The sequence below is a fragment of the Anomalospiza imberbis genome, chromosome 22 (genome assembly GCF_031753505.1).
Source record: "Anomalospiza imberbis isolate Cuckoo-Finch-1a 21T00152 chromosome 22, ASM3175350v1, whole genome shotgun sequence".
NCBI lineage: Eukaryota > Metazoa > Chordata > Aves > Passeriformes > Viduidae > Anomalospiza > Anomalospiza imberbis.
In genome coordinates this window covers 8385326-8491900 of record NC_089702.1, presented here as the reverse complement: position 1 = coordinate 8491900, position 106575 = coordinate 8385326, and the positions used below count along the sequence as shown (strand labels likewise).

The window sequence follows — 106575 nt, the reverse complement described above, 5'->3', positions numbered from 1 at the left end:
TTCGCCCCCATCCCCTAGAATGTTCCCATCCCTCGGAATGTTCCCATCCCTCACAGCCCCCTCCCCCCCCCATCCCTCACAGCCCTCCCCGCCCCCCGCAGGCGGGGCCGCCCCCCCCCCCCCCGCCCTCCTTCCACCCCCCGAGGCCTGACCCTGCCGCCCTTCCCCCGCCACTCACCGGTGCCCGTGGGGGGGTTGGGGGGGCCGGGAGGGGGCGGGGGGCGCTGGGGGGGGGGCCCCGGGGCCGCTCCCGGGGGGTCCGGGGCCGCTCCCGCCCCGCCGCGCGCGCCGACAACAATGGGGCCGCGGCCGCTGCGCCGCCGCTTTTATACCGCCCCGCGTCACGTGATCCCCGCGCTGCCACAGCTCCGCCGCCAGGCACCATGGGAAACCGAGTCCCCGGGGACGCAGGGCCGTGCTGGCGTGGGGTGGGATGGGAAATGGAGTCCGGAAAGGCGGAGTATGGAGGGCTGAGGGACGTCATGGACTCGCGGAGCGGTTTGGCTTGGAAAGGACCTCAAAGATCATCCACTTCCACCACGGACACCTCCCACTGTCCCAGGTTCCTCCAAGCCCTGTCCAACCTGAATTTGGACACTTCCAGGGATCCAGGGGCAGCCCCAGCTGCTCTGGGAAATCCATTCCAGCCCCTCCGCACCCTCACAATTCCCAATTCCCAATACCCCATCCATCCCTGCCCTCTGGTACTAGCAATCCTTTCCCTGTGTCCTGTGCCTCCATGCCTTGTCCCCAGTCCCTCTCCAGCTCTCCTGGAGCCCCTTTAGGCCCTGCAAGGGGCTCTGAGCTCTCCCTGGAGTGAGGGGAGCACCCCCAGCTCTCCCAGCCCGGCCCCAGAGGGGCTCCAGCCCTGGAGCAGCTCCGTGGCCTCCTCTGGGCTCTCTCCAGCAGCTCCTCATCCTCCCTGTGCGGGCCCCCAGGGCTGGAGCAGCTCTGCAGGTGGGGTCTCACCTGGGCACAGGGGCAGAGGGGAAGAGCCCCCCTCCCTCTGCCCACGCTGGGGCTCAGCCCAGGCTCGGGGGGCTCTGGGTGCCCGGGGACGTGGCCAGGATGTGTCCAACGCCCTCAAATCCTTCTCCATGGGGTCCCCCATCCTCCCAAGCCCTTCTCCCAGAGTTCTCCCAGTCCCTTCCTGGCCCAGCTGTGTTTTTGCCCAAGGTCTCCCTGGCCCAGGTGCAGAACCTGGGAGAAGAAAACGGGGTGCAAAACTCGGCTGTGCTGAGCTCCCTGAGGTTCCCACGGCCCCACCTCTGCAGCCCGGCCTGGGCTCTTGGGGTGCCAACAACGGGATGGAGCCCTGGCCTGGGACACCTGACTGGGGACACTGGGATGGGACACGGAGATGTGACCTTGGACGAGGCTGGGGACACCAAAATGGGGGCACTGGGATGGGGACACTGCCCTGGGAAAGCAGGATGGGGACATCCAGATGGGACACAGGGAGGGGGACACTGGGATGGAGACACTGGGGTGGTCAGCTCCAGGATGGTCACTGGGACTGGGACATTGAAATGGGACATCAGGATGGTCCCTGGGGTTGGGACATTGAAATGGGACATCAGGATGGGTCCCTGGGGTTGGGACATTGGGATGGGACACACCGGGGTGGTCAGCACCAGGATGGGTCACTGGAGTTGGGACGCTGGGATGGGACACCAGGATAGAGACACTGGAGTGGTCAGCTCCAGGATGGTCACTGGGACTGGGACATTGGGATGGGACATTGAAATGGGACACCAGGATGGGTCCCTGGGGTTGGGACATTGAAATGGGACACCAGGATGGGTCCCTGGGGTTGGGACATTGAAATGGGACACCAGGATGGTCCCTGGGGTTGGGACATTGGGATGGGTCACTGAGGTTGGGACACTGGGATGGGACACTGGGATGGGACACTAGGATAGAGACACTGGGGTGGTCAGCTCCAGGATGGTCACTGGGACTGGGACATTGGGATGGGACATTGAAATGGGACACCAGGATGGGTCACTGGGACTGGGACATTGAAATGGGACATCAGGATGGTCGCTGGGGTTGGGACACTGGGGTTGGTACATTGAAATGGGTCACTGGGGTTGGGACACTGGGATGGGACACTAGGATGGGACACTAGGATAGAGACAGTGGTCACTGGGACTGGGACATTGGGATGGGACAGATTTGGGACATCAGGCTTGGACGGTGAACTGAGACACTGGGGTGCAACATTCCCATGGGATGCCAGGCTGGGACATTGAAATGGGACACCAGGATGGGTCACTGGGGTTGGGACATTGAAATGGGACATCAGGATGGTCCCTGGGGTTGGGACATTGAAATGGGACACCAGGATGGGTCACTGGGGTTGGGACACTGGGATGGGACACACCAGAGGTGGTCAGCACCAGGATGGGTCACTGGAGTTGGGACGCTGGGATGGGACACCAGGATAGAGACACTGGAGTGGTCAGCTCCAGGATGGTCACTGGGACTGGGACATTGGGATGGGACATTGAAATGGGACACCAGGATGGTCCCTGGGGTTGGGACATTGGAATGGGACACCAGGATGGGTCACTGGGGTTGGGACATTGAAATGGGACACCAGGATGGTCCCTGGGGTTGGGACATTGGAATGGGACACCAGGATGGGTCCCTGGGGTTGGGACATTGGGATGGGTCACTGAGGTTGGGACACTGGGATGGGACACTGGGATGGGACACCAGGATAGAGACACTGGGGTGGTCAGCTCCAGGATGGTCACTGGGACTGGGACATTGGGATGGGACATTGAAATGGGACACCAGGATGGGTCACTGGGGTTGGGACATTGAAATGGGACACCAGGATGGGTCACTGGGACTGGGACATTGAAATGGGACACCAGGATGGGTCCCTGGGGTTGGGACATTGAAATGGGACATCAGGATGGTCGCTGGGTTTGGGACATTGAAATGGGACATCAGGATGGTCGCTGGGGTTGGGACATTGGATGGGACATCAGGATGGTCGCTGGGGTTGGGACACTGGGGTTGGTACATTGAAATGGGTCACTGGGTTGGGACACTGGGATGGGACACTGGGATGGGACACTAGGATAGAGACAGTGGTCACTGGGACTGGGACATTGGGATGGGACAGATTTGGGACATCAGGCTTGGACAGTGAACTGAGACACTGGGGTGCAACATTCCCATGGGATGCCAGGCTGGGACATTGAAATGGGACACCAGGATGGGTCACTGGGGTTGGGACGCTGGGATGGGACACACCAGGGGTGGTCAGCACCAGGATGGGTCACTGGAGTTGGGACGCTGGGATGGGACACCAGGATAGAGACACTGGGGTGGTCAGCTCCAGGATGGTCACTGGGACTGGGACATTGGGATGGGACATTGAAATGGGACACCAGGATGGGTCACTGGGACTGGGACATTGAAATGGGACACCAGGATGGTCCCTGGGGTTGGGACATTGGGATGGGACACCAGGATGGGTCACTGGGACTGGGACATTGGGATGGGACATCAGGATGGTCCCTGGGGTTGGGACATTGGGATGGGTCACTGAGGTTGGGACACTGGGATGGGACACTAGGATAGAGACAGTGGGGTGGTCAGCTCCAGGATGGTCACTGGGACTGGGACATTGAAATGGGACACCAGGATGGGTCACTGGGACTGGGACATTGGGATGGGACATCAGGATGGTCCCTGGGGTTGGGACATTGGGATGGGTCACTGAGGTTGGGACACTGGGATGGGACACTAGGATAGAGACAGTGGGGTGGTCAGCTCCAGGATGGTCACTGGGACTGGGACATTGAAATGGGACACCAGGATGGGTCACTGGGACTGGGACATTGGGATGGGACATCAGGATGGTCCCTGGGGTTGGGACATTGGGATGGGTCACTGAGGTTGGGACACTGGGATGGGACACTAGGATAGAGACAGTGGGGTGGTCAGCTCCAGGATGGTCACTGGGACTGGGACATTGAAATGGGACACCAGGATGGGTCACTGGGACTGGGACATTGGGATGGGACATTGAAATGGGACACCAGGATGGTCCCTGGGGTTGGGACATTGAAATGGGACACCAGGATGGGTCACTGGGGTTGGGACACCAGGGTGGGGCGCTGGGATGGGACAAAGGCAGGATGGGACATAGAATGGGGACATTACAGTGGCCTGCCTGGATGGGACACAGCGAGGGGGACACGGGGTGATGTCCCAGGAGCCCCCGGCTGTGCCAGGGACAGGTTAGGGAGGGGGGACAGCAACATCACCTTGGCAGCCCCATGGGGTCACCCAGGAGTGGCTGCAGGGTGGCCCCAGGTGTCACTCGGGGGTGCCACAGGACCCTCAGGGGGGTCGCTGTGTGGAGTCCCTCAGGGTGGGCACCCTGGGCACTTTGTCACTGCACTGGCAGGAGCCACCAGGGGTGGGACAGGGACTCCAGGGACGTGGGGTGGGACCGTTTGTCCCCACAACGTGGCTCTTGTCCTCCCAAGAAGGGACCCAACACCCGCCCTGCCATGGCCTTGGCCCCTCAGGGTCTGTGTCCTTGTCCCTGGGTGTCCAGCCTCATGTCCATCATGGGCCCATGTCCTTGTCCTTGTCCCTGTCCTGGCGTGTCCTTGTCCTTCACATGTCCGCTGTGGGTCCCAGCCCCTGCATGTCCCTGCCCGTGTTCCTGCCGTGCCCCCGTCCCCGGTGTGTCCATGCCCGCATCCTGGAGTGTCCCCGTCCCTGTCCTTGCTGTGTCTGTCCTTGCTGCGTCCCTGTCGCTGCTCTGTCCCTGTCCCTGCTCTGTCCCTGTCCTTGCTGTGTCTGTCCTTGCTCTGTCCCTGTCCCTGCTCTGTCCCTGTCCCTGCTGTGTCCCCGTCCCTGTCCTTGCTGTGTCTGTCCTTGCTGCGTCCCTGTCGCTGCTCTGTCCCTGTCCCTGTCCTTGCTGTGTCCCTGTCGCTGCTCTGTCCCTGTCCCTGTCCTTGCTCTGTCCCTGTCCCTGCTCTGTCCCTGTCCCTGCTCTGTCCCTGTCCCTGCTGTGTCCCTGTTCCTGCTCTGTCCCTGTCCCTGTCCTTGCTGTGTCCCTGTCCCTGCTCTGTCCCTGTCCCTGCTGTGTCCCTCTCCTTGTTCTGTCCCTGTCCCTGTCCCTGCTGTGTCCCTGTCCCTGCTGTGTCCCTGTCCCTGTCCCTGCTGTGTCCCTGTTCTTGCTGTGTCCCTGTTCCTGCTCTGTCCCTGTCCCTGCTGTGTCCCGGTCCCTCTCCTTGCTCTGTCCCTGTCCCTGTCCCTGCTCTGTCCCTGTCCCTGCTCTGTCCCTGTCCCTGTCCCTGCTGTGTCCCTGCCCACCCCGTGTCTGTCTCCACGTCCCTGTAGTGCCTGTCCCTGTCACGTCCCTGTCCTTGTCACTACTCTGTCCTTGTCCGCCATGCCGTGCTCTGTCAGTGGTCTCTCCTTGTCCCCAGTGTGTCCCCAGTGTGTCCCCAGTGTGTCCCATTGTCCTGCTCTGGCCTTGTCCTTGGCCCTGGCATGTCCATGACCGTGGCGTGTCCCTTCCCATGTCCATGTGCCACCAATCCCCATGTCCTTGCTGTGTCCTTGTCCCTGCCATGTCCCTGTCCCATCCCTGTCCCTGCTGTGTCCCTGTCCCATCCCTGTCCCTGCTGTGTCCCTGTCCCTGCCCTGTCCCTGCTGTGTCCTGCCAGGTCAGGATGGACCCTGGAGGGTGCTGGGTGGGGGAGGGGGTCCAAGGACATTCCTGTGGAAAATCCCTCCCCCCAAAGGGCATGTCCAGGAGGAGCCACACCCACTGACCACGCCCACTGACCACACCCACTGGCCACACCCACTGATCTAATCCCTGTCACACCCACTGACCGCACCCAACTGACCACACCCACTGACCATGCCCAGTGACCTCACCCACTGACCACACCCAACTGACCACACCCACTGACCACACCCAACTGACCACACCCACTGAGCACACCCACTGACCACGCCCACTGACCTCATCCCTGTCACACCCACTGACCACACCCAACTGACCACACCCGCTGAGCACACCCACTGACCACGCCCACTGACCTCATCCCTGTCACACCCACTGACCACACCCACGGACCACACCCAACTGACCACACCCAACTGACCACACCCGCTGAGCACACCCGCTGACCTCATCCCTGTCACACCCAACAGACCACACCTACTGACCCCACCCAACTGACCACATCCGTGTTACACCCACTGACCACACCCACTGACCACACCCAACTGACCACACCCAACTGAGCACACCCGCTGAGCACACCCACTGACCACACCCACTGACCACGCCCACTGACCACGCCCACTGACCTCATCCCTGTCACACCCACTGACCACACCCCACTGACTACACCCACTGACTTCATCCCTGTCACACCCACTGACCACGCCCACTGACCACACCCACTGACCTCATCCCTGTCACACTCACTGACCACACCCACTGACCACACCCAACTGACCACACCTGCTGAGCACACCCACTGACCACGCCCACTGACCTCATCCCTGTCACACCCACTGACCACACCCACTGACCTCATCCCTGTCACACCCACTGACCACACCCACTGACCACGCCCATTGACCACACCCAACTGACCACACCCACTGACCTCATCCCTGTCACGCCCACTGACCACGCCCACTGAGCACACCCGCTGACCACACCCACTGACCACACCCACTGGTCTCATCCCTGTCACACCCACTGACCACACCCACTGACCACGCCCATTGACCACACCCAACTGACCACACCCACTGACCTCATCCCTGTCACACCCACTGACCACGCCCACTGACCACACCCACTGATCACACCCACTGACCACACCCACTGGCCTCATCCCTGTCACGCCCACTGACCACGCCCACTGAGCACACCCGCTGACCACACCCACTGACCACACCCACTGGTCTCATCCCTGTCACACCCACTGACCACACCCACTGACCACGCCCATTGACCACACCCAACTGACCACACCCACTGACTACATCCCTGTCACACCCACTGACCACACCCACTGACCACGCCCACTGACCTCCTCCACTGGCACAAACAACTGACCGCACCCATTGGCCACGCCCACTGACCACGCCCCACCACCCCCTGTAGAACCGATAGCCCCTCCCATCCCCAAAGCCCCTCACACCCCCTATAGCCCCCCCCCAGCCCCCCTCCCCCCCATTTTTGGAAGAAAGAGGCCGATTTCGGGCTGGTTAAAATCTCACCATCCATTGGGTAGAAAAGGGCGGGGGGGGCAGCCCCTCCCCCAGCCCCTCCCCCACCCCGGGGGCTCGGGGGTCCTGGGGGGAGGGGCCGAGACTTGGCACAAAAATCCTGGCGGCAGCGCGGGGGAGGGGCCGGGCAATAGAAAACTGAGTCGGGGACAACGGGGGGGGACCCGGGGGGACCCCGCCACCACCCCACCCCCAAAGTACAAAAGAGCTAAAAACACCGCGGGGGGGCGGGGGGGCTGCGGGGACCCCGCGGGCCCGTGGTGGCCCTGGGTGGTGGCCCATGGCAGTGGCCCTGGGGGTGGCCCTCGGTGGTGGCCCATGGGATGGCCCTGGGGTGGCCAAGGAGGGGGGGGGGTTGGGGGGGTCCTGGGGTGTCCCACAGGTGGCCAGTGGTGGTGGCACACGGGGTGGCCCAAGGGAAGGTGACCCTTGAGCTGGACCATAGTGGCAGTGGCCCTGGAGCTGGCCACCCCGGGGGTGGCCCTGTGTCACGCCAGTGTCCCTGGCCCTGTGGGCACCCTGGGGGCGGCCGGTGGTGGTGGCCCCCGGGGTGGCCCAAAGGGGCAGCCACCACAGGGGTGCCCTAGGGTTGGTAGTGGCCAACAGTGGTGGCCCTGGGGCTGACCCACATGAGGTGGCCCATGGGGTCGGTGGCCCTGGGGCGTCCTGGGGGCGCCCCAGATGTGGCCGGTGGCCCATGGAGTAGCCATGGCTGTGGCTCTGGGGACACCGGAGGGGTGCCTGGCAGCAGTGACCCTTGAGCTGGCCCGTGCTCGGCGGCCGTGTGAGCGATGTCCATGGGGTGTCCCGTGGCCAGTGACCCCGGGGGTGGTGGCCCTGTGTCACCTCTGTGTCAGTGGCCCTGCCAGCACCCGGGGGTGGCCAGCGCCGGCAGCCCTCGGGGTGCCTGGGGGTGGCATCACCCCGGTGTCAGCAGCCCTGTGGCACCCCAGGGCTGGCCAGCGGAGCCCGGGGCTGGTGCCCGGGGCTGGTGGCCACTCCTAGTCGCCGGCCATGCACTTGAAGCGGTTCTTGAAGAAGAAGAGGCGCTGCTTGAGGCGCAGGCTGTCGTCGCGCGCCGCCGGGTACCGGTACCGGTTGTACTGGCGCTCGCCCTCCGAGCGCCGCCACGGCAGCGCCAGCTTGGACGCGTGGTCCACAACCACGTCCTCGCACGAGCCCACGTGCAGCACCCCCAGCCCATCGATGAAGAACTCTGGGGGGCAGAGGGGCACCCCAAAACGGGCTCAGAGCTGCCCTGGGGTCCCTCACCCTGACTCTGGTCCCGTGGGCCCACGGGGTGGGACCTCAGTGTCCCTGCTTATCTCTGACCCCATCGTGGGGACCCCAGCACCCCCCTTATCTCTGACGCCATCGTGGGGGACCCCAGCACCCCCCTTATCTCTGATGCCATCGTGGGGACCCCAGCACCCCCCTTATCTCTGACCCCATCGTGGGGGACCCCAGCACCCCCCTTATCTCTGATGCCATCATGGGGACCCCAGTGTCCCCCCTTATCTCTGATGCCATCATGGGGACCCCAGTGTCCCCCCTTATCTCTGATGCCATCATGGGGACCCCAGTGTCCCCCCTTATCTCTGACCCCATCGTGGGGACCCCAGTGTCCCCCCTTATCTCTGACCCCATCGTGGGGACCCCAGTGTCCCCCCTTATCTCTGACCCCATCGTGGGGACCCCAGTGTCCCCCCTTATCTCTGACCCCATTGTGGGGGACCCCAGTGACTGTCCTCCCCCCACACACCCGGGATCCCCTCATCCCTCAGATCCCTCAAGACCCTGGAAACCCCCAGGACCCTCCTGCTCCGGGACCCCCTTAGACTGACCCCTGGGCACCCCCAGAACCCTCCTCTGGGACCCCGAGACCCCCTTAGGCTGACCCCCCCAGACCTCCGGGCACCCCAGGACCCTCCTATGGGACCCCCAGACCACCCAGGACCCTCCTCTGGGACCCCCTTAGACTGACCCCCGCAGACCCCCCAGGACCTTCCTATGGGACCCCCTTAGACTGACCCCCCAGGACCCCGGGCACCCCCAGGACCCTTCTCTGGGACCCCCGGTGCCCCCAGGACCCTCCTCTGGGACCCCCCAGTGCCCCCAGGACCCTCCTCTGGGACCCCCAGACCGCCCAGGACCCTCCTCTGGGACCCCCGGTGCCCCCAGGACCCTCCTCTGGGACCCCCCGGTGCCCCCAGGACCCTCCTCTGGGACCTCCAGACCACCCAGGACCCTCCTGTGGGACCCCCCGGTGCCCCCAGGACCCTCCTCTGGGACCCCCGGTGCCCCCAGGACCCTCCCCCGCTGCAGCCCTGCCGGTGCCCGGCCCTCACCGAGGTGAGCCACGCGGCGCAGGCGGGGGTCGAAGCCCACCTGGCGCACCTTGTCGGTGCGGGCCAGGAAGAAGTTGACGACGCCGTCGGTGACGACGCAGGCGGGGAAGCCGGCGAGGCGGTGGTGGAAGCCGGGCCGGGTCCGCAGGCAGTCGCCCCCCGCGCCGCCGCCGCGCACGCTCAGCCGCTGCCGGTACGTGGTGGTGTAGCCGGTGATCTCCCGCACCGCGCCGCCCACCTGCGGGCACAGCGGGGCGCTGGCACCGGCACCGGCACCGCCCGGGACCCGCCGGTACCGCCCACCGATGGGATGGGATGGGATGGGATGGGATGGGATGGGATGGGATGGGATGGGATGGGATGGGGCCGCTGCGCTGGGGCTGTGCCAGCACCTGGGCACCGGGACCCTCTGAACCCCCACCTGGGCACCGGGACTCCCCACGTGAACACCGGGATCCCCGAGCCCCCACCTGGGCACCGGGACCCTCTGAACCCCCACCTGGGCACCGGGACTCCCCACGTGAACACCGGGATCCCCGAGCCCCCACATGAGCACAGGGACCCCCTGAGCCCCCCACACCCCCCAACACCCCCCCACATGACCGGTGTGCGGCACTGGGACCCTCAGGGCCCTGCCAGCATCGCCCACCTGGGCACCGGGACCCCTCTGAGCCCCCAGCTGGGCACCGGGACCCTCCGAGCCCCCACCTGGGCACCGGGACTCCCCACGTGAATACCGGGATCCCCGAGCCCCCACATGAGCACAGGGACCCCCTGAGCCCCCCACACCCCCGCACCCCCTACATGACCGGTGTGCGGCACTGGGACCCTCAGGGCCCTGCCAGCATCGCTCACCTGGGCACCGGGACCCTCCGAGCCCCCACCTGGGCACCGGGACCCCCTGAGCCCCCAGCTGGGCACCGGGACCCCCTGAGCCCCCACCTGGGCACCGGGACCCTCCGAGCCCCCAGCTGGGCACCGGGAACCCCTGAGCCCCCACCTGGGCACCGGGACCCTCCGAGCCCCCACCTGGGCACCGGGACCCTGATGGCCCTGCCAGCATCGCCCACCTGGGCACAGGAACTGTGGCGGGGGGGCTGCACCGGGACCAGGGGTGCCACCCACTCACGATCCCCTGGGACACCCGGGAGCCCCAGCATCGCCCACCGGGGGATGCTGCAGGGCACGGGGGGCACCGGGACAGCCCCAGGCCCGGGGCACGGGGCACCGGGAGCGCCACTCCCGGACCATGGGGACCCTCCGGCCACCCACTGCCCACCCGTGCTGGGTGCCAGCTCCAGGCTGCTTCTGTCCAGGGCCACCCTCTCCAGAGCGCGGGGACACACTGGCCATCCCCTGCACCCCACCTGCCCTGCTGGTGCCCCCCACGCCCCCTTGAGCCGCCCACACCCGGTCCAGGCTGGTTCTGTCCAGCACTGGGCACGGGAACCAGGGGTACCCCCAGACCACAGGGACCTGCTGCCCCGTGCCCCCTGCGGCCCCCAGTGCCCCCTGTGGCTCCCGGTGCCCTGTACCAGGTCCACACTGGTTTTGTCCAGCATTGGGCACTGGGCACGGGAACCAGGGGTACCCCCAGACCACAGGGACCTGCCTGTGCTACCCTCTGCCCCCTGTGCCTCTGCAGGCCCCCATGCCCCCTGCAGCCCCCCCATAGCCCCTGGAGCCCCCTGGAGCCCCCCCGTGCCCTGTGCCCCCTGCAGTCCCCTCATACCCCCTGCCCCCGTGCCCCTGCAGCCCCCCATGACCCCTGCAGCCCCCTGTACCCCCCCCCCGGTGCCCTGTGCAGCCTCCCTTGCCCCCCTGCAGCCGCCGTGCCCCCCGTGCCCCGCACCAGGTCCAGGCTGGTTCTCTCCAGCACATCCACCAGCTTCTCCAGCCGCGTGCGGGGCGTGAAGATGAAGTCATCGTCCACCCACAGCACGTACTTGGTGGTCACCTGCGACACCGCCAGGTTCCTCCCGGCGAACCAGCCCTGCGGGGGCAGCGTGGACCCTCGGGCACCGCCCCCGCACCCCGCAGGTGCCCACGGATGCCTCCCCTGAGCCCCGCGGCCCCGAGAGACCCCCGTGTCCCCCATCCCCGGGCACCGACAGCTCTTCCAGGCCTCGTGTCCCCTTCTCCGGGATCCCACAGCCCTGACAGACCCCCCCGTGTCCCCCATGCCCCTCAAGCCCCATGAGCCCCCCGGGTTCTGCCACTTTGTGTCCCCCCCTCCACTGCTCTGAGAGAGTTCCAATGTCCCCCTTCCCCATTGCCCCCCATCCCCAGGGACCCCCGCCCTGCCCCTGGCCCCCTCCCCGGGGGTCTCCACCCCTGCCACGCCCAGGAAGCCACAGCCCCATCAGGACCCCGGTGTCCCCCTCTCTGCAGTCCCAGACCTCCACGTCCCCCCCTTTTTGGGGTCTCAGCTCCTGCCAGCCCCTCCCGTGTCCCACAGCCCCGTGGCTCTGCCAGCACCCGTGTCCCTGTCTGGGGACCCTGGCACCATCCCGTGTCCCCTCAGGAGGCCCACCTTGCCGAAGGGCATGAGGTAGTGCTCCAGGTGGGGCCCGGACAGGGGCTCGGGGCGCTGGCTGTCGTCGGCCACCACGATGGTGACAGAGGGGTAGAAGCGGCGGATGCTGGCGATGAGCCCCCGCAGCTTGTCATAGCGCAGGAACGTCTTGGTGGCCACTGTCACCAGCGCCGAGATGTTGTACCCTGGGGGGCGGGGGAGGCACTGGGAGCCTGAACTGGGAGCGCTGGGAGCCTGAACTGGGAGTGCTAGGAGCTCTGGGAGCCTGAACTGGGAGCGCTGGGAGATCTGGGAGCCTGAACTGGGAATGCTGCGAGATCTGGGAGCCTGAACTGGGAGTGCTGGGAGATCTGGGAGCCTGAACTGGGAATGCTGCGAGATCTGGGAGCCTGAACTGGGAGCGCTGGGAGATCTGGGAGCCTGAACTGGGAGCGCTGGGAGCACTGGGAGCCTGAACTGGGAGCGCTGGGAGATCTGGGAGTGCTGGGAGCCTCCACAGTGAGTGCTGGGAGCTCTGAGAGCCTGAACTGGGAGCGCTGGGAGCTCTGGGAGCCTGAACTGGGAGCGCTGGGAGATCTGGGAGTGCTGGGAGCCTGAACTGGGAGCACTGGGACATCTGGGAGCCTGAACTGGGAGCACTGGGAGATCTGGGAGCCTGAACTGGGAGTGCTGGGAGATCTGGGAGCCTGAACTGGGAGCACTGGGAGATCTGGGAGCCTGAACTGGGAGCACTGGGAGCTCTGGGAGCCTGAACTGGGAGCGCTGGGAGATCTGGGAGCCTGAACTGGGAATGCTGCGAGATCTGGGAGCCTGAACTGAGAGCCCTGGGAGATCTGGGAGCCTGAACTGGGAGCACTGGGAGGTCTGGGAGCCTGAACTGGGAGTGCTGAGAGCTCTGGGAGCCTGAACTGGGAGCGCTGGGAGATCTGGGAGCCTGAACTGGGAGCACTGGGAGCTCTGGGAGCCTGAACTGGGAGCGCTGGGAGATCTGGGAGCCTGAACTGGGAGCGCTGGGAGATCTGGGAGCCTGAACTGGGAATGCTGCGAGATCTGGGAGCCTGAACTGGGAGTGCTGGGAGCTCTGGGAGCCTGAACTGGGAGCGCTGGGAGATCTGGGAGCCTGAACTGGGAGCCTGCACTGGGAGCTCTGGGAGCACTGGGAGCTCTGGGAATGCTGGGAGCTCTAGGAACCTGAACTGGGAACCTGCTCTGGGAGCCTGAACTGGGAGCTTTAACTGGGAGACTGCAGTGGGAGCACTGGGGTCATGCTGGGAGGGCTGGCACCCATCCATACTGGAAGCACTGGGAGCTCTGAGGGCCTGCACTGGGAGGGCTGGGAGCGCTGGGCACCCATTCATACTGGGAGCACTGGGAACCCGTGCTGGGAGCCCGCTCCAGGAGCGCTGGACAGTTCAGTACTGGTCACGTGAGCGCTGGGAACCCACACTGGGAGCACCAGTCACACCAGTACTGGGAGGATTGGGACACTCACTGGGAGCACTGGGCACCCACACCGGGACTGGAACTGGGACTGGGAGGACTGGTAGGGCTGGGGGCACTGATACTGGCAGAACCAGCTGTCTGCAGCACTGGGAGCACTGGGGACACTGGGAGCACTGGGATTCTGGCACTGGGGGCACTGGGAGTCTGGCACTGGGGGCACTGGGAGTCTGGCACTGGGAGCACTGGAGTACTGGGACTCTGGTGCTGGGAGCACTGGGGGCACTGGGAGTCTGGCACTGGGGGCACTGGGAGTACTGGGATTCTGGTGCTGGGAGCACTGGCAGTACTGGGATACTGGCACTGGGGGCACTGGGGGCACTGGGAGTCTGGCACTGGGGGCACTGGGAGTACTGGGATTCTGGTGCTGGGAGCACTGGCAGTACTGGGATACTGGCACTGGGGGCACTGGGAGCACTGGGAGCCTGGCACTGGGGGCACTGGGAGTACTGGGATTCTGGCACTGGGGGCACTGGGGGGCACTGGGAGTACTGGGATTCTGGCACTGGGGGCACTGGGAGTCTGGCACTGGGGGCACTGGGATTACTGGGATTCTGGTGCTGGGCGCACTGGGAGTCTGGCACTGGGGGCACTGGCAGTACTGGGATTCTGGTGCTGGGAGCACTGGCAGTACTGGGATTCTGGTGCTGGGAGCACTGGCAGTACTGGAATACTGGCACTGGGGGCACTGGGAGCACTGGGAGCACTGGGGGGCACTGGGATTCTGGTGCTGGGGGCACTGAGATCCTGGCACTGGGGACACTGGGAGCACTGGGAGCACTGGCAGTACTGGGATACTGGCACTGGGGGCACCGGGAGCACTGGGAGTCTGTCACTGGGGGCACCGGGAGCACTGGGATACTGGCACTGGGAGTACTGGGAGTCTGGCACTGGGTGCACTGGGAGTCTGGCACTGGGCGCACCGGGAGCACTGAACACCCTCACGGGGAGCACTGGGACTGTCCCAAGGAGCAGGGATGGGGACACCGGGAGCACCGGGGGCCCGGGCGGGGCTGCTGTCGGGCTGCAGGCCCGTGCTCACCCCCGTCCCCGCCGCTGTCGCTGTCGCTGTCCCCGTCCCCGTCGCCGTCGCTGGCGGTCCCCGGGCCGTACAGGCGGGGCGTGGGCGGGTGCCGGATGCGGATGGCGAAGGCGGCGGAGTGGCCGTCGGTGGAGAACTGCACTGCAGGGCGAGGGGGGGCTGGGGGCGAGGGGGGCACGGGGGGCCCGGGAGGGGCAGCGGGGCCGGGGGGAGGCGGGGACTGCCGGGGGGCGGGGGTCACCGGAGGACACGGGGAACGAGGGGGGCGTTGGGGATACCCCGAGTGTTCCAGGGACACCCCGAGTGTCCCTGCGGGCACTGGGGGTACCCCGAGTGTTCTTGTGGGCATTGGGGGTCCCACGAGTGTCCCTGTGGGCACTGGGGATCCGGGGGTGTCCCTGCGGGCATTGGGGGCACCCCGAGTGTCCCTGTGGGCACTGGGGATCCGTGGGTGTCCCTGCGGGCATTGGGGGCACCCCGAGTGTCCCTGTGGGCAGTGGCGATACGGGGGTCCCGGGGGGAACTGGGCATCCAGGGCAACCAGGGGAGGTCGCTGGGGGTCCCAGGGGTGCTGGAGTTCCCAAGGGTCAGCCACGTCCCGGGGGGCGCTGGGGTTCCCAGGAGCGCGGGGGCTCTGCGGGTGCCGGGGCTCGGGGGGTGCCGGGGTTCCCGGAATCAGCGCCCCCCGCGCCGCTCCTGGCAGCCGGCGCAGCTCCCCCGTACCCACCGATGTCGGCGGTGTCGGGGTGGAACTGGGTGTTGGTGTAGGTGACGAACTGCAGCTGCCGGTTCAGGTGGTCCAGGTGCGCGGCGGCCAAGGACAGGTGCGGCTGCCCCTCGCCCCGCAGCGCCACGCCCTCCACCTCGGCCGCCACCGCCAGCGTTCCCAGCGAGGCCGTCAGGTTCACCTGGGGGCGGCACGTCACGGGGGACCCGGGGATCGGCACGGCAGGGACCCCCCCAAAACGGGGAGGCCGCACACGGGGGTGGAGGGTGCGCGCCCAGCCCCGCCCACCCCCACAGCCCCGCCCACAGACCGGACAGGCCCCGCCCACAGACCGGACAGGCCCCGCCCACAGACCGGACAGGCCCCGCCCATGTCGCCACGCCCAGTCGAGCCACGCCCCCAGCCAGCCCCTCCCCCGTGCCCCTCCCTCGCCCTCACCTGGTACCTGCTCCTGGCCGGCGCCTGCAGGCTGAGCCCTGGGGGCCGCGACACGGGGGTGAGGCCCAGAGACCCCCGGAGGGAGCCCCTGTTCCCCCCCCCCCCAGAGCCATCCGGGGGCACCCCCTGCCCAGGGACACCCACCCCGTGTCCCCCCCCAACCCTGTGCCTCCCCCAGTGCTCCGCACCCCCGTGTTTCCCCCGTTCTGTGCCCTCCCCCTCGCCCCCCCCCCGTATGTGTTCCCCTCCTTGAGCCGGTGCCCCCCACCCCCGTGTCCCCCCCCGTGCTCCCCCCGCGCCCCCTCACCGGGCACCAGCACGGTCTGCAGCGGCCGCACCTCCACCCCCTGCGCCGGGTACTCCAGAGGGGAGTTGGCCGGGACGATGAGCAGGCGGTCGGCGGGGGTCTGCACCCTGCGGGGGGGCACCGGGGCTTCAGCCGGGGGTCCCCGGGGAGTCCCACGCTGCGGCCGGACCGCTCAGTCCGGGGCACACACCCCACACCCGGCCTGGGGGTCCCAGCCTTCCCCCCGCTGCTGAGCCCGGGGTCCCATCCGGCCCGAGGTGCCCCGGGGGTCCCTCCCGCCGCCTGCGCTCACCGGTTCCGGTAATTGCGGTACTCGCGCTCCCGCAGCCGCAGCTGCCGCGGCCGCTCCCCGGGGGCGAAGGCGCTGGCGAAGTCCAGCCCCGCCGGGCCGGGCCCGAAGAGCCGCCGCCGGAGCGGCAGCGCCAGCCCCGCCTCCGCCTCCGCCTCGCACGAGCAGCCGTTCCTGGGCAGCAGCCTGTCGCGACAGGGCCGCTGGCACCGACAGCAGCGGCACCGGAACCTGCGCCACGGGGAGCCGCGAGCGGCACCGCCCTGGCACCTCCCGTGCCTGCCGGTCCCCGCGTGGCACCGCCCCGGCACCGCCCTGGCACCTCCCGTGCCTGCCGGTCCCCGCGTGGCACCGCCCCGGCACCGCCCTGGCACCTCCCGTGCCTGCCGGTCCCCGCGTGGCACCGCCCCGGCACCGCCCTGGCACCTCCCGTGCCTGCCGGTCCCCGCGTGGCACCGCCCCGGCACCGCCCTGGCACCTCCCGTGCCTGCCGGTCCCCGCGTGGCACCGCCCCGGCACCGCCCTGGCACCTCCCGTGCCTGCCGGTCCCCGCGTGGCACCGCCCCGGCACCGCCCTGGCACCTCCCGTGCCTGCCGGTCCCCGCGTGGCACCGCCCCGGCACCGCCCTGGCACCTCCCGTGCCTGCCGGTCCCCGCGTGGCACCGCCCCGGCACCGCCCTGGCACCTCCCGTGCCTGCCGGTCCCCGCGTGGCACCGCCCCGGCACCGCCCTGGCACCTTCCAGCACCACCTGCCGCCACCCACCACAGCCCTGACCCACCCTGGCATCGCCTTTGTCACCCCTCTGCTACTGCCCCACCGCCCTTCCCCCGGCGCCCCCACCACCCGACCCTGGGGCACCCCCCCATTTTTGGGTGCCCCAACCCATGGGTGCCCCATGGGAGCCACAGTCCCGTCCTGGGGTGCCCTCAGCCCTGAGTACCCCCACCCTTGGGAACCCCCACCTCCGCCGTGCCTCAGCCCCGGGGTTCCCAGGCCATGGGTGCCCCCCCACCCTTGGGTGCCCCCACCCCGCAGGTGCCTCCCCCCGGTGCCCCCCGCTCCCCCCGTGCCCCGTCCTTACTCCATGACCTCCTCCTTGAGGCGGAAGGGCACGTGGGGGTAGGCGCGGGCGGGGGGCGGCAGAGGGGGTGGCAGCCGCTCGGGTGGGGGGCGGCGCAGGTCCACGCTGGGGGGGCCCTTGGGTGCCCACAGGTGCAGGTAGAGCGCGGCCAGCGAGGCCGAGGCCACCAGCAGCAGGCACAGCGCCCGCTGCGCCCCCCGCATCCTGCCTGGGGGGCACAGCGTCACCCCGGGGCCCCCCGGTGCCCCCAGGGCGACACGGTGCCCCCAGTACAACCCAGTGTTCCCAGTGCCGCCAGTGCCACCCAGCCCCTCCCAGTGCCCCCAGTACAACCCAGTGTTCCCAGTGCCCCCAGTACAACCCAGTGTTCCCAGTGCCACCCAGCCCCTCCCAGTGCCCCCAGTACAACCCAGTGTTCCCAGTGCCCCCAGTACAACCCAGTGTTCCCAGTGCCACCCAGCCCCTCCCAGTGCCCCCAGTACAACCCAGTGTTCCCAGGGCCGCCAGTGAAACCCAGCCCCTCCCAGTGCCCCCAGTACCACCCAGTGTTCCCAGTGCCCCCAGTGAAACCCAGTGTTCCCAGTGCCCCCAGTGAAACCCAGCCCCTCACAGTGCCCCCAGTGCCCCCAGTACCACCCAGTGTTCCCAGTGCCGCCAGTGCCACCCAGCCCCTCCCAGTGCCCCCAGTACAACCCAGTGTTCCCAGTGCCGCCAGTGCCACCCAGCCCCTCCCAGTGCCCCCAGTACCACCCAGTGTTCCCAGTGCCGACAGTGAAACCAGCCCCTCCCAGTGCCCCCAGTACAACCCAGTGTTCCCAGTGCCCCCAGTACAACCCAGTGTTCCCAGTGCCCCCCAGTGCCACCCAGCCCCTCCCAGTGCCCCCAGTGAAACCCAGCTGCTCCCAGTGCCCCCCAGTGCCACCCAGCCCCTCCCAGTGTCCCCAGTACAACCCAACCCCTCTCAGTGTCCCTGATGCCCCCAGTATAAACCCAATCCCTCCCAGTGCCCCCCAGTGCCCCCAGTACCTCCTGCTGCCACCCAGTGACTCCCAGTACAAACCAGTGTCGCAGCACCTCCCAGTGACTCCCAGTACAAACCAGTGCTGCAGCACCTCCCAGTACAAACCAGTGCCCACAGCACCTCCCAGTGACTCCCAGTACAAACCAGTGCCCGCAGCACCTCCCAGTACAAACCAGTGCCCACAGCACCTCCCAGTGACTCCCAGTACAAACCAGTGCCCGCAGCACCTCCCAGTGACTCCCAGTACAAACCAGTGCCCGCAGCACCTCCCAGTGACTCCCAGTACAAACCAGTGCCCGCAGCACCTCCCAGTACAAACCAGTGCCTACAGCACCTCCCAGTGACTCCCAGTACAAACCAGTGCCCACAGCACCTCCCAGTGACTCCCAGTACAAACCAGTGCCCACAGCACCTCCCAGTGACTCCCAGTGCAAACCAGTGCCCACAGCACCTCCCAGTACAAACCATTACAAACCAGTGCCCACAGCACCTCCCAGTGACTCCCAGTACAAACCAGTGCTGCAGCACCTCCCAGTACAAACCAGTGCCCGCAGCACCTCCCAGTGACTCCCAGTACAAACCAGTGCCCACAGCACCTCCCAGTACAAACCAGTACAAACCAGTGCCCGCAGCACCTCCCAGTGACTCCCAGTACAAACCAGTGCCCGCAGCACCTCCCAGTACAAACCAGTACCGCCCGTGCAGTGCACCATCCCTCAGTCCCCGCGCTGCCTCCAGTGTTTCCCAGCACTCCCATCTCCCAGTTTCCCAGTTCAACCCAGTGCCCTGCCCAGTGCCCCCCCAGTTCCCCCGCTCTGCTGTGCTCGCACCCCCTCCATCCCTCCCCAGTGCTCCCAGTGCTCCCAGTGCTCCCAGTGCTCCCAGTGCCCTCACCTCGGGGTGGGCGCAGGTCCCGGCGGGGGGGGCTCAGCCCACACTCATGGCTCTGCCCCCGCAGCACCGGCCTGGGGACACGGGGACAGTGTCGGGGCAGGAAGGACCCGCGGCCCCGGGACCCCCCCGTCCTGCCGCCCCCCGGCTCCCCCAGCCCCCCCCGGGCAAAGGCAGGGCTGGGGGCAGACGTCACGTCGGGAGGGGCTGGGGGTGCCTGGGGGCCCGAGGGGGGGCAGGGAGGGGCCTGGCAGAGGCTGGGGGAGGCTCGGGGGGCTGGGAGGGGCGGGAGGCCCGGGGGATGCGGAGCGGGGGGGGCTGGGACGGTTCGGGCGGCGGGGCCGGGGGATGCGGGGGATGCCGGGGGGACCGGAGGCTTTCGGGGCGGCGAGGGGGTGCGGGATGCGGGGAGTTGGGGTTGTCTGGGGGCAGAGGCGGCGATGTCGCAGCCGCGGGGCGGCGGCAGGTGCCGTCCCTCGTCGCGACACGTCGCGACGAGAGCGGCCCCGGCCCTACCTGGCTCCGCTGGCGGATCCCGGCGCTCCGCGGCCGCAAGCGGCACCGGCACCGGAGCGGGCGGCGAAGGCGCCCCCGGCGGCCCCGGTGTGGAACGGCACCGCCGCAGCCCCGGGAGGGGCGGGGCGAGGCTGCGGGGCGAGAGGCGGGGCGGGGGGCGCAGAACGCGGCGGGAGGGGGGGGGGGGGCGGGCGGCGGCTGCCCCCGCGGGTCGGGCCGGAATCAGCCCCCCCGGCGCGGCGGCCACAGGCCGCGCTTTGTGCCCACGCGTGGGGCGCACAACGGCCCCATTGAGCGGGGGGTGCGGGGGGGCCCGGCCCGAGCTCTGCCGGGACCGGGAGGGGCGGGGGTTCGGAGCCGGGGAGGCTGCGGAGCCGGGGGGGCTGGGGAGGCTCGGGGTGCTGCCAGGCGGCTGGAGGAGCGCCGAGGGGCCCTGGGGGGCGCTCGGAGAGGTTTGGGGGGGGTCCGGAGCAGACTGGGGGAGCAGAGGGGCCCCAGTGCCGGGGGGATGGGGCCGGGGGGGCTGCTGGAGGCGGCCCCGCCCGCTCGGGGTGCCCCGCACGCCCCTCACCGTGGAGCCCGCTCCCGGCTCCGGTAATCACGTGATCCCCCGGGGATGCTCGGCGCCCTCCACCAATCAGCGCGCGGGGATCGCCTGCATCCCGCTCGGCCAATGGGGAACCTCCGGGCGTGACGTCATCGCGGCCGGCCGCGCCCCGCCTCGCCATTGGCTGCCACCCGCGCGGGCTCCGGCCAATCGCCGCGGCCCCCGTTCTCGCAGCCACCTCGCCCCCGCGGCCTCACAACAGGCGGCGTCATCCCCGCCCGCCGACCAATCAGAGCCGCGCTTGCCGTTGACGGGCAGGCGTACGAACCAATGGCGACGCGGAGCAGCGGGGCTGGGGCGGGCGCGGGCAGGTGCGGGCGGAAGCGGAAGCGGCGGCGGCGGGGGAAGATGGCGGCGCGGCGGGGCCCGGGGCCGGTGGCGGCGCTGGCTCTGCTGGCGCTGCTCGGCCCGGGGTGGCCCCTCCGCGGGGCCCGAGCCGCGCTCAACCTGCAGGAGCTCAGCGAGCTCAAGTACGGCCTCGAGATCCTGGCCGAGCCCGTGCTGGCCGGGCAGGTGCGCCGCGGCACCGGGGCCAAGGGCTGGGTGAGGGGGGAGGCGGCCGGCGTCCCGGGGGCCCTAGCGGGGCCGGCGCACCGGCCACGGGGCTGCCGAGGAGCGGGGCGCCGGCTGCGGGTCAGGAATGCCGCCCGGGGGGGCCTGCGGGGACCGGGAGCACCTGTCCGGGGCCGTTCCGGGGCGGGGCACGGGCCAGGGGCCGAACCGGGCCCGGGCCACCGGCTGTGCTCCTTACCGGGGCTCCTTCCGGGGCGGGGCACGGGCCAGGGGCCGAACCGGGGTCCGGGGCGCTGCCCGGGCTGGGCTCGGGGGCACGGGCCCGGGGCGCTGCCGGCACTCAGCGGCACCGGGGGCTCGGGGCCGGGGCGGCCGCTCCGTACCTGTCTGCGGGGCGGCTCCGTGGGGACAGCCGGGCCGGGGGGCCCCGGGCTGGCAGCGATCCCCCCACAGCCCGGGGCTCGCCGCGCCGCCGCTGCCGCCAGATGTTCCGGATGCGGGGCGGGGCGGGGACCGAAGTTTCACTTCGTGTTTCGGGTGGCCCGCTTCGGGGGGGACTCGCCCCGCAGCCGCTGCTGCCGCTGGGTGTCCCTGGGAGGTGCTGGGCCCGGCCTGGGCTGGGCTGGGCTGGGCTGGGCTGGGCTGGGCTGGGCTGGGGGGCGGCTGCGGTTCGCCCTGGCCCCCGGGTGGGGTGGGGGGTGGGCTGTGGGGTCTGTCCTGTCCCCCCTGGGGGACTGGGGGAGGCTCTGGGGTCTCTGGAGGGGCTTTGGGGTCACCGGGGGGGCTGTGGGGTCACTGGGGACTCTGTGGGGTCTCTCTGGGGCTGTGGGGTCACTGGGGGGTCTCTGGGGCTGTGGGGTCACTGGGGGGTCTGTGGGGTCTCTCTGGGGCTGTGGGGTCACTGGGGGAGTCTCTGGGGTCACTGGGGGGACTGTGGGGTCACTAGGAGAGTCTCTGGGGCTGTGGGGTCACTGGGGGGAGTCTCTGGGGTCTCTCTGGGGCTGTGGGGTCACTGGGGGGACTGTGGGGTCTCTCTGGCGCTGTGGGGTCACTGGGGACTCTGTGGGGTCTCTCTGGGGCTGTGGGGTCACGGGGGGGTCTGTGGGTCACTGGGGGGTCTCTGGGGTCTCTCTGGGGCTGTGGGGTCACGGGGGGGGTCTGTGGGTCACGGGGGGGCTGTGGGGTCACTGGGGGGAGTCTGTGGGGTCTCTCTGGGGCTGTGGGGTCACTGGGGGGAGTCTGTGGGGTCTCTCTGGGGCTGTGGGGTCACTGGGGGGTCTCTGGGGTCTCTCTGGGGCTGTGGGGTCACGGGGGGGTCTGTGGGGTCTCTCTGGGGCTGTAGGGTCACTGGGGACTCTGTGGGGTCTCTCTGGGGCTGTGGGGTCACGGGGGGGTCTGTGGGTCACTGGGGGGTCTCTGGGGGTCTCTCTGGGGCTGTGGGGTCACTGGGGGGTCTCTGGGGTCTCTCTGGGGCTGTGGGGTCTCTGGGGTCTCTCTGGGGCTGTGGGGTCACGGGGGGGGGGCTGTGGGGTCTCTCTGGGGCTGTGGGGTCACTGGGGGGTCTGTGGGTCACGGGGGGGCTGTGGGGTCTCTCTGGGGCTGTGGGGTCACTGGGGACTCTGTGGGGTCTCTCTGGGGCTGTGGGGTCACTGGGGGGTCTCTGGGGTCTCTCTGGGGCTGTGGGGTCTCTGGGGTCTCTCTGGGGCTGTGGGGTCACGGGGGGGGGGCTGTGGGTTCTCTCTGGGGCTGTGGGGTCACTGGGGGGTCTGTGGGTCACGGGGGGGCTGTGGGGTCTCTCTGGGGCTGTGGGGTCACTGGGGACTCTGTGGGGTCTCTCTGGGGCTGTGGGGTCACGGGGGGGTCTGTGGGTCACTGGGGTGGCTGGAGGCTACTGAGGGGGCTCTTCCCCAGGGGGGCAGAGCCCTGGGGGGCTGTGAGCTCCGGGGGAGGGCTCTGACAGCGCCGTGCCCCCAGCACCAGGCCGAGGACGTGGTGACGGTGGCCTCGCGCTTCAAGCAGCGCTACGAGTGCCGCCTGCCCCCCGCGGCCGTGGGCCCCCCCCCCGCGGCCCCCCCCGCGACCCCCGCCTCTACAACGGCTCCGGCGTGGCCGAGCTGCTGCGGCCCATGGGCACGGCGCCCTGCCTGCTCAAGGTGGGACCTCGGGGGGCCGGGGCGGGGCACGGGGAGTGCCAGGGGGGCACCCCCGGCCTCACGCGGGGGGCTCCGCTCTTGCCAGACCAAGGACTGGTGGACGTACGAGTTCTGCTACGGGAGGCACATCCAGCAGTACCACCTGGAAGGTGACGGTGGGGACGGGGGCAGGGACGGAGCGGCGCCGAGGACCCCTCCCCCAATACCTGCCCTCTCGCTGCCCGCTCCCCACAGAGTCTGAGATCAAGGGGGACGTCCTCGTCCTGGGCTATTACCAGTCCGCCTTCGACTGGGACGACGAGACGGCCAAGGTGCGCGTCCCCTCCCCCCGGGGACAGCGGGCAGGGGCGGCGCTGTCCCCCTGCCCGCCCCGTGCCCACCCCGTGCCCCTCCCCACCCCTCAGGCCTCCAAGCAGCACCAGCTGAGGCGCTACCACAGCCAGAGCTACGTCAACGGCTCCCGCTGCGACCTCACCGGCCGCGCCCGCGAGGCCGAGGTCCGGGTAAGGACCGGGCACACCGGGGGGCACCGGGGGGGGCACCCGGGGCACAGCAGGGCCTCACCCCGGGGCCGTCCCCGCAGTTCCTGTGCGAGGAGGGGGCCGGGGACTACATCGCCCGCGTGGACGAGCCGCAGTCGTGCTCGTACGTGCTGACGGTGCACACGACGCGCATCTGCCACCACCCGTTCCTGCGGCCCGCCCCGGGGCTGGCACCGCAGCCCATCCGCTGCCAGCCCGCCCTCTCGCCCGCCCAGTACGTCCAGTACGTGCGTGCCCAAGTCTGTGAGTATCGGGGAGCCCTGGTCTGGGCGTGGGGTGTGGGGCTGGCGCTGTGTGCAGTCCATCCCGAGGCTGGCACTGTCCCCTCCATCCCAAGGATGGCACTGTCCCCTCCAGCCTGGGACTGGCACTGTCCCCTCCAGCCTGGCCTTGTTCTCTCCATCCTGAGACTGGCACTGTCCCCTCTAGCTTGGGGCTGGCACTGTCCCGTCCATCCCAAGGATGGCACTGTCCTCTTCAGCCTGTCCCTGTCCTGTCCATCATGGGACTGGCACTGTCCCCTCCAGCCTGGCCCTGTCGTCTCCATCCCGAGACTGGCACTGTCCCCTCCAGCTTGGGGCTGGCACTGTCCCCTCCATCCTGGCCCTGTCCCTTCCATCCCAAACTGGCAATGTCCTCTCCAGTCTGGGGCTGGCACTGTCCTTTCCAGCCTGGCCCTGTTTCCTGCATCCTGAGGCTGGCACTGTCCCCTCCAGCCTGGCGCTGTCCTCTCCATGCTGGGGCTGGCAGGGTTCTCTCCAGCCTGCCCGTGTCCCCTCCCTCCTAGGGCTGGCACTGTCACCTTCCTGGCCCTGTCGCCTCTGTCCTGGGGCTGGCACTGGGACTGGCACGGTTCCCTCTGTGCCAGGGCTGGCCTTGTCCCCTCCGACACGGGACTGCCATGGTTCCCTGCAGCGTGGAGCTGGGGCTGTCCCCCAGCTGTGCTGTCACTGTCCCTGTGCCCTGTGTCCCCAGCTGACACCAAGAGGAAGGTGGAGGAGATCTCAGAGGAGCTCCGGACGCTGGACACGCGGCTCTGGAGTGACAGGGACAGCGAGCCCCCCTCACAGAGCCCTGCGGGCACCCAGGATGGTATGGCCCTGTCCCCGCCTCACGGTGACAGCGCTGCCAGCGTCCCCTCTCCTTCTGGGACCCCCGGCCTGGCTCTCAGTGCCAGGCATGTCCCCCCTGTGGCAGCTGTGTCCCCGCCTGTGCCAGGGAACCAGCCAGAGCCAGCCAAGGATGTGACAGCTGGGGACCAGGAGGTGACAGCCACAGCCAGAGACCAGCAGGACAGCACCAGGGTGAGTCCCAGTGGCCCTGGGGGCATTCTGGGGGTCTTGGGGTGGGTTGGGTTCACTTTGTGGGGGGTTTAGAGTGCTGCTCCATCCCCTGTCTCCTCCCTGCAGGAGCCATCCCCGAGGGCAGCCGGTGGTCGGGCAGCTGGTGAGTCCTGGGGTGTCCACCCCGTGTCACCTCGATGGCCACCCGGTGTCCCCCATGCCCCCCCTGCCACTCCCAGCCCCCCGTTCTGCCTTCCCTCGTAGATCCACGCAAGAAAATCCACTTCAAGGTGATCCGGAGCCCCGGGGACCTGCTGCAGTTCATCGAGGAGCTGAAGGAGACCACCAGGAAGGTGGGCACCTCCCCCGTGCCCCTCGGGCCTCTCCGTGCCTCAGTTTCCCCCTGAGCCCCTTCCCGTTGCTTCAGGCCAAGGAGAAGGCAAGCGAGGAGGAGGAGGCAGCAGCCAAAGCTACCCCAGCCCCACCTGGCCCTGCAGAGTCCCCCAGCCCCGAGGCCTTTGCCTGGCCCCGAGGCCCCCGCCACGGGGGAGGGAGGAGGATGAGGACGAGGATGAAGATGAGGACGAGGAGGAGGAGGCAGGGCCGCTGCTGGCAGGGCTGGAGCTGCTGCCACGGGAGCAGGTGGCAGAGGCCTGAAGGAAGAGGTGAAGAGCCAGATGGAGCAGGAGTTCGACAGCATCATCAGCGAGGTGGGGGACCCCGGGTGGGCTGGGACCCCCACAGGGGGCACTGGGACCCCCTGACTGGGCTGGGACCCCCACAGGGGCACTGGGACCATCCTGACTGGGCTGGGACCCCCACAGGGGCATTGGGACCCCCACAGGGACAGTGGGACCTCCTGACTGGGCTGGGACCCCCACAGGGACACTGGGACCCCCCTGACTGGGCTGGGACCCCCACAGGGGCATTGGGACCCCCACAGGGGGCATTGGGACCTCCTGACTGGGCTGGGACCCCCACAGGGGCACTGGGACCCCCACAGGGACACTGGGACCTCCTGACTGGGCTGGGACCCCCCACAGGGACACTGGGACCCCCACAGGGGCACTGGGACCCCCTGACTGGGCTGGGACCCCCCACAGGGGCATTGGGACCCCCCTGACTGGGCTGGGACCCCCACAGGGGGCACTGGGAGCCCTCTGGCTGGACTTTGTAGCCACATTTGAGGGCCCCCAGCAAGGATGGGACCCTCTGGCCAAGTTGGGCCCCCCCAGGCTGCACTGGGGGAGCCCCAGCCAGGCTGCACTGGAGCCTCCAGTTGGGTTGGCTGCCCCCCAGCCGCACTGGGGATCCCCCTCGTGGCTGTGGGGACACCCTGTCCACACCAGGGAACCCCTGACCATGCTGGGGTCCCCTCCCAGCTATGCTGGGGACCCCCTGACTGCACTGGGACTCCCCTGGCTGAGCTGGGGAGCCCCTGGGAGGGTTGGGACCCCCTTGGCTGTGCTGAGGACGCTATGGCCAGGGCCAGGGGTGCCCAGCAGAGATGGGGGACAGCCTTTCTGGGTACCGGCTGCCAGGCTGGGGAACCCGCCTTTAACCCCTCCTGCAGGTGGAGGATGAGTTGGAGACCGAGGGGCTGAAGGGGGAGTTCGACCGGTAGCCCGCGCCACCCGGACCCTCGCGTCCACCCTGACCCGGCTGATGGGACCGGCTGGACAGGGCCGAGCCCCGCCGCGACCCCCCCGGGGCCCCCCCCGCTCCCGGCGGGCGCAGGGAGGACGAGGAGGAGGAGGAGGAGGAGGAGGAGGGGGCGGGGGGAGCCGGCGAGGGAAGAGCAGCCCCCGGCTCCCCAAGGACGGGCGGGTGCGGGTGCGGATGGGCAGGGTCGGGAGCCGCGACACGCCCCAGGAGCCGGAGCCTCTCCCGGGGAAGCGGGAGCCCCCCCGGGAGGATCGGGAGCACCCCCGGGAGGATCGGGAGCCCCCCCGGGAAAACCAGAGCCCCCCCGCAGCTGCCGCAGGTGGAGAAAACGAGGTGCGGGAGCTGCTGGCCAAGGAAGGGCTGCGGGCTGAAGGTAGGGAGGGCTCCGGTCGCGGGGGGACAGCAGCGGGGAGCCCCCCCCCGCCCCAAATCAACCCCCCCGGGCCCCCTCCCCAGGGAAGATCGAGATCAAGATCGTGACGGCGTCATCGGGGGGCGAGGAGGAGGAGGCGGCGCAGTGGCTGTCGGAGGAAGATTCCCGGAGCCTGAAGGAGATTTTCCTCAGCATCCTGGTGCGGGGGCGCGGGGAGGGGCTGCGAGGGGTGGGGGAGGGCTCGGAGGGATGGGGGCACAACTGAGGCTCAGGAGCAGGAGAATCTGTGGTGTTGGGGGGAGAGCAGGGACACAGGTGAGGTGGGGGAAACTGAGGCACGGGCTGGAACTGAGGCAGGGCAGGGCTGGGGAATGTGGGGGGCTGAGGGATGGGGGGTGTGACTAAGGAAACTGAGGCACGGGGGGACACACTGAGGTGGAGAGGGTGCGGGCAGGACACGGGGGAGCTGAGGACAGAAAAGTGGGGTACGGGGGGGGGCACTGAGGTGAAGGGGGCACAGAAGTGGTGGGGGGCAGTGAGATGAAGGGGGGGCACAGAGGTGAAAGGGGGGGCACTGATTTGCCCCCCCCCCCAGGTGCAGGGCACGGAGGAGGCGCAGAAGGAGCGGCGGCGGCAGCAGGCACTGGAGGACAATTATCGCTTCGTGTGGGGGGGCCGCGACCAAATTCTGATCCCTTAAATCCTGAACGTCCCCCTCCAGAATTGTGGCTTCATCTCTGCCGCGGGACTGGGCACAGGACGCCCCACGGTGTCCCCCATCCAGGAGGGGGGCGGTCACTGTGCCCCCCCCGGGGGACCCTGCCCTGACACCGGGTGCATTTGTGCCACGGATGAACTGGGGGTGCGGAGGGGAGGAGTGGCCGTGATTTAGGGGGTGGGCGGGTTTGGGGGGGGGGGTGTGATGGGTGGGGGGGGTCCTGTTGTCCCTGGAGCCATTCGTGCTGCCCCCGGCCCGGGGGGGGGTCTCTCTCTCATAATGAGATGTCACGGAGTCGTTCGGCCTCTTTGTGCCCCCCCTTTTACCAATAAACCGAGGTCACCCCGGGCTGTGTCTGTGTCCCCCCCGTCCCGGGGTCTTCATTCCTCCCACCCCCCCCCCGCCCCCCAAAATTGCGGGGGAAGGGGCGGGGTCGTGGGCGCGGCAGCCAATCAGAATCAGGGCGGGGCCAGGGGCTCGCCCAGCCTCGGCCAATGGGAGCGCGGGGGGCGGGGAACGCGGAGCCCCCGGCCGGACCGGGAACCACCGGGACCCCCGGCCGGACCGGGACCACCGGGACCCCCCGGCCGGACCGGGACCACCGGGACCGCCACAGCCCTCGGGACAGCGCTGCCACCGGGACCCCCGCAAGGACCGGGACCACCGGGACCCCCGCACGGACCGGGACCAGCGGGACCGCCACAGCCCTCGGGGACAGCGCTGCCACCGGGACCCCCGGCCGGACCGGGACCACCGGGACCGCCACAGCCCTCGGGGACAGCGCTGCCACCGGGACCCCCCACACGGACCGGGACCGCCACAGCCCCTCGGGGACAGCGCTGCCACCGGGACCCCCCGCAAGGACCGGGACCGCCACAGCCCTCGGGGACAGCGCTGCCACCGGGACCCCCGCACGGACCGGGACCACCGGGACCGCCACAGCCCTCGGGGACAGCGCTGCCACCGGGACCCCCGCACGGACCGGGACCACCGGGACCGCCACAGCCCCTCGGGGACAGCGCTGCCGACGGGACCCACGGAGCCCCCGGGACCCCCAGATCCGCTGGCACTCGCGGGACCCAGCAGGGCCCCCAAACCAACCAGGATCCAAGCACCGACAGGGACCGTGGGACCCCGGGCTGGGCCGGGACCCCCGACCCTCGGCACCAGGTGAGGCCACAGCCGGCACCCCCCGTTCCACAACTCCGCCCCGTCCCCACCCACCTCGCCCCCACTGTGCCCCCCACCACACGGGGCTGAGGACAATGAGGACAATCCAGGGGTCGGGGGGGGGGAAGTTACCCGCTGTCCCCCCCTAACTGAAAGCAGAGGTTCAGCGTCACCCACCCTTGCGACCCCTGGATCTGGGGTGCCTGGCATGGGGTGCCAGCCTCTCTCGGGGTCCTGTCCCCCACCTCCCGCGGGCTCTACCCCAGGGCTGCCCCAGCCGGTGGCAGTGGGCAGATCAAGCTGCAGCGGCTGAAGGGTGACGGGGGGAGTCCCCAGTGACCCCCACATTCACAAGCCAGGCGGCCCCATGCTGCTCCTGGGCCTGCAGAGCAACGCGGCTCTCCTTCCACGGGGGCATCTTGGTGGGCTTCATCACCACCTTCCTCCTCCTGCACGGCCTCCTGCTGCCCCAACCTGTGCCTGGCCCCCAGCTGGGACCCCCGGGTGGCCGATGGCCCCCCCGGGACCCCCCTCATCCCCCGTGCTCTACGGCGTGGCCCCGCCGGACGCTGCAGGTGGGCGCTGCTGCCAGGGCGGGTGGCACTGGGTGGGGACACGGGGGGCTCTGGTGGGGTGGGCTGGCAGGAGAACGCGGGGGGGCCTCACTCCCTCTGCTCCATTCCCTGGGGACGGTGACCCCCGCCCTGACAGTGGCGGCGTGGGGACATCGAGGTCTGTGCTCCGTGCTCCCTTCTCCCGCAGGCGAGGACGCGGGGGTGGCGCGGGGGCTGTTCCACAGGGTGTGGGTGCTGTGCTGGGTGATGACGGCACCCCAAAACCTGGAGAACAAGGCCCGGGCACTGCAACGTGGCCCGGTTCGTCAGCTCCGAGCCCGCCCCGCTCTTCCCGGGCCCTGGGGCTGGCCGAGGGCCGGGGGCAGCTCCACCGCAAAAACCGTGCGGGCTCTCCAGTACGCGCCCCCGGCACCTCCGCGCCCGCGGCTCCTCGGTGTCTCAGGGCTGACGACGACAACCTTCGTGGTGCTGGACAACCTGCGCTGGCTGCTGGCCGCCCACCCGCCCCAGCTTCCAGCCCTCCATGAGAGCGGGGCTGGCTAGTGCTCAGCCGGGGGCCCCTGGGCCCGCGTGGCCACCGCCTTCTGCCGCGGCTCCCGCGGCCCACACCGGCCCCCGAGGGGGACGTGGCGCTGGGGCAGTGCCTGGAGCGGCTGGGGGTGGCCGTGGGGCATTCACGGGACACGTGGGGCCGGTTCCAACCCCCTCCCGCCCGAGATCCCCCTCACCCGCCGCTTCGCCCGGGGCTTCTGGTACCGGCGTTACTGCCGGTACCCCCGTCGTGGAGGTGGGTCACAGCCCAGGGCGTCCTGTCACTGTCCAGCCTGTGTAGGAGCAGCTGGTGGGGTGGTTGTGGCCCCCCCACAAGTGGCTGTGCACCCCCATGCACAGCCAGAAACCCCCCACGTGTATCCTCAGTAGCCCCACAGGTGGCCACTGTCTCCCTGCGAGTGGCCGCAGCTCTCCTGGGGTGGCATCCTTCCAACCACGGACCCCCTTGGGTGGCTGTGGTGCCCCCACTGCCCATGGCCATGGCCCCCCCCCCCCCCCCCCAGCATGTCCCTGCCCACCTCCTATGGCCGTGACAACCCTCGAGGTGCAGCCACGTGTCACCCCCGTGCCTGGCTGCCATGTCTTGCCAACACGGCCATGGGGGGCCATGGCATCGCCCCCCAAATCCCCGTCAGGTCCCCGGCCATGGCCAGGATGTCCCTACACTGTGGCTGTGCACCCTCTGCGTGTGCCAGCGTGTCCCCCCTCACACGTGGCCACAGGCCCCCCATGTGTGACCACAGTGGCCTTGGTCTTCCCAGCACAGCTGTGATCCCCCTCCCATGGCCATGGTCCCCAAAACGTTCCCCCCCACAAATCCAGCCGTGGGTGTCCCCCCTGTCACCAGGGTCCCCTCCATGAGCCTGTGGGCTCTGTGCTGGTGGTGCCCCCACCCTGCTCAGCGAGCCCCGGGCAGAGGCTCTGGTGACCAGGGACAACCTCCAGGCCCCCTTCCCCACCGCTCCCCCCGTGGCACCAACGGGGCGGGGGGCCCTGGGTGCCTGGTGCCACCCCCCAGCGCCCCCCTGTCCCCCCAGGGCCCGCAGTGCTGCTCAGAGCTGGCCGTGCCCGGGGAGGAGATGGTCAAGTACCGGACCAGCGCCTGCGCCCCTACGGCTACAGGTCCCGCTGCGGCCCCCCGAGCCCCCCCGCGCCCCCCAACGCCACCTGGAGCCCCACGGTCCCCAGCGCCACCCGGGTCCCCGGGGGAGGCGCCCCCACCGCCCCGTTCCTGCTGGCGCCCCAAATGCCCTGAGCCCTCCCCGTGTCCTGCGCCCACCCCAACCCCCTTCCCCGCCCTAATTAGCAGCTGTTAATGAGCTTTGGCGGGATTGGACGGCCCTGAAGCGGGGGTGCCGGGAGCGGACACTGCGGGACGGCCCCGGGGCTTTGGGGGGACCCGGGAGGGACCGGAGCTGTTTAAGCAGGACACGGAGCTGGGGAAGGTGGGGAGGGTCCCATCGAGGGGGGCTGTGGGTGATGGGACCCTGACAGGACCTCAGGGCGGGGGACAGTGCCAGGCCCCTCTGTGGGGACCGTCCCCTCCTGTCCCTTCCCTCCGTGTCCGAGGTGGGTCGTGCCCCCGCTCTCCGTGTGGCCGTGCTGGCCCCCATTTGTGGCCATGTCCCCCCCTCAAGGTGTCCCTCCATGGTGACAGTGGCCCCCCCAGGTCCGCGTTGTCCCCCGTGTTGCCCCCCTTCCCTTCACGGACCCCGCGTGGCCGTGACACTGTGGCACCCCCCCCCCCCAACAGGCTTTGCCCCCCGGTTCCCTGGGGCCCCCCAGGTGATCGCCCCAGCCCCTGGGGGCGGCCAGCGGCACAGAGGGGGAATTTTGGGGGTCGGGAGCAGTGGAGAGGGGACAGTGCCCCCCGAGCTGGGGGGGTGAAAGAGGCTCCGTTTTTGGGGGTCCTTACAGCGGGGTGCGCACGGGGGGAGCCGCCCCTCATTCCTGCCCTGGGGACCCCAAATACCCTGAACTCCCCCCCGCGTCTCCCGCGCACCCCAAGAGGACCCTCGTGGCCCTAATTAGCGGCTATTAATGAGCTTTGCGGGGATATGATGGCCTTGATCCGGGGGGTGCGGGGGGAGCAAAGCGGGGCTGAGGGTTTGGGGGGGGCTGGGGGTGCCCGGGGGTCTCAGATGGGACACAGAGCTGGGGGGGGGTCCCACTGTCAGGCTGGGGGGGTCTGTGGGTGGTGGGAACCCCACGGTGGGGGGAGAGAGGGGGACAGAAGGACACGATCTGAGCTGGGGACAAGGATGGACCCTGCAGGTGTGCGGGCCGCTGAGCTGGTGGCAGTGGAGGGACAGAGGGGCTGGGGGGATTGGGCTGGGGACAACCTCCGGACGGTGATGGGGGCAGGGGCTGGAGGCGAGGAGGGGACAGAGAGGGTGGGGGTTGCTCAGGAATGGGAGCAGGCACAAGACGGGATGGCCGATTTTGGTACCCGTGTCCCTGACCCGCTCCCTGTCCCCGCACAACCCCCCCGACCCCCGCCGCGTGTCCCCTCCCCATCTCCGGACAGCGGACGGCGCTGTCCAGCGGCTGCAGCCGGGCGGTGCTGGCCACGCCCCACACGGGGGACACACCCCCCCTAAGCTCCGCCCACACATCAAACACCGCCCATTGCTCTCGCCGGCTTAGCCCCACCCACCTCATTTGCATTACAACCACGCCTAGCGATTAACCCCGCCCATTGGTGGTGTAGTGTGGTGTTAGCCACGCCCCCCTTATTTCCCACATGAGCGTCTCGCCCAACTCACACGCCCCTATCAGGCCACGCCCATCTCATTACTATTCAAACCCCACCCCCAGAGCGGATGACCACACCCACTGCGGTGCTGTCCTGCCCCAAGCCCCGCCTCCCCGCCGCTCGGTGCCGGTCAGCGCGGGGGAGCCGGTGACCGCCGGGGCACGGGCCGGAGCTGCGGCCCCTCCCCGGTGTCCCTCGGTGTCCCCCACCCATGTTTCCCAGTGCCCTCCAGTGCTTCCAGTGCCCCGGGCACTCCCCCAGTGCCCCGCTGTGCCCTCCAGTGCCCCCCCAGCCGGGCACAGAGGCCAGACCCCGGCCACCCCCAACCGCCCGGCCACCACCCTGTGACACCCCGCTTGTCCCCACCGTCACCCATCCCCTGTCACTGTGTGACCCCTCTCCCCGTGATGCCTCTACCTCGTGTCATTCCCGCCCCAAAGTGCCACCCTGTGTCACCCACCCCGTGTGTCCCCGCCTCCGTGCCACCCACCCCCCGTGTGACGGTGTCACTCAGCCCGCCATGCCCTCAGCCCCCCGTGTCACCCACCCTCCGTGCCACCAGCGCCCTGCACGCCAGTGTCCCCTGTGCCACTCCGTGCCCCCTGTGCCATGTCCCCTGTGCCACTCTCGTGTCCCCTGTGCCACTCCCTGCCCCTGTGCCACTCCATGTCCCCTGTGCCACTCCCTGCCCCCTGTGCCATGTCCCCTGTGCCACTCCATGTCCCCTGTGCCACTCCCTGCCCCCTGTGCCATGTCCCCTGTGCCACTTCCCTGCCCCCTGTGCCACTCCCTGCCCCCTGTGCCACTCCATGTCCCTTGTGCCACTCCCTGCCCCCTGTGCCACTCCATGTCCCCCTGTGCCACTCCGTGCCCCCTGTGCCATGTCCCCTGTGCCACTCCATGTCCCCTGTGCCACTCCGTGCCCCCTGTGCCATGTCCCCTGTGCCACTCCATGTCCCCTGTGCCACTCCCTGCCCCCTGTGCCATGTCCCCTGTGCCACTTCCGTGTCCCCTTGTGCCACTCCCTGCCCCCTGTGCCACTCCACGTCCCCTGTGCCACTCCCTGCCCCCTGTGCCCTCCATGTCCCTCTGCCATGTCCCCTGTGCCCCTCTGTGCCCCCTGTGCCCTCCGTGTCCCCCTGTGCCCTCCGTGTCCCCCGTGCCGCTCTGTGTCCCCTGTGCCATGTCACCTGTGCCCCTCCGTGCCCCCTGTGCCCTCCGTGTCCCCCGTGCCGCTCTGTGTCCCCTGTGCCACTCCCTGCCCCCTGTGCCCTCCATGTCCCCTGTGCCATGTCCCCTGTGCCCTCCATGTCCCCTGTGCCCTCCATGTTCCCCTGTGCCATGTCCCCTGTGCCCCTCCGTGTCCCCCGTGCCCTTCCGTGTCCCCCGTGCCGCTCTGTGTCCCCTGTGCTCCTCCGTGCCCCCTGTGCCCTCCATGTCCCCCGTGCCACCCCTGTGCCCCCCCGTGCCCCCCATGCCCCCGCGGGAAGGACGAGCCGGGTCACAGCACCAGTGTCCGACATTGTCACGTACTTACAGTCACACCCGAGAGATGAAAACGCTGTAACACGGCCCGGACCCCCGGGCGGCCCCCGGGCCTGGGCCCCCCCCGACCGACCCTTCCCGCCCCCCCCGGCCACACCCCGGGGTCCCTGGCTCGGCCCCGCCGGCCCCACCGGGGCGTGTGTCGGGGGCGTCACAGCTGGGGCGCGCCCCCTACATTCATGGGGGGGTCCCGGGAGGGGGACGCGGCGGCCCCCCCAGGCCGGCGGGAGGGGGTCGGGGGTCCCGCCGGCGGTGCCCCCCCGCGGGGGGAGGGGCTGGCTCTATCCTATCGCTAAACAAAGCAATAAATTAACGGGGATCCCGAGGGGACGCCGAGAAACGGGGGGCGGGGGGAGGTCGGGCCGCGGGGGGGGGGGTGTCAGGTCACGGAAGGGGGGAGGGGGCGTACAAAAGGTTGTTGTAGAAAAGGAGGGGCGTCGGGGTCTGCTCTGCTCCTGCCACCGAGCCGGGGCTGTGCCAGGGCGTGGGGGGGGCACGGCCGGGGGAGGACACGGGAGAGGGTCAGAGGTGGGGGCAAGGCGAGGGTGACTTGGGGAGGGGGTCGCGGCTGGGGAGGTGACAAGGGGAGGGGGACACAGCACGCGGGAACAGGGGTAGGACAGGGTGATGTTGAGCAGGGGGCAATGGGGGGGTGAGGGTGACATGGGCGGGGGTGACAGGGACAGGGGATGGCATGGGCAAGGAGAGACATGGGTAGGGGTTACCCCGTCTTCAGTACCCCGACCCCAGCGGTGCCCACCCACGCTGGGGCACAATACCCCGGGGAGGGGACAGGAAGGTGGCAGTGGCAGTGGCAGTGGCATCACCGTGACCCCTGGCATGGGGGTCCCCGGCACGGAGAAGGGGACAGGACCAGCGGAGACCCCGACATGGAAAGGATAATAAATAGAGCATCAAAAGTACAAACCGTGGGCAAGGGGCGACCCCGGGGGTGGCACCGGGATGACCCCAGCCGCGGGCACGCGCACACCCGGGGGCACCGGGGGGCTCCGGGCCCCTCAGGGCTATACGAGGGGCAGACCGGGGCTCGCAGGGGCCCACGCTGGTGCAGCTGCTGCTGCGGCGGCGGGGCCCGGGGGTCGGGGGGCCGCCGGGGGTCGGAGGGCCAGGGGTTGGGGGGCTGCCGGGGGTCGGGGGGCTGCCGGGCCCCTCGCCGGGGCAGCCGTGCTGCAGCAGGATGTCGGCGCACATCGCGGCTGCCGGCGCGGCGGGCGTAGAACATCGCGGTGCGGCCGTGGCCATCCCGGGCCCGCACATCGGCCCCGTACTGCGGGCACAGGCCACGCGTCACCCACCCGGCGTCCCCGTGGCCGTGGTGTGACCCCAGGGATGGGTCACATCCCCCATGTCCCCCCCTGGGTGTCTTGGCACATCCCAGGATTGCACGGATGCTTCACATCCCCCATGGTCATGCCATTGTCCCCATGACCACACCGTGTCCCCCATGGACTGTGACATCTGTCCTCTGGCCACGTCACAGGTCCCCAAGACCACCCTGCAGCACCACAACCCCACAGCCACCTCACTGTCCCCACAACCCCATGATCTTCCCCCTGGCTGTGCTGTGATCCCCAAGCCCACTCCAGCTGCCCATGAACACCTTGTACCCCCCATGACCACACCATGTGCCACCCCATGCTCCTCATGGCCACGTCACTTGCCTCCTGGCCATGCCATGGTTCCCAAAGCCACCCCCATCCCTCATGACCACATCACGTCCCTGATGACCACCCCATGGTCCCCATGACCACAACCGCATCCCCCACACCCATGTCACTGTCCCCACAACCATGTCATCTCCCTCGTGGCCGTGCCACAGCACCCGTGATGACCCCACATCCCCCACAGCCACCCCAAGACCCCTGCCCCACGTACCCACACCAGCAGCTGGGTGACCACCACCTGGGCGGTGTCGCAGGCCAGGTGCAGCGCCGTGCGCCGCTCCGCGTCCGCCATGGGCACGTTGAGCTGCTCCTTGTGGCTGTGGGCCAGCAGCAGCAGCACCGTGGGCAGGTCCTGCTCGCGCACGGCCCCCAGCAGCCGCTCGGCCAGCGGGGCCTCGCCCACCGGCAGCGGCGCCAGGAACAGCCGCTGCTCGTACTTGGCACGAATCCACGATTCCCTCTCCTCCCTGAGCACGGGGGAACAGGAACACAGGGGACATGGGGTGTCAGGGACAGCAGGGTGGCACCATGGGGACACAGAGGCGCAATTCCTGCTCCTCCCTGGGCATGTGGCACTGCCACGATGGGAGGACACAGCGGGGGCAGGGACAAGGGGGAGCACCTGGTGGTGTGGCACTGGGCACACAAAGGTGTCAGGGGCACATAGTGGCACCACAGGGACAGGGAGAGTGAAAACAGGGGGGACACGTGAGGGCCAGGGTCAGAGGGTGGCAGCAGGGTGGCACGGGAGGTGGGGACACAGGGGTGTCAGGAAGTGCAGGGGTGTCAGTGTGGCATTGCTGGATCGTGGGGTCACAAGGGACAGGGTGGTGGGGTCACGAGAGCACTGGGGACGTGGGGTGGCACGGCAATGACCTGAGGATAAGGGGCATCAGAGTCCATGGGACAACACAGCAGTGACACACAGGGTGGGGACACAGGGCATCCGGGATGGCAGAGTGGCATCACGGTGGCATAGAGGACAGGGAAATGCAGTGGCATCAAGGATGGCAGGGTGGCATCATGGTGGCATAGAGGACAGGGACATGTGGTGGCATCAGGGATAGCAGGGTGGCATCAGGGATGGCAGGGTGGCATCGCAGTGGCATAGGGGACATGTGGTGACAGAGGGGGGGACACAGGGGCGGGCCCGGGGGCACCCACCGGGAGGACTCGTGGGTGGGCTTGCAGCGGCCGCGCGGGTTCTGCTCCCAGATGCTGTTGGCGGTGGCGTTGCCGATGGCGGTGAGCACCAGGGTCAGCTCCCGCGGCCAATCGTCCAGGTCCAGCGAGCGCACGCGCGACACGTGCGTGCCCAGGTTGCGGTGGATGCCCGAGCACTCGATGCAGATCAGGGCGCCCAGGTTCAGGCTGGCCCACGTGGGGTCTGCGGGATGAGCGGGGGGCGTGACTGGGGTGGTGGGTGAGCTGTGGCACCCCCGGGGTCCCCATGGTACGGACACAGTGAGACCCCTGGCGTGGCACGTGGGTGCGGTGATCCACGGCACGGTGCGGCTCATGGCACCACGTGGCATCGTGTCACCCATGGCATCACGTGTCCCACGGCATTGTGTGACCCTGGCACGGTGTGGCCCATGGCACCGTGTGGCCCGTGCCATCCCTTGTGTGGCCCCTGGCACCGTGTGGCCTATGCCATCCATTGTGTGGCCCATGGCACCGTGTGGCCCGTGCCATCCATCGTGTGGCCCATGGCACCGTGTGGCCCGTGCCATCCATCGTGTGGCCCATGGCATCACCTGGCATATGGCAACACATGGCCCAGGACATCCTGTGACCCACGGCATCATGTCACCCATGGCATCACCCATGGCATCACCCACGGCATCACGTGTCCCACGGCATTGTGTGGCTTATGGCATTGTGTGACCCTGGCACGGTGTGGCCCATGGCACCGTGTGGCCTGTGCCATCCATCGTGTGGCCCATGGCACCATGTCACATGTGGCACCACACGGCCCACGGCCCTCCCTCGCCCCATTTGCCAGGTGGCCCATGGCCAGTGGCACAATCTCACCCCGTGGCATCACCACCTGGATTCAGGGCTCTGCAGGGCCCGTGGCACCACTGTCCCATGCACCGATGTCCCCCCATGTCCCACGCCCTCCCGTGTCCCCCGCTGTCCCCCGTGCCCCCGGGGACTCACTGGGTGCCCCGCAGTCCACGCAGAGCGAGTTCCCGCGGGCGTTGCGGATGGCCTGGATGGCCACGGCCTCGCTCTGGCTGTCCATGCGCGCCTGGAGGGACACGGGGGTGAGAGGGGCAGGGGGGCGGCACGGGGACCCTGCCAGCCCCCCGCCAAGGTCCCACCTTGTTCTTGCTGCTCTCGCAGCACTGCAGGCTGGCCAGGATCTGGCTCTCGATGGCCTGCACCCACGCGTCGCGCTCCTCGAAGCTGCTGGCCTCGAAGTGCCACGTCTGCCCCGTGCTTGACACGATCAGAAACTCAAAGTTCTCTTCCTCTGCGGGACCAGAGACCCCCGGGGGGGCGGTGGGATGGGGGGTCCTCCACCCACGGTGGGCTGGACTGGCCCAGCACCCACTCCAGCCCCCCACATCCACCCCTGGCACCCAAATTCTGCCCGACCCCCCTCCCCAGTGGTCCCCACCCCTGCTGGGGTGTGTGCTAGCAGCAGGCAAGGGGGGCACAGCCACATGCACGGGAGGCACCGCTCACGCCACGTTACCTGTTTTATAAATATTTCTTAAACTACCAAAACTTTTTAATTTCCACATTTTGCGCTTGGCTGCGGAGGGTCCGGGCAGCAGGAGTAGAGAGAGGAAACGGGGACAGAGTCAGGGGGGCCCACGAAGCCCTGGGGATGGTGCAGAAGGTGGCAGGCAGTGGCAGAGCGAGGGGGATGCGTGGACAGCGTGGCTGAGCATGGACGGGGGGTGAAGGGCAGCATCACCCCAGATCTCCCGGAATTCTGGGGTGTCATTGCCGTGGAGGATGGTGGCCTTGTCCCCACAGTGCTGTGGGTGACTGGGGCTGGGGACACATGGCTGTGGCACCCACCTTCTGCCTGCCCACCCGAGCCCTCGGTCTTGGACGGCGTCGTCAGCTTCTTCCGCCGGTGCTTCTTCCTGTCCACCAGCGGCGACGGCGGAGGGTCCCTGCTGGACACGGCCTCGAAGGACAACGGGGACTCTGCCAAGAGACCACACGTGGGGCGCTGGGGGCACCATGGACACCGGGGGTCACCAGGCTCCTGAGCGCCAGGGAGCTCACCAGGACCACTGAGGCCACCAGGGTCACCAAGTCTATCAGAACCACTCAGGTCAGGGCTATCAGGGCCACCAAGTCCTCTGGGCTCAGCAGTATCACTTGGGCCACCAGGGCCACTGGACTCACTGGGGTCACCAGGGTCAGAAGTCCCCCAGAAGTGCTGGGCATACTGGGGTCCTCAGAGCTCACCAGGGTCCCTGATCTCACTGCAATCACCAGGACCTACCCCCAAGGCCACCAAGTTAATTGGTCATACCAAAATCCCTGGGGCCACCAGGGTCACAAGAGCCTCTTGGCTCACCAGAGTCATGAGGGTCACCAGGGCCACTGGGCTCACCAGGCTCACCAGGTTCATTGTGGCTTCTGGGACTCCCAGGTCCGCATGCTTGCCAGGGCCAGCAGTTTCACTGTGGCCACCGGCACCACCAAAGGGCCACCTGGTCCCTGGGCTTGCCAAGTCCACCAGGGTTATTGTGGTCACCAAGTCAGCAAGGGCCACCTGGTCCCTGAGCTCACCAGGACCACGAGGTTTACCGTGGCCTCCAGAGCCATCAGAACCACCAGGGCCACCAAGGGCCACCAGATCCCTGAGCTTCTCAGGAGTCACCATGCTCAGTGGGGCCACCATGGGCAAGTCCCTGTGGGTGGCCCGGGAGGCGCCCATGTCCCTGCTGGTGCTGGTGTCACTCACCTGAGGCGAGCTTGGCGCCGGAGGCGGAGGCGCAGCGCTGCAGGGACCCCTTGCCCACCACCTTCAGCCCTGGCTCGGGGGGGAGGCTCAGCCCCACAGAGGGGACACCGGCTGCAAGGGGGAGGGACGGTGTCACAGTGGTCCCCGTGGTGTCCCCCCACCCCCTGGTGCCCCTGGCGCTCACCGCCCGGCTCAGGGTCCCGCAGCAGCCCGTTGATGCTGGCCGAGGGGCCGCAGGCAGAGATGGCGCGTGGCGGGCGCTTCCCGGGCACCTTGACCGTGGTGCGGAGCAGGTCCATCTCCTTCCCGTGGGTGCTGTGGATGTAGTCCTGGGGGGACACTGTGGGTGACACTGGGCTCTCCCACCCTTTGGGGACCACAGGGGGACGGGGACACTCACGTTGATGCTGGGGTGGTAGAAGAGGAGGCCGTTGCTGGACAGGGTCACGTATTTCTTCTTCCACTCCTTGTTCAGGGAGTTGCCGCTGCGCTTCAGCAGGAAGCTCTGGGGACAGGGAACAGTGAGGGGACAGAGGGAACACTGGGACCTAACCACATCCTTCTGCCACCGCCACCACCCACCTGCTTGATGGGGATGGCACGGCCACTGCCGGCCACCTCGCCTCGGCTGTCCAGGCTGCGCTTCTCAGAGTCGCTGCCACGGCGCGTCTGTGGGCACGGGGACAGGGACAGGGGGTGGCAGTCGTGGCACAGCTGGGGACACTGGCATGCCCACATGTCCCCCACTGCTGGAGCCTGGTGGTGGGGACATTGGGGTGCCACAGACCCCACCACTGCAGCTCCATGGTGGGAACGCCCTGGGTGCCCACGTGTCCCTCAGTGCCACCATCACCACCATGTCAAGGGGGCACCATGGATGCCATGTGTCCCCACCACCCTGCTAGAGGACACAGCAGAAGCCCCCTGGTGGAGACATCCTGGGTGCCCTGCGTGTCCCCCATCTCCACACTGGATGCCCACATGTCCCTCAGTGCCACCACCACCATGCCAAGGGGACAACTGGGATGCCATGTGCCCCTCAGTGTCACCACCCCGCCAGGGGACACCTGCGGTGCCATATGTCCCTTGCTGCCACCACCCTATCAGGATGACGTTCTGGGTAACAATGTCAAGGGGACACCCAGGATGTCACATCCCCCCATGTCACCAGCACCATGCCAGGGGAACAGCCGGGGTGCCACGTGCCCCCCGGTGCCACCCCGGCAGGGCCCCCGGCACTCACGGCGAAGAGGCTGGTGCGGCGCTTGGCCCCGCGGTGCAGCGAGCTGGGGGTCCCCAGCGGGGCCGGGGTCTCGCTGCGCAGCTCCCGGTGGCTCACGTTGGGGGTGGACGGCAGTGAGGAGGAGTAGTCGCTGGTGTGGCCGCCGTTGCTGGTCTGGGGGGACACGGGGTCAGCCTGGGCTGTGGCTGGGGGCCAGGGCAGGGGGCTGGGGGTTACCTGGCTGGGGTGGACGCCCCCCACGGGGGTGGAGGCGGCCGAGTGGCTCGGGGAGCTGGGCAGGGACTTGCAGGACGCCATCAGCTGCTGCTGCTTCTTCAGCGCCACGGCCTTCTGGGCCACTGCAGGGACCCTGAGTCAGGAGGGCTGGACCCCAACCTGCCCAGCCACCGGCCTGGATACCCACACCTGGACATGGTCCCGACCCTCATCCCACCTGGACACTGTCCCCATCCCACCTGAACATTGTCCTCATCCCACCTGGACACTGTCCCCATCCCACCTGGATGTGGCCCCCATCCCACATGGGGTGGACATGATCCTTGACCTACCCAGCCGTGGGTCCACCCCACAGTCCCCTGCATTACCCTGTCCACTGTCTCCATCCCACCTGGACAGAGTCCTTGTCTCATCTAGACACGGCCCTGTGCCATCTGGCCACCACTCCCCTCAACCCAGATGTGATCCCACACTGGCCACCATCCCTGTCTGACCAGGTCACTACGTCCATTCCACCCTGGCCATCGTCCCCATCCCACCTGGCCATGGTCCCCATCACACACTGGTCACTGTCCCCATCACCCCATGCCACCAGCCCCCTCCCACCCTCTCCCCACCCCCCAGAGGATGGTCACCCACCCTCGGTGAAGACCCGGTCCACGTTGAGGCCGTAGGTGGCGCAGGTCTCGTAGTAGAGGCAGCGCCGCATGACCTCGCAGAGCGCCCGGGCGCGCGCGTCCTCCACCACCCGCGGGCTGGACGAGCTGATCTTGTCTGGGGAATCAGGGGGTCAGCTGGGGGTGCCCTGTCCTGCTCCCAGCCCCACAGATCCCCCCGTGTCCCTGGCTCACCCTGGGTGCCCACCAGCGCCAGGGCCACGTCGCTGGTACCACGGAGGTCGCTGAGCAGCGCGTGCAGCTGCGTCACCTCCTCGAAGCTGCTCTCACTCTCCAGGCTGAAGACGAAGATGATGGCGTCCGCCCAGCTGGCAAACTGGGGGGCCACGGGCGGGGGTCAGGGCTCGGCTCTGGCCGACGTGGCCCCCCCGGCCCCCGGTCCCCTCGTACCTGTGCGTCCGGGGCGCCGGCCTCCTCCCGGATGAGCAGGAGGTGGCTCTGGCCATCAACCGTCACCTCACGCTTGAACTGGCCACCTGCAGCAGGGGAGGGGAGGGGAAGGGAAGGGAGGGACCCTGCAGGGATGCTTCACCCACATGGATGGAACCTCCCATGGCCATGCCCAGCACCATGTGTGACCAGAACTTTGACCCCAAAAGTCCCACAGCCATGCCCAGCACCATAACCTTGCCCATTCTGTGGCCATGTCCATCCCCTTCACCATCTCCAGACCTGTCCATGCCCAGCATCATGACCTTGTCCATTCCATGACCGTGTCCATCCCGTGGTCATGCCCAGCCCCACCACATGTCCATCCCAAGCCCAGCTCCGTGGATATGTCCACTCCTCCATCTCCATCCCCATGGCCACTCCAACACTGAACCCATTCCCATGACATGCCCATGGTCACTGTCCATCCCATGCCCATGATCGTGTCGATCCCATGCCCATGGTCACATCCATCCCATGCCCATGGTCACATCCATCCCATGCCCATGGTCACGTCCATCCCATGACCATGGTCTTGTTTATCCCATGCCCATGGTCACATCCATCCCATGCCCATGGTCACGTCCATCCCATGTCCATGGTCACATCCATCCCATGCCCATGGTCACGTCCTTCCCATGCCCATGGTCACGTCCATCCCATGTCCATGGTCACATCCATCCCATGCCCATGGTCACGTCCTTCCCATGCCCATGATCACGTCCATCCCATGCCCATGGTCACGTCCATCCCATGCCCATGGTCACGTCCATCCATGCCCATGCTTGTGTCCATCCCATGCCCATGTCCTCCTGATGACCACTCACTCTCGGTGGGCTCCAAGCCCACGTAGGAGCCAGTGAGGAACCGATGGACGAGCGCCGACTTCCCGCTCTTGCTGCTGCCCAGGACCCCCTGGGTGGGCAGAGGGGATGTCAGGATGGCTGAGGACAAGGTCCTCAGGGGACATGGGGACATGGGGACACGGGGACATGGGGACACAGCACCCACCAGGCGGATCTCAGGGATAGAGCGGCCCAGGGTCCACTCCTGGCTGTTGACCAAGGCCTCTGCGGACGGAGATGGGTGAGACAGAGCCCAGGAACCCCGGGCAACCCCCAGCAGCCCCTGGCACCCCCAGGAGCCCCAATCCCCGGGGGGCCCCCACCCTGCAGCGCAGCAGCAGCTTCCTGCGTGGGCGGCCACCAGCTGTCACCCAGCAACGGCACCGGGCCCGCGGGGGCGGCGGCAGGACGTGGAGATGCCACGTGGCAGGGACGGGGACGTGGCAGCACGAGGCGTCGTGTGCCAAGGCACGAGGGCGCAGAGGGCATGGCGACACGGTGGGCACGGGGATGGAGCGCTGTGGGAGAACACGGCGTGGCACAGGGACACGACGGGAACGGTGACGGGCACCAGGACACCGTGCGGCACAAGGACGTGGTGTGGCATGAGGACACAATGGATTCCAGGATGTGACAGCCACGAGGGCACAGCGTGGCATCAGGACATGGTGTGGCATGGGGACACAGTGGGAAGCAGGCCACAGTGGGAGCCATCAGGCCATGGCAGGCACTGGGACACAGGATGTGGCATGAGGACACGACAGGCACCAGGACACGGCATGGCGGGAGGATGCGGGGTGGCACAAGGACACCACGGATTCCAGCACATGATGGGCATGAGGACACGACGCCAGCGGTGCACGACAACCTCAGGCCTGAGGATGCAGCATGGCGTGAGCACAAGGTGTGGCACAGGGACACGATGGACGCCAGGACACGGCGTGGCAGCGAGGCACAAGGACATGGTGTGGCACAAGGACGAGGCATGGCACGAGGGACATGGCACGCAGCATGGCACTGGGACATGGTGTGGCACGAGGACAGGACATGACACGCAGACACGGCGCGGCACACGACGGGCACAAGGCTGCGGTGGCAGCCCGTGTGGCACACAAGGACACGGCGTGGCACAAGCACCTGGCGTGGCACGAGGACGTGCCCTGTGCCCCACCCCATCTCCTACCTGGCATCCCCAGCCTCTCTGGGCAGTGGTGGCACCACAAAGGGGGAACTTGAGGCAGGACACAGCCAGAGGGTCCCCCCTTTTCTGTGCCTCAGTTTCTGCCACCAGCACTGAGACGGGTCCGTGCCACGCGCGCACGCCAGCCGGGAAGGGGTTAACGCTGCTGCCTGTCACCCCTCACACTGTCACCGAGCTGCCACCCCCGGCCCTGCAGGTGCTGCCCACGCACCCCGTGGTGCCAAGGTGCGTGCAGGCAGACAGAGGGATGCCGGGGGGGACAGAAGGACACGGGGGGGCCGTGGGGCGGCCAGACAGATGGGGGACAGGATGCACGGGTGTGACGCACGGATGGAGGCGAGGACAGACGGATGGATGGCGGGACGGAACAACGGAGGTGGGGGTCGCGCCTGACCCCTGTGGAGTTCCCCCAGTGGGGAAACCGAGGCACAGGATCCCCACCATGGGGATCCCCAGCACCGGCCCCCGCCGAAGCGGACACCTCGCATCGCCCCCAAGGCACAAACACGGCCCAGCCCAGCCCGGGGGTCACTGCCCCCCCGTGCCCCCCCGTACCCCCCCGTGCCCCCCACCCCACAGCCACGGGGAGCAGACGGGTCCTGCTGCCCCACACGGCACCCGGGGGTCCGAGCGCCTCCTCCGCCCTCCAGGGAAACTGAGGCACAACACCACGGCCACAGCGGGCACCGGTACACCTGCCCCAGGTCTCCGAGGGGCGTGGGGACACCGAGCCACGGCCGGGGCGACCCCCGGGCTCCCGCGGGCCGGTACTCACTGTGGGGGGTGGCAGTGGCCGGGTCGGCGCCGGGGGGAGACCAGGGGGGCGCGGGGTGGGTGGGGGTCGCCGCAGGGCTCTTGGTGAAGATGCCGCTGATGAACTTGAGCATCTTTCGGTCGCGGGTGGAGGCGCGACCCCCCTCGCGTCCCCGCTTCAGCCCGGTCTCGGGGGCCGGGGCGGGGACCAGAGCCCCCGGCTGCAGGTCGCTGTAGTCCAGGGTCTTGCTCTTGCCCTTGCTGGGGGACAGCCGGGCCCGAGGGGGCCCCTCGCTCTTGCCCCCCGCCTTGGGGCGCCCCTTTCCCTCGCCCTCGGGCCACGAGAGGCGGCTGCCGGCCGGTTTGGTGGGGGCTTTGGCCGCCCGGGGGTCGGGGGTCCCGCGGGTCCCCCCGCCGCTCGCCGCTTTGGGGGGTTTGGGACCGGCCAGGCGGAGGCGGCGGGCGCCGGCGGAGGGGTGCGGGGAGGCTGTGGGGGGGTCCAGGGGCGGCGGGGGGGCCCTGCCTCCCTCGGGGGGGCCCTCGGGGCCCCCCCAGGTGGCCTGGCTCAGCAGCGGGCGGCGGGGGGTCGCGGCGGGCTGGGGGATGTCCAGGGCGGCCAGACCCCGCTCCCCCGGCCCCTCCAAGGTGCCCTTGGCCCCACGGGGGTCGGGTTTGGGGGGCAAGGCCGGGAGCGGGGGGGGGCAGCAGCGCCGGGTCGGGTTTGGGGGGCACGGCGGGGGGCTGGGGGGGCAACAGCGCCGGGTCGGGTTTGCGGGGCACCGCCGGGGGCGGGGGGGGCAACAGCGCCGGGTCGGGTTTGGGGGGCACCGCCGGGGGCGGGGGAGGCAGCATGGCCGGGTCGGGTTTGGGGGGCACGGCGGGGGGCGAGGCGGGCGAGCGGGGGCGGGGGGCGTCGGGGCCGGGGGGGCCGGGACCGGCCGTACTTATCCGGAGCGCGTCCTGCCGCTGGAAGAGCCGCTCGGGCCGCCGGGCTCGGCCGGGCTCGGGGGTGCGGGGGGCAGCCGCGGCCCCCCCGGGGCCAGGGGCTCCATCGCCACCCCCCCCCGCCTCCTCCGCCTCCCCCGCGGCGCCCACCGACTCGAGCTTGACCAGCGTGAGCGAGATGAGGTAGGTGGTCCTGCGCTGGAGGCCGGTGGTCCTGCTCATGGGTGCGGGCAGGGCCCCCCCGGGGCGCCCCCCCGGCCCCCCTCGATCCCCGCGCGGCGCCGCGGCCGCCGGTGCCGGTGATGCTCCGGTCCCACCCCCGGCCCTGCCTCCCCGAAGCCTTCGCCGCTCGCCCGCCCCCGGAGGGGTTGGAACCGCCGCCGCCCCCCCCACGAAATACAAGCACCCCCCCGCCAGCCGCCGGGATCGGGGCCACCCCCCCGCCTCACCCCCCACCCCGGGTTAGCGGCCGGGGGGCATCGCGGGGGAACCCCCCGAGCCCTGAGCGGGGGGGGAGGGGAGGGGTTGGGAGCTTTTGGGGGCGGGGGAGGATCGGAGGGGGGTCAGGGCGGGGGGAGGGGGTTATGGGGATCTGGGGGTCCGGGGGGGGGGAGGGAAGGGGGGGGTTACAGGTGCGGGGGGTTGGGAGGGGAGCTGGGGCGTGAGGGACACGGGGTGGGGGGAGCGGGGGGGGCAAAGGGGGCGGTGATGGGGAGGGGGTGCGGGGGCTACGGGGAAGGGGGAAATGGAGGGATGGGGGGTTATGCGGCCGGGGGGGTCATGCCCGGGACCCCCCGGGACCGGGGCTCACGGCACCGCCCCGACGGGCTCGTCCTTGGCAGCTGCGGCGGCGGCGGCGCGGGTGGTGGCCGGGGCCCGCCGGGGGGGGCCCTGAGCGGCCGGTGGGGGCCGGGGCCCGGCGGGGGGGGCCCTGAGCGGCCGGGGGCGGCCGGGGCCGCCGCTCTCCGCCATGCGCCGCTCCCAGGGCCGGGCTGGGGCGGGGGCGGGCGGCGGCCCCGCCGCTACCGGGCAGGCGCGAGCGCTCCCGGGCGCCTCCCCGACCCCCCGGCTCCGGCTCCGGCACCTGCTGGGCTGCCGGTAGCCCCCCACCCCGATACCCCCCTCCATCCATCCATCCATCCATCCATCCATCCATCCATCCCGCTGCTCCCCGCACTCCTAAATCCCCTCCCTCCCCTTCCCGGGGCAGCAATGCTGGGTCGGGAGGGGGCCCGCGGGGGGGGGGCTGGGGGGGCTGGGGGCAGCTTTGGGGCTTTTCGGGGGGCCTTGCGGGGCTCGGGGCAGGCTGATCCACCCCTTTTCTGGCATTTTTAGCAGCGGCGCAGCATCCCTGCGCATCCCGTTACCACGGCAACCGCGGGGATGGCGCTGGGACCAGCCGTGGACCCCCCGTGTCACCCTCGTCACTCCCGTGTCACCCTCGTGGAGCCCGCGTGGACCCGGGCCAGGTGCCACGGCCACTGGTGTCCCCCGCCCCAGTGTGACCCCCCCGGCTCTGCGTGTCACAGCCTGGGAGGGACACGGGGCTCGGGGCACGGCGGGACCCCTCGGCCCCCTCTACCCCCACGGAGGTCGGGTGGGGGTCCCAGCCCTGTGGGGTCCTCTGTGCCCCCCACGCGCGGGGTCCCCAGGACGTGGCACCGCTCCAGGCAGGGGGAGCCACCCCCGCAGTGTCCCTGCTGCCACCCCAGGGCTGTGGCCGTGGGGCTGACTCTGTCCGGGCCTGGTGGGGGATCTGCTCGCAGCACCCCGTGGGGACAGTGCTACCCCCTCCAGTGCCCCCTTGTCCCTTCCAGTGCCCCCCGGCTGTCCCCAAGCAAGGGGCCACGCCTCCCCATGGCTCAGATGTCCCACGCTGCGGCGGGAGGGGGACGACACGGGGACGCGGAGGGTCCGACCCTGCCGCCAGAACATCCCTGTCCCCATCTCTGTCCCCGTCCCTGTCCCCAAAGCTGCTGCGGCCCCAGGGTGGGAGTGGGGGGGTTAAACAGGGGCGGGAGCACTCAGCACCCCGGGGGTGGGAGCGGGCTCAGGGCACGAGCTGGGGGGGGCTGTGCCCCCTCCAGCGCTCTGTGGGTACCACAGCGGGCGCTTGGCAACGCGGCATCCCCCGGCTTCCCGTTGCCATGGCAACCGCGCGGGAGATGTCGGAGGCGGGGGGGGAGGGCACAAGGATGTGGGGGCCCGGTACGGGCAGGGGGCGGCAATGGAGCCCCTCCCCAAGTGACGTCACCGGACACCCCCGCGTGGGTCGGGGGAATTGGGGAGAGGAGACCCCAAACCCCGTGCAGCCCCCCCCCCAGCAGGGCCCCCCCTCATACCAGCAACAAGTATCCCCCCCTTTAGGCCCCCCCAGCATCAGAGCCCCCCACGCAGCAGTTTCCCCCCTCCCCTCCACCAGCAGCCCCTCTGATCCCTCCAGCAGGGACCCCCAATCCCACCAGGGCCCCCTGGCAGGTGCGCCCCCCCCGCCCCCCTCCCGCAGACGCAGGGAGGAAGTGGCCCCATTTCCCACAGCGCAGGAGCCGGAAACCACCCCAGGGCTCTGGCACGGAAATGGGGGGGCCCCCACCCCCAGCGGGGCCTGCACCCCCCGTGCCCCTCAGATGGGTGCCCATGGGGGGCTGGCACTGCCAAGCCCCCACTGCAGCACCCGGGGGGCATCAGCCCCGGGGGGGACAAGGAGTGGGGGACCCTGCTGGACGGGGGGGAGGGACTCCCTGAGCTGGGACAGGACCCCCTGTGTGGCCGTGGGCACCAGCAGAGGCCAGCACCAGTGTGGGGCTGGGGGGGACACCAGTGTCACATCCATCCATCCATCCATCCATCCATCATCCATCCATCCATCCATCCATCCATCCATCCATCATCCCTCCATCATCCATCCATCCATCCATCCATCCCTCCATCCATCCATCATCCATCCATCCCTCCATCCATCCCTCCATCCATCCCTCCATCATCCATCCATCCATCCATCCCTCCATTATCCATCCATCCATCACCCATCCCTCCATCCATCCATCATCCATCCATCCCTCCATCATCCATCCATCCATCCATCATCCATTCATCCATCATCCATCCATCCCTCCATCCATCCATCCATCCATCCATCCATCCATCCCTCCATCCCTCCCTCCATCCCTCCCTCCATCCCTCCCTCCATCCATCCATCCATCCCTCCATCCATCCCTCCATCCATCCCTCCATCCATCATCCATCATCCATCCATCCATCCATCATCCATCCATCCATCCATCCATCCATCCCTCCATCCATCCATCCATCCATCCATCATCCATCCATCCATCCGTCCCTCCATCCATCCCCTTGTTCCTCCACCCATCTGGCCACGCCTCATCCCTCCACCCATCCACATATCCACTCCTCCACCCACAGGATGTCTGTCCACCTGTCCATCCACCTGTCCTTCCGCTGTCCATGCCTCCTGTCCACCTGCCTGTGCCCCCCCAGTGTCCCCCGTGCCACCCGGTGTCCCCCAGCCCCGGTGCCCCCCTCCCCCCGTACCTCGGAGGGCCCTGAGGGTGCTGCCCAGGCTCCCGCGCAGCCGGGGCTCGGGCACGGTCTCCACGAGCCGCACCAGCCGGTTCAGGTGGCCCTTGGCCCCCTCGTGCCGGGCCACCTCGGCCCGGATGGCGGCCAGAACCTCGCGCCGCTCCCGGGGGGCCCCCATGGCATCCCCCGGCCCCCGCTCGGCCCCCCGGCCTCCGCCGCGCCGCTCGCTTCCTGCCGGAGCCGCGGCGTCACCCGCGGGGACACGTCACGGCCCACGCGGGGCTGGGAACGGCGGCGGGGCCTGGCCCCAGCGCGCCGGGACACGCCGGGACACGCCGGGACACGCCGGGGCACGGGCACGGCCCGGCACGCCCCAACGCGCCAGCCCGGGCCGCCACACCACGGGCACGCCACGGGCATGCCAGCGACATGGCAGGGGGACGGCGGCACAGGGGACACGCAGCTGCGGGGACAGGGACACGTGGGGACACACACACACGAGCGGGCACTGTGGGGGACACCGCGAGGACACGGCGTGTGCTGGGGACACCCTGGCGTGCTCAGGTGGACACGCATGGGGTTCTTGTGCAGACACGCTGGGGACACACGGACACGCTGGGGACACGTGTGAGGTGACACGGACAAACCAGTGACATGCTGGGGACATGCATGGGCACGTGGACAGGCTGGGGACACGTCCAGGGACACATGGACACGCTGGGGATGTGTGCAGTGACACACAGACATGTTGGGGACACGTGCAGCCACATATGGACATGCCAATGACATGTGGAGTGACAGGGACACGCTGAGGACACTGCAGTGACACACAGAGACTGCAGTGACAGACACTGCAGGGACACACGGGCACGCTAAGGACACGCGTGGTGACACACGGGCACGCTAAGGACACGTGTGCCATCCCATGCACACACAGCCCACCCCCACACGCACACGTCCCCCCAGGTGTCCCCATGTCACCCCAGCATGAAGCTGCCAGGGCCCCTTGGGGATGGCCCTGTGTCCTCCCCCAGCCATGGAGTCCTGCCGGGGTCCCAGCGGTCCCTGTGGGGTGCCCGCACCCCCAGGGGGTCCCAGCACTCTTTGGGGGTCCCAGCACCCAGTGTCCCCATGCCCTGCACCCTCCCGGGCAGAGGCGGGAATGGGGGTCCGGGTGGGGGGTTTATTGAGCGGTGAGGGGGGTCCCGGGGGTGCTGGGGGGTTTTGGAGGGCTCAGGGGGTGAGGGGGTACGCGGAGGCCACGAGGCGCTGTTTCTCCCAGGAGTAGGTCTGGATGGTGGCGGCTTCGCCCCCCAGGCTGATGTGGCACCTGCAAGGACCGGTGAGGGTGACCCCGGGCCTGGCACCCCCGGGCGGCCACCACAACCCCCGGGTGGCTGCCAGGTCGCCCCCCTCGGGCAGGTGCCAGCCCGCTCCCCTCGGTGGCCCGCACTCACTGGCTGTCGGGCCGTGCCAGGAAGCAGAGGGTGAAGAGCGCCAGGTCGAACTCGGGGCTGGAGCCCACCAGGAGCGACCCCCGGGCCTTGAGGTGCCCGTCCCAGCGGAACCGCAGCGACAGCACGTCCGGGAAGCCCGTCCACTGCGGGGGGGACGCGGTGGGGTCACAGGGCGTGTCACGGAGGGGACAGACAGGGGGGCACGGTGCCCATCTCGGCGGAACCGCAGTGACAGCACATCCAGGAGCCCAGATCACTGCGGGGGGGTCTCACAGGGGGCCCAGACACGAAGGGCACGGGTGTGGGCAGGGGGGTACCCGGCTATGGTCCCTGGTCATGGGGGGCAGGGACACAGAGGGCCCGTGGGTACGGACACGGGGGGCACGGACACGCGGGCACAGCCGTGGGGGGACCCCGGGCGTGGCCTTGGGGGACGGGGACACCAGGGGTGCTGCAGGGGAGGATGGAGGATGGTGAGAGGGGACAGGGAGGGTGGGGACAGCCAGTGGCACATGGGGGGCCACGGGGTTCCAGGGAAATGTGGGGGATGGGCTCTCAGGGGCATCGTGGGTGGGCACAGTGACAGGGACCCTCGGGTCATCCTTGGGGACAGAGACCCTGGCTGGGGACACTGCGGGGGATGGGGGCAGGAGGGGAAGCCGAGGGCTGCTGCAGTGGGTGCCCCGCTCTGTGTCCCCACCCCCCGCTCAGGGAATCCCTCCCCATGTCCCCCGTGTCCCCCTGTCCCCCGTGTCCCCATGTCCCCCAGTGTTGTCCCCATCCCTCACTCAGGGAGTCCCCCCCGTATCCCCATCGTCCTCACAGCCTCATCCTCTCCATGTTCCTTTAGCACCCCTGGTGTCCCTGTGTCCCCCCATGTCCCCGTGTCCCCGTGTTCCCCCATGTCCCCACTCCTGGGCCCATCCCAGGTGTAGCCCAGGTACGCCAGCCACCCTCATGTCCCCGTGTCCCCATGTCCCCATGTCCCCATGTCCCTGTGTCCCCCCTGTGTCCTCCCCTGTCCCCACTCCTGGGCCCATCCCAGGTGTAACCCAGGTACTCCAGTTCCCCCATGTCCCCCATGTCCCCCTGTGTCCCCCGTGTCCCCACTCCTGGGCCCATCCCAGGTGTACTGCAGGTAGTCCAGCCACCCCCTGTGTCCCCCGCTGTCCCCACTCACGGGCACTTCCCAGGTGTACTGCAGGTACTCCAGTCCCCCCATGTCCCCATGTCCCCATGTCCCCCTGTGTCCCCCGCTGTCCCCACTCACAGGCCCGTCCCAGGTGTAGCCCAGGTACTCCAGCCGCCCCGCGCGCTCCAGCGCCTGCAGCTGCACCCAGCCCGACACCGCACCGTTCTTCACCTCCCCTGGGGACACAGGTGACCACAGAGAGCAGGTGACCACAGCTCCGCCGCCACGGACCCCCCCACGGACACCCCTCCCCCCACGGACACCCCCACGTGATCCCCAACCCCCGGCACTGCCCCCCAAGCCTCCCCAGCATCATCCCCACAGTGTCCCCCCATCCCCTCGGTGTCCCGCCCATCTCCAGTGTCCCCCCGTGTCCCCACATGTCCCCCGTGTCCCCTCACCAACGAACACGTGCTCGAAGCCAGAGGAGTCCAGAGCTTTCCCACCGGAGCGCGAGTAGAGCCCAAACCACATGGAGTGGAGATCGGCCCGGAACGCCTCGGCCGAGGGGTACAGCCCTGGGGACAGCGTGGGGACAGCGTGGGGCACAGCCCTGGGGACAGCGTGGGGACAGCGTGGGCACAGCCCTGGGGACAGCGTGGGGACAGCGTGGGGCACAGCCCTGGGGACAGCGTGGGGACAGCATGGGGCACAGCCCTGGGGACAGCATGGGGGCATCGTGGGCACAGCCCTGGGGACAGCATGGGGTACAGCCCTGGGGACAGCGTGGGGGACAGCGTGGGCACAGCCCTGGGGACAGCGTGGGGACATCGTGGGCACAGCCCTGGGGACAGCGTGGGGACAGCATGGGGCACAGCCCTGGGGACAGCGTGGGCACAGCATGGGGCACAGCCCTGGGGACAGCGTGGGGACATCGTGGGGACATCGTGGGGACATGGGGCACAGCCCTGGGGACAGTGTAGGGACATCATAGGGACAGTGTGGGGACACTGTGGTGACATGGGGCACAGCCCTGGGGACAGGGTAGGGCATGTAGATGGGGGGGTTCAGCCCTAAGGACAGGGGGACAGGAGGGATACCTTGGGGACACTGTGGGGACACTGTGGGGATAGGGGGAACACCATGGGGACATCGTGGGGATAGGGGGGACACTGTGGGGACACTGTGGGGATGCCGTGGGGACAGGGGGAACACCCTGGGGACATTGTGGGGACACAGAGATCACCATGGGGGCACCGTGGGGATAGTGGGGACACCGTGGGGACGCCGTGGGGAGAGGGGGAACACCCTGGGGACATTGTGGGGACACAGAGATCACCATGGGGGCACCGTGGGGACAGGGGGAACACCCTGGGGACATTGTGGGGACACAGAGATCACCATGGGGGCACCGTGGGGACAGGGGGAACACCCTGGGGACATTGTGGGGACACAGAGATCACCATGGGGGCACCGTGGGGACAGGGGGAACACCCTGGGGACATTGTGGGGACACAGAGATCACCATGGGGGCACCGTGGGGATAGTGGGGACACCGTGGGGACGCCGTGGGGAGAGGGGGAACACCCTGGGGACATTGTGGGGACACAGAGATCACCATGGGGACACCGTGGGGATAGTGGGGACACCGTGGGGACGCCGTGGGGAGAGGGGGAACACCCTGGGGACATTGTGGGTGCAGAAGGATCACCATGGGGGCACCGTGGGGATGGGGGGGACACTGTGGGGACACCGTGGGGACAGAGGGATCACCATGGGGGCACCGTGGGGATAGTGGGGACACCGTGGGCACACCCTGGGGACAGAGGGATCACCATGGGGGCACCGTGGGGATAGTGGGGACACCGTGGGCACACCCTGGGGACACCGCGGGGACACCACGAGGACAGCGCGGCCTCACCCTTGGCGAGGACGAAGCGCTCGAGCAGCGCCAGCACCGGCGTGGCCAGCGCGGCCTCCAGGAAGCGCCGCTGCTCCCGCAGCTCCGCCGCCGGCTCCGTCTCTGCCCGGCCCGGCCGCGGCTCGTAATTGTCCAGCAGCGGCAGCAGCCGCGAGAAGGTGGGAGCGGCCAGCAGCTGCGGGGCCACGCGGGAAAACAGCCTGGGAAAGTGGGATGGGATTGGGATTGGGATTGGGATTGGGATGGAATTGGGATTGGGATGGGAATGGGACTGGGATGGGATTGGGATTGGGATTGGGGTGGGATTGGGATTGGGATTGGGATGGGATTGGATTGGGGTGGGATTGGGGTGGGATTGGGATTCGGATTGGGGTGGGATGGGATTGGGGTAGGATTGGGATGGGTTTGGGGTGGGATTGGGATGGGATTGGGATTGGGACGGGATTGGGATGGGATTGGGAACTGGGACTGGGGGAAATGTGGGATGGAAATGCACCAGGTGGAGAGATGGGATAAGGGAATGCAGGATTGGGATGGGGGATGGATGGATGGATGGATGGATGGACGGACACACGTGGGGTGGAGATGTGGGGTGCAGGGCCATGGATTTGGGGTGGAAGGATGAGGGCGAAGAAATGTGTGGTTGGGAGGGAAGTGTGGGATGGAGAGGATCAAGGAGTTGGGGTCAGGATGGGGGCAGATGGGATGGGGTGGAGGGATGGGATGGAGGGAAATGGGTTTGGTGAGGAAGAGCGAGGATGGGAACACACGGGATGGAAAAACACGGGATTGGGATTGGGACTGGGACTGGGACTGGGACTGGGACTGGGATTAAGACTAGGATGGAGGGACAGGGGTGGAGACAGGTGGGATCGAGGGGATGAGAAGGGAGCCAGGTGGATGGAGAGCGGGGAGGGGTGGGGGGACGGAGGGAGAACACGGAGGGCGCCGAGTCCCGCTCGCCCTCCAGCCCTGTCCCAGCCCTGTCCCCACCCTGTCCCAGGCCCTGTCCCCACCCTGTCCCCAACCTGTCCCCACCCTGTCCCCACCCTGTCCCAGCCCTGTCCAGCCCTGTCCCAGCCCTGTCCCCTGTCCCAGCCCTGTCCCCACCCTGTCCCCGTCCTGTCCCCACCCTGTCCAGCCCTGTCCCCACCCTGTCCCAGCCCTGTCCCCCACCCTGTCCCAGCCCTGTCCCAGCCCTGTCCCCTGTCCCCACCCTGTTCCAGCCCTGTCCCCACCCTGTCCCCACCCTGTCCCAGCCCTGTCCCCGCCCTGTCCCAGCCCTGTCCCAGCCCTGTCCCAGCCCTGTCCCCACCCTGTCCCCACCCTGTCCCCCACCCTGTCCCAGTCCTGTCCCCACCCTGTCCCAGCCCTGTCCCCCACCCTGTCCCCGCCCTGTCCCGCCCTGTCCCCACCCTGTCCCCGCCCTGTCCCCACCCTGTCCCCACCCTGTCCCCACCCTGTCCCAGTCCTGTCCCCGCCCTGTCCCGCCCTGTCCCCACCCTGTCCCCGCCCTGTCCCCGCCCTGTCCCCACCCTGTCCCGCCCCTGTCCCCACCCTGTCCCCGCCCTGTCCCCGCCCTGTCCCCACCCTGTCCCAGCCCTGTCCCCACCCTGTCCCCACCCTGTCCCCACCCTGTCCCAGCCCTGTCCCAGCCCTGTCCCCACCCTGTCCCAGCCCTGTCCCAGCCCTGTTCCCTGTCCCAGCCCTGTCCCAGCCCTGTCCCAGCCCTGTCCCCGCCCTGTCCCAGCCCTGTCCCAGCCCTGTCCCAGCCCTGTTCCCTGTCCCAGCCCTGTCCCAGCCCTGTCCCCTGTCCCAGCCCTGTCCCAGTCCTGTCCCCGCCCTGTCCCCACCCTGTCCCCGCCCTGTCCCAGCCCTGTCCCAGCCCTGTCCCCGCCCTGTCCCCAGCCCTGTCCCAGCCCTGTCCCCTGTCCCCAGCCCTGTCCCAGCCCTGTCCCCAGCCCTGTCCCCACCCTGTCCCCACCTGGGCGCCGCGCTGTCGTTCCCCGTGCCCTGCAGGTTCAGCTCCAGCTGCCCCGGCCCGGCCCGGTTCGAGTCTGCGGCGAGCAGCTGCTCCGAGAGCTCCCGGATCTCCGCGTCCGACACGGCCTGGGGGCGCCCCGGTACGGCCCGGGGGAGCTCCGGTACCGCCCGGGGGTGCCCCGGTACGGCCCGGGGGAGCTCCGGTACCGCCCGGGGGTGCCCCGGTACGGCCCGGGGGAGCTCCGGTACCGCCTGGGGGGGCCCCGGTACGGCCGGGGGAGCTCCGGTACCGCCCGGGGGGTGCCCCGGTACGGCCCGGAGGAGCTCCGGTACCGCCTGGGGGGGGCCCCGGTACAGCCCGGGGGAGCTCCGGTACCGCCTGGGGGTGCCCCGGTACGGCCCGGGGGAGCTCCGGTACCGCCTGGGGGGGCCCCGGTACGGCCCGGGGCTCAGGGGGGGACTCCCCCGCCGCCCCCCGGTGCCGGTCACCAGCAGCAGCCACAGCAGCCACGGAGCCATCGCGGCCCGCCCCGGGCCCGCTGTCGCTTATAGCTGCTCCTATCGCTGTCGCGATAACGCCCCAAGGTCGCGACGTGACCTCGACAGACCCCGGGGGGCCACCGCGAGCCCCCCCCCGGGCTGGCTGGGGGGCGGCTGCACCCGCAATTCCCCGCGTCCCCGGGCCCGAGGGGTGGTCTGGGGGGCTCGCCCCCCGGAATCCGCCCCCTCCCGTGGTGTGGGCACCCCCAAATCCGGCCCCCCGCCCCCCCCCGGAGCTGTTTAATGTTTAAGGGACCAAATGTGCGCCCTCAAGGACTTCCCAGGAGGTCGCGACCCCTCCCCTCACCTCGGGGGGCAGAGGCAAGGAGGGGTCTGGGGGGGCTCTGGGCACCCCCGAGAAGGTTTGGGCAGCCCAGAAGCACCTGAGGGTGACGGAGGGGATCTGGGGGGGCCATGGGGGGTCAGGGGGAGATCGCCTCGGACCGGGGGGGCTGCGGGGTGCTCAGGGGTGAGGGGGTCTCTTGGGGGGGGGGATAGACGGGCTGGGGGGGCCGTGGGGGGATGCTGGGGGGCTCTGGGGGATCCTGGGAGGTAATGGGGGGATCTTGCGGGGCTCGGGGGGAGTTCTGGGAGGTAATGGGGGGGATATAGGGGCTGGGGGGGGGCCATGGGGGGGTCCTGGAGGGCTATATGGGGGTCCTTGGAGGCTATGGACGTTCTGGGGGGCCATGGGGGGGTCCTGGAGGGCTATATGGGGGTCCTTGGGGGCTATGGACGTTCTGGGGGGCCATGGGGGGGTCCTGGAGGGCTATATGGGGGTCCTTGGAGGCTATGGATGTTCTGGGGGCCATAGGGGGGTCCTGGAGGGCTATATGGGGGTCCTTGGAGGCTGTGGACGTTCTGGGGGGGCCATGGGGGGTCCTGGAGGGCTATATGGGGGTCCTTGGAGGCTGTGGACGTTCTGGGGGGCCATGGGGGGGGTCCTGGAGGGCTATATGGGGGTCCTTGGAGGCTATGGACGTTCTGGGGGGCCATGGGGGGGTTCTGGAGGGCTATATGGGGTCCTTGGAGGCTGTGGACGTTCTGGGGGGCCATGGGGGGGTCCTGGAGGGCTATATGGGGGTCCTTGGAGGCTGTGGACGTTCTGGGGGGCCATGGGGGGGTCCTGGAGGGCTATATGGGGGTCCTTGGAGGCTGTGGACGTTCTGGGGGGCCATGGGGGGGTCCTGGAGGGCTATATGGGGGTCCTTGGAGGCTATGGATGTTCTGGGGGGCCATGGGGGGGTCCTGGAGGGCTATATGGGGGTCCTTGGAGGCTATGGACGTTCTGGGGGGCCATGGGGGGGTCCTGGAGGGCTATATGGGGGTCCTAGGAGGCTGTGGACGTTCTGGGGGCCATGGGGGGGGTCCTGGAGGGCTATATGGGGGTCCTTGGAGGCTGTGGACGTTCTGGGGGGCCATGGGGGGGTCCTGGAGGGCTATATGGGGGTCCTTGGAGGCTATGGATGTTCTGGGGGGCCATGGGGGGGGTCCTGGAGGGCTATATGGGGGTCCTTGGAGGCTGTGGACGTTCTGGGGGGCCATGGGGGGGTCCTGGAGGGCTATATGGGGGTCATTGGAGGCTGTGGACGTTCTGGGGGGCCATGGGGGGGGTCCTGGAGGGCTATATGGGGGTCCTTGGAGGCTATGGACGTTCTGGGGGGCCATGGGGGGGTCCTGGAGGGCTATATGGGGGTCCTTGGAGGCTATGGACGTTCTGGGGGGCCATGGGGGGGTCCTGGGGGCTCTGCGAGGCTCTGGGGTTCGGCGGGGCCGGGATTTGTGCGGTCGGGGGGGGTCGGGAGAGGGGCGAGGTCCGGGGGCGTGGCATGGGACTCCGAATCGCCCCGCCCACTCGCGGGAGGCCACGCCCCCGCCTCGGCGGCGCAGCACGCATGCGCAGTATGGAGAGGGCGCGTGTGGGGTTGTGGGCGGGGGCTATACCCATATACGGAACAGTGGGCGTGGCCTAAGGGCGGGGCTGGGCCGGCACTGGGTGCGGTGGGCGGGGCGGGGCTCCTGCGCACGCGCAGTGCGGGCGGGGCGCGCGCGGGGCGCGGGGGCCGCGGGGCGCGGGGCCGCGGTTTAAAGGGCCCGGAACGCCCCGGGACCCCCGAGCCCCCCGGGACCCCCCGAGCCCCCCCCGGGACCCCCGGGACACCCCCGACCCCGCCATGGTCTGCGGAGGCTTCGCCTGTTCGCGCAACGCGCTCTGCGCCCTCAACGTGGTTTATGTGGTGAGCGGAGGGGCCGTGAGGGGAATGGGGACCCCTGTGAGGGGGGTCTGAGGGGAATGGGTACCCCTGTGAGGGGGTCTGAGGGGAATGGGGACCCCTGTGAGGGGGCCTGAGGGGAATGGGATCCCTCTGTCCTGGGGGGGCCGTGAGGGGAATGGGGACCCCTGTGAGGGGGCCTGAGGGGAATGGGGACCCCTGTGAGGGGGGTCTGAGGGGAATGGGGACCCCTCTGCCCTAGGGGGGCCTGAGGGGAATGGGGACCCCTGTGAGGGGGGTCTGAGGGGAATGGGGACCCCTCTGCCCTGGGGGGGCCGTGAGGGGAATGGGACCCCTGTGAGGGGCCGTGAGGGGAATGGGGACCCCTCTGTCCTGGGGGGGCCGTGAGGGGAATGGGGACCCCTGTGAGGGGGCTGTGAGGGGAATGGGGACCCCTCTGTCCTGGGGGGGCCGTGAGGGGAATGGGGACCCCTGTGAGGGGGTCTGAGGGGAATGGGGACCCCTGTGAGGGGGCCTCAGGGGAATGGGGACCCCTCTGTCCTGGGGGGGCCTGAGGGGAATGGGGACCCCTCTGTCCTGGGGGGGCCTGAGGGGAATGGGGACCCCTGTGAGGGGGCTGTGAGGGGAATGGGGACCCCTCTGCCCTGGTGGAGCTCTGGGGAGGTCTGGAGGGCGGGGGGATCGCCTCCAGATCTGGGGTTCTGGGGTGCTGGGGGGGTCTTTCCCTGTGGGGAAGATGGGAGTCCCCAAAGTTGGGGGGGCTCCTGGGACCCCCGGTCTGGGGGTGGTGAGGGGCTCTGGGGTGCCCTAAAGGGAGGGGGAGGGGCGGGGGACGCCCCAAAACCGCAGGAAGGGGCAGGGTCAAAGGTCACATCCCCCAAATCCACATCAGCGGGGGGGGGGGGGGGCGGGAATTCCGGGGGTCTGGGGGCAGAGAGGCCCCCCCTGACCATGGGGACCCCAAAACACTGCCGGGGCCCAGAGCTGTGCCCAGCCCCGCGGGCACGGGGGAGCACAGAGCCCCGGTTCGGCGGGCACAGCCCCAGTTTGGGGGGCACACACAGCCCCGGTTCAGGGGCACACACAGCCCCGGTTCAGGGGCACACACAGCCCCGGTTTGGGGGGCACAGCCCCGGTTCGGGGGGCACACACAGCCCCGGTTCAGGGGCACACACAGCCCCGGTTCAGGGGCACACACAGCCCCGGTTCGGGGGCACACACAGCCCCAGTTCAGGGGCACACACAGCCCCGGTTCAGGGGCACACACAGCCCCGGTTCGGGGGGCACACACAGCCCCGGTTCAGGGGCACACACAGCCCCGGTTCGGGGGGCACACAGAGTCCCGGTTCGGGGGGCACACAGAGTCCCGGTTCAGGGGCACACACAGCCCCGGTTCGGGGGGCACACAGAGTCCCGGTTTCAGGGGCACACACAGCCCCGGTTCGGGGGCACAGCCCCGGTTCGGGGGGCACACACAGCCCCGGTTCGGGGGGCACACACGGCCCTGGTTCAGGGGCACACACAGCCCCGGTTCAGGGGCACACACAGCCCCGGTTCGGGGGGCACACAGAGTCCCGGTTCGGGGGGCACACAGAGTCCCGGTTCGGGGGGCACACAGAGTCCCGGTTCAGGGAGCACACACAGCCCCGGTTCAGGGGCACACACAGCCCCGGTTCGGGGGCACACACAGCCCCGGTTCAGGGGCACACACAGCCCCGGTTCGGGGGGCACACAGAGTCCGGTTCGGGGGGCACACAGAGTCCCGGTTCAGGGGCACACACAGCCCGGTTCGGGGGGCACACAGAGTCCCGGTTCAGGGGCACACACAGCCCCGGTTCGGGGGGCACAGCCCCGGTTCGGGGGGCACACAGAGTCCCGGTTCAGGGAGCACACACAGCCCCAGTTCAGGGGGCACATCCCCGGTTCGGGGGGCACACACAGCCCCGGTTCGGGGGGCACACACGGCCCTGGTTCAGGGGGGCACACACATCCCCGGTTCAGGGGGGCACATCCCCGGTTCGGGGGGCACAGCCCCGGTTCAGGGGACCCCCGGGGCTCTCGGTGCCCCCTGACCGGTGCCCCCCAGCTGGTGGGCGTGCTGCTGGTGGCCGTGGCGGGCTGGGCGCGGGGCCTGGCCGGGGGCTCCAGCCCCCCCCTGCTCGGAGGAGCCTTCGCCGTCGGCGTCTTCCTCCTGCTGATCGCGGGGCTGGGGCTGCTGGGGGCCCTGCGGCACCACCAGGTCCTGCTCTTCTTCGTATCCTTCAGGGGGGAACGTCCGGGGACCGCCCCCCGGCACCCCCAGCCCCTCTGCGAGCCCCCAGCCCGCTTGGGCACCGCGTCCTGTCCTGCTTTGTCCCTTGGCCCAAAGCTCCCCTCAGTCCCCACCACCCCTGGGTGTCCCTGGCACCCCTGGCAGTGTCCCCAACACCCCTGGCACCCCTAGCAGTGTGCCCAAGCCTCTCTGGATGTCACTGGCAATGTCCCCAGCAACCCCCTCGATGTCCCTGGCACCCCTGGCAGTGTCCCAGACACCCCCCTGGATGTCCCTGGCACCCCTGGCAGTGTCCCCAGCATGCCCCTGGATGTTCCTGGCCCCCTCCCCAGCTGCCACCCCCTCCCCTGTGTCCCCAAATGCCCCCCGATGTCCCAAGCCCCCTCCCCCATGGCACCCCCAGCTCCTGCCCCTCTTCAGACCCTTCCCAGGGGCTCGAACCCCTGCCGGGAACCCCAAAACCTGCAGGGGGTCTGGGTGTGGGGAGGAGCTGGGGGGATTCTGGGGGATCCCGGGGGGATTTTGGGGGGGGGGTCTTGGTGTGTGTGTGTGCCCCCTTGACCCCCCCCAGTACGTGCTGATCCTGGGCCTGGTGTTCCTGTGCCAGCTGGGCGTGTCCTGCGCCTGCCTCGCCCTGGGCCGGGAGGCTCAGGTGGGTGCTGAGACCCCCCCGGCCCCCCCCAAAACCCCCTGGGACACCCCAACTCCCTGGGGGGCTCAGGGAACCTCTTCCCCCTCCAAACCCTGGGCACCTCAGGTGGGTCACACCCCCTGGAAACCCCCCCGGGACACCCCCAGATCCGTCTGGGACCCCCCACCCCACCCCCAGGACACCCCTGGGAACCCCACAGCCCATCCCCCAATCCCGGGGTGCACAGGGGCCCCCCTGCACCCCACAATCCTTGGGGGGGGGCTGGGATTCTCCCACCCCCACAGGGGTCCCCCAGCCCTTGGAGGGGCACAAAGGGTTTTGGGGGGGCCCTGTGGCAGTGGGAGGAGGTCCTGGGGGCACTGAGGGGTTTGGGGGGGGCCCTGTGGGGATGGGGGGAGGTCCTGGGGGGCACTGTGGGGATGGGGGAGGTCCTGGGAGGCACTGAGGGGGCTGGGGGGGCCCCCATAGTGGTGGGGGGTCCTGGGGGGCACTGAGGGGTTTGGGGGGGCCCTGTGGTGGTGGGGGGGTCCTGGGAGGCACTGAGGGGGCTGGGGGGGCCCCCATAGTGGTGGGGGGGTCCTGGGGGGCACTGAAGGGTTTGGGGGGGTCCTGGGGGGATGGGAGAGGTCCTGGGAGGCACTGAGGGGTTTGGAGGGGCCCTGTGGCGGTGGGGGGGTCCTGGGGGGCTCTGACCGATTTTTGGGGTGCCCCCCTTGCCCCCCAGGAGCGGCTGCTGCACTCGGCCTGGCCCCTGCTGAGCGGGGGGGGCACGGGGGGAGCTGCAGCGCAGGCTGGGCTGCTGCGGTCTGGGGGAGCCCCCCGGGACCCCCCCTCCGGCCAGCCCCCCCCCCGGGCTGGAGCCCCCCTGGGAACCCCTAAACTGCCCCGCTGTGAGTCTGGGGGAGGTTGGGAGGGGGCATTTGGGTGTGACTGGGGGAGTCGGGGGGGGGGGGGGGTTGGGAGGGCAGATGGGCGCGGTTTAGGGGGTGATTGAGTACTCGGGGGGGTTTGGGGGTGACTGGGGGGTTTGGGGGGGGTTTGGAGACTCCTCCTGGGGGTATTGGGGGGGGCAGGGGGATTTGGGGACAGCCCTGGGGGAAGTGTCTGGGGAGCCTGGGGGGGCTGGGGGAGGACCCTGCGGGGGGGGGTTGGAGTTTTTGGGGGGAAGCAGAGTTTCGGGACCACCTGGATGGGCTGACCCCCCCACCCCCACTGTGGGGTGTGAGGACCCCCAGGGATGGGGGGAGTTGGGGACCCCCCTGACCCTCCTGTTTGCCCCCAGAGGTGCCAGTTCCCCCCGGGGGGAGCCCCCCCGTGCCCCCCCTGTGCCCCGCAACTGCTGCAGCACTCGGACCAGGCCCTCAAGATTTTGGGGGGGGTCGGGCTGTTCTTCAGCTTCACCGAGGTACGGGGGGGGGCCGGGGGGAGCGGGCAGGGGTCTCTAGGCGCTGGGGGGGTCCGGCAGCCCCCCACCCACCCCCCGTTTGTTGCAGGTTTTGGGGGTCTGGCTCGCCCTCCGCTTCCGGAACCAGCGCGACCCCCGCGCCAACCCCGGGGCCTTCCTATAGCGGGGGGGCCCTGGGGGGGCACAGCTCCTCTGGGGAAGGGTCCCAGCCCTGGGGGGTCCCCAAATGCTGACCAGCTGCCCCCCGCAGCCGCATGAAGCACTGGGGACATGGACACCCCCTCCAAATCATGGGGTGACCCCCCCCCCCCCCCCCCCACAGCAGGAGGGGCCCGGGGCAGAGCCCCCCCCCCCCACTCATCTCGGTCTGAGCTCTCCAAACTGGTTTGTACTGGTCATTCAGACACCCCCAGCCCCCACGGTGTGTCCTCCGCCCCCCCCGGGGGGGTCACGGTCACCCCCACACTGGGGAGGGGCACACGGGGCAGGACCCCCCCCCACAGCAACTCCCCCTCCTCCCCGTCTGACCCCTCCCAAACTGGGAGGTGCCCCTCCCCCATACACTCCCCCCTTGGGGGCTGGGGGGGGTCCCAACCTCCCCAAATCCAGCAGGCCCCCCCCCCATCCCAACACCCTAAACTGGTCTGTACTGGTTTACACCATGACTGGGACCAGTGACCCCCCCCCAGTGTGTGTGAGTGTCCCCCCCCAGACCCAATGGGGGGGAGCAGGGGGACACCTCCCCCCCTGCTGCCACCACGGGGGGTCGCCGTGTCCCCTCCCAATAAACACACCACACTGACCACAGCTCGGGCTCATTTTGGGGTGCCCCCCAGGGCAGCAGTAACCCCCCCCAGTGATACACGGGGGGGGGGGGGGGGCACTGCCCACACCCCTTTATTGGCAGGGAAATGAACTCCAAAAACTGCCCTCCCCCCAGTAAGTGGGGGCTCCCCCAGATCCAGTCCTGGTGTCCCTGGAGGGGGGGGGTCAGGATGTTTGGGGGGGGAACCCCTCAGTTCCCCCAACAAGTACCAGTGGGAGGGGCCCAGGGGGTGTTTTGGGGGGGGGGGGGGTCACCCCACAATTCCACCACATCGGTGTGAGAGTCCTGGGGGATGTTCAGGGCTGGTTATTTTTGGGGGGGTGAGGGTCACCCCTCACACCCCCCCTGCAGGTACCGGTGTCCCAGGGCCTCGTGAGCCGGAATTCGCTTGTGGGGGCTGAAGGTCAGCAGTGCCTGGGGCAGGGGACAGGGCAGGACAGTCAGGGACACGGGGGGACACCGCTGTGACCCCTCCCCTGCGGGGCTGCAGAGCCCGGGGGGCGATGGGGAGGTGCCATCCTGTCTCCCCCAGGTGTCCCCGATGGTCACACTCACACAGAGCATCCCTGTGCCCCCCACGTGTCCCCCGGAGTGTCCCCAGTGCCAACCCACCTGTGTCCCCTCCCCTGGTGTCCCCGTGGGTCCCCCAATGTCCCCATTCCCCCACCACATTTTCCCCAGGAGCAGCAGCAGCAGTAGTTGTGTCCCCATGCTGTCCCCCCCGTGTGCCCCTCACCAGCAGCAGCTGCTCCCCGCTGTCCCCCAGCTCCGGGACCTCTCCCCGGGGCTGCCGGGGGGCGCAGGGGGCGAAGGCTGCCCTGGGCAGGGCCACGTCCTGCGGCCACTCGTCCTCCTGGGGGAGCCCGATCAGCCTGGGGGGCACAGGAGGTCAGGAGGGTCCCCAAAAAAGACCCCCCAGAACAGGTCCCCAAACCAACCCCCCAGAACCGGTCCCCAGCTGGGTCCCCCCCAGCTCCCAGCACCCCCACCCAAAACACCCCCAGGGAATCTCTGCTGCACCCCCCAGCTCATCCCCCCCGCCCCCCTCAGTTCCAGCCCCCAAACCCCCCCTGGGGCCCAAACCACCCCCCGGGACAGCCCCCCCAAACCAGGAGCTCCCAGCCCCCACTCGCTGTGACCAGAGCCCCCCCTGCCCCCTCCCCACGCACTCGAAGATCTTGCCCAGCTGATCGGCCTCCGAGGTCCCGCAGAACAGCGGCCTGGGCACAGGGACACCGGGTGGCACAGGGGACACCGGGTGGCACCGGCGAGCAGGCACAGGGGACACCCCTGCCACTGGCACCCACAGGGAAGGGCCCCCAGCAGCACCCGTGTGACCCCAGGAGTGTCCCCCGTGTCCCCCCAGCCTGTGTCCCCTCCGTGTCCTCGTGTCCCTCCCGTGTCCCACATCCCGTGTGAACCCGGGTTCCCGTGTCCTCATGTGTCCCCTCATATCCCCCCCGTCCCATGTCCCTGTGTCCCCCAGCCCATGTCCTCCCCGGGGGTCCTCGCTTTGTCCCCCAAGTCTGGGTCTGTGTGCTGGTGTCCCTATGTCCCCCTAGCTTGTGTCCCCTCTGTGTCCCCATCTATCCCTCCTACGGCCCCACCCCGTGTCCTCCCATGTCCCTTTGTTCCCCCATGTGCCCCTGTGCCCCCCCAGCCTGTGTCCCCATATTGCCCCATGTGTCCCCGTGTCCCCCCATGTCCCCGGTGTCCCCTCACTTCCTGCGGAACATCTCAGCAAAGATGCACCCCACGCTCCACATGTCCACGGGGAAGGCGTAGGCAGCCCGGAGCAGCACCTCGGGGGCTCTGTACCACAGTGTCACCACCTGTCCCCCAGCAGTGACCCACAGCGTCACCGGGGACCCTGCTGTGACCCACAGTGACCCCTGTGACCCACTGACCTACAGTGTCACCACCTGTCCCCCAGCAGTGACCCACAGCGTCACCGGGGACCCTGCTGTGACCCACAGTGACCCCTGTGACCCACTGACCCACAATGTCACCACCTGTCCCCCAGCAGTGACCCACAGTGACCCCTGTGACCCACTGACCCACAGTGACCGAGAGCACCCACCCTGAGCTGTGGCACGGTAGCACAGTGTCCCCACAATGTCACCCTGTGACCCACAGCTCCTAGGGGTCACGGCCACCATCACCTGATGCCACTTGGGACCCCCAGGACCCACGGCCACCCAGCCCCATGGCACCTGGCTCTGGGACCAGCCAAGACCACTGCTGGGGGTCACGGCCACCTCAACCCATGGCCACCAGAGCCACGTGTGATCCACCCAGGACTCCTCTGTCCCAATCCCAGTCCCAATCCTAATCCCAGTCCCAGTATCACTCCCAATCCCAATCCCTCTCACTCCCAGTCCCAGTCCCAGTCCCCCGTACGCACCACGGGGGTCAGGGCCACGTGGCAGCCGTAGATCCGGGCCAGCCCGAAATCGGCCACCTTGAGCTGCCCTGCGCTGGTCACCAGCACGTTCTGGGGCTTCAGGTCGCGGTGCACGATGCGCTGGGCGTGCAGGAAGTCCAGGGCACGCAGCAACTGCCGCATCAGGTCCTGGGGGGACGCGGGGTCAGGACCCCCCGCGCCCCCCGGGGCCTCGGGACCCCCCTGCCCACCTTGATGGTGTCCGGGGGCAGCCCCGGGGCCGGCGCCTGCTCCAGGAAGGTTTTCAGGTCCTGCTCCACGTGCTCGAACACCAGCGTGACCTTGGCCTCGTGCGGGGAGCGGGCACTGGCACAGACATCCATCAGCCTGGGGACAGGGACACGGGGACACGGGCGGGTGTGACAGGGACGTGGGGACAGGGGACATGGGCAGGTGGGACAGGGACTCACAGGGACATGGAGACACAAGGACATGAGCAAGTGTCACAGGGACACGGGACATGGGCAGGTGTGACAGGGACACACGGGGACACGGGACATTAACAGGTGTGACAGGGACATGGGACATGGGCAGGTGTGACAGGGACACATGGGGACATGGGCAGGTGGGACAGGGACACATGGGGACACGGGGACAGGGGACATGGGCAGGTGGGACAGGGACACACGGGAATTGGGGACACAAGGCCATGAGGAGGTGTCACAGGGACACGGGACATGGGCAGGTGTGACAGGGACACATGGGGACACGGGACATTAACAGGTGTGACAAGGACACATGGGGACACGGGATATGAACAGGTGTGACAAGGACAGGGGACATGGGCAGGTGTGACAGGGACACATGGGGACACGGGACATGGGGTGTCACGGGGACACACAGGGACACGGGGACATGGGCAGGTGTGACAGGAACACAGGGACATGGTGACACAGGATATGAACAGGTGAGACAGGGACACACGGGGACATGGGGACATGGGCAGGTGGGACAGAGCCCATGGGACACCTGCTGTGGCTCTGTGACCTAAACTGTTGCTCCCTGCCCCCACTGCTGGGCTCTGGGACCCCGTCCCTGCCCCGGCACCCCAAAACTGCTCTGGAACCCCCATCCTCGCTCTAGGAGCCCTGTCCCACCCCAGCTCCCCGTCCCTGCTGCCCCAGGGCAGCCGCGGCTCTCACCGGACGATGTTGGGGTGCTCGAGGCGCTCGAGGCGCCGCAGCAGAGCCACCTCCCGCACGGTGCTGGGGGGCAGCCCGGCGCCCCCCGTGGGCACCCGCACGTTCTTGAGCGCCACGAAGCGCCCGCTCAGCCGGTCCCGGGCCTTGAACACGGAGCCGTGCGCGCCCGCGCCCAGCTCGGCCACCGGCTCGTACTGCACCTCCTGCGCCATCCTGGGGGGGCACGGACCCTCAGGGGCGCCCCCACAGCCCCGGCACCCCGCTCCGAGCGGCGGCAGCCCGGGCTGCCCAAACACAGCGGGGAGACCCCGGCAACCCCCAGCCCCAGCTCCGGGCATCCCAGTGTGCCCCCAGTGCCCCCCCAGCCCCTGGCATCCCAGTCCCCTCCAGCCCAGCCCAGCCCCCCGAATTCCCCCTCTCTCCTCGGTGCCCACCCCCGTGACCCCCAGCACCCCAATCGCCCCCCCGGCCCTCGGGTCAGACCCCACCGTGACCCCTGCCCCCCCAAACCATCGCTCCCCAGCTCCCCCCGACCCCCCACAACCGCCGGGACCCCCCCAGCGCTCCCCAGCCAGGCCCCTCCAGCGCCCCGCGACCCCCGGGCGCTGCCCCTCCCCCCGCGGGGTCTCTCCGGCCCTGGCGGAGCCGGTGCCAAAGTTGGGGGGTCCCGGGACGCCCCGAACTCACCGGGCGGCGCGCGGGGCAAGGGGGGGAGGGGCGGGGGCGCCGGAACAGGCGGGAGGGACGGGCGGAAGGGCCGGGGGGAGGGGCGGGGCGGGGGAGGGGCGAGGGGACCCCCGGGAACCCCCGGGAGGGGCAGGGGCAGGGGCAGCGCCCCGGCCGGGCTCGAAGCCGCGCCCGCGGCGGGAGCAGCGGAGCGGGGGGAGGGAGGGGCAGCAGGGAGGACCCGAGGACCCCCCCTCACCTGTGGCCACGGCCCTCCCCCCCCCCCCGCTCAGGTGTCCCCAACACCCCCAGGTCCCCCCCAGCCCGGCGCTCACCGCTCCCGTTCCAGAAGGTTCCTCCTCACCTGAGGTGGTCCCGGTCCCTCCGGTACCCCCCGCGTTTCCCGGGGGCTCCGCGACGGCCCCGCCCTCACCTGGGCCCCCCCCCGTTCTCAGCTCGGAGTGACTGTTCCCCCCCCCCCGCCCCCTTTCAGGTCCATCTGCCACCCGCACCTGGCCCAGGTGGCCCCGGCCGGGCTGCCCAGGTGAGCCCTGTGCCAACCCTGCCCAGGGACCCTCCCCTCCTCCTCCTCCTGCTCACCTGGGGGAGGGGAGTCCCGGGCGGGGGGGGTCACCACGCTCGGCTGCCTCAGGGTCCCCACGAGGGTCCAGAGTCCCCTGTGCTGACGTCAGCCCCTCCCCCACCTGCGACATTGCCCCCCCACCCCCCCCCCCGTGGGTGGCACCGACCGGGTTAAACCCCACAGGAGACCGGGGGGTCCCCACACCCACCACCCCTCCCCGCGTGGTGCCCCCCTGACCCCCAACACCCCGGGGGGGGGGGTCACCCATCACTCCCCCACGCCCCATGGGTGTCCGGGGGTCCCGGGGGACCCTTTGAGCCCCACCCAGGCCCCTCCCCCTCTCAGGGCACCCCCCGCCATGGGGAGGGGGCTGTGCCCCCTCCACCCCCCCAGCGGGGCCACGTCACCCCCGGGCACACCTGGGCAGGTCAGGGCGCGGCCCCCCCACCCCCAGCCCGGGGGGGTCACGGGGGGGGAGGGGTTGAGTCACGGGGTGGGGGTGGGGAGGTGAGAGCGGAGCTCCAAAATCCCAAAATGCCTTTATTGCAATAAATAAACCCGAACGCCCCGGCCGGGGGCACTGCGGGGCCGGGCTCCCCAAGGAGTCACGGCCACCAGCGAGGCTGAGCGTCCCGTGGGGCTGGGGACACCTTGGGGACAAGGCCAGCGCAGGGCTTGTGACACTGCTGGAGTCAGGAGCACCACGGCGTGGGGGCTACTGCCACCTCGGCCAAGGCCACCGCGGGGTCAAGGCCACCGCAGCGTCAGGGCCACTTCTGAGCTAGGGCCACCACAGTGCTGGAGTCACCCAGAAGGTCAGGGCCACCACGAGGTCCAGGGACACAATGACATTGGGACACTGTGGTATCAAAGCCACTGCAGGGGTCAGTGCCATTACTGGTGGTGAAGTCACCCTGGGGCTGAGGTCTCCGCATTGTCCCTGGTGTCCCCAGGGTCTCCGGTGTCCTCAGTGTCCTTGGTGTCCCCATGTCTCCAGAGTCACCGGTGTCCCCATGTCTCCAGGGTCTCCGGTGTGCCCTGTCCCCGGTGTCACCGCTCGAGGAAGCGCAGGCTGATGGGGGCACCGGGGGCCAGCAGGGTGCGGGTCATGGGGCGCACGCGGCCCCCCCCGGGCTCTGGCCGCACCTCGAAGCGCAGCAGGATCTGGGGGAGCAGGGACAGGTGAGCGACAGCATGGGGACACCCTGGGGACATTGTGGGGACACAGGGACACCCACCTGTGCCAGCGCCATGTGCAGCTGCAGCTCGGCCAGGCGGCGCCCGACGCAGCTGCGGGGGCCGAGGCCAAAGGGCAGAGAGGCAAAGGGGTGCCTGGGGCCGGGGGTATCCCCAGGGGTGTCCCCGGGGGTGTCCCCGGGGGTGTCCCCGGGGGTGTCACTGGTGTCCCTGTGGCGCAGCCAGCGCTCGGGGCGGAAGGCGTCGGGCGCCGGGAAGAAGCGGCTGTCACGGGACGTGGCGTAATGGCACAGGGTGATGAGGGTCTGCAGGGACACCGGGGTCACCCTGGGGACACCCTGGGGACACCCCGGGGACACCGGGAGCCCTGGGGTGGGAGGTGTCCCCCCGGCTCACCTGGCGTGGCACCAGGTAGTCGCCGACACGGATGTCACAGTCGGGGACAACGCGGGCGTTGGCCGGGATGACGGGGTACAGCCTGCAGGGGAGGACAGCCCCTGTCACCTCCCTGTCCCCATCCTCATCCCCATCCTCCTCCTCCTCCTTGTCCCCATTTTATCCCCAAACCCATCCTGTCCCATCCCCATCCCTGTCCTGTCCCTGTCCCCATCTTTATCCACATCCCTGTCCCGTTCCCATCCCTGTGTCCCTCACCCGGCTATGTCCCCATCCCCACGTCCCTGTGTCCCCATGTCCCTGTGTCCCCATCCCTGTACCCCTCCGTGTTCCTGTCCCCATACCCCAATCCCTCTCCCCTTCCCATGTCCCCATCTCCCACGTCCTTTCCATGTCCCATCATTGTCCCCGTGTCCCTGTCACCTGAGGGTCTCCTTCACCACAGCACGTAGCAGTGGCAGCCGCCCCAGTGCAGCAGCGGTGGCAGCAGCAGTGGCACGGTCGGTGGTGGCACCGTCACCGTTGGTGACCCCGTTGGCGGCAGTGGCAGCCACCAGCTCGCGGTGCAGGGCCGCCTGTGCCCCCGGGCTCCGTGCCAGCTCGTACAGGCTCCAGGCCAGCGTGCTGGCCACCTGGGGGCACACGGTGACATCAGTGGGACCCACAGTGACAGCAGGGACACCCCAGTGTCACCCCCCCTCACCGTGTCCACCCCGGCCAGCAGCAGCTCGGTGACGTTCCCGTAGATGCTGCTGACAGGGACGTGCTCCCGGGCCAGCAGGTCGGTGACACACGTGTCCTCCTCGGCCAGCGGCCCCCGCGCAGCCACCTCGGCCATGCGCCGGTCCACGTGTCCCTTGGCTGGGGACAACAACACCCCATCAGTGCCACCGTGGCCATGCATTGTCACCGAGTCGCTGTCAGTGTCACCACGGCCACACTCCATCAGTGTGTCCCTTGGCTGCAGAGGACGATGGCATGGGACTGTCACGGTCATGGGACGTCCCTGTGACCCCACGGGTGCGTCCCTTGGATGTCCCCACATCCCCTGTGTCCCCTCACCATGGCCCTGGGATGTCCCCATGTCCCCACATGCCCCACGTCCCCTCGGCTGAAGGTCAGCAGGAGTGTCCCTATGGCCATGGGACATCCCCACATCCCTCTGGGAAGTCCCCGTGTCCCCACACGATGTCCTGGTGTCCCCATGGGAGGTCATCGCGGTGTCCCCCGTGTCCCCCCTGTCCTCTCACCAAAGGCGAAGAGCTGGTCCCAGGCGTGGCAGAAGGCGTCCCAGGGCGCAGGAACGAGGCGCAGGAGGGGACGGGGCAGCGCCATTGTCACCAGCGTCAGCGCCAACACCGCCCCCACGCTCCGGATCACGCCCTCGGTGGCCGCGGTGGCGTCCCCGGTGTCCCCCAGGCAGCCCAGGCGGGAGGAGAACAGCACCCAGGAGATGGCTGCGGGCAGGGCGGACATCTGGGACACGGGGACACCGGGGACACGGGGGGCCCAGAGACACAGGGGATGGGGACATGGGGACACTGAGGGGGGATCTGACAGTCCCTGGGGACACTGGTGGACAGAAAGTGCCCTGGAGACTTGTGGGACACGGGGAGCCCTGATGGGACCTGGGGACCCCTGGGGGTGGAAGAGACCTGGGGCGCCCTTTGGGGGGTCTCTGTGGGGATCACAGCCCTTTGGGGTGCCCCATCCCCTTTTGGGGTTCCCCATCCCGTTTGGGGTGCCCCATCCCCTTTTGGGGTTCCCCATCCCGTTTGGGGTGCCCCATCCCCTTTTGGGGCTCCCCATCCCGTTTGGGGAGCTCCATTCCCTTTTGGGGCTCCCCATCCCGTTTGGGGAGCTCCATTCCCTTTTGGGGCTCCCCATCCCGTTTGGGGGTGCTCCATTCCCTTTTGGGGCTCCCATCCGTTTGGGGTGCTCCATTCCCTTTTGGGGCTCCCCATCCCGTTTGGGGTGCTCCATTCTCTTTTGGGGTTCCCCATCCCTTTCCGTGTGCTCTATCCCCCTTTTGGGGTGCCCCATCAGCCTTTTGGCATTCCTCGTCGCTTTTGGTGTGCCCTAGCCCCCTTTTGGGGTTCATCATCCTGTTTGGGGTGCCCCATCCCGTCTGGGGTCCCCTCTCACCCTCGAGGCCGAAGCGGTTGAACTCGGTGCCGATGTCGGGGACGATGCCCCGCGGGTGCTGCCGCCGCAGCCGCTGCAGCCGGGCCACCAGCTCGGCCACCACGGTGGCCACCGGCCCCGCGAAGGCCTCGGCCGCCCCCGGGCGGAGCAGCCCCCGCGCCAGCACCCGCCGAGACCCCTGCCACGCCTCGCCCTCCCTGGGGACAGGGACATCGTCACGGGGCACAGCGGGGACAGGAGGGGACATGGGGACACAGAGACACGGCGGGGGCATGGGGACACCCCCATGGACATGGGGACACAGGAACACGCGGGAAGAGGGGGACAGGGACACGGGGGATGTGGATGGGGACATGGGGGACACGCAGGGACACAGATGGGGACAGGGGCCACGGGTGAAGGACAGGGACAGAGTTCACGCGGGGACATGGCACACAGGTAACGGGGCATGTGGGACAGGCAGGGACACAGGGAGGGACAAGGACATGGGGGACATGGGGGACATGGGGGACATGGGGACAGGCACGCGTGGGGTCAGGGACACACACAGGGTGAGGGCCAGGGGGAGACAGGGGACTTGAGTGGGGACACGGGGACATGGGCAGGACACGGGCACGGGGGAAATGAGGGACACGGGGGGGACACGGGGGGGACACGGGGGGGACACGGGGGGGACACGGGGGGGACACGGTCCCCCACGAGGCAGTGCCAGGTGTGATCAGGGGCACCTGTGAGAGCCACCGGGTCCCCGTGCCCACGGTGGGGGCTGGGGACAGCTGGGGTGGGTTTGGGGTCCCTCCCCCAGCCCACGCCGGGGCCGGGCCCCCCCCCGGGCAGTTACTCACATCCTGCGGGGGGGCAGGGGCAGGGGAGGGGGGCTGAATCACGCCTGAGTCACCCCGGGCCCCCCCGCACCCCACGGGCCCTTCCCGGAACGGGTGCGGGGGGAGCCCCTGGGGGTACGGACACCCCCAGCCCACGGGGAGCCCTGTGCGACCCCCCCCCCCTACCCGTGCCAACTCTCCAAACCCCACCCGGCCCAAAGCCCCCCCCCCACGGGCAACCCAGGAGCCCCCCCGGGCAACTCCCCCCGAGCACCCCCAGCCCCTGCGGGCCCCCCCCGGGTCAGCCCCCCAGCACTCACAGGGTGAGGAGCCCCCCCGGCACCCCCCGGAGGCTCCGGTGCTCCTTCCAGGGGCAGCTCAGGGCCCGCCGGGGCTCGGGCCCCTCCTGCCGCAGCACCTGAGCCACGAGCGCGGGCTCGGCCACGTGCACCGTGAGCACCGGGCCGAACCGGGCCTTCCAGAGCGGCCCGAACCGGGCCCGGCCGTGAACCTGGCGGGGGGGAACACGGGGGAGGAGGGGGGCGTCACACCGGGCGGTCACACCGAACCGGGACTGGCCCGAACCGGGACCGGACATGGGCCGTGGGGGGCGGGACACACCGGCCCGAACCGGGACCGGCCATGGACCGGGACCGGCCATGGACCGGGGGGACACGGGGTGTCACACCGGGCGGTCACACCGAACTGGACCGGCCATGAACCGGATGGGAACACGGGGGGGACACACCGGCCCGAACCGGGACCGGCCATGGACCAGGACCGGCCATGAACCGGGGGGACACACCGAACCGAACCGGATGGGAACACACCGGCCCGAACCGGGGCCGGGCTGTCATCGTGGGGGGAACACAGGGGGTCACAGCAGCCCGAAGAGCCCCCACACTGTCCCGAGCTGGGACGGGCAGCCAGGCTGGGGGTACGGGGGATCGGGTTCACCGGGGGTCTCACCGGGAGCGGGCGGTGCCCGGGGCGGGACAGGAGCAGCGGCAGCGCACGGGGCGGTCCTGGCGTCCCCGTGCCCCCGGGGGTGACCGGGTCTCGGTGCCACTGCCCACCAGGGGTGGCCTGTCCCTGTCCCTGTCCCTCTGTGCCCCCCCGGGGGTGACCCCGTCCCCGCTGCCGCTGCTCCCAGCCCCCCCCGAGCCGGGGCTGCTCTGACCGTGCCCAGACCGGGGGTCCCAGCGCCACCCCCACAAGTCCTGGGGCCCAGCTCGGGGTCTCCCGACCCCACCCAGCCCCGGGGACAGAGATCCGTGTCCCTCCCCGCTCGCCTCCGCATCCCCGGGTGGGAGGACCGCGGTCCCTCCTGTCCCCTCCGAGACTCGGGGTGGTGGCACTGGGCTCCGCGCTGTGCCCTCCAGCCAGGACTGTGACACCAGGGTCCCCCATCTCCCCCATAGCCCAGGACACGGGGAGCAGGATCCCCCCAGGCTCCAGGGCAGCGGGAATGGGGTCCCCCCGCCTCCTCCAAGCCCCGGGTCAGAGACCCCCCCGCCGTTCCCGGTGCCCCCAGCCCCATTTACCTGCATCTCGTGCAGCCTCCGCACCCCCCCTCGGCACAGCAGCTCGAAGATGAAGGCGGCGGAGCTCGGCCCCGGCATCTCGGCCAGGCCCCGGGGCCGAGGGGTGCGGGCCGGGGCAGAGGCAGCGGGGGGGACTGGGGGAGCCCGGGGGACCCCCGGCTCGGGAGGGGAGCGGGACAGGAGGGCGGCCCGGGCGGGCAGGCGCAGGCTGGGGGACATGGCGTGGCACCGGGGGGCACGGCGGGGAGGGCACCGGCGACACCAGGGGACGAGGGAGGGCGGTGCTGGAGGCGGCGGGGACCAGCCGGGGCTCGGGGGGACCCGGCGGGGCTCGGGGGGAACCCGGGGGGACGCGGTGGGGCTCGGGGGGAACCCGGGGGTACACGGCGGGGCTCGGGGGGAACCCGGTGGGGCTCGGGGGGACGCGGCGGGGCTCGGGGGGAACCCGGGGGGACGCGGTGGGGCTCGGGGGGAACCCGGGGGTACCCGGCGGGGCTCGGGGGGACGCGGCGGGGCTCGGGGGGAACCGAGGGAAGCCGGCGGGGCTCGGGGGGGAACCCGGGGGGACCCGGCGGGGCTCGGGGGGAACCCAGGGGAATCCGGCGGGGCTCGGGGGGACGCGGCGGGGCTCGGGGGGAACCCGGCAGGGCTCGGGGGGGACGCGGTGGGGCTCGGGGGGAACCCGAGAGGACGCGGTGGGGCTCGGGGGGAACCCGGCAGGGCTCGGGGGGACGCGGCGGGGCTCGGGGGGAACCCGGCAGGGCTCGGGGGGACCCGGCGGGGCTCGGGGGGACGCGGGGCCGAGCCTCGACTGCGGGGGGGGGCCCCGGGCCGGGGCTTTATAGCGCCCACGTGCAGCCAGGCAGGCCCCGCCCCCTCCGCTGGAGCCACGCCCCCCGAGTCGTAACCCCGCCCCACAACTCCAAATTGGGAGCTACGCCCCGCCCCGAAGAGCTAAAGCCCCGCCCTCCAGCCGGCTGATTTGCATAGCGGGAGCCTCGGACCAATCAGCGCGCGGCGAGGGGGGGGGTCGGCTCCGTGGCCCCGCCCCCAGGGCGCGCACACGCGAGGGCAGAACCGGGGGCGCGCACGGCCCCGAGCCCCCACAGCCCCGGTGAGACCCCCGGCACCCCCCCCGTGACACCCCCGGCACCCCAAGTCCGTCAGTGACACCCCCGGCACCCCCCCGTGACAACCCCGGAACGTCAAACCCCGGTGACCCCCCCGGCACCCCCCCCCGGCACCCCAAACCCATCAGTGACAACCCCGGCACCCCAAACCCCCGGTGACCCCTCCGGCACCCCAAATCTTTCAGTGACACCCCCGGCACCCCAAACCCCCGGTGACCCCTCCGGCACCCCAAATCTTTCAGTGACACCCCCGGCACCCCAAACCCATCGGTGACACCCCCGGCACTCCGAACCCCCCCGTGACACCCCCGGCACCCCAAACCCATCAGTGACACCCCGCACCCAAATCTATCAGTGACACCCCCGGCACCCCAAACCCATCAGTGACACCCCGGCACCCCAAATCTATCAGTGACACCCCCGGCACCCCAAATCTATCAGTGACACCCCCGGCACCCCAAATCCATCAGTGACACCCCCGGCACCACGAACCCCCCCCGGTGACACCCCGGCACCCCAAACCCATCAGTGACACCCCGGCACCCCAAGTCCATCAGTGACACCCCCGGCACCCCCAAATCCATCAGTGACACCCCCGGCACCCCGAACCCCCCCCGTGACACCCCCGGCACCCCAAATCCATCAGTGACACCCCGGCACCCCGAACCGGGCGTGCCCCCCGGAGTGTTTCGGGAGGGTTGGGGGTGCCGGTCCCCACTGCCGGTGCCAGCAGCAGCCCCAGTCCGGCGGGGGCAGCTCCCGGCCCGCTCCCGTTGGGACGCACACCGCTGCCCCCCGCGGTCTGTACCGGATCCGGGGATTCCCGCCGGGGCCGCCGGAAAGCCCCCGCCGTGCGGGGGGATGGCACTGCCTCCCCCCACCCCCCCCGGGGGTTTCTGCGATGGGGAAACTGAGGCAGGAGGCGGCGCCAGGCTCGGGATTGCGGCGGAACGGGGCCGTTCCCCGGCACCGCCCGGCGGTGCCCCCGCGCCCCCCACCACGAGCGGCCGGAGCAGGAGCGGGACATTTTGTGGCTTTATTACAAACCGGGGCCGGGGGACGGAGGGGTCACGGCGCCGCCGCGGGGGGGTCGGGGCGGCGGCGGAACACGGCGGTGCAGGGGGGGCGCCCCGCCCGCCGCGCCCGCTGCCCCTCCTCCGTCACCGAGGGCAGCAGCGGCAGCAGCGGGTCCGCGGCCTGGGGTCACCGCCGGGCACCGGACGGGGGCGTCAGGGCCAGCCCAGGGACACCGGGCACCGCCCCTGCCGCGACCGTCCCACTGTGCCCCAGGGACACCCCAGAACCCCAGGGACACCCCACAACCCCAGGGACACCCCAGAACCCCAGGGACACCCCAGAACCCCCAGGGACACCCCAAAACCCCAGGGCCACCTCAGAACCCCAAGGACACCCCAGAACCCCCAGGGACACCCCAAAACCCCAGTTCCACCCCATGAACCCCAGTGCCACCCCAGAACCCCAGTGCCAACCCACAACCACCAGGGACATCCCAGAACCCCCAGGGACACCCCAGAACCCCTAGGGCCACCCCAAAACCCCAGGGACACCCTAAAACCCCAGGGACACCCCAGAACACCCAGTTCCACCCCAGAACCCCCAAGGCCACCCCAAAACCCCAGGGACACCCCAGAACCCCCAGGGCCACCTCAGAATCCCTAGGGCCACCCCAAAACCCCCAGGGCCACCCCAAAACCCCAGTGCCACCCCACAAGCCCCTGTGCCACCCCACAACGCTCAGTATCCCCCATCAGCCCCCAGTGCCACCCCAAAATCCCAGGGACACCCCAGAACCCCAGGGCCACCCCAGAACCCCAGTTCTACCCCAGAACCCCAGGGCCACCCCAGAACCCCCAGGGACACCCCAAAACCCCAGGGACACCCCAGAACCCCCAAGGCCACCCAAAAACCCCAGGGACACCCCAGAACCCCAGTACACCCCAGAACCCCCCAGGGACACCCCAAAACCCCAGGGACACCCCAGAACCCCCAGGGACACCCCAAAACCCCAGGGACACCCAAAAACCCCAGTTCCACCCCATGAACCCCCAGGGCCACCCCAGAACCCCAAGGACACCCCAGAACCCCCAGGGACACCCCAAAACCCAGAGACACCCCATGAACCCCAGTGCCACCCCAGAACCCCAGTGCCAACCCACAACCACCAGGGACATCCCAGAACCCCCAGGGACACCCCAGAAACCCTAGGGCCACCCCAAAACCCCAGGGACACCCTAAAACCCCAGGGACACCCCAGAACACCCAGTTCCACCCCAGAACCCCCAAGGCCACCCCAAAACCCCAGGGACACCCCAGAACCCCCAAGGCCACCCCAAAACCCCAGTGCCACCCCAAAACCCCCAGGCCACCCCAAAACCCCAGTGCCACCCCACAAGCCCCTGTGCCACCCCACAACGCTCAGTATCCCCCATCAGCCCCCAGTGCCACCCCAAAATCCCAGGGACACCCCAGAACCCCAGGGCCACCCACGAACCCCAGTGCCCCCAGTGGCTCTCACCAGCTGGGCGGGGGGCAGGGGCTCAAACAGGGGGTGCTCCCCAAAATGCTGCAGCATCCACTGGTGCAGCTCGGGCACGTCTGTCACCGTGTACACCAGGCCCTGGCACCCCAAAAGCGCTGTGACACCCCAAAACCACCGTGTTGCCCAAACCACCGTGTACACCAGGCCCTGGCACCCCAAAAGTGCAGTGACACCCCAAAACCACCGTGTACCCCAAAACCACCGTGTACACCAGGCCCTGGCACCCCAAAAGCGCTGTGACACCCCAAAACCACCGTGTACCCCAAAACCACCGTGTACACCAGGCCCTGGCACCCCAAAAGCGCAGTGACACCCCAAAACCACCGTGTACCCCAAAACCACCGTGTACAGCAGGCCCTGGCACCCCAAAAGCGCGAGTGACACCCCAAAACCACCGTGTACCCCAAAAACCAGTGTGTGCACCAAGGCCTGGCACCCCAAAACCACCGTGTACCCCAAAACCACCGTGTACACCAGGACCTGGCACCCCAAAAATATCATGGCACCCCAACAACATCGTGATACCCCTGAGATCCCTGGGGGGTCAGGGGGAGCTGGGGACCCCTGGGGGGCACAGCACAGAGCTGGGCACGGACGGGGGGGCTGGGGGGAGCCCTGGGTGGGCAGGGGGTTTTGGGGGCGTTCTGGGGGGGCTCAGGGGTTTTGGGGGGGTCAGGGGGTTATGGGGGGGGCTGGGGGTTTTGGGGGACTCAAAGGGTTTTGGCAGGGTCAGGGGTTTTGGGGCAGTTCTTGTGGTGTAAGGAGGTTCTGGGGGTCCAGGGGGGTTTTGGGGAGGTCAGGGGGTTTTGAGGGGTTCAGGGGGTTCTGAGGGGGTCAGGGGCTTTTGGGGGGGGCTCTGGGGGGTCAGGAGGTTTTGGGGGTTTCTGGGGGGGCGCTCTGGGGGGTCAGAGGGTTTGGAGGTTTCTGGGGGGGCTCAGGGAGTTTTTGGGGGTTTCTGGGGGGTCAGGAGGTTTTGGGGGAGATTCTGGCGGAGTCAGGGGGATTCTGAGGGGGTTCTGGGGGGTCGGGAGATTTTGGGGGATTCTGGGGGGGTCAGGGGGTCTCGGGGACTCACCCCGGGGCGCAGCACGTAGCCGTACTCGGCCAGCATGGCCGGGCTGATGATTCTCCACTTGTGCTTCGTGCGCTTGAAATGGGGGTCAGGGAACAGGAAAAACAGCTTGGAGAGCTGGGGGGGCAACGGGGGGGCAGGGGGGTCAGCACCCCACGGGCACTGGACCCCCCAAAACCCCCAAACCCCCCAAACCCCACTGCTGAGTGCAGCTTGGGCCAGGGCAACGGGCACAGGGGGGTCCCGAGGGTCCTCAGGGGGTCCTGGGGGCTGAGGGGTGTCGCCAGGGAGGGGATGGGGGGTTCAGGGGGTGCTGGAGGCATTTCAAGGGTCCCAGGGGAAGGAGGGGGACCCCGAGGGTTTGAGGGGGTCTCAGGGTGGGTTCAGAGGACACAGAAACTTGTGGGAGCGTTGGGGAGTATCGCGGATCTTGGGGGGTCTCAGAGCACACAGAAATTTCAGGGACTGGGGGCGTGCCGCGGGTTTTGGGGGGACTCAGACGACACAAAAATTTCAGGGACTTTTGGGGTGTGCTGGGTTTTGGGGACTCCCACAGAACACACAAATCCCAGGGACTGTTCAGGGGGCGCTGCAGGTTTTGGGGGGTCTCAGAGCACACAGAAACCCCAGGATTGTTGGGGTGTGCTGCGTTTGGGGGGGGGGTCTCAGGGTGGGTTCAGAGCACACAGAAACCCCAGGGATTGTTCAGGGGGTGCTGTGGATTTTGGGGGCTCTCAGAGCACACAGAAATCCCAGGATTGTGGGGTGTGCCGGGTCTGGGGACTCCGGGGCACACAGAAATCCCGGGATTGTGGGGTGTGCCGGGTCTGGGGGCTCTCAGAGCACACAGAAATCCCGGGATTGTGGGGTGTGCCGGGTCTGGGGGCTCCGGGGCACACAGAAATCCCAGGATTGTTGGGGGTGTGCCGGGTTGGGGGGCTCCGGGGCACACAGAAATCCCAGGATTGTTGGGGTGTGCTGGGTTTGGGGGCTCCGGGGCGCACAGAAACCCCGGGATTGTTGGGCCGTGCCGGGTCTGGGGGCTCTCAGAGCACACAGAAATCCCGGGATTGTGGGGGTGTGCCGGGTCTGGGGGGCTCCGGGGCGCACAGAAAATCCCAGGATTGTTGGGGTGTGCCGGGTTTGGGGGCTCCGGGGCACACAGAAATCCCGGGGATTGTGGGGGTGTGCTGGGTTTGGGGCTCTGGGGTGCACAGAAATCCAGGATTGTTGGGGTGTGCCGGGTCTGGGGGCTCCGGGGCACACAGAAACCCCGGGATTGTTGGGGGTGTGCCGGGTTTGGGGGCTCCGGGGCGCACAGAAATCCCGGGATTGTTGGGGTGGTGCCGGGTTTGGGGGCTCCAGGGCGCACAGAAACCCCAGGATTGTTGGGCCGTGCCGGGTCTGGGGGCTCCGGGGCACACAGAAACCCCGGGATTGTTGGGGTGTGCCGGGTTTGGGGGCTCCGGGGCACACAGAAATCCCAGGATTGTTGGGGTGTGCTGGGTTTGGGGGCTCCGGGGCGCACAGAAATCCCAGGATTGTTGGGGTGTGCCGGGTCTGGGGACTCCGGGGCACACAGAAATCCCGGGATTGTGGGGTGTGCCGGGTCTGGGGGCTCTCAGAGCACACAGAAATCCCGGGATTGTGGGGTGTGCCGGGTCTGGGGGCTCCGGGGCACACAGAAATCCCAGGATTGTTGGGGTGTGCCGGGTTGGGGGGCTCCGGGGCACACAGAAATCCCAGGATTGTTGGGGTGTGCTGGGTTTGGGGGCTCCGGGGCGCACAGAAACCCCGGGATTGTTGGGCCGTGCCGGGTCTGGGGGCTCTCAGAGCACACAGAAATCCCGGGATTGTGGGGTGTGCCGGGTCTGGGGGGCTCCGGGGCGCACAGAAATCCCAGGATTGTTGGGGTGTGCCGGGTTTGGGGGCTCCGGGGCACACAGAAATCCCGGGATTGTGGGGTGTGCTGGGTTTGGGGGCTCTGGGGTGCACAGAAATCCCAGGATTGTTGGGGGTGTGCCGGGTCTGGGGGCTCCGGGGCACACAGAAAACCCCGGGATTGTTGGGGTGTGCCGGGTTTGGGGGCTCCGGGGCGCACAGAAATCCCGGGATTGTTGGGGTGTGCCGGGTTTGGGGGCTCCAGGGCGCACAGAAACCCAGGATTGTTGGGCCGTGCCGGGTCTGGGGGCTCCGGGGCACACAGAAACCCCGGGATTGTTGGGGGTGTGCCGGGTTTGGGGGCTCCGGGGCACACAGAAATCCCAGGATTGTTGGGGTGTGCTGGGTTTGGGGGCTCTCAGAGCACACAGAAATCCCAGGATTGTTGGGGGATGTGCCGGGTCTGGGGGCTCTCAGAGCACACAGAAATCCCAGGATTGTTGGGGTGTGCCGGGTCTGGGGGCTCCGGGGCGCACAGAAACCCCGGGATTGTTGGGCCGTGCGGGGTCTGGGGGCTCCGGGGTGCACAGAAACCCCGGGATTGTGGGGTGTGCCGGGTCTGGGGGCTCCGGGGTGCACAGAAACCCCGGGATTGTTGGGCCCGTGCGGGGTCTGGGGGCTCCGGGGCACACAGAAATCCCGGGATTGTGGGGGTGTGCCGGGTTTGGGGGCTCCGGGGCGCACAGAAACCCCGGGATTGTTGGGGTGTGCTGGGTTTGGGGGCTCTCAGAGCACACAGAAACCCCAGGATTGTTGGGGTGTGCCGGGTCTGGGGGCTCCGGGGCACACAGAAATCCCAGGATTGTTGGGGTGTGCCGGGTCTGGGGGCTCTCAGAGCACACAGAAATCCCGGGATTGTTGGGGGTGTGCTGGGTTTGGGGGCTCCGGGGCGCACAGAAATCCCGGGGATTGTGGGGTGTGCCGGGTTTGGGGGCTCCGGGGCGCACAGAAATCCCGGGACTGTTGGGCCGTGCCGGGTCTGGGGGCTCCGGGGCGCACAGAAACCCCGGGATTGTTGGGGTGTGCCAGGTCTGGGGGCTCCGGGGTGCACAGAAACCCCGGGATTGTTGGGCCGTGCGGGGGTCTGGGGGCTCCGGGGCGCACCTGGGCGCGGCGGAAGAAGTGCGGCAGGTGTTTCATGGCGTTGCCCCGGACGCAGGCCACGTTGCCGAAGCGGCCGGGCTGCGCCGCCCGCAGCGCCGGATCCGCGCGCGGGTGAACGCGGCCACCTTCCCGCGCAGCTCCAGCCCCAGCGCCAGCGTCTGCGGGAACCGCTCCGCCAGCGCCACTGCGCGGCGGCGCTCAGAGCCCCTCCGGCGCCGCCGAGCCCCCGCTGCCCCCCGTACCCCCGGTACCCCAGCACCCGAGCCCACCCGCAGCCCCTCGTGTCCCCCCTCCAGCCCCCGGTGCCGCCTCACCCGCAGCCCCGTGCCCGCCCCCGTGCCCCCCCCCAGTCCCTCGTGCCCACTCGAAGCCCCCCGGTGCCCCCGGGCTCGCCCCCAGCCTCCCCTCACCCGCGGCCCCCCCGTGTCCCTCCCGAGCCCCCGGTGTCTTCGTGCTCACCCAGAGCCCGCAGCGCTCACCCCCGTGCCCTCCCCCAGCCCCCGGTGTCCCCGGGCTCACTCCCAGCCCCTCCCCCGCCGTCGCCACCCCCGGTGCCCCCGGGCTCACCCAGCAGCCCCCGTAGCCGCACCCCACGTCTGCGAACTCCACGCGGGCCGGGGGGGTCCGGGGGGGGCGTCGGGCGGGAAAAAAGTCGGGAACAGCGAGGCCCAGTCCATGTCCTGCGGGCGGGAGGGGCTGCGGGCACCGCGGGGCCGTTACTGCCCGGGAACCGCAGCGGGGCACCGGGGGGACACAAGGGCGGGCGGCGGTCGGTGTGACCGGGAGGGGATGGGGAGGGAGGCGAGCCAGCCCGGCCGCTCCTGGGGGCGGCCAGGTTACCGGCGGGGCCACACGGGGCCATGACGGGGCTCACGGGCCGGGGGGTCCCGCCGCGGGCGCTGGGGCGGTCCCGGGACCCGGCCCGGGTGTTACCGGGGGAAGTTCCGGGGGGGGTGCGGGGGACACCCGGGCGGTTCCCGGGGGTCCCCGCACTCACTAGCTCAGGGTGTGGTCGGCCAGCGGGTTCGAGTGCGCGCGCTGCCGGTAGAAGCGCTTCTGCGGCGGCGCCGCGGCCTCCTCCTCCTCCGCCGCCGCCATGGCAGCGCCGCGCCGCGCGTAGTAGTGACGTCACGGCGCGGCGCGGAGTTGTGACGTCACGTTCGAACTGCCAGCGGGGCGAGCCTGGGCTGGCGTTCACAGCGCCCCCTGGCGGCCCGGCGCCGCCCCCAGTGCTCCAGTGCTCCCAGTGCTCCCAGTGCCCCCCAGTGCCCCCCAGTGCCCCCAGTGCTCCCAGTGCCCCCAGTGCTCCCCAGTGCCCCCAGTGCCCCCCAGTGCTCCCCAGTGCCCCCAGTGCTCCCAGTGCTCCCAGTGCCCCCCAGTGCTCCCAGTGCCCCCAGTGCTCCCAGTGCCCCCAGTGCTCCCAGTGCCCCCCAGTGCTCCCAGTGCTCCCAGTGCTCCCAGTGCCCCCAGTGCTCCCAGTGCCCCCAGTGCCGCCAGTGTTCCCAGTGCTCCCAGTGCCCCCAGTGCTCCCAGTGCCCCCAGTGCCCCTTAGTGTTCCCCAGTGCCCCCAGTGCCCCCAGTGCTCCCAGTGCTCCCAGTGCCCCCAGTGCTCCCCAGTGTTCCCAGTGTCCCCCAGTGCGCCCAGTGCCCCCAGTGCCCCCAGTGCCCCCCAGTGCCCCTTAGTGTTCCCCAGTGCCGCCAGTGTCCCCAGTGTTCCCAGTGTCCCCAGTGCCCCCAGTGCCGCCAGTGCCCCCCAGTGTCCCCAGTGCCCCCCAGTGCTCCCAGTGCCCCCCAGTGCTCCCAGTGTCCCCAGTGCCCCCCAGTGCTCCCCATGCCGCCAGTGCCCCCCAGTGCTCCCAGTGCCCCCAGTGGTCCCAGTGCTCCCAGTGCCCCCCAGTGTCCCCCAGTGTCCCCCAGTGCCCCCAGTGCCCCCCAGTGCTCCCAGTGCCCCCCAGTGCTCCCAGTGCCCCCCAGTGTCCCCAGTGCTCCCAGTGCCCCCCAGTGCTCCCCAGTGCCCCCCAGTGCTCCCAGTGCCCCCCAGTGCCCCCCAGTGTTCCCAGTGCCCCCAGTGCTCCCAGTGTCCCCAGTGCTCCCAGTGCTCCCAGTGCTCCCAGTGCCGCCAGTGCCCCCCAGTGTCCCCAGTGTTCCCAGTGTCCCCAGTGCCCCCCAGTGCCCCCAGTGCCCCCCAGTGCCCCTTTGTGTCCCCCAGTGCCCCCCAGTGCTCCCCAGTGCCCCCAGTGCTCCCAGTGCCCCCCAGTGCCCCCCAGTGTTCCCAGTGCCCCCCAGTGCTCCCAGTGCCCCCCAGTGCTCCCAGTGTCCCCAGTGCTCCCAGTGCTCCCAGTGCCCCCCAGTGCTCCCCATGCCGCCAGTGCCCCCCAGTGCTCCCAGTGCCCCCCAGTGCTCCCAGTGCCCCCCAGTGCCCCCAGTGCTCCCAGTGCCCCCCAGTGCTCCCAGTGCTCCCCAATGCCCCCCAGTGCTCCCAGTGCTCCCAGTGTTCCCAGTGCCCCCCAGTGCTCCCAGTGCCCCCCAGTGCTCCCCAGTGCCCCCCAGTGCTCCCAGTGCCCCCAGTGCCGCCAGTGCCCCCCAGTGTCCCCAGTGTTCCCAGTGTCCCCAGTGCCCCCCAGTGCCCCAGTGCTCCCAGTGCCCCCCAGTGCCCCTTTGTGTCCCCCAGTGCCCCCCAGTGCTCCCAGTGCCCCCCAATGCCCCTTAGTGTACCCCAGTGCCCCCCAGTGCCCCCCAGTGTTCCCAGTGCCCCTCCCCAGTGCTCCCAGTTCCTCCCGCTGATCCTGTGGTCCCAGTGCCCCCTGGCGCCCCCCAGCATCCCCCCCCCAGTGCCGTCAGTCACCAGTCCCCCCAGTTCTCCCAGTTCCCCCAGTCCCTCCCCAGGCCCCCCAGTGCTCCCAGTTCCCCCCAGTCCCTCCCCAGGTCCCCCAGTGCTCCCAGTTCCCCCCAGTTCTCCCAGTTCCCCCAGTTCCTCCCCAGGTCCCCCAGTGCTCCCAGTGCCCCCAGTGCCCCCAGTTCCCCCAGGCCCCCCAGTGCTCCCAGTTCCCCCCAGTCCCTCCCCAGTTCCCCCAGTGCCCCCAGTGCCCCCCAGTGCTCCCAGTTCCCCCCAGTGCTCCCAGTGCCCCCAGTCCCTCCCCAGGCCCCCAGTGCTCCCAGTGCCCCCAGTGCTCCCAGTTCCCCCCCCGTTCCGCGGGCTCTTCCCGCTCGGGGCCGTTTGGGGAATTCGGCTGCGGCCAGGCCGGGGGCGAGCTCCGGGAACCCCCGGGGGTGTCGGGGGGGGGGGGGGTTGAGCAATGTGGGGCCGGAGCCGCCCGTCCCTTCCCGTCCCGGCCGGTCCCTCCGCGGCTTCCCGGAACGGCTCCGGGCGGGGGTCCCGGGCCGGGGCACAGGGGGACGGGGGGGGGACCGACCCCTCCCCCAGCGCCGCGACCCCCCCGGGTGCCCTGCCCCCCGCCCCCCCCGGGCGCTCTGACCCCCCGCCAGGGCGCCCTGCCCCAGCGCCGCCCCGCCGGTGTCCCCCGGGGCACATTAACCCGGTGACGCAGGCGGTGACGCGGCTGCGGGGGGTCCCGGGGGGGCCGGGGGGGACACGGAGGCCACACGCGGGGGACCCGGGGGGCACCCGGGGGGGGGCAGGACGGGTTGTTCATTACCCCCGGGGCCACCCCTTCACCCCCACCCCGCCCCGGTCACCGGGGAGCCCGGGGAGCCCGGCTCGGGTGGCACCGGGGGCGGGTGTGTGACACCGCGCATGGTGGCACCGGGGACAGGAATGTGACACCCGCACGGTGGCACTGCGAGGGCACGAGGGGGAGATGGCATCGGAGGGGTGACACTGCGAGGGGTGGCACGGGGGGTGGGCGTTTGGCACCGTGTCCCCCTCCCAGGCCAGGGACAGCAGGACAGGGACAGGGGTGAGCCGGGGCAGGGGGACACGGGTGAGGGACACGGGGACAGCAAGGACAGGGAGGGGGCAGCAGGGACATCAGGATGAGGGACATGGGGCCAGGTACACCATGGGCAAGGCCACCAGGGCTGGGGACACCGGGATGAGGGAATAGCAGGGGGCAGGGACACCAGGGGAACAGGGACACAGGGACTGAGGACACGGGTGGGACAGGAACACGGGGGTTGGGGACACGGCTGGGACAGGGACACGGACGGAGGAACCGAGGGCACTGGCATCAGTGACATCAGGGCCCCAGGGCTGTGGTGATACCGGTGGCACTGGTGGCACTGGTGGCACTGGTGTTGATGGGACAGGTGGTGGCATTGGAAGGAACCCCTGGAGGGACTGCTGGGGTGACACTGGGGACAGGGATGGGGACACAAGGGGACACCAGGGATGGAGCAGGACAGGGGACACCGGGATGGCCTGGGGACACTGGGGACAGGGCAGCCACCAAGGGCATGGGGGGAGGGGACAGTGGGATGGGGCAGGGACACCGGGATGAGACAGGGGACACCGGGATGGGGCAGGGGACACCAGGATGGGGCAGGGGACACCAGGATGAGACAGGGGACAGTGGGATAGGGCAGGGGACACCGGGATGGGGCAGGGGGACACCAGGATGGGGCAGGGGACACCAGGATGAGACAGGGGACAGTGGGATGGGGCAGGGGACACCGGGATGGGGCAGGGGACACCAGGATGAGACAGGGGACAACAGGATGAGACAGGGGACAGTGGGATAGGGCAGGGACACCGGGATGAGACAGGGGACACCGGGATGAGACAGGGGACAGTGGGATGGGGCAGGGGGACAGCGGGATAGGGCAGGGGACACCGGGATGAGACAGGGGACAGTGGGATAGGACAGGGGACACCGGGATGAGACAGGGGACAGTGGGATAGGGCAGGGGACAACAGGATGAGACAGGGGACACCGGGATTGAGACAGGGGACACCGGGATGGGGCAGGGGACACTGGGATGGGGCAGGGGACACCGGGATGGGGCAGGGGACACCGGGATGAGACAGGGGACACCGGGATGGGGCAGGGGACAACAGGATGAGACAGGGGACAGTGGGATAGGGCAGGGACACCGGGATGAGACAGGGGACACCGGGATGGGGCAGGGGACAGTGGGATAGGACAGGGGACACCAGGATGAGACAGGGGACACCGGATGGGACAGGGGACACCGGGGTGGGGCAAGGGGACACCGGGATGAGACAGGGGACACCGGGATGGGACAGGGGACACCGGGATGGGGCAGGGGACACCAGGATGGGGCAGGGGACACCGGGACCGGGCTCTGCTCACCCTGCGAGCAGAGAGGGGACACGGGAATGGGCAAGGAACGCCTGGGACTGGCTTGGGGACACCAGGGGTGGCGCAGGGGACATTAGGAGGCACCCCTGGCACTGGCATGGGCAGGCGACACTGGGGACACCGGGGGATGCTGGGATGGAGAAGGGGACAGGGTGACAGGGCAGGGGACACCAAGGGACGTGAGGGGACACCGGGATAGGGAAGGGACAGGTCAAGGGACAGCAGGGACCCAGCAGGGGACACGGGGATACAGGATGGGACATGGGGGTGGGGCAGGGGACACCGGGGGGACACCGGGATGGGAAAGGGGACAGCGGGGGACACCGGGGAACACCGGATGGGAAAGGGGACAGCGGGGGACACCGGGATGGGAAAGGGGACACCGGGGGACACCGGGGGACACCGGGATGGGAAAGGGGACAGCGGGGGACACCGGGATGGGAAAGGGGACACCGGGGGACATCGGGGGGACACCGGGGGACACCGGGGTCACCGGGGCACACCGGACCTCCCCCGGGACCGCGGGCCGGGACAGAGCGCGCGCCGTGGGCGGAGCCCCATCACCTGCGGAGGAGGCGTGGCTTAACCGGAACCGGCCAATCATGTTCGGGGGGCTCGACCCGGCCCCGCCCCTTTCACGATGGCGGCGCCCGGGTGCCACGTGGGGACCGGGGGGCTGCAGGAGGCCGAGGAAGAGAACGGGGAAGAGGAAGAGGAAGAGGAAGAGGAAGAGGAAGAGGAAGAGGAAGAGGAGCAAGGAGAAGAAGCAGAAGCGGCGCTGCGGGCCGTGTTCCCCCGCGACCCCGAGCTCTTCGCCGAGTTCTTCCCGGAGCGGCGCCGGTTCAGGCTGTGCGGGCGCGTCCTGCACATCGCGGAGCACCACGGGCCGCGGCTCGGGCCCGCCGGGGCCGTCTGGGAGGCGGTGAGCGGCACCGGGGGGGGGGCACGGGGCTGTACGTGACATCCCGGGGGACACCGGGTGATGGGGAATGCCGGGGGATCCCGAGGGTATGGGGATATCGGGGACACCGGGAAGGGGGAGGTGACATCCCCGGCGTACCGGGAGTGATGGCGCGGGGGGATGGGGTGGCGGGGGATCCCGGGTGGGACACACGCGACACCTCGGGGGTGGCGGGAGGGATGGGCGATGGGGGACCCCGAGAGAACGGGGGTACCTGGGGGTGAGGGGTTGTGACATCGCGGTGGGCACCGGGAGCAACGCGTGACTGGGGAGTCATGGGGGGACCTCGAGAGAACGGGGAACACCGGAGGGGGTGGGGGCACCGGGAGCACCGGGAATGGGCACCCTGAGGGGCTGCCGGGGAGTGAGGTGTCCTGGGCATCCCGGGCCGTGCTGGCCACTCCCGGGGGCACCGCGGGGGCGATCACTGGGGGTGGGGATGACCCTGGGGGCACAAGAAGAAGCGGTGGAGGGGCTTTGGGGTTTGGGGGTGTCCCCGCGGACCCGCGGGGGAAGGGGATGGGTCCCCCCGCAGTGCCGCAGCCCAGCCCCCGCTCTGTGCCCCCCAGGCCCTGTCCCTGTGCCGCTTCCTGGGCGAGCAGAACCTGGAGCTGGCGGGGCGGCGGGTTCTGGAGCTGGGCGCCGGTACCGGCATCGTGGGCATCTTCGCTGCCATGCTGGGTGCGGGGGGGGACACTCGGGGGACTGGGGGGGGACACTCGTGGCGCTGTGGGAAGGGTGGGGACACTTGTGGGGCCGGGGTGGGACACCCGTGGGTTGGGGGGGATCCCTGTTCCCCCACCCAGGACAGAATTGGAAACTGCTGCGAGCAGCCCTGGGGTTTATCGGGATCTGGGGACCCTCGGGTGGTTACAGCCCCCCACTTTGGACTCGGGGTTTATTGGGGTCGGGGAGGATTTGGGGAGATCCAGTGGGGGTGACCCCTCACTCTGACCCGGGGATTTTCGGGATATGGGAGGGGGGTACTGGGATTTTGGGGTGGGGGTTCCCAGGGGGTGTTCCTCACTGTGGCTCAGGGGGTTTTATTGGGATTTTGGGGTGCGGGGTCCCAGGGGGTGTTCCTCACTGTGGCTCAGGGGGTTTTATTGGGATTTTGGGGTGGGGGGTCCCAGGGGGTGTTCCTGACTGTGGCTCAGGGGGTTTTATTGGGATTTTGGGGTGCGGGGTCCCAGGGAGTATTCCTGACTGTGGCTCGGGGTTTTATGGGATTTTGGGTTGGGGGGTCCCAGGGGGTGTTCCTGACTGTGGCTCAGGGGGTTTTATTGGGATTTTGGGGTGGGGGGTCCCAGGGGGTGTTCCTGACTGTGGCTCGGGGTTTTATGGGATTTTGGGTTGGGGGGTCCCAGGGGGTGTTCCTGACTGTGGCTCAGGGGGTTTTATTGGGATTTTGGGGTGGGGGGTGCCAGGGGGTGTTCCTCACTGTGACTCAGGGTTTTTTGGGATTTTGGGGTGGGGGTGCTGGGGGTGTTCCTGCCGGGGGTGCAGGGTCCGAGGGGCTGTTCCTCACTGTGACTCAGGGTTTTATGGGATGTGGGGGGGATTTCGTTGGGATTTTGGGGTGGGGGGTCCCAGGGGGTGTTCCTCACTGTGACTCAGGGTTTTTTGGGATGTGGATGAGGTTTTACTGGGATTTTGGGGTGTGGGGTCCAAGGGGCTGTCTTTTGGGGTGGGGGGTCCCAGGGGGTGCTCCTCACTGTGGCTCGGGGTTTTATGGCATGTGGGGGGGATTTCTTCGGGATTTTGGGGTGGGGGGTCCCAGGGGGTCTTCCTCACTGTGACTCGGGATTTTTTGGGATTTTGGGGTGGGGGGTCCCAGGGGGTGCTCCTCACTGTGACTCGGGCTTTTATGGGATATGGGGAAGTTTTACTGGGACTTTGGGGTGGGAGGTCCGAGGGGGTGACCCACACGCTGACCCACGGTGAATTGGGGTGCGGGGGGTTACTGGGGGGTGGGCTGTGCCGCGCTGACGGCCGCGCTGCTCCGCAGGGGCCGAGGTGACGCTCACGGACCGCCCGCCGGCGCTGCCGCAGCTGCGGGAGAACGCGCGGCGGAACTTTCCGGGGAGCGCGGCGGCGGCGCCGCGGGTGCGGGCGCTGCGCTGGGGGCGCGACCAGCGCCGCTTCCCCCCCAAATTCCACCTCATCCTGGGCTCCGACATCGTGTACGACCCCCGCGCCTTCGCCCCGCTCCTGGGCACCCTCCGGCACCTGGTGGTGCCCCCGGCCCAGGCGCTGCTCAGCGCCCGCCTGCGCGGCGGCGACGCCGGTGCCTCCCGGTTCTTCCGGCAGGTGCTGCCCCCGTTCTTCGGGGTGCGGCTGCTGCGGCGGGAGCCCGAGCGGGACATCGAGATCTACGCGGTGACCCCGCGGGAGGCAGCGGGAGCCCCGGCGGAGCAGGGCAGGCCCGGCCCGGGGCCCCGTACGGGGATTAAATGATCCCGAGGGGTTCCGTTCAGGCGCCGTGTGTGAGCCGGGGGGCTGCGGGGCTTTGGGGGGGGCTGCGGGGCTGGGGTCTCTGAGGCTGGGGGGGCTTGTGAGGGGCTGGGGTCCATGAGGCTGGGGGGGCTTGTGAGGGTCTGGGGTCCGTGAAGCTGGGGGGGCTTGTGAGGGTCTGGGGTCCGTGAGGTTGGAGGGGTTGTTGAGGGTCTGGGGTCCCTGAGGCTGGGGGGCTTTGTGAGGGTCTGGGGTCCGTGAGGCTGGGGGGCTTTGTGAGGGTCTGGGGTCCGTGAGGTTGGGGGGGTTTGTGAGGGTCTGGGGTCTATAAGGGTGGTGGGGGGGGTCTGAGGGTCTGGGGTCTGTGAGGGTCGGGGGTCTATGGGGGGGAGGGGGTCTGTGAGGGTCAGGGGTCTCTCGGGTGCGGGGGTTTTTGTGAGGTGGGGGGGTCTGAGGGTCTGTGAGGGTCGGGGGTCTATGAGGGTGGGGGGGGGTCTGTAAGGGTCGGGGGTCTCTGGGTGCGGGGGGGGTCTGTGAGGTTTGGGGGGGGTCTGTAAGGGTCGGGGGTCTCTGGGGTGCGGGGGGGGGTCTGTGAGGTTTGGGGGAGTCTGTGAGGGTCGGGGGTCTCTCGGGTGCGGAGGGGTCTGGGGTCCGTGGGGGTCTGTGGGGGCCAGGGGTCTCTCGGGTGCGGGGGGGGTTCGGGCCGGGCACTTCGAGCTGCCCCCTCCCAAAATTCCCCCTCAGCCAATCCCGCGGCGCCCGCGCGTGACGTCACACCGCGCGGCAGCCAATCGCACCCCCGCGTCCTGACCCTTCCCGGCGCCCGTAGCGCGGGCTCGTCACGGCCCGGCGTGGCGTGACGTCACGCGGCGCGCCGCGGGCAGGCCGGGATGCAGCGCGCGGCGCTGGGCGCGCTCGGGGGCGCGGCGCGGGTGAGCCCCGGGACCACCGGGAACCGCGGGACCACCCCAGCCCCGGGACCACCGGGAACCGCGGGACCGCCCCCAGCCCCGGGATTACCGGGAACCGCGGGACCCCCCCAGCCCCGGGACCACCGGGAAACCGCGGGACCCCCCCCAGCCCCGGGACCACCGGGAAACGCGGGACCCCCCCAGCCCCGGGATTACCGGGAACCGCGGGACCCCCCCAGCCCCGGGATTACCGGGAACCGCGGGACCCCCCCAGCCCCCGGATTACCGGGAACCGCGGGACCCTCAACCCCGGGATTACCGGGAACCGCGGGACCCCCCAGCCCCGGGATTACCGGGAACCGCGGGACCCTCAACCCCGGGATTACCGGGAACCGCGGGACCCCCCAGCCCCGGGATTACCGGGAACCGCGGGACCCTCAACCCCGGGATTACCGGGAACCGCGGGACCCCCCAGCCCCGGGATTACCGGGAACCGCGGGACCCCCCCCCAGCCCCGGGATTACCGGGAACCGCGGGACCCCCCCCCAGCCCCGGGACCACCGGGAACCGCGGGACCCCCCCAGCCCCGGGACCACCGGGAACCGCGGGACCCCCCCCCAGCCCCCGGGATTACCGGGACCCCCCAGCCCTGTGACCTCCGGGACCCCCCCGGCCCCGGGATTACCGGGAACCTCGGGACCCCCCCCAGCCCCGTGACCACCGGGAACCGCGGTACCCCCAACCCTGGGACACCCGGGTCCCCCCAGCCCCGGGACCCCCGCCCCTCTCCGGTACCCCCCCCGGTGGCCATCCCCCATGCCGGGATCCCCATCCCGCAGCCCCGGGACCCCGGTTAGACCCGGCCCGGGGGTGCCGCTGCCGTGACAGCGCCGTGTCCCGCAGGCCGCCCCGGGCCGCTGGTTCAGCGCGGCCCCGCCGGCGCTGCGGGAGCTGCGGGAGCTGCGGGCGCGCACCGGGCAGCCGGTGCTGCGCTGCCGGGAGGCGCTGCAGCGGGCGGGGGGCGACCTGCGGCAGGTGCGGGGCAACGGCGGGGCGACAACCGGGGGGCAACGGGCGTGGGACCGAGGGGGACCTGGGCTGGCGGGGCGGGGGGAGGGACACGGGTCCCGGGAGGAGAATGAGGGGAGGGGGCACCCCGGGGGTCCCTGGGGCACCTGGGCCAGGGCGGGACGGCCACGGGGTGGGCTCTGCTCTGTGCCACCCCCCGTGTGCCCCCCAGGCCGAGGGGGACACAGGGGACACCCAGCAGTGACCCGGTGAGTGCTGGGGACACTGGGGGTGACGCTGTGAGTGATGGGGACATTGGGGTGACCCTGTGAGTGACGGGGACATTGGGGTGGCCCTGTCAGTGCTGGGGACACTGGGGTGACCCTGTCAGTGATGGGGACACTGGGGTGACCCTGTGAGTGATGGGGGACACTGGGGTGACGCTGTGAGTGCTGGGGACATTGGGGTGGCCCTGTGAGTGACGGGGACACTGGGGTGACCCTGTGAGTGATGGGGACACTGGGGTGGCCCTGTCAGTGATGGGGACACTGGGGTGACCCTGTGAGTGATGGGGACACTGGGGTGACCCTGTGAGTGATGGGGACACTGGGGTGGCCCTGTCAGTGATGGGGGACACTGGGGTGACCCTGTGAGTGATGGGGACATTGGGGTGGCCCTGTGAGTGACGGGGACATTGGGGTGGCCCTGTCAGTGCTGGGGACACTGGGGTGACCCTGTGAGTGATGGGGACACTGGGGTGGCCCTGTCAGTGCCGGGGACACTGGGGTGGCCCTGTCCCTTCCTGTGTGTCCCCCCCCAGGCCAAGGGGCAGTGCTGGGGACACTGGGGTGGCCCTGTGAGTGACAAGGACACTGGGGTGACCCTGTCAGTGCTGGGGACACTGGGGTGACCCTGTGAGTGATGGGGGACACTGGGGTGGCCCTGTCAGTGATGGGGGACATTGGGGTGGCCCTGTCAGTGCTGGGGACACTGGGGTGACCCTGTGAGTGATGGGGACACTGGGGTGACCCTGTGAGTGATGGGGGACACTGGGGTGGCCCTGTGAGTGACGGGGACACTGGGGTGGCCCTGTGAGTGACAAGGACACTGGGGTGACCCTGTGAGTGATGGGGACATTGGGGTGGCCCTGTCACTTCTGGGGACACTGGGGTGGCCCTGTCACTGAAGGGGACACTGGGGTGACCCTGTCAATGCAGGGACACTGGGGTGGCCCTGTGAGTGACGGAGGACACTGGGGTGGCCCTGTCACTGAAGGGGACACTGGGGTGGCCCTGTCAGTGACAAGGACACTGGGGTGGCCCTGTCCCCTCCTGTGTGTCCCCCCCAGGCCAAGGGGCAGTGCTGGGGACACTGGGGTGGCCCTGTGAGTGACGGGGACATTGGGGTGGCCCTGTGAGGGATGGGGACACTGGGGTGACCCTGTCAGTGCTGGGGACACTGGGGTGGCCCTGTGAGTGATGGGGGACACTGGGGTGGCCCTGTGAGTGATGGGGGACACTGGGGTGGCCCTGTCAGTGATGGGGGACATTGGGGTGGCCCTGTGAGTGTTGGGGACACTGGGGTGACCCTGTCCCCTCCCGTGTGTCCCCCAGGCCGAGGCCTGGCTCGAGGCCGAGTCGCGCCGCCGGGGCTGGGCCCGAGCCACGGCCCCCGGGGCTCCCCGGGCACGGGAGGGGCTCGTGGGGGTCCTGAGCGAGGGCTCGGCCGCCGTCATGGTGGAGGTGAGTGACGGGTGGGGTTTGGGGGTCCCCGGTGTCCCCCCGGGGGGTCTCTGTGTCCCCAGGGTCACCGTGTTCCCCCAGGTGAACTGCGAGACGGATTTCGTGGCGCGGACCCCCGACTTCCAGCAGCTCGTGGAGATGGCAGCCAGAGGGGTCCTGGGGCACTGCCAGGGGGCCTCGGGCACCAAGGTGGGGTGTCAGGGGGGGCTTTGGGGTTCCGGGGCGTTTTGGGGTGTGGGGGGTGTTTGGGGAGTTGGGGTGGCACGGATGGTGTGGGGTTCTTGGGGGGTGCTGGGGTGCCAGGGGTGTTAGGGGGGAGGGTTTGGGGGTGTTGGGGCAGGGTTTGGGGGTGCCTGGGGGGATGGGGCAGGGTTTGGGGGTGCCTGGGGGGATGGGGCAGGGTCTGGGGGAGGTTTTGGGAGTGCCTGGGGGTGTTGGGGCAGGGTTTGGGGGTGCCAGGGGGGATGGGGCAGGGTTTGGGAGTGCCTGGGGGTGTTGGGGCAGGGTTTGGGGGTGCCAGGGGTGGTGGGGCAGGGTTTGCGGGAGGATTGGGGAGTGCCTGGGGGTGGTGGGGCAGGGTTTGGGGGTGCCAGGGGTGGTGGGGCAGGGTTTGGGGGAGGATTGGGGAGTGCCTGGGGGTGTTGGGGCAGGGTTTGGGGGTGCCAGGGGTGTTGGGGCAGGGTTTGGGGGTGCCAGAGGTGTTGGGGCAGGGTTTTGGGGGTGCCAGGGGGGATGGGGCAGGGTTTGGGAGTGCCTGGGGGTGTTGGGGCAGGGTTTGGGGGTGCCAGGGGGATGGGGCAGGGTTTGGGGGAGGATTTGGGAGTGCCTGGGGGTGTTGGGGCAGGGTTTGGGGGTGCCAGGGGTGGTGGGGCAGGGTTTGGGGGAGGATTTGGGAGTGCCTGGGGGTGTTGGGACAGGGTTTGGGGGTGCCAGGGGTGGTGGGGCAGGGTTTGGGGGAGGATTTGGGAGTGCCTGGGGGTGTTGGGGCAGGGTCTGGGGGTGCCAGAGGTGTTGGGGCAGGGTTTGGGGGTGCAGGGGTGGTGGGGTGCCCCTCTGAGCCCTTTCCCCCAGCACCTGCTGCGAGAGGATGAGCTGGCCCAGGTGCGGGCAGGGGACGGGGGTGACCTGCTGAGCGACCACCTGGCACTGGCCATGGGTGAGTGGGGACCCCAGTGCCCCTCCCAGTACATCCCAGTGCGCCCATTGCCCCTCCTGTGCCCACCCCAGTCTGCCCAGTGCCCTTTCTATGCAATCCCAGTTTGCTTCTGTCCTTTTATTTATGTCCCAAAGTCTCCTGAACCCCAACCCCCCGTGATGCCAGATAACCCCCCAGTGCCCCCAGAACCTGAGAGTCCCGGTGCCACCAGTCCCTGTCCCAGTGCCCTCAGTGCCCCCAGTCCCTGTCCCAGTGCCCTCAGTGCCACCAGTCCCTGTCCCAGTGTCCCCAGTGCTCCCAGTCCCTGTCCCAGTGCCCTCAGTGCTCCCTGTCCCAGTGCCCCTCCCCAGTGCCCCCAGTCCATGTCCCAGTGCCCCCTGCCCCAGTGCCCTCAGTGTCTCCACTCCCTGTCCCAGTGCCCCTGCCCCAGTGCCCCCAGTGCCCCCAGTCCCTGCACCAGTGCCCCCAGTGTTCCCAGTCCCTGTCCCAGTGCCCTCAGTGCCCCCAGTCCCTGTCCCAGTGTCCCCAGTGCCCCCAGTCCCTGTCCCAGTGTCCCTCAGTGCCACCAGTCCCTGTCCCAGTGCCCTCAGTGCCACCAGTCCCTGTCCCAGTGTCCCGGTGCCCCCAGTCCCTGTCCCAGTGCCCTCAGTGCCACCAGTCCCTGTCCCAGTGTCCCAGTGCCCCCAGTCCCTGCCCCAGTGCCCCCAGTGTCCCTAGTCCATGTCCCAGTGCCCTCAGTGTCCCCAGTCTCTGTCCCAGTGCCCTCAGTGCCCCCAGTCCCTGCCCCAGTGCCCCCAGTCCCTGTCCCAGTGCCCTCAGTGCCCCCAGTGCCCCCAGTCCCTGCCCCAGTGCCCCCAGTCCCTGTCCCAGTGCCCTCAGTGCCCCCAGTGCCCCCAGTCCCTGCCCCAGTGTCCCCAGTCCCTGTCCCAGTGCCCCCAGTCCCTGCCCCAGTGCCCCCAGTCCCTGCCCCAGTGCCCCCAGTGTCCCCAGTCCCTGTCCCAGTGCCCCCAGTCCCTGTCCCAGTGCCCTCAGTGCCCCCAGTGCCCCCAGTCCCTGCCCCAGTGTCCCAGTGCCCCCAGTCCCTGCCCCAGTGCCCCCAGTGCCCCCAGTCCCTGCCCCAGTGCCCCCAGTCCCTGCCCCAGTGCCCCCAGTGTCCCCAGTCCCTGTCCCAGTGCCCCCAGTCCCTGTCCCAGTGCCCTCAGTGCCCCCAGTGCCCCCAGTCCCTGCCCCAGTGTCCCCAGTCCCTGCCCCAGTGCCCGCAGTGCCCCCAGTCCCTGCCCCAGTGCCCCCAGTGTCCCCAGTCCCTCCAGTCCCTGTCCCAGTGCCCCCAGTGACCCCAGTGCCTGCCCCAGTGCCCGCAGTGCCGGTCCCAGCCAGGCTCTGGGCAGGGCGGAACCCCGGGGTGTTTCCTGGGGGAGCTCTGGGCTGGGGCAGGGTGGTCCAGGACCCTTTTCAGGGGGTTCTGCTCTCTTGGAGTAGTCCATGACCGCCCCCCAATCCATTTTTGGGGGTGCTGATGGTGACCCCCACCCCTTCCTCTGTCCCCCCCAGGCCGCCTGGGCGAGCGCCTGGCCCTGCGCCGGGCCGGGTGGCTCCGGGCCCCCGGTGGCTTCGTGGCCACCTACGCTCACGGCTGGGTGCCCCCGGGGCCCGCCGTGGCCATGGGCACCTACGGGGCGCTGGTGGCCTGCGGGGGGCCGGGCCCGGGGCCCCCCTCGCCCGAGCTGCAGGAGCTGGGGCGCAGGGTGGCCCAGCACGTGGTGGGCATGGCCCCCACCGCCCTGGGCACCCCCGAGGACGAGCTGGGGGGGGACACGGAGACGCGGCTGCTGGCACAGGGGACCCTCCTGGAGCCGGGGGTGCCCCTGGGCCGGTACCTGCGGGACCGTGGAGGGCTCCAGGTCTGGGACTTCCTGCGCTTCCAGTGCGGGGAGGAGCCCCCCCAGGAGTGCCCCCCCGAGCCCTCTGCCCCCCCAGCCTGAGGGCCATGGCTCAGGGGGGGTCCAGCCCCTGGGGGGACACACACACACACACCCCCCCACTTCCCTGTGCACCCCACGCCAGGCTGGGGCAGCGTGAGCCTCCCCCCGGGTTTGGGGATGAGGCTGAATAAAGGTGCAGAAGAACCAGCCCAGGTGTTCTCTTGGGAGGAGAAGGGGGACCCCAACATCCCTTACCCTGCCCCTCCCCCAGGAAATGCTCCCCAACCCCCCCCCTGCACCCCCAATCCCCTCCTGCCCCCTCCGAGCTCCCCCAGGGACCCCCCCCCCCCTCTCCTGCAGGTTCTGAAATCCACACAAAAAGGGGCTCCTGACCCCAAAAACCCCCAAACCCCACTGGGGTGGGGGCAGGAGTGGGGGGCACGGCTGGGCCCAGGGCTGGATGGGGCTGTGGGGGCACCCCCATCCCATCCCTGACACCCCCGGGGTGGGTTTGGGGGGGTCCCAAGGGACAGGGGGGGGGGGTGTGACAGAGAGGGGAGAGGGGCAGGGGGGAGGTGGGGACAGGGGGAACAGAGGGGGGGACAGGGGGTGCCCCGGGTGGGGACATGGCACAGGTGGGGGGACAGGGGGCAGCCCGGGTGGGGGAACAGGGGTGTGGGTGGGGGGACAGGGGCACGGGTGGAGGGACAGGGGTGTCCCGGGTGGGGGGACAGGGGCACAGGTGGGGGGACAGGGGTGCCCCGGGTGGGAACATGGCACAGGTGGGGGGACAGGGGTGCCCCAGGTGGGGGGACAGGGGGCACCCCGGGTGGGGGGACAGGGGTGCCCCGGGTCGGGGGACAGGGGCGCAGGTGGGGGGACAGGGGTGCCCCGGGTGGGGACATGGCACGGGTGGGGGGACAGGGGTGCCCCGGGTGGGGACATGGCACGGGTGGGGGGACAGGGGTACCCCGGGTGGGGACATGGCACGGGTGGGGGGACAGGGGGCACCCCGGGTGGGGGGACAGGGGCGCAGGTGGGGGGACAGGGGTGCCCCGGGTGGGGGGACAGGGGCGCAGGTGGGGGGACAGGGGTGCCCCGGGTGGGGACATGGCACGGGTGGGGGGACAGGGGTGCCCCGGGTGGGGACATGGCACGGGTGGGGGGACAGGGGTGCCCCGGGTGGGGGGACAGGGGCGCAGGTGGCTGGGGGGGGTCCAGAAAGGGGGTGGCAGGAGTTGGGGTGAGAAACCGGGGGCCGACCCCCCCCCCCCCCCCCCCCCGGGAGACGCCGGTAGCCGGGGGTGGCTGCTCTGCCCCCCTCCCTCCCCCCGCGTGTCCCCCCCCTCCGTGACGTCACCAGCCGCCTCCCGGGACAAGTAACCGGGAACAGGCCGGGCTGGAACAGCCTATCCTGGATTACTTGAACCGGGCCGCGGCCGCCGGAGCGCCCCCCACCCCCCCGGACTCCCCGCCCCCCTCTCCGTTACCCCCGGCTCCCTCCGTCCCCGGCCGCTCCCGTTGTCACCGCCCGCTCACGGGGTCCCCGGGGGGCGGGGCTCTCCCCGCACCTCTCCGTTCCCCCGGCAGCGCCTCCGGGACCGGCGGGGGGAAGGGCGGGGGGTATCAACAGGAGGGTGGCAGCGAGCGGGGGTCGCGGCCGGGCCCCTCCCCCTCCCCCCCCGGTACCTGCCGCTCCCGCCGCTCCGGCCGGGGGGGGAGGGGCGGGGGGCGGGGCCGCGCGCCCCCCGGAGCCGGCGGCGCCGCGGCGGTTTCGAGGCGCCCCCGGGGGCGGGGCCGCGGCCGCCGCTTTGGTACGGCGGCGTAAGGGGGGGGGCGTGGCCTGCGGGGGAGCCTTGAAACGGGCGGAGGGCGCTGATTGGAAGGGGCGGGGCCCGGCCGTGTTTACCTCGCGCGGCGGCCTATGAGGGCGGGGAGTGTGGAGCCACGCCCCCGCGCCGGGAGGGGCGTGGTTTCATAAACCACGCCCACGCGCCGCGAGGGGGCGTGGCCTGGGGCTGTCTTCAGCCGCTTGTCCGCGCTAAATGTTGGGAAATTAATCTCGATAATTAAGACGGAGAATCCCTTTTTCCTCCTGGATTCATTAGCGGGAACCCCAAATTCCTCCCCTTTCGACCCCAAATTCCTTCTTTTTTTCATCGCATTTCCACCCAACCCACCTCAAGTTCCTGACCCTATCCCCAATTCCTTCTTTTTTCATCGCATTTCCATCCAACCCACCTCAAATTCCTAACCCTATCCCCAATCCCTTCTTTTTTCCTCGCATTTCCACCCAACCCACCTCAAATTCCTAACCCTATCCCCAATTCCTCCTTTTTCATCGCACTTCCACCCAACCCACCTCAAATTCCTAACCCTATCCCCAATTCCTTCTTTTTCATTGCATTTCCACCCAACCCACCTCAAATTCCTAACCCTAACCCCAATTCCTTCTTTTTTCATCGCATTTCCACCCAACCCACCTCAAATTCCTAACCCTAACCCAATTCCTTCTTTTTTCATCGCATTTCCACCCAACCCACCTCAAATTCCTAACCCTAACCCAATTCCTTCTTTTTTCATCGCATTTCCACCCAACCCACCTCAAATTCCTAACCCTAACCCAATTCCTTCTTTTTTCATCGCATTTCCACCCAACCCACCTCAAATTCCTAACCCTATCCCCAATTCCTTCTTTTTTCATCGCATTTCCACCCAACCCACCTCAAATTCCTCACCCTAACCCCAATTCCTTCTTTTTCATCGCATTTCCACCCAACCCACCTCAAATTCCTAACCCTAACCCCAATTCCTTCTTTTTCATCGCATTTCCACCTAATCCACCTCGAATTCCTCCTGCTTCATACAAATGCCTGTGCTTTCCCCAAAATTCCTAGTTTCCCCAAAATAAATCCCACCTATTTCACCGCAAAACTCCTCGTCTTTCACCCCAATTTCCTCTTTCTCCACCCAAATTCCTCTGATTTTCCATCATTTTTTCCACAAAGGGAATTTTTAAATTGGGTTTTGGGGTTATTTTTAAAGGAAAATCTGTCGGAAAAAAGAGGAATTCCCCGGCATCCGCCGCCCAGTTCTGGGGCGTTTAATTCCTCTTCGATTACGGAACGAAACCGCTCCCGGGGCGGCGCCAGCCCCAGTTCCGGGGTTAACTGGGACAAACTGGGAATCGCCGCGGGGAGTGGGGCTGGGGCGTCCGGGCGTTCCCTGGCGGAGCGGCCAGCGGGGAAACTGGGGCGAACTGGGAGGGGACTGGGACCAGACTGGGACTGGGCTGGGGGCGGGCTGGGACTGGACTGGAGCCGTACTGGGACCAGACTGAGAGTGGACTGGGACCAGACTGGGACTGGGTTGGGGTGGACTGGGACCAGACTGGGACTGGGTTGGGGGTGGACTGGGACCAGACTGGGAGTGGACTGGAGGCGGGCTGGGATTAGACTGGGAGTGTTGGGCTGGGGGCGGACTGGGACTGGACTGGGACCAGTCTGGGACTGGACTGGGGCCGTACTGGGACCAGTCCGGGACCGTACTGGGACTGGACTGGGGGCGGACTGGGACTAGACTGGGATTGGACTGGGTCCAGTCTGGGACTGGACTGGGAGCAGACTGGGACTGGACTGGGACCAGTCCAGGACTGGACTGGGGCTGTACTGGGACCAGTCCGGGACCGTACGGGGACCGGACTGGGGGCGGACTGGGACCAATCCGGGACTGGACTGGGGCTGTACTGGGACCAGTCCGGGACTGGACTGGGGCCGTACTGGGACCAGTCCAGGACTGCACTGGGACTGGACTGGGGGCGAACTGGGACTGGACTGGAATAGGACTGGGGCCATACTGGGACCAGTCCGGGACCGTACTGGGACCGGACTGGGGGCGGACTGGGACCAGTCTGGGACTAGACTGGGATTGGACTGGGTCCAGTCTGGGACTGGACTGGGAGCAGACTGGGACTGGACTGGGACCAGTCTGGGACTGGACTGGGACCGTACTGGGACCAGACTGGGGGCGGACTGGGACCAATCTGGGACTGGACTGAGGCCGTACTGGGACCAGTCCGGGACCGGACTGGGGGCGGACTGGGACTGGACTGGGGGCGAATTGGGATTGGACTGGAATAGGACTGGGGCCATACTGGGAGTGGACTGGGACCAGACTGGGACCAGACTGGGACTGGGTTGGGGGTGGACTGGGACCCGACTGGGAGTGGACTGGGGGTGGGCTGGGACTGGACTGGAAGTGGACTGGGACCAGACTGGGACTGGGTTGGGGTGGACTGGGACCAGACTGGGACTGGACTGGAGGCGGGCTGGGATTAGACTGGGAGTGCTGGGCTGGGGGCGGACTGGGACTGGACTGGGACCAGTCCAGGACTGCACTGGGACCGGACTGGGACCAGTCTGGGACTGGACTGGGGGCGAACTGGGACTGGACTGGAATAGGACTGGGGCCATACTGGGACCAGTCCGGGACCGTACTAGGACCGGACTGGGGGCGGACTGGGACCAGTCTGGGACCAGACTGGGATTGGACTGGGTCCAGTCTGGGACTGGACTGGGGCCGTACTGGGACCGGACTGGGGGCGGACTGGGACTGGACTGGGAGTGGACTGGGACCAGTCTGGGACTAGACTGGGATTGGACTGGGTCCAGACTGGGACTGGACTGGGAGCAGACTGGGACTGGACTGGGGGCGGACTGGGACTGGACTGGGATTGGACTGGGACCAGTCTGGGACTGGACTGGGGGCGAACTGGGACTGGACTGGAATAGGACTGGGGCCATACTGGGACCAGTCCGGGACCGTACTAGGACCGGACTGGGGGCGGACTGGGACCAGTCTGGGACCAGACTGGGATTGGACTGGGTCCAGTCTGGGACTGGACTGGGGCCGTACTGGGACCGGACTGGGGGCGGACTGGGACTGGACTGGGAGTGGACTGGGACCAGTCTGGGACTAGACTGGGATTGGACTGGGTCCAGACTGGGACTGGACTGGGAGCAGACTGGGACTGGACTGGGGGCGGACTGGGACTGGACTGGGATTGGACTGGGACCAGTCTGGGACTGGACTGGGGGCGAATTGGGACTGGACTGGAATAGGACTGGAGCCATACTGGGAGCAGACTGGGACTGGACTGGGGGCGGACTGGGACTGGACTGGGATTGGACTGGGTCCAGTCTGGGACTGGACTGGGGGCGAATTGGGACTGGACTGGAATAGGACTGGGGCCGTACTGGGAGCAGACTGGGACTGGACTGGGAGCAGACTGGGGTCGGACCGAGGCCCCGCCCCGGCCCACATCCGGGCACTTCTAGCCGCAGCCCCGCCCACCTCTTCTGCCTCACCATTGGCCGCTGGTGCGTGACGTCATTAACGGGCGTGGCGATGGCAGGGATGGGGGTGGGGCAGCCCCTTCCAGGGAGCCCCAAAAATCCCCCCGAGCTCGGCCCCGTCCCTCACCTGCGGCCTCCCCCGGCAGCGACACGGGGCTGTCCCAGCGTGTCCCTGCTCGGGGGGACACCGACCCCAAACCCCCCAGTGCCGCCACCCCAGAGCTCCCAGTGCCGCCACCCCAAATCTTCCAGTGCCACCACCCCAAACCCCCAGGGCCACCACCCCAAACCCCCCAGTGCCGCCACTGCAGAGCTCCCAGTGCCGCCACTCCAAATCCCCCAGTGCCACCACCCCAAAACCCCAGTGCCATAACCCCAAATCCCCCAGTGCCACCACCCCAAACCCCCAGTGCCATAACCCCAAATCCCCCAGTGCCACCACCCCAAACCCCCAGTGCCATAACCCCAAATCCCCAGGGCCGTGACCCCAAATCTTCCAGTGCCACCACCCCATCCCCCCAGTGCCGAGACCCCAAACCCCCCAGTGCCGAGACCCCAAACCCCCCAGTGCCACCACCCCAAACCCCCAGTGCCATAACCCCAAATCCCCAGTGCCCAGACCCCAAATCCCCAGGGCCGTGACCCCAAATCTTCCAGTGCCACCACCCCATCCCCCCAGTGCCGAGACCCCAAATCGCCAGTGCCATAACCCCAAATCCCCAGGGCCGTGACCCCAAATCTTCCAGTGCCACCACCCCAAAACCCCAGTGCCATAACCCCAAATCCCCCAGTGCCACCACCCCAAACCCCCAGTGCCGTGACCCCAAACCCCCCAGGGCCGTGACCCCAAATCTTCCAGTGCCACCACCCCATCCCCCCCAGTGCCATAACCCCCAATCCCCAGGGCCGTGACCCCAAATCTTCTAGTGCCACCACCCCATCCCCCCAGTGCCGAGACCCCAAACCCCCCAATGCCACCACCCCAAACCCCCAGTGCCATAACCCCAAACCCCCAGTGCCATAACCCCAAACCCCCAGTGCCGCCACTGCAGATGTCCCAGTGCCGCCACCCCAAATCTTCCAGTGCCACCACCCCAAACCCCCAGTGCCATAACCCCAAATCCCCCAGTGCCACCACCCCAAACCCCCAGTGCCATAACCCCAAATCCCCAGGGCCGTGACCCCAAATCTTCCAGTGCCACCACCCCATCCCCCCAGTGCCGAGACCCCAAACCCCCCAGGGCCGTGACCCCAAATCTTCCAGTGCCACCACCCCATCCCCCCCAGTGCCATAACCCCCAATCCCCAGGGCCGTGACCCCAAATCTTCCAGTGCCACCACCCCATCCCCCCCAGTGCCGAGACCCCAAACCCCCCAGTGCCACCACCCCAAACCCCCAGTGCCATAACCCCCAATCCCCAGTGCCCAGACCCCAAATCCCCAGGGCCGTGACCCCAAATCTTCCAGTGCCACCACCCCATCCCCCCAGTGCCGAGACCCCAAATCGCCAGTGCCATAACCCCAACCCCCAGTGCTGCGACCCCAAATCTTCCAGTGCCACCACCCCAAACCCCCAGTGCCATAACCCCAAATCCCCCAGTGCCACGACCCCAAACCCCCAGTGCCACCACCCCAAACCCCCATGTGCTGCGACCCCAAATCCCCCAGTGCCATAACCCCAAACCCCCAGTGCCGCCACCCCAAATCCCCATGTGCTGCAACCCCAAATCTTCCAGTGCCACCACCCCAAACCCCCAGTGCCATAACCCCAAATCCCCATGTGCTGCGACCCCAAATCCCCAGTGTCACCACCCTACCCCCCCCAGTGCCGAGACCCCAAATCCCCTGGGCCGTGACCCCAAACCCCCCAGTGCCATAACCCCAAATCCCCCTGTGCTGTGACCCCAAATCCTCAGTGACGCCACCCCAAATCCCCCAGTGCCACGACCCCAAATCCCCAGTGCCACCACCCCAAACCCCCCAGTGCCGTGACCCCAAAACCCCCAGTGCCACCACCACAAACCCCCAATACCGAGACCCCAAACCCCCCAGTGCCGTGACCCCAAATCTTCCAGTGGCGCCACCCCAAATCCCCCAGGGCTGTGACCCCAAATCCCCAGTGCCACCACTGCAGAGCCCCCAGAGCCGTGACCCCAAATCCCCTGGGCCATAACCCCAAATCTTCCAATGCCACCACCCCAAACCCTCCAGTGCCATGACCCCAAATCCTCAGTGATATGACTCCAAATCCCCAGTGCCACCACTCCAAATCCCCAGTGCCATGACCCCAAACCCCCTTGTGCCGTGATCCCAAACCCCCCCAGTGCCGTGACCCCAAACCCCCCCAGTGCCGTGACCCCAAACCCCCCAGTGCCATGACCCCAAACCCCCCAGTGCCGTGACCCCAAATCCCCAGTGCCGTGACCCCAAATCCCCAGTGCTGTGACCCCAAATCTTCCAATACCCCCACCTCAAACCCCCCAGTGCCGTGACCCCAAACCCCCTTGTGCCGTGACCCCAAATCCCCAGTGCCATAACCCCAAATCCCCCTGTCCTGTGACCCCAAACCCTCAGTGCCGCCACCCCAAATCCCCCAGTGCTGTGACCCCAAATCTTCCAATGCCACCACCTCAAACCCCCCAGTGCCATGACCCCAAATCCCCAGGGCCATGATCCCAAACCCCCAGTGCCATGACCCC

The 106575-nt window shown here is 69.4% G+C and overlaps 10 protein-coding genes, 1 long non-coding RNA gene and 1 pseudogene across 12 annotated transcripts; 6 read left to right on the top strand and 6 right to left on the bottom strand.

The window, feature by feature from the left end:
- Window positions 1–8278: 8278 nt before the first annotated feature.
- B4GALNT1 (beta-1,4-N-acetyl-galactosaminyltransferase 1) lies at window positions 8279–20146 on the bottom strand. The gene is made up of 12 exons (XM_068212664.1): window positions 19999–20146; window positions 19486–19556; window positions 17571–17778; window positions 16490–16672; window positions 16198–16304; window positions 15891–15928; window positions 15453–15633; window positions 14726–14866; window positions 12181–12368; window positions 11500–11640; window positions 9648–9885; window positions 8279–8515 (listed from the first exon to the last, which is right to left on the bottom strand). The coding sequence occupies exons 3-12, from the start codon at window positions 17771–17773 to the stop codon at window positions 8301–8303; spliced, it is 1635 nt and encodes a 544-aa protein (XP_068068765.1). The 5' UTR covers window positions 17774–17778; window positions 19486–19556; window positions 19999–20146; the 3' UTR covers window positions 8279–8300.
- A 517-nt stretch (window positions 20147–20663) lies between these two features.
- OS9 (OS9 endoplasmic reticulum lectin) lies at window positions 20664–27834 on the top strand. Its single transcript, XM_068212748.1, is given in 15 exon segments — window positions 20664–21118; window positions 23093–23206; window positions 23209–23271; window positions 23357–23420; window positions 23506–23582; window positions 23676–23774; window positions 23855–24056; window positions 24789–24905; window positions 25011–25117; window positions 25223–25259; window positions 25361–25464; window positions 25533–25806; window positions 26679–27134; window positions 27218–27333; window positions 27730–27834. Coding segments are annotated over 15 exon segments (2178 nt in total). The 5' UTR covers window positions 20664–20875.
- Window positions 27835–28088: 254 nt separating this feature from the next.
- LOC137487111 (glycoprotein-N-acetylgalactosamine 3-beta-galactosyltransferase 1-A-like) lies at window positions 28089–31404 on the top strand (annotated as a pseudogene).
- Window positions 31405–35133: 3729 nt separating this feature from the next.
- AGAP2 (ArfGAP with GTPase domain, ankyrin repeat and PH domain 2) lies at window positions 35134–50117 on the bottom strand. The gene is given in 20 exon segments (XM_068212663.1): window positions 35134–35658; window positions 35660–35737; window positions 36346–36601; window positions 37299–37521; window positions 38298–38388; window positions 38462–38613; window positions 38839–38898; window positions 39171–39302; window positions 40072–40182; window positions 40256–40400; window positions 40472–40576; window positions 40654–40740; window positions 41315–41467; window positions 41531–41652; window positions 42170–42304; window positions 42382–42523; window positions 42598–42683; window positions 43464–43551; window positions 43648–43706; window positions 49933–50117. Coding segments are annotated over 20 exon segments (2868 nt in total). The 5' UTR covers window positions 50099–50117; the 3' UTR covers window positions 35134–35181.
- LOC137487058 (splicing factor 3A subunit 2-like) lies at window positions 47034–49727 on the top strand (the record flags this gene model as incomplete). The annotated part of the gene is made up of 2 exons (XM_068212704.1): window positions 47034–47714; window positions 49163–49727. Coding segments are annotated over exons 1-2 (1191 nt in total), but the record flags the coding sequence as incomplete, so codon positions are not given.
- An 885-nt stretch (window positions 50118–51002) lies between the features above and the next one.
- On the bottom strand, window positions 51003–52717 carry LOC137487020 (uncharacterized). Its single transcript, XR_011005826.1, has 3 exons — window positions 52648–52717; window positions 51378–51520; window positions 51003–51250 (listed from the first exon to the last, which is right to left on the bottom strand). It is a non-coding gene; the product is annotated as an uncharacterized lncRNA (long non-coding RNA).
- A 6334-nt stretch (window positions 52718–59051) lies between these two features.
- Window positions 59052–63762, top strand: TSPAN31 (tetraspanin 31). Its single transcript, XM_068211780.1, is given in 7 exon segments — window positions 59052–59190; window positions 61274–61441; window positions 62031–62111; window positions 62836–62871; window positions 62873–63001; window positions 63394–63516; window positions 63605–63762. Coding segments are annotated over 7 exon segments (675 nt in total). The 5' UTR covers window positions 59052–59127; the 3' UTR covers window positions 63680–63762.
- A 907-nt stretch (window positions 63763–64669) lies between these two features.
- On the bottom strand, window positions 64670–68324 carry CDK4 (cyclin dependent kinase 4). The gene is made up of 7 exons (XM_068212280.1): window positions 67928–68324; window positions 66977–67112; window positions 66747–66914; window positions 66065–66174; window positions 65512–65562; window positions 65079–65214; window positions 64670–64756 (listed from the first exon to the last, which is right to left on the bottom strand). Exons 1-7 carry the CDS (start codon window positions 68263–68265, stop codon window positions 64670–64672), a joined length of 1026 nt encoding a protein of 341 aa, XP_068068381.1. The 5' UTR covers window positions 68266–68324.
- Window positions 68325–69744: 1420 nt separating this feature from the next.
- Window positions 69745–75532, bottom strand: CYP27B1 (cytochrome P450 family 27 subfamily B member 1). Of its 2 annotated transcripts, XM_068212666.1 has the most exons (9): window positions 75283–75531; window positions 74059–74249; window positions 72915–73111; window positions 72020–72226; window positions 71473–71630; window positions 71193–71401; window positions 70770–70851; window positions 70415–70678; window positions 69758–70340 (listed from the first exon to the last, which is right to left on the bottom strand). In XM_068212666.1, the coding sequence occupies exons 1-9, from the start codon at window positions 75499–75501 to the stop codon at window positions 70227–70229; spliced, it is 1641 nt and encodes a 546-aa protein (XP_068068767.1). In that variant the 5' UTR covers window positions 75502–75531; the 3' UTR covers window positions 69758–70226. The 2 variants fall into 2 exon arrangements, with proteins under 2 accessions (XP_068068769.1, XP_068068767.1); XM_068212668.1 differs by lacking the exon at window positions 72020–72226 and having other exon boundaries at window positions 69745–70340; window positions 75283–75532.
- A 1902-nt stretch (window positions 75533–77434) lies between these two features.
- Window positions 77435–84202, bottom strand: METTL1 (methyltransferase 1, tRNA methylguanosine). Its single transcript, XM_068212655.1, is given in 8 exon segments — window positions 77435–77609; window positions 78949–79050; window positions 80048–80161; window positions 83090–83184; window positions 83187–83286; window positions 83657–83718; window positions 83721–83785; window positions 84087–84202. Coding segments are annotated over 8 exon segments (768 nt in total). The 5' UTR covers window positions 84188–84202; the 3' UTR covers window positions 77435–77480.
- A 4683-nt stretch (window positions 84203–88885) lies between these two features.
- Window positions 88886–91786, top strand: EEF1AKMT3 (EEF1A lysine methyltransferase 3). Its single transcript, XM_068212633.1, has 3 exons — window positions 88886–89290; window positions 89899–90010; window positions 91338–91786. Exons 1-3 carry the CDS (start codon window positions 89009–89011, stop codon window positions 91784–91786), a joined length of 843 nt encoding a protein of 280 aa, XP_068068734.1. The 5' UTR covers window positions 88886–89008.
- Window positions 91787–92591: 805 nt separating this feature from the next.
- On the top strand, window positions 92592–98614 carry TSFM (Ts translation elongation factor, mitochondrial). Its single transcript, XM_068212631.1, has 6 exons — window positions 92592–92715; window positions 93598–93729; window positions 95316–95444; window positions 95526–95633; window positions 96516–96600; window positions 98152–98614. Exons 1-6 carry the CDS (start codon window positions 92674–92676, stop codon window positions 98580–98582), a joined length of 927 nt encoding a protein of 308 aa, XP_068068732.1. The 5' UTR covers window positions 92592–92673; the 3' UTR covers window positions 98583–98614.
- The last annotated feature ends 7961 nt before the right edge of the window (window positions 98615–106575 follow it).

What these genes read in the sequence shown, in the direction of transcription:
- B4GALNT1 (XM_068212664.1), bottom strand. Translation starts at nt 17,773, where the DNA reads ATGCGGGGGGCGCAGCGGGCGCTGTGCCTGCTGCTGGTGGCCTCGGCC. An exon ending in CCCCGACACCGCCGACATCG is followed by an intron (nt 14,867 to 15,452) that starts GTGGGTACGGGG and finishes CTCGCCCTGCAG; the next exon opens with TGCAGTTCTCCACCGACGGC. An exon ending in ACCTCATGCCCTTCGGCAAG is followed by an intron (nt 11,641 to 12,180) that starts GTGGGCCTCCTG and finishes CTGCCCCCGCAG; the next exon opens with GGCTGGTTCGCCGGGAGGAA.
- CDK4 (XM_068212280.1), bottom strand. Translation starts at nt 68,265, where the DNA reads ATGCCCGGAGCTGGGGCTGGGGGTTGCCGGGGTCTCCCCGCTGTGTTT. An exon ending in GAGCACCCCAACATCGTCCG is followed by an intron (nt 67,113 to 67,927) that starts GTGAGAGCCGCG and finishes CCCTGTCCCCAG; the next exon opens with GCTGATGGATGTCTGTGCCA. An exon ending in ACGTGGCCCTGACCCCCGTG is followed by an intron (nt 66,175 to 66,746) that starts GTGCGTACGGGG and finishes GCTGGGGGACAG; the next exon opens with GTGGTGACACTGTGGTACAG.
- CYP27B1 (XM_068212666.1), bottom strand. Translation starts at nt 75,501, where the DNA reads ATGTCCCCCAGCCTGCGCCTGCCCGCCCGGGCCGCCCTCCTGTCCCGC. An exon ending in GGAGGCTGCACGAGATGCAG is followed by an intron (nt 74,250 to 75,282) that starts GTAAATGGGGCT and finishes CCCCCCCGCCAG; the next exon opens with GTTCACGGCCGGGCCCGGTT. An exon ending in GTGGTGAAGGAGACCCTCAG is followed by an intron (nt 70,852 to 71,192) that starts GTGACAGGGACA and finishes CCTCCCCTGCAG; the next exon opens with GCTGTACCCCGTCATCCCGG.
- EEF1AKMT3 (XM_068212633.1), top strand. Translation starts at nt 89,009, where the DNA reads ATGGCGGCGCCCGGGTGCCACGTGGGGACCGGGGGGCTGCAGGAGGCC. An exon ending in CCGGGGCCGTCTGGGAGGCG is followed by an intron (nt 89,291 to 89,898) that starts GTGAGCGGCACC and finishes TGTGCCCCCCAG; the next exon opens with GCCCTGTCCCTGTGCCGCTT. An exon ending in CATCTTCGCTGCCATGCTGG is followed by an intron (nt 90,011 to 91,337) that starts GTGCGGGGGGGG and finishes GCTGCTCCGCAG; the next exon opens with GGGCCGAGGTGACGCTCACG.
- TSFM (XM_068212631.1), top strand. Translation starts at nt 92,674, where the DNA reads ATGCAGCGCGCGGCGCTGGGCGCGCTCGGGGGCGCGGCGCGG. An exon ending in CGGCCGCCGTCATGGTGGAG is followed by an intron (nt 95,445 to 95,525) that starts GTGAGTGACGGG and finishes GTGTTCCCCCAG; the next exon opens with GTGAACTGCGAGACGGATTT. An exon ending in AGGGGGCCTCGGGCACCAAG is followed by an intron (nt 95,634 to 96,515) that starts GTGGGGTGTCAG and finishes CCTTTCCCCCAG; the next exon opens with CACCTGCTGCGAGAGGATGA.